General features: G+C 38.0%; 3 protein-coding genes across 9 annotated transcripts; all 3 read left to right on the plus strand.

The window, feature by feature from the left end:
* The first annotated feature begins 8,291 nt into the window (after positions 1-8,291).
* Positions 8,292-70,645, plus strand: svilb (supervillin b). Of its 6 annotated transcripts, none has more exons than XM_081374421.1 (40): positions 8,292-8,755; positions 26,178-26,241; positions 28,571-28,650; positions 28,731-28,788; positions 29,173-29,336; positions 29,790-30,510; positions 33,918-36,131; positions 36,843-37,013; positions 37,301-37,335; positions 37,475-37,539; positions 37,734-37,870; positions 38,486-38,581; positions 39,673-39,937; positions 40,129-40,215; positions 42,289-42,880; positions 44,264-44,852; positions 46,674-46,809; positions 49,171-49,215; positions 50,950-51,030; positions 51,881-52,025; positions 52,621-52,716; positions 52,838-52,918; positions 53,155-53,335; positions 53,599-53,771; positions 54,500-54,655; positions 56,007-56,143; positions 56,243-56,390; positions 56,486-56,631; positions 57,405-57,580; positions 57,716-57,863; positions 58,125-58,422; positions 59,571-59,725; positions 59,812-59,920; positions 60,394-60,601; positions 61,344-61,477; positions 62,950-63,105; positions 63,212-63,355; positions 63,517-63,641; positions 66,653-66,808; positions 69,818-70,645. In XM_081374421.1, exons 4-40 carry the CDS (start codon positions 28,781-28,783, stop codon positions 69,902-69,904), a joined length of 8,565 nt encoding a protein of 2,854 aa, XP_081230547.1. In that variant the 5' UTR covers positions 8,292-8,755; positions 26,178-26,241; positions 28,571-28,650; positions 28,731-28,780; the 3' UTR covers positions 69,905-70,645. The 6 variants fall into 6 exon arrangements, with proteins under 6 accessions (XP_081230547.1, XP_081230548.1, XP_081230545.1 ...); XM_081374419.1 differs by lacking the exon at positions 8,292-8,755 and adding an exon at positions 22,673-22,889; XM_081374420.1 differs by lacking the exon at positions 8,292-8,755 and adding an exon at positions 22,673-22,889 and having other exon boundaries at positions 63,520-63,641.
* On the plus strand, positions 70,630-104,886 carry LOC308696065 (uncharacterized protein). Of its 2 annotated transcripts, XM_081374425.1 has the most exons (28): positions 70,630-70,763; positions 79,227-79,295; positions 79,445-79,585; positions 79,732-79,755; positions 80,197-81,895; positions 82,114-82,197; positions 83,056-83,223; positions 84,048-84,131; positions 84,240-84,407; positions 84,498-84,659; positions 84,751-84,831; positions 84,914-84,988; positions 85,142-85,294; positions 85,545-85,703; positions 85,896-85,964; positions 86,266-86,454; positions 86,575-86,733; positions 86,916-86,987; positions 87,557-87,616; positions 87,891-87,965; positions 88,085-88,165; positions 88,805-88,954; positions 101,997-102,155; positions 102,556-102,639; positions 102,733-102,876; positions 103,011-103,169; positions 103,297-103,395; positions 103,482-104,886. In XM_081374425.1, exons 2-28 carry the CDS (start codon positions 79,277-79,279, stop codon positions 103,702-103,704), a joined length of 4,740 nt encoding a protein of 1,579 aa, XP_081230551.1. In that variant the 5' UTR covers positions 70,630-70,763; positions 79,227-79,276; the 3' UTR covers positions 103,705-104,886. The 2 variants fall into 2 exon arrangements, with proteins under 2 accessions (XP_081230551.1, XP_081230552.1); XM_081374426.1 differs by lacking the exon at positions 70,630-70,763 and having other exon boundaries at positions 79,225-79,347.
* Positions 104,887-111,179: 6,293 nt separating this feature from the next.
* Positions 111,180-118,911, plus strand: LOC308696700 (NACHT, LRR and PYD domains-containing protein 1 homolog; the record flags this gene model as incomplete). The annotated part of the gene is made up of 4 exons (XM_081375594.1): positions 111,180-111,218; positions 111,345-111,360; positions 116,652-117,864; positions 118,845-118,911. 4 exons carry the CDS (start codon positions 111,180-111,182, stop codon positions 118,909-118,911), a joined length of 1,335 nt encoding a protein of 444 aa, XP_081231720.1.
* Between the last annotated feature and the right edge of the window lie 25,268 nt (positions 118,912-144,179).

The following is a 144,179-nucleotide window of genomic DNA, read 5'->3' on the forward strand; positions in this document are numbered from 1 at the left end:
TAGCTTTTTGTTTAAGTCTTCATCACACTTACTAAATCATCCCACCAGTATTAACAACTTCTTGTCTCTGTATTCAAGGTCTTCTGCTACACTTCTTAATTACTATGACCACAACTGATTTTCATTGCTTTTACACCTTAACCACTCTTTATTTATTAAGTTAACAACATCTCCCAACTCTCACTGGTATCATCCCAAGCTAGCATATGTGTGTATCCCAACACTCTTGCTGAACCGCGCTGCTTTAATTCCTGACTTTAAGCAAGCCATATCATAATATCATGTCCTAACCAGGTGCGTTTACAATGTAATGTATTTTTTGGTAACACTTTAATTTAAGGTGACATATTTACATGTTTCTACATGTACTTACTATAGAAATAACAGTAAATTATGTATAATTACAAGTAACTAACCCTAAATACATATATATATATATCCGGTTCTACTTGACCCACTCAACCTGGGATTTGAATAGGGGTCTCCGACGTGGGATGACGCAGCCTCTAGCGTGAGTCGCCTAGCAATGTCTCTTGAGGCCAGGGGAGTGATGTTTACACAGCTCTTATTGGCCCATTACACTCACCCCCCCTAAACTTCACTCCCATCAGGATCACGGCACCAAGTGTAACCAGTCCTACTCTACCTGCTCCTAGCGGGATTCGAACCGGGGTGTCCGGTGTGGGAAGTGGACGCAGTAATAATGCCGCTAAAGACCGCGGCCACTAGTGCCACTCGCTAGCGCACCTCTTGAGGCCAGGGGAGTGAGGTTTACACGCACTGCTCTCACTGGTCTACATCCGTTACATATATATATATGAAAAAAATAGTTTTTTCTTTAGGCATTTATTTTTTTAATTTCGGATGGAATATGAATCTTTTCATTTCTTGTTTATTACATCCCATCTGTTTGGAACACGGTTTAATAACTCTTCCCATGTTCAAGCAGCACCGTGCATGATGTTCCTCGTCCCATTTAAAACCTCACAAATTCATCAGTCCATCATGAAACCAGTCCATAGGGGGCAGCCTCTTCCCATCCTCCCCAGTGAGTCTTCGTCCCACCAGCCTTTCCTCTGTTGACATCCTGGACCTCTCTTGTTGTTTGTTGGAACATGTGGTCCGTTTGTGGAGTGCTTTCAAGGGGTGTGGTCACCCCTCTGTCCAATGTGGTTCTGTTTGAGCAGACATGAATGTTTTGTAAACGCTTTTTAAATTTTGGTATAAATTTTTTTTTTTTTTTTACTTTACCAAAACCAGTATGGCAGTTTTACGAGGACTGTTCTATTTATTCGTTCATTTTTTTATTGTTCATGTTTATGTGTCACCTGAGCTGTTCTGCTCCAAATCAGGAGTTCCACACAAGGTGGTAGACGACGCTCAATGGCTCTGAACTGTTTTCATTTTCCGACGAATCGATCAAAGAAACCGTATCGCTCTTGGTTCGAACCCATAGTGCCCTATTACCAGAACTTTTCAGCACACTGTAACGTATGTCCCTGAGTGTGGAGAGCTTTGTACAGTAACAATTAAAACCAGTAATGTATTGCAGGTCAAACAGAGACCTGGGTTGGATGAGCGTTTCAGTATTTGATGTATCAACTTTAAAAGCACCTTGTTAACATATTTTTATCGTGATTGGATTCAAAGAGAATTTTTAGCTATCGAGTGGCCTTTTTGAAACACACACCAGTAACGATAAGCCTAAGGAGTTACTTTGAAACACCACCAAAATGTTTGATATCTCAAGTGTCGAAATGTGCATCATGTTTTGAATGTTTGTCTGATATATCAAATACCTTGAATGATGTTGTGTGACCCAGGTTTCACGCAGGTGCGACTTTAAATTAGGGAACTATATTCAGGCGATGTAGACTTTAAAAAACAGGGTCAAAAAGCAAACACAAAGACACGTTAGCAACTGTAATGTTGCGTGTCTATATACCCTAAACCCCCAGGTAACTTCGGGAAGCAATAAATGCTCACGAGTGTTTCGATGAACAAGCTAAATGTGTACAGATAATTTTAATTGTTAAACGTAGATGGTTGCAAAGTAGAGGACAGCTCTATAGATATGTAATGATTTGGATTAGTTTAGGTGAAAGATACTCTATGGTAATGTGTGATATGTATGGAACAATATAGAAAAAATGAAACTTCTAAGATACAATATGCTATGGAATGGAGAGATGTGATACTTTCTGACATCATAATGCATGAAAGCTTGAGCAATATTGTCCAACACAAAAGCTCATTGGCTGTAGAAAATCTGGGAAGCGGGATGTACTTGTGTTAAAGTGTCATCTATCCAAATGTCACTCACAGAAAAGCGTTTAAAGTTGTGTGAAAGAGTGTGCGAGTGTGCATGTGTGTGTGTGTGTGTGTTCGCTTGCTTTTCCCTGTCATAGTGCCATCCATGTGATTTAAAAAAAAAATGCATTTCACTGAATACTTATTTTTGTTATCATTGAAATTGTTAACCAGTCTGCATAATGTATAAAATAAAAGTATATTTTAAATATTTTAAAAGATATTTTGTATTTAACCATAATAATTAATTTCTTCGCTCTTGGATCAAGTTGGCAGTATTATGTTGCTGTATAGAATGATAAGAAAATGATATAATTTTCTAGTGCTTAAAGAAAAAACAATTGATGGGCAAATTTAAGAGAGAGAATGAGACCTGCAGCATGTCCCATTTTGGCTTCTCGAATTTTAGGGGCTCTCGTTGTGAACATTGGACATGAATTACAGGATTTTGCTTTTTGAGCTTGTAGTAAAGGCTGCAGTAAAGTGAAAAAGGCCCACAGCTGATATTTGACGCTTTGTATAGTTGTAATGTTCATTCAGTTTATATAAACATCAATAAATTTAGTGCATCCATTCACAGCTGCCTAGAAACTTGTTACAGCAAAGTGCATACAGCGAGGAAATTGCAACATTAAAAGTGACTTTGTTTGATCTTGATTCCGTTCAAAGCTAAATGTGGCCTTATTTTATTTGAGCATTTGTACGTCTTCCATTCAGAATCATGTACTGTTATCATCATGAGCTCGTACCAACGTTTTTCTATTAAGAAATGATAAATTAATCAATAAGTAAACAGTCTTTAGATCACAGCCAAATATTTCTTTCTTTCTTTGCAAGTACGATAAGCTAACGTTTGGATTGAAAGTAAGATGTGTAGCACACTGACAGGATCTGTTCCCTACTTCACTGAAAAAGGCCATAACTGTTATATGATTTCAAACTGTTTTCATGAACTATGTAGCATTTTGCCATTGTAGCATTCAGAGTGAGTTCAATGTGAAAAAGCCACTGAATCGTACTGTTTTTATTTTCATTTGTAACGGGAGTCGTAATGATAACACTGTCTGTTTTGAAAACACAAGCTGTTGCATTTTCATGCCAAGAGTGTCATGGGTTACATTTTTTTAAATCATTGGACATTTCTGGATATCATGGTTTGCATACATAATTGTTTGGTTCCATGTTTGTAAATGTTTTAGGCATTTGAAATGTAAATATGTGACATAAGGATAAAAAAAAAATCAAATTTAATAAACATTTTCTACAATTTAATTGCTGTGATTATATATCTGAATATGATCTGCATTACTATGTTTGGAGTTAACCCTCTTTATTAAAGTTCATATTTTGAAGTTCATAATTTGCATATGTTGAACAAAGCCAAACGCATGTATTCAATTTGAATTTATAACTGTTTTAAATAATGTAATTTAATTTCTAATAATGCTATTCTTAAGTATACCACATTTTTGTTTGTTATTTGGGATAATTTCATGGGTTGAATTCTTATTTAAATATGACATTTTACATTAAAAAAATATACTGAATATGTTTTTTTCTTCTCTACCCTTTAATGTGCACATTTTGAGAAGAGGAATGGTGTACTGATATGTTTAAAAACCCTTAGACAAAGTAACTGACCAATAAGTGTTGAATGAGAAACATTTAAAAAACAAAAAAACTAATGGCTTTAATGTTTTATAGAATTTTTTTAAGCAATGCAAATAGAATAGTTCTTCACAAATAGAAGTATGGGTTTTAAATCATGAGACAATACAGTGTAGAACATGATTAAAAGTTTGATGTTAAAGTATGTTAATGATTTTAAACGTGCTATAACTATTAATATGTTTTTGTCCATGTGTACTGAAAATAGAAAAAAAAAAAAAAAAAATAGATGGACATCCTCCAAGTCTAGACTGTGCAAGCTGAGAGAATTTTGTTTCATTCGTAAAGTGCTCTACTGGCCTGATACATTCATGAAATGTTGAGCCAACTTTGTGATCCATTGATAATACATTTTGCCAACATTTGGGTCCAACTGGCAGCTCAGTGTGGGAGTCTGGCTAGAGAAAAGTGCTAAAATCACCAACAGATACAATACACAGACACACACAAACTCTTGACTTTCTCAGACTCTGTTCTCTGTCACTAAATACTCTGTAGTTGTGATTATATTAATAAAAACACTTAGCCATTATGTCATGTCAGTTTACACATCAGTTAGACACAATTGGCAAGGGTGATTAGGACCTTTTAGAGAAAGTAATGCATTAATTTGCATGAATGAACGAAGAAAAAAAAGTTTTCTAAAAAGAAAAAAAAGGGGACACTTATTATTTCCAAAAATGGAAAAGGTAGCGAAAATAGGCTAGCTTACCAAACCATTCTTTTGGCAAAGAGAACCTGCAATGTATATATTGCAGCCAATAAAATAACATCATAGAGCCTAAAACATGTGACAACTTTATGTTACAATTACAACATGATTCAACATGTGGCCTACCTTGGAAAAAGACGCAATTACTCATTTGACTAGCTGCCTACTATCCCCGTGTGACAACTAGGCCTACTGTAGCCCCGGCTTCTACCAATTGCAATGTTGTTCTGTCATTGGTTGATTTCACAGGAAATCTCGAGCTCGTGTTTATCGGCATTAATGCCACCAAACGCTTGATCCCGCGGGACTGAAGTTCGTTCGTTTACAGCCACGGTGTGAATGAAACAAACGGAAAAAGAATCCCCAAAAACACGCGGTAAAGTCTAAAGCAGAGGTAAGAATTTTAAAGTTAAGAATACGCATTTAATATAGCTTTTGCAACGTTATTTGGTACTAGAATGTAAATTGAAAGTTTATGTAATATTTATGACGTGTTTATTATTGTTTAAAAAACGTTAAAAATCTCTTTATGTGAGATATAAACTCCAGGACATGATTTATAGTGTTGATATTAACTTTAGACAACAAATGTTTCATTGTTGAATTAGTTTGTGGACTTCTCTAGGCTTTGTGAGTGTATTGGTGACTGTGTTGTTAAAAAAGTTACATTGACAGTTTCTGGACTTGCAAATGATAACTTGCAGCCAGAGATGACTTTTGGCACTTCAGATGAGGAAATTACTGATGCTGATATGAGTTTTCACGATTTCATATGTCTATATAGCAGGGTATATATAATATAGGCCTAACTCTATTTAATTATAGACAAAGGTGTTGAAATTAAATTTTCACAAAAATATTTTAGAAATGTTTATGCTTTGATGATGTAATTGGACCGTTGGAACAAAAACCATTTGTACCATAGTACATAACTCTTTATTTGCTTGTACAAAGTTCATTAAGGTTATAGATTTACAGTAATTATATTTAAGTAGCCTATGTGTTGTTGTTTAAATTCAAACAAAAACGTCCTTATACTTCTGCTTATAAATGACTTATTTTATAATCTTATAAGCGCTTTAGAAAAACAGCCATATTGCTTGTGGACATACAGTACAGAATGTGTGTATGTGTCTTTGGGTGCACATGACCAGGCCGAACAAATGCAACTTAATACTGCACATGCATTTTGGTGCTTTCTGTTCAAGCAGCTGAAGTTAAACCGCTTGAATGTGTGCAGTGTGGTCTGTCTCTAGTGAGTGTGTTTACATTAGCATTGAAGTCCACAGAGGCAATAATCAGCTTTCCTCTGCCTGGTCCCATGCTGCATGTGTGGACATGGATCAAGCTCATGAAGACTAACACCTTGACCCTGTGATTGAAGCCGGCCATTGACAAGTGGATAAGTGTCCCAGTTTACACCCCGTGACCCCGGTGCTCTTGGTATGGGCTGCATTGCTCAAAAGCATTGTGAGCTAAGTTGATCGTAGAGACCGTTGATGGCAATGGTTCTACGTTTATTAGGCTTGCAATGCTTTTGTGAAACGCAGCATGGGTGCTACAGTTTGATGCATTACTGTTTTAAACACAAGGAGCAGCTTCTCTGCCAATTATCACCAAAGACAACGATTTTGGGTTGCAAATCAAAATTTGGCTTTTACATACGAATGCCTAGAAGTTTAATAAATAGGCTACCCTATCTATGCGATTAATTTAATCCATAACTGGAAACATAGGGTTATTTAATGAGGAAAACTTACTGATTGCACAATTAACAATATTTTTATTTCTTTCATTTTTTACCTTTTCAAGTCTTCACCTCAAGAAATGAACTAAGAAAGTAATTATCATTGCATTTAATTATTGTCATAGCATGATTTGTCCAGCAGATGCCTCTCTTCCTTAGTGTACAGTGTGTTTGGAAGGGACTTCCAAAAATTTTTTTTTTCATAGGACTTTCTAGTTACAGTCACTTGTTACCCCATCTATCTGTTGCCATGCAGCTTTTTAAGTGGTTGAAGTTTTTATATGCTCACTAATTATGTTCTCAGTAATTATTTTCTTTATTCTTTAAAATGCTATATTACTTTTATTTAAATCATCATTGGTCTCAAAAATGACAGGTTTTGTGAAATTCACCCATATGTCAGAATAAGGTGTGTTTAGTTAGGTTATAAAGTAAAAGGTTGCTTGTGTTTTCTTTTGGGATAGACACACTTCTGAGTTTATAATCAAAAGCATAACTATGAGTTCCCTGGAGTCTTAATTTGGATAAAGTTGTGCAATGATAAAAATTCACAAACAGATGCCATCCTTTGCCGTTTTTGGCGAGAAAAACATTCAAGGGTGTTTCGTAAGTTTGTCATGAGCTTGAACAGGTCGAGTGTGTATGAAAGTGACACTGCGGCAGCGTGACCATGTGCTGGTCAGAAATCCACATTGGTCATAAAAGTTGTTCAGAGCTGAGGTTCAGATCACCCAGCGGGGCTTTGTGCCCACCTGTAGCCTGATCTGCTCTGGCAATGAGTCGGCATTCACTGCCACACTCAAGGCCAAAGAGACAACATTAATATAACAGCTATGGTCCCTTGTCCACTTTTTTTCCATTTGATGCAGTATCGTTATTCAGGGTTTTTTTTTGTGTGTGTGTGATTTTTCTGATGATAAAAAAGGTTTTTATAAACATTATAATTGAAACCCATTATTTTAGTCATAATGCATCATTTCTAAATTGCAAATTAGCATACATATTTATAATTTCTCAACATTTTTAATTGAAATAAACTTGCAAGAAATATTGCACAATTGCATTTTAATAAATGCTACACTTGAAATGTAAGCAATGCAAAATAATCTATTATCTTTGATCAATATTAGCTAGTTTTTTTTAACCACTTTTCTTTGAAATAAGCTTAAAACAAATCTTGCATAATACCATTTAAATAAATACCAGTTTGCTCGTTGCAACTTATGATGCACATTGATTTTAATGCTGAATTCATTAACAAACTGCTTTTTACCACTTTTAATTGGAATGATCACAAGAAATATTGCACAATTCTATTTTAATAAATGCTACACCATTTGCTCTTTGAAACATGATGCACATTGATTTTAATTTTGAAAAATTGATTAACTTTTTTAATTATTTTACCACTTTTTATCATAATAAACTTACAACAAATCTTGCACAATTCCATTTTAATGAATTCTACACGCACTGTTAGCTCCTTGCAACTGAAGATGCACATTTATTTTATTTCTAAATAATTTAATACAGTTAAACAAAACACTTTGATGATCAAAGGATCATTGTTTTATGTGATCATATTGGAAGTATTGATATTTCAATTCACCCATCCCTACTCTTATGCGTTCCGTCTGGTCCATGTGTGTGTCTATCTCTGGTAGTCTGGTGAGGTTGTTGATCTAACAGCTGATTCAATCCCTGGGTCTCTCAACCCCCCACAGTCTATTTATGGCAGATTCCCGTGTAGGACTCAGTTCTCAGGCCATACATGGAGTCCACTGGATGAGGTTACCTCTGATCGAGTGTGTGAGCATGTGCACTAGCATGACTCTCAATAGACTGTCACTCTGGAGTTGTTAACTGAACAGGATATTCAGAGAATTGCCACCTGCGGATTTTCAGTGACCACTTCTGCTGGAATATTCTTTGGATTAGGACGCCATTGGAATTTTATAATTTCTTTCTTTCTTTTCTTTTTATTTTTCTGTGTTGTGTTGTTTTCTTTAATTGGCTGCCATATCCTATTTTTTCTTTTCTTTCCCCCCTTCCAAATATCATTTCCCCCCTTCCCTCCCCCTTTTCCCTTCTTCCTGTCTATCGTCAACACCACTGTTCTTTTACATCTTCATTCACATGGATCAGCATCCCTTCGTTTTTAGGGTGGAGTATGATGGGCGTCTGCTATCTCTTCACCTCTCATCATTCACAAACTGACAATCACTTTATACAAAACACTCTTTAGAGACTGTTGCATTTGCTATAGTTGCGTTTGGACTCTACAAATGAACTTGGGAAGCTTTTCCAGGCAGTAACAAGTAAGTACCATTTCCATCTTCTTCCTTTTTGTTTCTCCGTCTACATCTCTGTGTGGCGGCAGCCGTAAGCCCTCAGGCTGAGCCGGCTTTATTAAGCCCCATGATAGCGTAATCCCCCTGTGACTCCAACCCACTCTGATCCGCTCCCTGCTGGACAATGGACAGGTTGGGAAGCATGTGTCAGTGATTCTCGTCTGCGTCCGTCCTCTTACAGCTCAACAGGTATATTTTGACAGAATCTTCTACAACCGTTGTATGTTCTGTTTCTGATGGTGCTGCATAGTTTCTTTACCAAATAACGTTCTGATTTGGTGTTTGTTTTAAGAACAAATGTGGTCTGACCTTGCTTTGGAACTGGTGGCAGTGGAATTGGGATTCTTTCTAAAGCATCTTTTATTGGCTATGTGTAAAACCAGAGTATACGGAGATAGAGATGCATCTATGCACATCTGAATCTTGTCTAGTAAGATATGCCTTCATCTGGTTGGCTTTGGAAGGCAGAATTGATGTAACCCTCGTTGTCTATGATATCCCACAATCCTGAGCGTGTGCTTTGGTAGTTAAAGAGAATGTTTGATGGAGCAGTTGAAATAATGAATTCAAAAATGTTCGTCCTTTCTTCCATGTTCCATCTGTCTTTCTGTTCATCCATCTGTTTATTTACTTATTTGTGTATTTAATTACTTGATTATTTATTCATTTGTTTATTAAATGTAGTTTTATTATTTCTGTTTTTATTTTTTCACTTATAAGCCATAAAACGCACACGATTTTTCCTGTTTCTTCAGGTTTTAGAGAGAGCCAATCTATATCTAGGAACTAGAGATTCGGGGGTGGCTTAAGTACCCACCTAGCAACCACCTAGTAATGTCTTAGCAACCTCCTGGTACACCCTAGCAACCACCATCAACACTTGAGCATTGTGGCAGTAAGTTTTACATGGACAGGAAACATTCAGATTTTCATAAAAACATTTCCTTCAGAACAATCGTAGTTAACAGGTTTGCTATTTGATTTGCATTGATGTTCATATGTAAAACTGAAGGGTTGGGACGTTGAATAGATATTTTACTTGACATGATACATTGAGATCTTTGCACTGTTGTTTTGATCATAAACGTGAAGGTTAGGACTCGCTGTGCCCTTAAGTCGTCTGAAGCTCATCTAGAATCAGCTGTTAACTGCGGGGTTGTAACCGGAGTGTGTCTGAGGACTGTGCCAACATATGCCGGTATATCTAAGCCTGGCATCCCATGTGTGTTTATGTTTGCGATGTCTGGAGGAGCGTGCAACCGCATCAAGAAAATCACCTGCTCCTGTGGGTGCTTATGTTCACTAACAAGCACTTGCTTTTTAAAAGTATTTTCATTATGTTGTCATTGAGGTCAGGCGTTAATGACTGATTATTTCTGCTTGTATGTGAATTTGGAGTTATATAAAATGCACTGCATAGATTCCCTCTTTCTCAGATTATTTAGATTGAAGGTTCTGCAATATTTTGTGCTCAGATACATGCATCATGATCTGTGATTCATATCACATGCTACTGTTCGAGAGGAATAAAGATTGATCCAGCAGACCTTATGAAATGAGACCGGCTAGAACTCCATAACCTCAGTGACTGAAACAGTACCCTGCCCCTGAAGATGAACTCCTACCTTAAGAAAAAGAGCATGCTCAGGTCTAGAGCCATACAGTGTTGGGCAATGCAGTTTAATGAAATGTCAAAAAAAAATTGGATTAGTTTTTTTTTTTTAAATCTCAATGTTCACCAAAGCTGATTTTATTTGATAAAATAAATTTCCTCGAGTGACTTCACGTAGTGTTTTTGCGTAGCACGTCTGTGTTGTACATCACATGCATCACACATGACCAGCGTCGGCCAATAATGAGCCTACGTGTGACGTACAACACAGACGCGCTGCGCAAAAACACTACGTGAAATAGCTCGAGGCCCAGAGAGAAGGAAATGAATAGTGGAATAAATTAAAACGAAAAAAGTCGTTATTTTTGTTTACTTTTTGCGCACAAAAAGTATTCTCGTCGCTTGATAAACTTGGAGCTAAAAAATGGGGAGAGTGGGGTAAAATGTCTTCTAATCTAATAATCTATCAAAATGTGCATATTTTTGGTCCCATGTTTTGGCATTTCAAAGTAGTTCTGCATGGTAAAAATATAGGTTTTCTGTCAGGTAGCATTTATTTTATACTCAAGCAAATGTATCCAGTTCTCAAAATACTTGGTGTAATGCCAATGCATTAACCATATAAATGATTTGTCCAAAGGTTACTCATGAATTATTCAACTAAGAGCGAAGAGAGAGAAGTCATTTTTATGGATCTAACTTTTGGAGATTATTGTTACAGTTAATGCACAGGTGTGGGAGTTTATTTGGGAACATTAGGATCACTGGACTTCATTTATGAAACATGAGCAGATTTCTGTGTAAATTGCTCGTAAAAACAATCTTATGTGCATTTACACATTTATTCATTTTGCAGATGCTTTTGTCCAAAACAACTGCAAAACTGTCACAACAATTTATGTAAGAGCGGTTTTACAAATGATTTGCACAAATTTGTTCTGCTTGTGCTTTGTCAAGGAGAGCCATTATGTGGTCTTGGTCAAGCAGTTTCTGAATATGGTTTGCAATTCTGGGAAACTTGCAAACTAGTTGAGCTCTGAAGTGACACTGTCAGAAAATTATCTCAGGCTGTCTTTGGTTGAATGTAACACGGACGTCTTTGAACCTCTCTCACTGTACGACGTAGGTCCACCGTTTAGGCCCCACGACCACAGACATCGCCACAATTGGTCATCTTTTGTCTGGGACGGCTCAAAATCGTACAATGTGTACCGGGCATAAATGAGTACCAGTTGGGTAATTGTATGCAATTGGTGGTCTGCACAGTCACTGTAGTTATGAGGTTGAAAGGGCACTAAGCAGTTCATATACATGGCTGTGCGTGGGTGCGTGTGTGTGTGTGTGTGTGTGTGTGTGTGTGTGCGTGCGTGCGTGCATGCGTGCATGTGTGTGTGAGTCTATGAGGCCTGGAGCCAGACTGTGGTATTGCAGCTGTTGAATTAGTTGCACCTGCCCTTTCTGTCAAAACAAACAGTCAGATTTCAACACTTAGTGTCAACACTTAACCCCTCGGTTTTCTTTTTCTTTGTCTGAGTTCTTGTTATTTTCTATCTATATCTTAGAGATTAAAAAAATATATATTTGAGGATAGAGGATGGATGATGTTTAGGATAATATATATTTAACTGCTAGATTAATTCATTATTTAATTATAGGGTTGCACAATATACACTACTTTTTAAAAGTTAGGGGTTGGTTAGATTTTTTAAAAAAATTTTTTGAAAGTCTCTTATGCTCATCAAGGCTGCATTTATTTAATCAAAAACATAGTAAAAACAGTAATATTGTGAAATATTATTACAATTAAAAATAACTTTTCTGTGATGTTAAAGCAGAATTTTCAGCTGAATCATTCTAATATGCTGATTTGCTGCTCAAGAAATATTTCTTATTATTCTTGACATAGCTTGTGGTGACCTTTTATATTTCTTGTAACCCTGTAAAATTCTTTACTGTCACCTTGCTGAATAAAGGTATTTATTTCTTTTTACAAAAATCATACTGACCTCAAACTTTTGAACCATAGTGTAGCCTATATAGAATTTTTTATAGAATTGTTATATTTTATTTATATATAAATTACTACAGAATTGACTTAAGACCATGTTCTTATCATCAGGTTTTGTGATAATCATTGCAATAGGATTTTTATCTATTAATCCATATAGTTTATGAAGATCTGCGGATGGAGATCTGGTGCCATAAATGTTGTGCGGCTTTTCTGGATTTTATATGTCAAGATAAGGCTCAATCAGAAGTGAAATGTAAAACCTGTTAGGCTAGATATTTATTGCAGATATTCCACTTCAGAAAAGATTTGCTGTTCATTTAAGGTGTTTTCTTTAGAACAGTGATTGCTGTCCTTCTGATGCATGCAAAACTGATGCTGGAGAATGAACAAGACTTTAACAAAACCAGACTGTATCACCATGAATTTATTTTTATTTTTTTATTGAATACTGCAGTGTTATATATGATTTATCCATGCACATCATTATTTTAAATTCATTCCATAGTAATCTTTTATCAAAATAACATCCCCTCCCTCTTGCAGCAACAAATCGTCTCTTCTCTGATGACACGTTTACTGGCGTGAGGGCGAGGCAACCTGTGCACTCACATGAGATCGACCAATAGGAAACCACAAACGTCCAATCAATTCCCTATGGACAAAATCATGTCCCGCCCTACATTTTGTTTTCATTTGAGAAGCTGCTTCAATAGGATATACATCACAATAGGAAAGAAAAGACCATCGCAACTTCCGTTTCATGACAACTTTAACAATAATGTTATAGTGACTGTGCAAAAGTTGTGACAAAAAAAATCTAATTCCTGTTATGTGGTCATGTAATTTTTATTTTAAATTCTGTTCTGCACTCTGTAACTATTTGTTTTGGTTTGCAAAGCCATGCTTTGCTCCTCTCTCTGTGTGTGTGTGTGTGTGTGTGTGTGTGTGTGTGTGTGTGTGTGTGTGTGTGTGTGTGTGTGTGTGTGTGTGTGTGTGTGTGTGTGTATGTGTGCGCGTGTTCATGTGCCTTCCTTATCACATTAGCTCTGCAATGTGTCACCATTTGATTTAACTGCTACAGAGTCTGAATAGAATTCATCCATAAATCTCCCACTCCCACTGGCATTGTTTGCAGCTCACCACAGTCTGTCTTTGTCCTTTGAGGTTCAGATGTGGCTCTTTCACTGCTACGGGTTGAGAAACATCTTTCCAAAGCATCTGACATCCCTCCAAATAGAAGTTGAATTTGTTGCTAGTATGGCGGATGAGGTTAGAGATGTTATAGGGCAGTAGGATAATAATATCCTGACAGTAAATGTTAAAATTAAACACTCACTTTTGAATGGCAGTCAGTGGAGAAAGATGGTGTAGTTATGGCATCTGCCAGCAGGGGAAAACTGGCCATGCTAACCAGCCAAATCTCTTGGTTCAGATTGAAACTTTGGCCAACTTCATTGATCATTACAGACTTCAGATGGCACTTTCCTGCTATTTGTCAGCTGTGTTTGACAATGCTTTGAATGTTTATGAGTTCTTGTCTGTAGTTGTTTTTGGATTACAAGAGAGATTGAAGAATGGAGGAGTTTATAACGCAGAAGAGGAATGAAGGAGCATAGGTTTTGAGTAACAGCACAAATGAACTGATGTTTAGAAATAATTCCTTGTGTAGATCTTTACCGTTACTTCCTGTTTAGAGCGGCTGTTGATGCAAGATCAGCTATTTCCCAAAACTGAGCCAAGAGCAACTCTTGAATAAATTTCATGGGGTGGTGAGGCCTGAGACTGATTCAGACTCTTCACAACCTTATAAGAGCAGAGAATGTGAGTCCTCGACATTTGTAAACCTCAGAGAGAATGATGTGTGCTGTGTTTGAAATGAAATACTAGTGTACTGCATACTACATACTACACAGTATACAGTATACTGCGCAGTTTTAGGGTTTTCCCATTCAAAGTTATATACATAAATACATTTATACATACACATGTAATCTTTTAATCTTTGAAATATGACTATTTGCATTTTTAATTCTGATATTTATTTGTTTTACCCTTCTACAGTTAATATTCTATAATTAATTCAGTGAATGGCATCCCGTTATAATCTTTTAAATAAGACTCTTTTGTATTTAGCCTTTTTTATGTTGAAATTCATTTATTTCTTACTCTTAATATATTGTATTATTAATTCAGTGTCCATTTGTAATCTTTTAAATAAGACTATTGTGCTTTTTATTTAATTTTTAGATTTATATCTGATTAAAAAAACTATTTTAATTACACTATACTACAGTTAATGATATTGTATGATTTATTCAGTGAATGGCATCCACTTATAATCTTTTAAATAAGATTTTTTTCTACAATTAATGTATTGTATGATTAAAGGTAGGGTAGGCAATTTCAGAGAGACTAGCAATAGAAAGCTAGCTTTGAAAGGATTAGATCCCACCCTCCCTTCAGATAGTCTCCAAAGCCACACCTCCTCCAAAACACATGAACGCGTACAGCCAGAGCAGAGTCTGCAAAGCGTCACGAGACGAGAGACAGTGTTATATTACCTCATGTCTCAAAGCATATAATAATAATAAATGTAAACAACTTACAGAGCTATTTCTTGTACCACCTGACTGCTGCAGATTCATTTCGGCATTGATAGTGTTGACATAGAAACGCATAAATCCGAGTCTGAGGATGTGAACAGCTCTGGGTAGAACGTCACGGGTTGCCATGTTGTAATTACAGTTACAACATGGCATGAAATCGGCATAAGATCATTGTTTTGGTTCAGGAGGAGCTGTAAAATGCGGCTACTGTTTGTTTGCGGTGCTCTGTGACTGATGTCTGTCTACAACTCTGCATAGCCTCATAAAAACGCACTGATGACGTGTGATGTCTGTGTGAGCAGGTGCACGGAGGTATGGAAATGCAATGATTGGACGAAGATTTTTTGGTCCAGAGACTTTTAATAGACCACTTTAATTATTGTTTGCTCTTAGGATATGAAGAGAGTTTCAACCAGTTTAACAAATGAAAATCATTGCCTACCCTACCTATAATTCAGTGAATGGTGTCCATTTATAATCTTTTAAATAAGACCATTTTGCTTTTATTTAATTTTTATATATATATATATATATATATATATATATATATATATATATATATATATATATATATATATATATATATATATATATATATATATATATATATATATATATAATGATCAATTACACTATACTTACAGTTAATATTAATTCAGTGAATGGCATGCAGTTATAATATTTTTAGATAAGACTTTATTTTGAGATTAATATTTTGATTAATATGTTTAATTTTTTTGTATTGTATGATTAATTCAGCAAGTGGCATATGCTTTGAAATGTGATTATTTTCCTTTTTTTTCTAGTTTTGTGTTAAAATGTCTTTTGGCAATCCAGCAAAATGAGTCAATATTTATTTTTTATTTGATGTATTTCAGATGATTTATTTGCAACACTGAAAGTTCAAATCAAGCACATTGCATTGTGGGATACAGTATTGCATCATGCATTACTCGCTGGATCTATATATCACATTTTGGCATAGTAGGTCCTCCAGATATTCTGTGCATATATTCTGTATACAAAATACATACTGTGAGAATTCTATTACAAAAACAGTGCAAGGAGTGTTCAAAGTAGGAGGATGAGAATAAGGGAAGGAAAAGTCCTTTTGAGGATAGATGTTTAGATACGAGACAGAACAATGAGACATACTGAGACGGTCCAGACTCAGGATCCCAATAGAGAATCACTTTCAATCCAGAGCTTTATCTTTGTCTGGAAATCCAGCCTCTAGTGTTTGAGGCAGTTAGAGATCCACACCTGACTCCTGTCTGTAAAGTATGCTCGAATGGTTGTTCTCACAGTGCAGTCTGTAGTTCAGCAGTAATTTAAACAAACCTCATCCTGCCAGAAAAGCTCTCTGTGTCCTAATAAAGGCAGAAGATGGAGACCAGAACGACTACAGAATGTAGTCTGAGCGAACTCCTCCTCTGAGCTGTGCTGGGACTGCACGTTAAATGTAAGTAAGGGAGTTTTTATAAGATTCCAGAAGTGATTTGACTGTTTCTACTGATGTCTCTCATATTCCCATACAGGGATACCTTTTCTATTGCTTTATGATAATATTAGTCACGTGTGTCTGTATACTTAAATTTGTACTTGTTATATTGCATACCTGCACAGCACACAGCTTTACAGCGATTACAAGGGCTCATGTCAATAAATGTCAAGTGAATAACAGCAGTGGGCATCTATGTTTGAGCATGAAGCGTTTAGTAATCTCTAGCTTAGGTCAGAGCATTTAGACTGAACTTTGTTGTTTTTGTGTAATGTCTGTTCTTCCCACAATGCTTTGATGTGGCCCATCGTTCAACTTTGTCTCATGTAAACACAAGATTGTTGCTTGGCAATGGCACTAGCAGTTCCTTGAGTGATGAATGTGTGAAAGCAGTCTCAGTTTTGAATCCTGCTTTTATTTTGATGCCTTAGACTACACAACAGGATCAAACTCTCACAGTTCAGACTGTCAACTGTCTTTTATTTTTCCTAGAAATTTTACCTATATACGTTCAGCAAAGTAGTATATGAAAATCAGATGTATTGTAAATAACACAACAATGTCTAAAATGCAGTTCAATATGATTCTGTTGATATAATTATTGTTTGATTATATTGAATCTCTTGATTCAGTGATTGAAATACAGAAAAGCAGTAATGGTGTGAAATATTACTGTTTAAAATAACTGTTTTCTGTAATATATTTTAAATGCAATTTCTGTGATGCAACGCCGAATTTTAGCATCATTATTCCAGTCTTCAGTCACATGATCCTTCATAAAACATTCTAATATGCTGATTTGCTGCTCAGGACACATTTCTTATCATCAATGTTGAAAACTTATCATCAATGTGTTTTTTAGGATTCAAAATCTGGGCCCGTATTCATAAAGATTCTAAGAATCCTCTCAGAAAACTCTTAATTTAGCTTAAAAACTTTTACGTAGGAGTCTTAGCTTAAGAGCAATTCGGGACTGATCTGAGAGCAACTCTGAGTAATGAAAAGACAAAAACTTTTATCTTAGTAAGAAGGCGGGGTTGACCCCGTTGCTATGTATGACACAATCTTTTGAAGACTGTGATTGGTTGGTTGTCCAAGAAGGGGAAAAAAGTGATTTTAAGTATAGGGTCTATTCTAAGCCTTCACTTTGAAATTACATGCGTAATTTTTCCTATTTGACCGTTCTCACACACACACATTATATATATAAATCCTTATTTTATTAACCATGCTGTTGATTTCCTATAAGGTATTTGCTTGGCTTAGAATGATAAAAATTGTTCCACTCTTTCTAATTACACTGATTGTTGGCATGTCTATTTAAATGGTGGTTTGAATGTTGGTTTTAATGTATCAAACATGGAATTTTCCCAGTTGCCAAATATCGTAATGTAGTGATTACTTTCATTTCGGGCGCTATGGCATTTCTGCGCTGTGTTGGAGATATTAGCGTGTCTCTAAAAAGATCTGTCACAAACATGATCCCTGCATGATCTAATTTAAAGCGTCTTATTAACTCACTGTCATCCATTGTCTGCAACACATTTCTTCTCCTTCTTCGTCTTTCTGCCATTTTCTCCTCTGCTAAAGAAACTCTTAAGCCTCTTAAAAGTCCTCGTCCGTGCTCCTAACAATTTTGACCTTAAGACCTCTTTTAAGGGTTAAGATGCTTTTTGAATTACTTTTTTCTTTACTAGGATTTTTTCTTTAAATTTAAGAGTAAACGCCCACATTTCTAAGAATTTTCTTAGAATTTTGTCACTAGGAGCTCCTCTTTGCATTAAGATTCTTTATGAATACGGGCCCTGGTTATCTATGCAGAAAATGAATGACTTTTATCCTACTATAACACTCTATACAATTATCACAATATCAGATTTGCATATTACATTATTATATTACTTTTATTGTTTCATCATCTCACATTATAAGTTTATACTGTGATATACTGTGTTATTGACCTATTACACAACCCACGCTCATAGTCCTGCGTAACCAGCTCCTAACCTCTAAATGACCAGAATAGACTCAGTCATAACTCCTTGGCTCACTGGAAGCATCGAGACTAGTTATTTGTGTTTGTGTTTTTAGGTCTTAAATGTACTCTCTAATTCTGCAGTCAGGGCAGGTACATTAGATATCTCCTTCTTAACATCAACTACTTGATCATCATAACTTCATAAAAATCTTGTATACATTGTGTTTATTGTACAGTTTTGTTTATTTGTATCCTAGAATTGGCCAAGGGAGAAGGAAAAGTAGAGGTATGACTTCCAGGAGTGAAAGGAATATGATAGATGAGTGTGGTGAAGAGCACATGCACAGCAGAGCCGGATAAACATAAGTTAGCCACTCCTCCTTGAGGTCTCTCAGCCAATCACGTCACACATTGCCTTATTAAGGGCAGCAGTGCTTGAGTGGTCCAGTAAGATGACTTGGAGATGACAAGAGATGGACATGTTTGCATGTGCATGTGCCAGTATTATGACGCTCTGGCTAGACTGGGTTTTCTTCAAAATGTAGCAGTCAAAAAAAATGTTGGCTATGATATTTTAGAGCTCAAGCTGCCTGAAACACAGCTGCCTGAAAAACATTGATATTTTAGAGCTCAAAATTTGATTATACATTTTTATACTTGGGTTAATCATGAAAAACCCATATTTTTTTATTTATTTGTATTAAGTTGTACCTGTTTGTAGTGTAATCGGATAGCATTCTGTATTACATGATGACCATCAATCTCTTGTATGAAATCAATCTAAATAAGGACTGAAAAATTGTCAAGTTTGCATGAATACACATTGTGTGCTGTCTTGTTTTACACAATGTCCATTGTACTGTAGCGTACAATAGAAATACTTTTAAATGTGCCAGTAAAAGCAGTTGTGTTTCAGGCAGTTAATTATAAATATAACAGTTCTTATGCCCCTTCTCATGTCATGACTGAGTTTTACACATTGTTTAGTGCAGTATTTCTCAAATCCAGCCCTCGGGACCCACTTCTCAGAATGTTTTAGATGTCTCACCTTACAACATCCTAAGAAGCTGATTAGTGAGACATATAAAACATTCTGGTAGGTGCATGGATCCCCAGGACTGGAGTTGAGAAACACTGGTTTATTGAACCTCACAGGACCTTTGGCTCTTGGTGCTCCCTCTAGTGCACACTATGACAATGTCACACCAAAGTTGTAGTGTTTTATTAGGTCGTGTTGGCATGTACCTGTGCGGGCCTATTGCACTTTCATTCTGTCTGGTTGGTCTCACACTCTCTTTGTCTCATGCTAACAGTGATTTGCAGCAACAAAGCAATCGACAGTACTTTTCAGTGAGAGTTTTGAGGCGGTTTGATTGACAGACAATTTGGCGATGTGACAGAGTTAACTTTATGCATGGGAGTGCAGACAAAGAAGTTCACATAGTTATGATGCAGTTATTGTGTTTTAAATTTACGTTTTTCTTCTAATATTTATATTTCATTTTTATTCTCATATTGATATTTTATTTCAGCTGCTAAAATATATATTTTTTTAACTAGTTTTAGTTTCAGTTAAAAATAACAACGCTGGCAGTAATGTTGTCAAACACCTGTTTAGCGACTTGGCAACTAGGCAACAATTTCCAAGAATAATCCTAATAGTTTGTCAATAAAATCAAAGCTGCAGTCCATAACTTTTGGGGCTCTTGCAGTTAATAAACAGAACTGCATGCGTTTTGCAGAAGAACATTATAGCCGGAGCTACTTCTCTCTGTTTTACGTATGTGACGAGTCACACAGGTACTGGGTTACTCCACAATGGTACGACCCGACCGGTCTAAAATTGCTCTCAATACAGACTAAGGCACATGGACCAACTGTTTCTAGTTACACCTAGAATCAGTAAAGAAATTGGTCGTCGAGCATTCAAATTCAAAGCTCCATCAGACTGGAATAACCTTCCTTCCTCACTTAGGTCGATCACTTCTTTTCATATCTTCAAATCATCTTTAATTACGCATTTTCAAACATCCTGTTCTTGTTTCTGAACTGTTCTAGGACTCACACTACTCACTGTCCAGTGTATTGTATATATGTGTGTATTTGTGTATAAATATGTATTGTATACTTTACTTATGCATGCAAGTAGATGTAATTATAAGGGGGTGTGTAGTATGCTTATGTGTACAAATGTCTACCTCTATTTTTCGCAGAGGGATTTTTTTTTTTTTTTTTTTTTTTTTTTTTAAATCATACCCTGTCTGCAAATTTGTGTAATACTAGGTGGTGATGGGCGGGTGGGGGGCTAGTTTCGGGGAGCATTGTTGGAGTGTGCGTGGGTACGAGTGTGTGTGTGTCTTTGTGTTTATGTGTTTGGAATTATCTTTAATATTTACTTTTTATTATCTTGTACTGTTCGTCATTATTGTAAGGACCCCCTCGAAAATGAGATGGTACATCTCAAGGGGCTATCCTTGAAATAAAGAATAAAGAATAAAATTGTCTGGATATAAACACTTATTATAGGTGTACTGTAGTGATTCAGGATAAGACAAAAAACGGTTTGGAAAATGGATTCATGATGTACTCGCTCATTATATATTTTTTGTAAATTTTGAACTCAAAAAAAGTCATGGACTGCAGCTTTAACAATCAATTTTATTGATTGAATGTTAATGTTAATACAGCAAAAGGTATGTGAGTAATATGTGTAATATACTGGATGGTGTAGTTACAGCATCTACCAGTAAAAGGGCTAACTTTTTAATGCTAACCAGCTAAAACTTAAAGACCGCCTGTGGTGAAGTTTTTAATGTTGTTTATGTAGTGTTTTTAAAGACAAACCATGTGCAAATTCATAAGTCAACACCATTGTAGAGTATTTTCTCCTTAAAACTGCAGTGAAAAAGACAGTCTCAAAAACGCGGTTTAAAATAGCTGGTGTTTCTGATGCCACAAATATGTTGTAACCAATCATGTCAACATGCGGGCGAGCTTTAGCATATCATGATTACTATCCTGCAAAGCAGGGGAGTCTCAAGAGAAGCCAGGTTATAACAGTATATTTTTCTGTTGAAATGAAAAATCGGGTACATTTAGCAATATAGCGGGTGAATTATGGATATAATGTATATTACGATGTGAACTATATGCCTTTCTCCACTGACGTTCTAAGTTGTTCAAAGCATTTCTAAGGATGATGATTTTTAGAAGGCAGCTGTCTGACTCTGAGATGGCGAACGGGAACATGGTTTGTGTAACGTTAGCAAAACATTATTAGCTGTTTGATAATATAGGAAAGCCAAAGACTAATGATATTAATTACCGTTATGTGTCATATTAACTACAGTAAAGTTGACCGAGTGGATCAGGTATGAGTGAATCAGGTATTCTGAGCTGGTGTGAGTGAGTGGAGGCTGGGCTAATTTGCATTTTCATAGTGCCGCGTATACCAAATGAAGCAAGGGTGTGAGTAACATTCAAGCTATGCGTGAATAATATTTTTCACAGGATTTTTTTTTTTAAATATGTCATTTTGGTGATCAAACATGAGTTTTAAGGGATAAAATGGACTTATCCAAAATGTCCTGTCACATTTCGTAGCAATAAGCATAAAAGCATCCAAATTACATGGAAGATAGCTTTTGTCTTGTTTAGCAGTCTTTAGTGTGTGCATTATAAGAATATAGAATTTTCTTAATAATACAGCTTGATTTTAATAAAGCTTCACATTCATTTGCCTTGTTTTTCTGACTAAAATATGTTAAAAACAGGTCTGACTAATTAAAGACTTTCGTCTTTGCATCACTGAGTGTTTGTGACTCCTGGATTGCTGACGCATGTGTGAGTGTGTGTAAATGTAGCAGCGATCATGTCATAAGTCCAAGAATCTACCGTGCTCCCACAATCCACTTTTATCATCCAGGCTAATTTCTGCCTGTAATCAGATTACTGCCTGTGAGCTGCCTAGCACCTCTCTCTCTCTCTCTCTCTCTCTCTCTCTCTCTCTCTCTCTCTCTCTCTCTCTCTCTCTCTCTCTCTCTCTCTCTCTCTCTCTCTCTCTCTCTCTCTCTCTCTCTCTCTCTCTCTCTCTCTCTCTCTCTCTCTCTCTCTCTCTCTCTCTCTCTCTCTATCTCTCTCTCTCTCTCTCTCCCCCTCCCTCCCTCCCTCCCATGTGTTTGCTTTAGCCCTGCAGTTTTGCCTGTGTGCATTTCCATCACGTTGAGTCCATCCGTGGCGGTCCCTCTCTCTCTCTCGTCTGCCTGAGTCTGTGATTAGGTCTGTCTGTCCTTTTCCTCTCTTTCCTCTGTTTTCTTTCTTCCTTTTCATTCCAACATGTTTCAAAACCAGTGGATTACGAACTATCTCAACCATGTCACACAGTGTAGTCAAGGTAAGTGTGGAACTGTCTGTACCCGGTTACTGTTACCAAGCAGTGAGGCTGATTTATGGGGATTTAAGTGAAAATCATTACCAGGTCATTGACTGAATAGTTACAGAAAGGATCGCACAGTTGTCTGATTTAAGAATGGATGGCTTTGTTTGAATTAATTTGGCATTGTGTGATCCTGGAAAACATAATTCATTTTAATAGTTGTACAAAACAGAAGTATATGACTCTTGCTTTACTCTTGTTCAGTTGAGTATGAAGATTGATTATTTGATCCGATGGAGTCTGAATACTTGTGGTGTGCTAAAGGTTGCTGTGAACTGACCATTTGGAGATAGTTTGCATCAGCTGATTACTGTTGCCAAATGAATCAAAGTGGTCATTCTGCCTGGAGTCAGTGTAGAAATACAGATAGCCCTGTCAATGGAGATTTTCAAATAGAAAGTATGCCTTTATTCTATACTATTAATTTGCCATCATTATTTTGTATAATAAATATTGTATTATTGTAATAATGTAAATATTGCATTGGCCATTAGTCAATCTGCTCTCCAGAGAACAGTAATCAATATTAAACACTTGTCTGTGCAATTGATAGAGTTTGCTTTTTTAATACTCGCTCATCAAAGGGAACGAGATCATTGGCAAGCTCACTTATGAAGTCATATATCATTTTATCCATGTGCAGGTAAAACAACCAACCTCTAAAGTAAATGATTCTGGATAGACTGATGTATATTCGCTTGGCTGATTTTTGCTTTTTGAGGTTATTGACCTCAGCTGATAAAAAGAAGTTTTCTGTGAGCACATTCTCTATTTTTTTTATATACCAGATCTAACTGTAGAATTTTTAAAACGTATTTTAATCTATTTCTCACCACGAATATGGGGTAGCTGGCACGGCGTTAAACTATAAACAAACATTTCCTTTTTTTTTTCTCAGTGAATTTCAAATGTCGTGTAAAATTTAATTATATTAACCAATGTTGCATTATTAATTTATATTAGGGCTGTCAAAAGATTAATCGCGATTAATCGCATCCAAAATAAAAGTTTGTGTTTACATAATATATGTGTGTGTGTACTGTGTATAATTATTTTGTATATATAAATACACACACATGCATGTATATATTTAAGAAATATTTGCATACATATACTGTATATATATTTATATAGTTTATATTATATATAAATATAATTTTTTTATATATAAATAACACATTTTTCTTAAATATATACATGCATGTGTGTGTATTTATATATACAAATTTAATTATACACAGTACACACACATATATTATTAAAAACAAACTTTTATTTTGGATGCGATTAATCGCGATTAATCTTTTGACAGCCCTAATTTATATATCAAATAAATTCTGTTCTTTTGAACTTTCTTTTCATCATTGAATCCTGCCAAATGTTTCACAGTTTCCACAAAAATATTAATCAGCTCAACTGTTTTCAGCACTGACAATAATAATAATAAATGTTTCTTGAGCAGCAAATCAGCATATTAGAATGATTTCTGAAGGATCAAGTGACGCTGAAGACTGGAGTAATGGCTATAATGGCAAATAAATGACTTTAAAATAGATTATTTAAAAATATATTAAAATTGATTTTTCATATTTTACAATATTATTGTTTTTATCTATTCTACTGTATTTTTGATCAAATAAATGCAGATTTGTTGAGCAAACAAACTATTGACACCTTGCTCGTCAGCTCACCATTGGAAAAAACCTGTCAGTCATCCACTAAACTTAAATCAGGTCTCGTTAAAATGGAGCAGTTAAGCAGTTGTCTCAGTCTGTCTAAGATGTTTTGTTAAGCCAAATCTGTGTGTTTCAACTGCCAAAGTTTCAGAGTCGCATCTCTGTAGTGCCTGCAACTGTCACACTGTGAATAAACCTGAACATAATGTGTTGATCATGAAAAAAAAATGACCCCAGACTGTGTCAACACTGTGTTAAAATGTGCTAATGGCAGGACGTGATAATTACTGTTGTGCTGTCCACACGTTAGATCATAAAATCCTTCACACAAACCTTGTGTAAAAGTGGTTTACTAGACGTCCGTCTTTCTGTGCTGTGAACTACATGTGTTTTAAGAAGGAGGGTGAACCTCTGAGCAGGGCCTATTTTTTTTTACTCTGATCTCCCCATCTAGTATTTTTAGACAATGCCTTGTTCTTCTCATCACACTCGGCTAATTTGTGGCTGTCAGCATCCTGAAGTGATTCTCTGGCAACCCTGGGACGGAAACTCGTCCACTAGACTTCATTTAAGCTAATTAGGATGTCTTCACACCCACGTTTTACTTTGTTCTTCTCAGCTTGTTCTTGGAGCGAACCCTCCCACCCCAGCCCAGGTGCTCTATTTGGAGGGGGTAAATTTATCAGTCGACACTGGAGAATGTTAAACACAGTAACTCAAGCTGTTGACTGTACAGCGGGGTAAAAAAAAATAAAAAATACGATGGGTTTAAAGGGATAGTTCACCCTAAAATGAAAAGTGTCATCATTTACTCACCCTTATGTTGTTCCAAACCTGTATGAGTTTCTTTCTTCTGTTGAACAGAAGATATTTTGAAGAATGTTGGTAACCTGACAGTTGACGGTAGCCATTGAATTCCATAGTGTTTTTTTTTCCCACACTATGGAAGTCAATGGCTACTGTCAACTGGTTGATTACCAACATTCTTTAAAATATATATATTTTTTGTGTTCAACAGAAGAAAGAAACTCATACAGGTTTGAACAACTTGAGGGTAAGTGATGACTCAATGGGTGAACTATCCCTTTAAATGGCCAAAACATGAAGTTAAGATGGAATGTTATTGAAATTGGTGTGGTTGTTGGCAGCAGGTGGAGACATTCAGGATAAATATGGCATTAAAATGGTTTTTCCAAGATAAATGTGTGTCTTTCCCGATTCTAATGAAAACTTGAGTTGCTTAACTTCACTGTAATCAACATTAAAGTACATGTATGTACACAAAACTATTCAAGTTCAGCTGGTAAATTGAGTTTGTGTGTGCACACGTTTCATTTTATTTACGTCAGTATAATACGAGTTATTTCTTGGATAGATGTTGTGAATTGTCTTGTAAAAGTCAGCTAACACTTACAGAATCTCAGACATAGCCTATATTATAAACATTGTTTACATATCACTTAAAAGCTGCTTTGAAACAATCTGTATTGTATAAAGCGCAATATAAATAAAGGTGACTTGATATATTTCTAAACATGCTTTTAAGAGATTGTCTTATTTCTTTTTGCAGGCTTTGTCGGTGAAGCTTCTGCTAAGCTCTACAGCCCGGCACTACTAAAGAAAAGAGCAATAAGGTTAGAATACATGAATATTGCCTTTATAAAGACCATTTATCTTAGTTTTAAACTGTTCCCGTAAGTGTATAGCTGAATTAAATCCTGAATGAATCCTTTTATGTTCTTTAATACTTAACTCTAAATGGGTTGATGAGAGATTAGAGATTTTCTGCCCAAACTGTCTCCTTACAGTAGCTCAGACCATAGTGAGCTGCCTGCCTACACAGCATTTATAAGGCAATCCCAGCATGCACTGCAACAACTTAAATCTATAATGGTGGACAAACCTGCTAAATTCATAAATGAAAATGGACAAAGTCAAAATATAAGCAAAAATACATGTGTGTACTTATAAGTCAAAATACGCGTAAACATTTGTCTTTAGAAATGTTTAGAAACCTCATCTCTTCATTAGCTTAGCAACATGTGCTAGTGCCAGATAAATAGGAACAAACTGGGTTTTGGAGCAGAGCTACAGTATAGAGTGCTGCAGGATTTATTGTGTGCTGCTGTTAAGCTATATACATATCCCATTCTTACATCTTTATTCTGGAGTTCAAATAAATCAAATCTTTGCTGCTGCTGTTTCTAAACGGCATATCTATACTTCTGTTACAAAAGTGATTGTTTGAAATGAAGCTGTTGCACTCTGGACCTCAGGACACCGATTGTGTGTTGTGTTAAATATCTTGAGATCAATGGAAAGGGTAGATGTTTTGGTTACTGTGGTCACAAATTGCGATTGGTCACAATACTGCACATTATATTGATTCTTCAATAAAAAAAGACTTTTGCCTAGGAGAAGAAGAGGCATAGTCTGCTGTTATCATCACAGACCCAGAGTGTGTATGTGTGGGTGTATGTGCATCTTATCTTTTGTTGTTTCCATTGGTTAAGCTGTTAAAAGAGAAGAATATGCTCTTGACATGCCTTTTAATGTGTCCAGAATAAATCAAAACATCAGTTCTAAAGGAGTTCTCACGATAACACAATATAGAACATAAACATGTTGTAGTCACAACTCAGAATGTCTAAATTAAGCTTTATATATGGATGTCATTGTCAATGATCGTGGTGTATGTTCTGCCATATATCTTAGTTATGATTCATAGAATGGGAGTGGCCAGTTTCATGGTATGAAAATGGTAAATATAGTCCTGTAATAATGTCTAATTATTATCAGAAATACATGAAATGTAAAGGAACATAATGGTTTTAATAAGAAACTTACGCACATTTTAACAGAAATCAGAAGCCAGAAATCGACGCAGATTTTTGTATGTTTATTTATGTTAATTTAAAATGAAACTAAGCACTGTCACAATGCTTGATTCTGATTGGTTGGTATGTTACAAGGGTCTTGATTTAATTTCCTATTATTGAACAGGAGTGGAGAAATTTCAGGTTTGTTAACCACATTACAGTAGCAATATCGTTTAACCACATTCTTTTTACATCACTTTTAAACTAGTTAACTACAGCTTGTTTCTAAGCAAGATACTTAGTGGTGTGGGGAAGTATATACTATGGTATAAGTGGAAAAATGGACCTGGCCTGTTTACTATTATTATAAGTTATTGAAAATGTAATGCATATGCAGGGTGTAATGGTTTTTATGCGTTATTTTTTAATAATTCAATGCTGAGTCAGTTATTTATCTATGTATAGTTTCCATATCGGGTGTGTCTGAAAAGTTTCCACGAATTCAATTTAAACCTGTTCAAGCTCTAATTGGTGCTCTGCGGTCCTGTTTATGAGATTGTTGTGCATGGCGAATGGTGTGCTGTAAACGGGAGTAATTGGAGTGTGCTGTTTAGGATGGCGGGACTGGTACCATGGTGAAGGGGAACTCTAGATGTATAAATACCTCAGCAGCTAATCTATTCCTGTGGTCAGATTCAAGTAAACGTTCAAGATCCTCTATGCTAATTCAGCTTAAAATGTCACACGGGAACACATTGGTAGATTTGGCCACATGATCATGACCTGCCTATGTAGAATTTTGGAGACACTATGTTCCAAGGTGTGCAGAGAATAGATGTTGGAAAAATCAACAAAGATCTAATATATCATTTGGGTCGTCGTGGCCAAGCAGGTAGTGTGCCTACTGTTACATCCTTGTGGATCCTAGAACACCATTCCTATCAGCCAGTTGGATTTTAGGGTTACGCTTACTGTAGGTCAAGTCCCCTTTAAAAAAAAAGTGGTAGTGGCAGAAAGACCAAAAATGTATTTAAACACATCAACTGTATTTGTATCAAGATGACACAAACGTAACATTAACTAAAGCAATATTGATTGCAATTGGATTGTTTTGAATTATGCACTCTCTGTTTTTGCCTTACAGCTTTGGTGTGGATGACAAGACATCACTGGTTAGGAGTACTACAGATATTGATGCGAACATTCTTGCTGTGCTGCCCAAAGGTGAGAAATACTAAGATAAGGTAAAGGATGGAAATAGTGAAAGTTCTCAAAGTTGGATGTTTACTAAAAATCCTTTTTAGTTTCAGAGCTAAGGAAGCAATTTGAAACCACGATCAGAAGTCATCCAGAAATGAACAGGTACATTTGGTCTCCCAAAAGTTTTCTATGCATGTTAAAATTAAAATGGCATATCTATAGCTCAAACAGTTGAGGATGGTGTTAGCAATGCAAAGGTCATGGGTTTGATTCCCATTGAATGCATGAACTGCTAAAATGTATACCTTGAATCCAATGTAAATTGCTTTGCATAAAAGCGTCTGCCAAATGCATAGATGTACAATGACTGAAGGCTTTTGAAAACTCATATAGTTTGTTTTAAGGAATGTTACCATTACAAAAATAAAATAAAAAATGTAAGTAACTTACAATGTTGCATCATTACTTTATGGAAAGCACTGTCAGTCTTAGCCTCTCAGTTTTCCAGAATGTTGTGTTAACACAAACACTACATAAATCATGCAGGAAAGAGAGGATAGCAAGAAGGTTGGAGGGGATTGAATCTGATGTTCCATCTGCTCTTGCTACAAGCATGCAACACACAGCCGGCCTTGTGACTAATCGGCTACTGGAGGAGGACACACCACGCTACACACGTGCTTCAGATCCCAGTGATCCAGGCATTGTGGGTAAGACATCACAATTTATTTATTTCTGTAAGCAGACGATATACATTGGACAACTATGGCAAGAGACACTATTACTATTGCTATGTGTTGTTCTGTTATTTTGACAAATCCCTTTAAACTTTGGTACATAGAAGAAGAGGTGTGCATTAACTTTTATTAGCAACCTGAAACCGGGCAGACAATGTAACAGCTGAAAAAATGCATTGAACAAAAAGCCCAGGTCATATCTAGTGACCACAGTATCATAGAATTTTGGACCAGTAAGCAATCACCCATTACAACCTAGATACCACACAACAACACACAAAAAAAACACTCAGAATACTATATCAATGCCCTGGCATTGATCACACATTCTTCTGAAGTAAAACATTTTTTTTTAATCAAATTAATTGTGTGCTGTGAGTACAATGAATGTTGATGTCCTCTCACTCTCTGTTTGCCTCTCTACAGTGCGGCGCTTCAGTCGTGATGAGATGGAAGCTCCAGAGCGGCAATCAAGAGGTCGGACACGTCCAGATCCACAGCCGCCCGCCAATCCTGACCCGATAGGCCTTACCCCAGCAGGGTCTGACGCAGCCAGCCTCAGCTCTAAAGCGGAGCGGATCGCACTCTACAAAGCTGAACGCCGACGACAATTATCAGAACGTTACGGAATCCTCCTCGACCAGGAGGTGGATCTGGATTACACGCCACGCTACACGCGTGCACGGAGAGAGTCTGACTTGTCGGACAGAGGTGCTCCTCCTGACAGGGGACGTGGTGAAAGCAGAACAGGGGGCGGGGCTTTGCAAGAGCAGGATAAGGGGCGGGATCGAAGCAGCAGCAGGTCTAAATACAGCAGTTCAGGGATAGGGCGGGTCTTCATGCCTTCTGACCCCGCCCCCGATCCTGCTCCTCCGTCAGGCTTTGATGCCGAGCGAGAGAGAGAGAGGGCAATGAACTTGGAAAATTATAGACGAGCACCTGATCGAAGTCCGAAACCACGGCCACAGGAAGCTCCGGTTCCCATGGAAACAACTGCTGCCCAACCAACAAAGGGTGTTGCTGTTGTCACTGTGGCAAGTTCTCCTAGAACAGCACGCAGAGCTTCGTTGCCCACAACACGATATGGCATCTCTCCTGGAGACCTGTTCATTGAGCAACAAGCTCAAAATATCCTCAACAGACAGGGGTAAGTATGTTTGCGGAGTTCTGGATCTTAGAAAGTGTTTGAGGACCCTGCTTTTGATTGACGTGGTATTATCTTCCTGTGTTGGCATACTTCCTATTGAAACAACAAGTTGGTGCGGGACATATAAGAGGACTTGCTCTTTTTTTAATATTTAGCTTGAATGAATGCTACCATATCGATGGCCTCAAAGTAAAAAAAACATGGACTAATGGCACAAAACTGCCAATTCGATTTTTTTAGTCTTTAAGTCTTTAAGTCCCATAAAATAAGATTTTGACTAGTTTGGAATAAGGTTTTATTAGAATACTAATGTGTTAAATAATGGTACATGAGTTATGGATAAATTAAGGGACTGCATATTTACAAAGACGGATTTACTGAACAACATATACTATAAAGAAAAGCTGCATAAAACAAGAGATTTGAGATCCCAGCTTGCTTAATTTTTAGAAATCATCCTACTGTTTAAGCAAGTAAATGCAACAGGGTTAACAATTGCCATCATCTATCTATACCGATAAACTAGTGGACTTCGACAAGGACTAATGCTTTGGGTTTTTTGCCTCACTCCGATAATGCTAAAGCTCTTATATTCTCCTTGTAAAAATGCTGAATGGACCAGCTTTTATGTTTTGTCAAGTTCGCAGTCATGCCAGAGAGCTGGGGTGAAATACCTGTATGTAGAACTGTTCACTGGACATCAGCAAGAATTTCACTCTGAAGCTCTGCTGAAAGATACTGCATTGTTTCACCTATTTTCAATGCTTAGTCTCTCTATAGTCATGGACAAGAAATGCACATTACTTAGTATGACAGTAACTGATACAGAAATAAACAACCTGTTGTCAGCATGAAAATACAAGTCAGCTAGTGTAACCCTCATTATTTCATAGTGATTGTTTCCATAGGAGACCCCTACAATAATTTATAAAGAGATAAACTATCTTTTATATCCAAGTACGGGTACATGTGTTTTGTTCGAGTGTTGCATAACTCTGAAACTCTAAACAACCCTTGAGGAGAAAGATGTCCAGACTGATGAGATCATCATACTTAAATGAAGGCCCCTAAGGCAGTAATAATGCCAGATACTAATTGAAGAACCGTAAAACTAAAGTCAGGCAAGATAACTATACAACCAGAAAGAGAGGAAACAATCAGGGGTCGTGGACATACAGTAGATGTTTTATTTGTGACATTACAATAATCCCCTTCTAGAATCTCATTTAGGATTGGTGAAGTCATGAGTGTGTTTTGTTATAGTGGTAAATGTCATGGTGTTGTTACTGTGATAACTGGGATCTGGGCCTCTGTGTTCTTTAGCTTGGCAGCTCTTTCTCAGAGTGAGTGGTCCCTCAGGAGAGACATGGACAGTGAAACATACTCACAAATCAACTGGCCATCCAGGTATCAGAGTGGGAGTGTAACCCTTTAAATTCCCTCATTTGACCCGCTAACTCCATTTTCCAACAATTGTCCTTATCTTACAAAGTTCATGCGCACAAGTATACATTTGCACACCTTAGTTGTCATCCCCTTGACCCTTTCATCTACAGTCACCATAGATGATGGCAAAGCGTTCCCTTTTTAATCTCCCCCTGCATCCACTGAGTTTTTTTACCACTGACCTTTGTTCCTCACCAAAATATGACCAGCTCCTAACAATGAACCTTGGCTTCAGTCCTTTTCAATTAGTCCCTCTCATAAAATTATAACAGGTGAAGCTTATTTGTGTGTCAGTGAGTCACTGCTGGTTGAGAGGTTATCAATAAATGGTTACAAGTAACTAATAAATGGTTACCAGGACATGATAGCTTGTTAATGATTTCATCATCAAATGGGTAATAAATAACTGGACTGGATTTTAAATATGTTGGCTTGTATTTATTATTATTTTTCCTGTGTGGTTAACATTGATTTCAGGAAAAAGCTTGCTGCAGATTTAATTGAAACAAAATATTTTAAGTTTGTTTTGATGACACTTGATCCTTTGATTTTGATGAAACTTTCTCTCAAAATTAGGGATGCCCGATATTATCTGCAAATAAAGGCTTAAAATGTAAATATTGGCCTGATTTAAAATGATGCCGATATGCCTTGCCAATAATAAGATATGTTGATTGTGCATCTGCAGTAACTCACATGTGCTAGCAATATGATCAATATGAGCAATATGATCTGCTCTGTGGTCATTTTTTAAGTGAATTTTTGCCTGAATGGTGATTAGATTCAATGTTATGGATCGCTGCACTGAATTTGAGAATGCAAGTACAGAATGATGTGTCCGGTGTGCAATACAGTCATTAGTGTGTGCAGCAACCTCCCCCGGGTCCTAATGTCCACCCGGTGAGGAGTTTTATTTATTTAGAAGGTGCTGTAGGCCTACTTGTTAGACTAATAAAATGAAAAGTTTAATTCACAAATAACATTAAGATTCTTGTGTTTCTGAATAAATAAAGCAGCAGTTGTTGTCATAAAATCACAAATCTATTTTGATTTAAAGGTCAAAAGCTATAGTTTACATGATGAATAAAAATTACCGCAAACATGACACTTGTAAATTAAATAATTTTATATGTACAGTTTAATTCAATAATGTGTTATTCTTTCAAACGGATTATAAAAATAACTTCAGTAAATCCAAGAAGCTCTATGGCCCTGTTTACACCTGGTATTAAGATGCATTTTGGTCGATCGGATCACAAGTGGACGAGGGGGAGACATACCGGTTTACACTTGGTGTTTCAATTTGTCTCTTTTGTCCACTTTCAACCACTTCTGTCCTGATTTCTTTGAGTGAAAGTTTATGGCGGGTAAATGTATGTTTTGTTTTTTTCGTCTTCAAACCAAACTTTGTTAAAACAAAAGTTGAAATTCCACATGAGCGTTTACACTAGGAAAGCAATCCGGTCAAATGCATTTTCGACTACCTATGAAAGTGACAAGCTCAAAACATTACACCCCATTTAAACCTGTATTTAGCGTCGTCCACCTGCGATGCGATCAACCAAAACGCATCTTAATACCAGGTGTAAACGGGGCCTAAAATATTTTTTTACTTTTGCTGTAGACCATCTACAAAAGTTAAATCCACAAATAAAATGTTAAGGTTACAACTGCATCTAAAAACAGCAGTGATTTATTTTATTATTGTTAGTTTCTAAGCTTTCAATGTTTTCTCATTATAAAAGGAACTTTAATAATGTTTTAGTTCTAAGGAAAGTGCACAGGAAAGACTTTTGTTGTTTCCAAACAAAAGGAAAAAATATCGGCATCAGCTATCCGTCAAAATGATTTGAAAAATATCTGCATATCGACAAAATATTGTGCATCCCTACTCAAAATGATAGTAGGTCATGCTTTGAACTGGGTGAATGTTAATTCCTCTCTTTCCTCCCTTCATGAAGAATACGAGTAAGAGAGAGACAGACAAGGGAGGATATCTCAGGAAGGGTTTCTGATTCAGGGCCAGATGCATCCTCTGTCAGACGTCATCCAACAGTCGCCCCTCAATATTTGGCTCCACGACCTCAATCTGCTAACCAGCCGCGAACACGGAGCACTGAACCCCCAATCAAACAACCGAGTCAGCTAGCAGAGGCCCGTCAACAAAGGGCACATAGTGCAGAGCGGCCACTATTCCAGCGCAATCACAGTATGGATTCACCTGCCTTTCAACACATACCTTCAAGTGAAATGGGAATTCATCAGCGTGCCCAAAGTGCAGAGCCCCCAAACTATGAACAGATTCCTGGTGTACACCCTAGCACCATGGGTCATCAGCCTGGATTCGGGAAAATCAGGCAATCCCTACCAAGGCGAGATAGTCAAGATCCTCAACAACCGACACAAATGACACAACAACCACGCCCAGCACACAAAGATCTCCAGCAGCCATTACCTGGTCGCAGAGATGCCCCACCACCTGTACAAAAGTATCGGGCTATCCTTCAACCAGTGCCTTTAGATCGGGACTCTCGTCAACCAGCTCAAGCACATGCAACTACTCAGAAGCCTCTACATGAATATGAACACACCTCACATTTACGTCCATCACATAGGCATTATGGTCACAGCCAACCTTTGCAGTACGGTACAGTCCAGGCATTACCTCCAGCCTATGGACAAATTGTCCACTCTGGTCCTTCCCATGCATCTAGCCATCTATCCCAACCTTCAAATGCTCATGTAGCTCAGCCTATGCCTGGACCTCCACTTGGCATGTCTGAGATGCTGGATCACAAAGGATGTTTGGCCTCACCTGGTTCAACATCTACTGGAAAAGAGGGTGAAGAGACAAGATGGCGTCCCAGTGCTGATCTTATTCAGCCTGTTCACAGAGAGGGTCGATCAGCATCCAGGGTGCATCCACCTTCAGAAGGGCTACTTAGGAGCAGAAAGGCTGTGCTACCCTCAGAGATCCGCCGCAGACAAAAAAGTGTGGATGATCCCATGCGTGGACAAACTGATGAAGTTTTGGAAAGTCAAAGAATCAGAAGGATTAGCCAGTCAGAGGAGACAGAGGGCAGAGGTGGAAGAAAGTTGCCCCAGATGGAAGGAAGGGAAGGGCCTGATGGAAGAGGAATGGCTCAAATGGAAGATGGCACAATAACAGGTGAAATTGGTCTAGCAAATGACAGAGAAGGGCTTGTTGACCGAAGGAACAGGCAATCCGAGGAAAGGGAGGTAGATAATGGCATGAAGAACAGTTGGACAGGTGAAGATGTGGGACGTAGTGTAAGGAAGATTGGTCAAAGAGAAGAAAACAAGCAAATGAGTGGTATTAAAAAGGAGGAGGGTCAAGGTAATTGGAGCATTAACCAGTTAGAGGGGATGGAGCAAGTAGGTGTCAGGAAGGTTGACAAATTCAAAGAAAGAGAATGGGAAGTTGATCAAAGAAAAGGCCAAGCTGATCAGTCTGTTGAACCACTGGTACAGGGTGATAATAGAATCAGTCAGGAGGTAGAGGAGCAAGAAGGCCAAAGGTTCCTGCAAAAAGAAGTGGTAGAAGGGCATGGTAGAAGACAACGGATCAATCTGTCAGAGAACGAGGAAGGGCAAGTCAGACGAAGAAGGATAAACCAATCCGAAGATGATTGGGAGGGACGTAGGGTACGTACAATTGGCCAATTGAATGAATGGGAAGTGCAAGGAGTGCATCGAATGGGCCAACCAAATGATCAGTTTGAAGGACATGAGAAAGGAAAACAGAGTTATAACCCACAACCATCTGAAGGTATGGACACCACTCCCACACAGGTACAGCTAACCAATGAACAGCATTTTCCACACAATAAGATGGGGGAAGTTGGAGGGTACTTGCAGAAAGGTTCCTACCTCCCACAAGCTCAACATCGCGTGAGTCAGGCTGCATGTGACCTCAGGCCAAAGGCACGAATCCGCTCCATGTCAGATATTGGAGTAACTCAGCGGCCTGCTGCATTGAGAAGTCTTGAGCGGGCTGCCAGTCGAGAGTCTACTGTAGTGATGGGTCCTGGGCTTCATACTAAGGAGCCGGGTGCTGTGGCCAATGGTGAAATGGGAACCTTGGACACAAGAGTTTCTGTGGCAAAGCTGAGACATTCCTACCTGGAGAATGCTTCTGGACACAGACCTGAGCTGTACGTGGACTGGCCTGTCAGCATGCTAAGTCAAGATTTTGTCAAAGATGATGATTAAACCCACTAACCTTCAAGTAATAACCCTTTCATTTGGATGTAAAGTTCTGCTTTGTTAATGCAATGCCTCTACCGTATGCTGCTGTTCATTCAGAAGTTTAATTTGTAATTGCTGAAACTTTATCACACATCCAATCAACTAAGTCTGAATGGAGGGATGTTGGCTTCAACTAATGACTTTGCATTTAAAATCACTTAATCTAAACTAAATTTAAATGTATTTTGGCATCTTCTCTAACAATATTGGCTGCAGGATGAGATTTTGTAGGGTTACAAACTGTTGGATCTTAACCTTCCCTTGATCTTGTGCGAATAAATTTGGTTCTGTGACTGTCTTCATTTAAATGCATGATTATCATTACTAAATAAAATTGATTGTGTGATTTGTTGATTTGATTGACTTGTTGATGTATTGCTCAGTTTAAGTAGTCTGAAATATGAGGGATTTGGATTAGGGTTTTTGATTTGTGACTATCGACTAACTTGTTATGGAGCCCCTAAAGTGCCCTGAGACTTTTGTGTGTGCATGACAATTTTCTTGAATGCACACAAAAATGTCTTGGGGTTTTTATCCTGCTAATTTTGCTTTAGAGACTCTTTACCTAACTAATTCTGAAAGTTATCTTTTATTAAGACAATCTTTCCTGTCTAAAGGGAGTCTAAAGGTGACCAGGTTCCCGTGGAGACTGATCCAGTTGTCAGCAGTGACCGGGAGAGAGGAGCACGTCGGCCCAGACGTTATATTTCCCCTGGTGATGACAGGAAGTCATCTGAGAGGTTTAGAACCCAGCCAATTACATCAGCCGAAAGGCTGGAGTCTGATAGGTACAGTGAAACAGGAAGTCCTTTGTTGTGCTGAAACCACCAATTTATTATTAGTTGTGGTAAATTGTCTCTGTTTTATTCTCAAGTCTTTCACAGTATTTAAAAAAAATGTTACTTATCAGAATTTATGAAAGCTTTTTTGAAAGGTTTAGTCAGTACCTGTAATGTGCATTTGTTCAGGCTACAGTACTGTATGTAGTCAATTTTTCTTTTCTTTAGTCATCATATTACACCAGTTGAATCATCAGAGTCAGTTATTTTTGTTCTGTTTGTACTTTTTTCTTCAGGTCCCATCTTAGTCCAGAGCGTCAACATGGAGAATGTGAGTAAAAATTTAAGCAATATCAAACAAACTGTTGTACCTAATATCATCAGCTGTGATTTGGCCAAAGTCATGATTTTACACACCATTTCTATAAAAACAGTTAATATTGAGTAACTTAACCCTCTCTTTTGTGTAGTGGATGAGGAAAAAATGGATGAACGAGCTAAAATGAGCGTGGCAGCCAAGAGGTCTCTTTTCAGGGTATCAGCTCTCTGTAGCATACACAACTTGTTGAATATGAAATTTCACGTGAAACTAACGGCTACAAAAACAATATTGAATATATTTGTATATATATTTAATTAGTTAATGCAGTTAATATTACTGTTGTATGTATAGCCATCATTTTTTTTTTCTTTGTGACCTTTCCTGGTCTTTCTGCTCTCATCTGGCAGGAGCTGGAGAAGACTTCAGATGGAGGTGTACCCAAACCTCGGTCACGCAATGCTGCGGTTGAGCGGAGACTCAGACGAGTGCAGGATCGTTCACGGACACAGCCCGTAACGTCAGAGGAAGTTGTCATTGCTGCTACGTAAGTAATTTCCTACTTTTTGTGATGTAAATTATCTGGTTTTCTGGTTTTTCTGTGGAACTCAGAGAATTTTAAAGAAGCAAGTTATATCAACAAATAATGTCTAAAGGCCCTTGCACACTGAGTCCGAAATTCACGTCCGAATTTTTCGCACGTTAAAAAATAAATACGACCTCACGTTATGTCAGTCACACTTGTACACTGCCTCCGAAACTTTCGTCCGTCAAAAAAAAAATCGAATCGGGTTCGATTTTCTGCGTTTTTCGCATCCATAACAAGGGTTTGAATGGTGTTTTGACAGTTTAGAGCCACAGAATGACGGATACGAAAAAACGCATGTGAAAATTTCGGATTCGGTGTGCAAAGACCTTTACTCAAAGTACTTTTTTCATTTTTGGAGCTTGTGGTCATTACGGTGAATGTTTTATTTTTGCGAGAAAACAAATTACAGCATACAACAACATGAGGATGAGTAAATAGTGACAGAATTTTTCATTGTGGGTAAACTGTTCCATTAAAATACTGTATATACCCATCACTGACCACTTCATCACCCCTTCTTTTGCAATAATTCTTGTTCACTTCATTCCTTTTTTGTCTTGTCCTCCTCTAAAGTTCCCCTGCTCCCCCTTCCCAAGTCATCACTGTTCAAACCACTGCTCCCAGAATCCCCAGTCCTGCCGTAGTCAGCACTTCCATGACTAGCTTCAGGTATCATTTGAATGCTTTATTTTATTTTGTATACTATTCTGTGTATACGTGATAATTTAGGAATTGTTGTCTTGAGCTTCATGCTGTTTCCTAGTTTTTTCATTGCTTAACTTGGGCTTTTTACAGACATGTGTTTTTTTGACAGCATGATTGCATATTAATAGAGAATTCATACCATACTTGAAAGAAAGAGTCTAATTAAAAGGTTCATTCATTCTGGTGCGTTGGATTATTCAATTCATTCTCAAAAATGTCTCTGTGGGAATATTTATGTGACAGTGCGCCATCTGCTGGTGGATTTTAAGTTCACGCGCTGTTGGAAATGTTGTTGGGAGTGTGAAAACAGAATGGCTGGAATGCAATTACGGGTTATGCAGTTCCTCAATTTTGTAATGTGAGCATGTGCCTGTGTCTATGAAAAAGTTAGAGTATATTAATGTGTGTAAGCATGTGCAGATGTTTTGGCTGTCTACATCAGCGCGTGGTCACCCAGATTAGCTGTAAATAGTCACATGGTTAGCAGCAAAAACACATTCTGCATTCTTCATGCACACCCAAATGTCAGAGGTGTCACCTATCTGTCAAAAAGACTTTTATGAAAGTGACAGAGGAGGAGATTACCTTAAACTAGGACAAAGGACAAAAAAAATAAAAAATAAATTCTCACTCAAATGAAGTACAAGAACACAACACCAATGCATTTGAGTCCTATGTCTTTTTTTAAACCTTGTATAGATTGAAACAATGGCTTGGCAGTGAATTGAACTCGTTTGTGTGTGTTTAATTAGGTGAAACTTACAAGATTATTTGCACCTGTTTACTTGTTTACTAAGTACATGTTTACTAACAGTCTGTACAGTTACACCTACAGTATACAGATCCCATTAATCTTTTTTGCTCTGCTTGATGACTGAGTCTTTTAGACACAGGTTTGGATTAACAAATGCACAAACTAGGATAGTTACTGTGATGTGATCCTGCGATAGTTTCTATAATTGTTTATGAATCGTTTTGTGTGCAATTTTGTTAGCAGCCAGACTGTGTGTGTAGTGTTTTATTATCGCATAAACAACCTGTAATTCTCCTCCCAGTTTGCAGGCATCATCAGCACATGGATCAGCCCACCATGAACAGGAGAAAGATGATGTTTCAAAGGAGGCGGTTGCGGGAGAAGGGGACTTGGGGTCTAATGAACCGGACCTATCAGCACTAAGCCTGGCTGAGAAGATGGCATTATTCAATCGCTTATCGCAACCCTCTGGCCAATCAGCAAACGGACCCCGCTCGGACACACGTCAGCGTAGGGCCAATGCCCGCTTTCAGACCCAACCTATTACCCAGGGCGAGGTTGATCAGGTGAGGTCTCCTTTTTACCTCTTTTTATGGAAACCACTTAAGGAATCGGATATTTTTGCTTTGAGTAGGCTACTTTAAAGGTGAATTAAAGAGAGATTTAAAAAAGAATGATTCATTCTGAATCATTTAGAGTTGTAATTGACTTCAGTCAATACTCTCTTGAAAGTGAAGAGACATTGTGCCATTCACAGGAATTTACAAAAGACGTAGACCCGTCCAGTCTCACAGATCAACGCACTGTGACTAATGATTCTGTTGGTCCCCCTCAGAGAGAGCAAGTAAGAGACCCTGGACTGAGATTTTTGATTGGCTGAGCAGTGAGAGCTTTGCCTTGACAGCAGCTGCTGATTGGTTAATTGCTGAGGCCCCGACAAGATTGCATTTTCCAACTGGATATTTTCTACTGCTGAGTTGCATTATACCTGCTTTGATTTTGACCGGTTTGATTTTTTTTTATGTAGTAACTGCATTTCACTGCATTCTGTCATTTACTAACCCCCCCCCAATGGAATGAGATGTTTGGCAGGATGTTCATGTTGATTTTTTTTCTTCATATAGCAAAAGCATATGGAAAACAGGGGCTGTCAGTATCCAAAATGTGGTCTTTTCCTCACACAGCGCTATATCATATAGCATCAAATGATTTGAATTACTGTATATACCATGGTATGTCTGAATACTCGACTCTAATTGGCTGGAAGGTGTGCAATAAAACTGTTTAATGCACAGGTAGTTTCAAATCAGTTTAATCACTGTTTTATATTTATGCACAGTTTTCCTTGAAGCGCACGCACACATCATTTGCACACAGATGGTGCTGCGCATACACAGCTTACACATTTAGGAGCACGGTAACTTATCAACGCTGCCTCAAGATTTTTAATAATTGTAAAAATATCTACGCTACGGAATCACTACATTATATGTCTCAGCTAGAAGGGGGTAACATCGCTGGTTTTGAAGTAATTAAACTCATAGCTTCGTTGTAAATAGAGAAAGACGCTGCACAGATGCAGGTAATTCACACACGCATCTCTTTCTCTCTCTCTCTCTCTCTCTCTCTTTCTCAATAATTAATTCAAATAAATGCTATATTTTATTCATTCAAATAAATGTAATCTTACGCACTACTTTAACTCTGTGTCTGATTTAAAGTGCACAGAATGCTAGATCTAGCGAGCCGTAACTGACAAAAATAACCATACATTTTATCCTTCCAGTTAAATATTGCACTGCAAACATCAATAAGAGCTTTAATTGTCAATGCAGGCCAGTGATTATGGTATATTTGGGATAATCCACGGCACTTAATTCTATTTAATGTGCACTTTTATTTTTAAAAACTCTACTTGGAGATAATATAATATTAATGAATTAAGAGGCCACTTAAGTGTATTTAAAGAGAGTTCACTTTCATTACTGTTTCTTAACTCGCATACTGTAACTTAAAAAAATGCACTTTCTAATAATGTTATAAAATATTTTACTTTAAAGTACATTTTTAAATCATTATGCTTTAGTGATCTTTTTTCATGCATTAAAGAAATAGACATTTTGTTGTGTTGACTAACATACTAAAGCACATGTAAAGAACTTATATTTTTTCTATATTACAGTAATATATCTTAAATGTACCAAAATGCAACTATCGTTACAAATGTGTACAAATATTGCATTATTACATGATACACAAGTTTTAAATAGAAATTATGTAATAGATGAAATTACGAAATTATAGAAATAGCATATGTACATGAAATTATACATACAGATTTAGTAAAAAGCATTCTTAAATTCAACTAATTGAATTTAGTATTAATTTAACTGCGGTTAAATAACATGCAGTTAAGTGCATGAAAACGTTACATTTAGTTCACACTTAAGTATATTATTTTAAAGCATATTATTTCCATAATAAGTACTATTTTTAGAAGTATGCTAGTGTGCACTTAATTTTTCACAATGGACAAGATACTTAGGCAACTTTTATGGTGCTTTTATTGAAAATTTTTTTTTTTTTTTTTGAAGATTGAATCTGTGCTTGCTATGAGAGAAATTCAGCTATTGGACAGTTTTTGTCAAGACAGTGGAATCAAAACACCCAGTTGCGTTTTAAACACCCAGACCTTGATGATGATGATGATGATTATGATGGTGACATAAACAAAAATTTTGGTTTGTTGCATGTCTGAGAAGTTAACTGATTAGGTTGTTTGGTATGCAAAGCACATCCAATCTCTGCAAGCTGCCTGTGTGTCCTGCATATGACCTCTGACCTCTCTGGCGTCTGTAAATGTGAACGCCATCTAAAAAAACATCCGAAAATTCAACTATTCTTTCTTTCTTTCCAGCTGCAAAATGGAAGCGTGAAGTTGGAACCTCTCTCTGCATCACTGGTCCGCTCTGTTACTGCGGTCACCGCCCAGGCTTCTGTTGCCATGGTGACAAGCACTTCCCCATCAATGACCGCAGATGTTCGCATGGGGATGTCTGCTGCTCCGCCCTCTACTCAGGCCTCGCCCAATCAGACTCAGCTACCGGCCTATGAGAGAGGAGTTCGATACTTCAGTCTTACAGAGAGTGGGGAAAATCCCACACCTGATGTTCAGTCTCCGCCCCCCGCAGTGCAGCCCAGCCAATCGGGATACAGCAAGGGTGGGGCTGAGCTGATTTCAGCCAATGGGCAGAGGCAGGATGAAAGTGGGTGGAGGGGAAGACTTGGGTACTTAGGGAGAGAGGAGAGAGAGACAGAGCTCCCCAGTGCGACTTCCCCTCCGCACACACATGCTCCCAGACACACACCCCCTCACGGCAGGGGAGATGCAGAGCTGAGCGGCCCGCGAGAGAGGGAAAAAGAAAGCTCACCCGTCTTGCAGAGAGGCTACCTTTCACCAGACAATCAACAGACGGCAAGAGGAAGCGGTTCCAGAGCTGTCATCTCAGGTAAGGTTAGATAGAACAAAAAAGAAAAGTACAGTATATTAAAAGGGGTGCAAACCTCTCAGCTGTGCCTATTGTTTCTGTACATGCAATCACACACATGCATGATGCACGTCTACACGATGCAGCCGGCCTCTGTTCGGGTTAACCGGGTTAACCGGGCTCCCAGCCTACACGCTGCTCAAGTCGAATGTGATTAGCATAATTTATCATACATCAAGCGTGCAGCTTTCTTTGTCTGAGCCGTGCAAAACTAATGATGCTGAAATTAATCGGGCAGAAGGCAAAGTGGAGTGATGCTCCCCTCTGTGGCTTTTGTTTGCGTTCCCAGCCAAAGCTGTTACTATCCATTCGTCTGGAAGCAAGAGGCGTGTATGTGTGAATTTTGTAGTAAAGAGGGAGATGAATGAAAGGCTGGAGCGGTAAGGCGGATGGAAGTGTGCCCACATTGATACAGACATGTTGTCATCCCACAGAAAAAACACAGGAGGTTATCAGGTTCATGTCTGCCACATGTTATAGGACAGCCATGACAGCAGAATGCGACAGTGGCTTTCACAGAATAAAGGATGTTTTTAACATGTTTTTTTGTGTGTGTGTGGCAGTGGTGCTTTAGACTGCTGTCTGTTCATGTGTGTCAGGTATTGATTGAGCCCATGATAAACATGAGAGAGTGTGTGTAAGCTGATGTGCAATGCAGTTTCTAGGTTTTATGCATGAAGTTTTTTTTTTCTGTATCTGGTGCATTGAATAGCTATGGCTAGAGACATATTTGTGTATTCTTAACTGGATGGATATTAATTTTTGAATGGTATATTAGTGTTGGCTCCCTGATTGGCTGTTATACATGTGTATTTCGATTTGATTTATATTGACATAATGGTTCTGGTTATAGGGTCAATCTCATGAATCCTGAAAAGTGGGTGATGTCCAGTTAATAATTTAACAAAAAACAAAGAATTTATTTTTTTCAAATTCTCACATTTTTTTCAGTAATAATTTTCATTAAATTCTCTTTTTTACTGTATTAAAGTACAAAATGTTGAAGTACAAACTGCATGATCAACTGTTAGTATGTTTTGATTAATTCACACTGATGTAATGCCTCTGGTTACAGGGTCAATATCATAAATCCCCATATTTTATTATTATTATTTTTTGTCCCGCTTTTAAAATTCCTATTATCAGAATTCTCTTATCTTTTTATAAAATATATTAGAATTTGAATTCAGAATTGATGAATTCATTTTTGAATTCATTTTTTATTAAAATAAATCAGATTTTTTTTATTAAAAAATATTTTTTTTATATAATTTAAATCAATAAAATTGACCCTCTCTTTGTATGTGTATTTGCTCTCATGCTAGACTCAATGTGTTTCTCCAGATGTCCCTGATCCCAGCGTTCCCGGGAGGGCGGTGAGCACTGCTGCGGTCTCCTCCAGAATTTCATCACACACCTCACACTCACTCACTTACCTCCAGCAAACCCAGTCGTACACTCCTCCGCAACTTCAACCAAAACCAGTGCAGCACCCTCAAGTCTACACACCGACACTCACCCGACCCCAAACACAACCCTACAGCCCGCCGACACCGCCACAGACACAGGCCAAACTACAAACACACCTCATTTCTGACTTTAAACCTCACTCCCACGTTGACTCTCAGGCTCCTCCATGGCAAACTCAGGTGTCCTCTGAACCCCAACAGCAGACACAACCCAGAGTACCCCCACAGACACAGCCGAAACCACAATCCTTCCTTCCTCCTCAGTCACATGCCTACATTCCCTCTCAACCCAAGATACCTCCTCAAACCCAGCCAAAACCCCAGTGCTTCATACCACCTCAAACAAAACCCCAAGAAGAGATCCTGGGAAAATACGGCCCTTCTGCACCCATCGTCTCCAAAGACCAGCAGCCAGAGATCCACGAAGATCCAGAGGCCATGACATCTATGTCAATCAAAGAGAGGTGTGTTGGCTACTTCACTTGTACATCAACTGTGAGCATACCAGACATCCCATCCTGCATAAACAATCCCGGAAAATGGCACAAACCACCCCCCCCCCACCACCACCACCACCACCATAATATAAAAAAAATATTATACCATTATATTCATTCACTTAAGTCACCTAACACAGGTTTGTTCATTCAATAGTATGCATGCGCCAAAAGTGATGTAGTTAAGTGTGACTAAAAAAGAGGCTAGGGTCTCCACAAATTCTGAACACAAGTGGTCACAGGAGACGCATTTGAAACTTGTGATAATACCAGGTGTAAAGGTTATGCATCTTGTGATTGGTTCACTGAAAATGCATCTTAATACGAGGTTGAAACAGGCTTTATTTCTCTCTAGCTTTCTTAATTTCTGGGATATTGTATATCGTTTGCGGCCGTCAGGGAGCCGCTATCAGTATGTGGGAGACTCCTGCACATTCCGGGAGAGGTGGGATGTCTGGCAGGGTTGCCAAGTTTGTGAAACAAAACCAGCCCAAGTGCTATTCAAAACCCGGCGTTCCAGGGGGGTCGCTTCAACCCGTGGACTAATAAAAACAACCCCGGGCAACAGTATAAAAGTAGCCCAATTCGTTGGGAACACCGCGGACTTGGCAACTCTGATGTCTGGAATACAGATAATCCTATTTATAGTAATTCACACAAAATATGGCAGATTAGCATAAGATAGTCAGTTCCCATAAAGAAATTGATTTTTCATTTGGTAAACATGTAAACTTTAAAATGACCTTCCAGGTCTCAACAATAGCCTGTGGTACATATTTTTTATTTACCCTACCAAACTTATTACTGGCCATAAATACAATAATATTCATTATTACTGTTTGGGGTTAGTAAGATTTTTTTCTCTTATGCTCACAAAGGCTGCATGTATTATACATATTTTTTTTACAATTTACAAGAACTGTTTTCTATTTTGATATATTTTAAAATATAATTTATTTGTGTGATGACAAAGCTGAATTTTCACCATCATCACTCCAGTCTTTAGTGTCACATGATCCTTCAGAAACCTGAATTTTAATAAGAAAAAAATCATATTATCAATGTTGAGCTGAACAGTTGTGCCGTCTCATATTTTGGTGGAAACCGTGATGCTTTTTTCATGATTCTTTAATGAATAGAAAGGAATTATTTTAAATAGAAATCTTATAAGTGTATTTACTGTCAAATTTAATGTCTCCTTGTTGAATAGAAATAATTAATTTCTATCAAAAAAAATGTAATCTTACTGTTCCGTTGTGTATGTATAACTTATGCTAGAAAGCAAGATTTGTATTTGTCAGGATTAGTTTAGCATAATTATGAAAGGTAGCATAATAATAGCATGTTAAAAGCACACTCATCATGGCATATTGCGGTGTAAGAAACAGTGGCACATGGCTGGAGATTTTTCAGGGTGACTGGAGCTGTTCTCCTTCTGTCTTGTCTTATAAATGAAATTGGGTCATCTCTGCTCTCCGCGAGCTCTGATAATGCGGACAGCACTATTTTAGCACTCCAGCTTTCCCCACAGGGCAGGATGAAATGAGTATAGACAGAGAGAGAGAGAACGAACCATGACAAAGTAGTATGAGAATGCTGAATTGTGAAGAATTTTGTATGCTTTAAAATTTGGTGTGATTTCTGAATGATTTTTAAGGACCAACATCCCTTTCTTTTTTAATTTCTTTTTTAATTGTCATTTCTTGCATTTCATACAGTAGATCTGCATGATTTTTGCCTCTACAATGTTCAAGATGGAGTGAAGCGTTTGATACTTTTCTTTCTCAGGTTAGCCATGTTGAAGAAGAGTGGAGAGGATGATTGGAAAAACAGGATCAACAAGAAACAGGAAGCTATACAGGAAGTGGTGTCTGTAAGCGAGAAGAGCAGTCAAATAGTGGAGGAGCAAGGCTTTAAGAAAAAGGTAAGAATATGTTGCCTTTCAAAATCAAATATGGAAATTCATCACAGGTTTATATATATATAGTCATGGCAGTATTACAATTGCCTTAGCTGTCTCCATCACTTAGCCACTTTTCAAATGGTTCCTACATCTCTGTGTACAAGTAATAACTAGTAAAACATTATTATGGGTTTGAAATATTCTTAAATTAAATTTAATTACTTTTTATGTTGATATGAAATAATACTCAGTAACTGCAGAAATGTCTTCCTTGCTAAAAATCCTGTTTTAATATGATATTCTGGCCGCTGGTTTCCTTAATGACATTCAGGGATTTTTTTTTTTTTTTAAGTGCTAAGAAATTGTACTTAAGTTCGAGTACTATGTCAGAAATTCCACTCATTTAAGTACTCAAGTAAAAGTAACTAGCGGAATAAAAACTTTTAAGTATTTATATGTAATTGTACTTTATTTAAAAGTAAATGCTTTTCTTAGCTTTTTAAATTAACATTTGGCAAGGGACAGTAGAGATTTTAGCATTTTATTATTTTGATGGAAAATCTTTGTAAAGAAACCTGTCAAATCACTATTTTCTCATTCTTAGGGTTTCTCATTGACAATTATGACAGTTTTTTTTGTGTGTATGTGTGTGAACTTAATTCTTAAATCTTATCGTATTTATACTCAAATCAAATTCTTTGGCTGTTCAAATAAAAGGATAGTTAAACTTGAGCATTATTGATTGGCTTGTTAATCACATCAGGATTAAGAAATATACTATTTCATTTTTTAAATCATTGAGTAAAGATGTAAGACCTCATGATGTATGATGTGCATTAAGTTGTCTACATGAAATTGTATTTTTCCCCCTTGTAAATGTACAGGTATTACATTTTTATAGAACTGTAGATACAGATTGTCCAAAATAATACTTAAAGTCCCCTGCAGTCAATAATTTTATCCCCTAAAACTCCTTTGATAATCAAAATGACCTATTTAAATGTTTTTTTTTTTCCCTGTGAAAATAATTTCTTCAGCTTGAATGTAACTCTATACCCTTGCTTAATTTGGTATACGTGGAGCCATGACTATGCAAATTAGTCCCCGCCTCCACTCAGTCACACCAGTTTGGACTACCTGATCCATTCAGTCAAATGTATTAAACGCTACACAATGACAAGTGGAAACATTGGTTTAAATTAGCCATATATAACCATAGCCAGAAACTGACTGAAGAGTGAATTACAAGTCGATGGATCAGAATGGTAATGCGTTTTATGTATCGCTCTCTACAGTGTCGGACACATAACGGTAATTGATATGATTAGCTTTTGGCCTGATTACATTATCAAACAGCTAATAACGTGTTGCTAATGTTACACAAAGACAGACAGCTGCCTTCTAACAGCATCCTTTTTGGAAACGCTTTGAACATTATAGAAAGTCAGTGGAAAAAGGTACTGTAGTTCAACATAACATCGTAAAATACATCTTATACATAACCCGCTATATATGTACCCGGTTTTCCTGTCTATTCTTAAAGGTGTTCCTGTGCTCACCGTGGAAAAGTATGTTGACAAGTTCAGTTACTTGTTTTTGATGGTAGGGAACAGGCGGTTTCAAACCACGTTTTTGAGACTGTCTTTGATACACTGCAGTTTTAAGGAGAAAATACTCAGCAATGGCGTTGACTGATGAATTAGCACATGGTTTGTCTTAAAGTATATTCAAAACACCCCACATAGACATTTTAGGTATAGTAGTGAAGTACTAGTACTCAAATACTTCACACATATGATGACATTGAATTGGGACTGGTGCTATCAAACTGTGAAATTACAAAAAAAGCAAATTACTAAAAGTGTCAGAAATTATTTGTTCAACTCACAAGATGTAAGAACAAATGACATTTAATGCTGATGCAACACCTCTTATGGTGCCATTTATGGTGCTTTTTTATCAAATGACTAGGATATTCTTTAAAAATTCACCCTTTGTGTTCCACAGAACAAAAGAAAGATGACTGTGAGTAAATGATGGTAATTTTCATTTTTGGTGAACTATTCCTAATCTCAGCTGTGAATCAGATGTGTTATTCTAATTTGTGAATAGTAACACAATCATTTACTGAAGCAGGCAAAGCTGTGAATTGACTGCCCAGTCTGATGAGTCATTTCGCAGTGTGGTGTTCACTGAGTTTTATAAAGTAACTTGTGCGTTTCTGAGTTATTTTGATTCTCTCAATTCAGCAAGTGCAAAGGTTAAAGCAAACCGGTTTCAGTTTATCCAAAGATAAAGGCCAAGTCTTTCACACCAAACAGCTTTTTTCTAGTCTTAGCTTTTTGTCCCTCACACACACAAATGCATCTCCTGTGTGTTTAGGACAAGACTGTTATCAGTGAATTCACATCATCTGAGCAGCTCTGGGTAAGCACCAGCATCAGTGGCTGTCCTAGGAAATTTTGGCTTTAGCTGCAAGATGATTGGCTGACCTGCTAGTGCAAACTGCAATTTGATTGGCTGTTTCTTGAGGACTGACACGCTGCTTGCTTTATCTTCTAAATTAATCTTATTTTGCCATTTTCAGTTGGTAACACTTACAATAAAGTCTCATTTGTTCACATGAGTTAACTCCATTAGTTAATATGAACTTACAGCAAACAATAACATTTGTTAATCTTTGTTAAATTTCAGTATTTACTAATACATTTTGTATTAGTGCAGTTGCATCTGTTAACTTAAGTTAATGCATGGTTAACATGAACAATGAACAATTGAAATTTTATTAAATAAATGTTGTAAAAAAATACATTGCTTGTTGCTAGTTCATGTTACTGTATTTAATGCATTAACTAATGTTGACTAATGAGACCTTATTGTAAAGTGTTACCTTTTAGTTTGTTTTCTGGTGGCTAAAATAAATGAATAGTTGCTTCTCTCTGAAATGTTACTGCTGTTGAAATGTTAGGAATATGCTGTAATAATTTCACTTAACATTATAAACGACTCCTCATTATACTGCCATTATAGACCTTTTGCTTCTCTTGTTAGTTTTGATGTGTCCGAATCAAATTCTAGCATGTTTTAGGATGAAACACCTTGCACCTTTATTATATATAGAAACCAAAATGGTCTGTGTATGTTATCATGTTAATAATTTTTGGTGTATTTTTGAGCCTATGTGGTTCATATTAATCTTGTTAGATTTCAGTTTTAGATTTTTGTTTACTTTGTACACTCTCAGAAAAAAAAGGTACAAAAGTAGTCACTGGGTTGTCACCCAAAAAGTAAACATTTTGTAGTGTACATCAATCAACATTTATGAATTTAAATGTACCCAAATTAGCCCGAAGGCTTGTTTTCATTGGTTGTCCCTTTGCCAGATGTAATTAGGCCTAAAACTAGAGAAAAGAAACAAGAGAGAAAAACAATAACAACAATACTTACTTTCAATGGACTTTTCTTCCCTATTGTGACGTATATCCAAGTGAAACAGCTTCTTAAATGAAAAATGTAGGGCAGAACTTGATTTTGTTTATGGGGAATTGATTGGGTGGTTGGGTAGTGGTGGTTTGCTATTGGTTGATCTCATGTGAGTGACAGGTTGTCCCACCCTCGCGCCAGTAAACATGTCTTTAGAGAAGAGAAGAGATGTCACTAAAAGTTATTTTGATTAAAGATCATGAGGCCACATGAATTTAAATACAAATATGCACATGAATAAATCATTCATAATAAATACTGAATTGTTCCATAAAAAAATATAATTGTTTATTTTTATTTTATAGTGACTTTACCTTTAAATGGTACATATTAGTATCTTAAAGGTTCATATTAGTTCCTTTTGAAAGGAAACGTCCCCAGTGACAGCTTTTGTCCCTTTATTTCTGAGAAGTGCCAAAATTATTATTGTACAATTTTAGCTGCCACTCGATGTCGATTGCAAAATCTGTGTCCTGATGCTAAACCAGTTGAGAACCATTGGTCCACACTTAGAGATGTTGCATCTTTTCCTTTGGCTTTTTCCCCCTCATTCATTCTCTGCCATATCGGAGTTATTTTCTACTTCCTTCACTATCAACTCTGTAATCATTGTCTTGCTCTTTCATCCACTCTTGTTTTCTATCTACTTCCTGTTTCTTCCTTATCCACTGTCTGTAGGAGCCTGTCTTTTCCTCCACCTACTCTCCTCCTCCTCTCCCATCTACCCCAAAATGCCAATATGTAGAACATCAAGGCCAGGTAAGAGAGAGCCTGTGCATTTTGGAACCATTTCATTTCTAACATAACTCTACAAAAGGTCTGAAATTTTAACTTTGCCTATCCATTTTCCTTCCTTCCTTCCTTCCTTCCTTCCTCCCTTCCTTCCTCCTTTCCTTCCTTCCTTCCTCCCTTCCTCCCTCCCTTCCTTTCTTCCTCCCTCCCTTCCTTCCTTTCTTCCTCCCTCTCTTCCTTCCTTCCTCCCTTCCTTCCTTCCTTCCTTCCTGACTTACTTCCTGACTTACTTCCTGACTGAATGAATAACAACAAAGTCACAAAAAATACTTAACACATATCTCTGCTTTAATACATCAGTGGTAAAAATTGGCTGGTTTCATTTACTGTAGTTTATGAAGGACTCTTATTGTTAGTTTGCATAATTTATCCTTTAATTCACTGTGTATGGTAGTAGAAAACACTTATATTTCTCTGATGGAAACAGGCAGCTCTGTACATACTCTCAGGGCAAATGCATTAATTAAATGAGTGTTGGCAGCATAAATGCATAAATCTAATTTAGATGCACAAATGCACCGCACTTTGAGTAAGGATTACTGTATTTTTGGCTTTTGCTGTTGACTGATAAATTTCAATACCTTATATACAGCAAAGAGAATAGTCATATTCAAACAGTTTGTAAGTGCTTTGGACAGTTTGCTGATGAATTGCTGGTGAATGCTCGTGTGATAGATACTTATGTGGTTTGTCCTGTATGTTGAAGCATTTATGCTGCCAACACTCATTTAATTAATGCACTTGCCCTGGTCTTTCCTTGCTGTGAATTTATCAAATGATCTATAGCCATCATATCTGTTTTGTCTCATCTAATCAGAAACTTGAAGAAGGGGAGGGGAAGATGTCTATTGAAGAGAGGAAACAGATGATCTCGACCCGAGAGGAGGCGTGGCAGAGCACAGGGAAGGGTGTGGCCAATGACTCGACCCAGTACACGGTGGCTGCCAGGATGGTGAAAAAAGGTTAGAATGTGCAAACACCAAGATCGGATATTAAATAGTATATTGTTGTATTATAAAATGCTACAAATATTTTTAAATGCTAAAAATACAAGAAAATAAATCTAATACATTTTCATGCATTTTCCTAAAACCATCTAAACACATTTAATAATCAAATGATGAATTACCGGAAAACCTTGAAAGTATTACAACATTTTAAATGTTTTAAAACCACATTGATTCAAAAATATAAGTTTACTTTATTAAGTGAGAAGACACCCTAGCCATCAGAGACATTATACAAAATATTTGGTCTCATAATGCTGCTTTTGGTGAATTGGAAATATTTCAGTGGGTATATTTTGTTGTGTTGAGATATTTCAATTACTTTTGTTTGATTTGTTCATTGCAAACAGCTGAAAGTCTGTACATTTTGACAATAAACCTGATTTGCAATGGGGGTTGAATCATTTCGATCACAACTGTACATACATGCTTACAGATATGGAATATTTAAAATTAAACTAAAATGAAAACACTTTTTTTTTTTTATGTTTCTTAAAATGTATTATAAAAATGCTGTTATTAAATGCCTGATTACGTGTGTGTGTGTCAGGTCTGGCCGCTTCTTCTGCAGTGGTCAGCCCGATTCTGTCTCCAGTCTCTGCTAAACTGAAGAGCAGTGTGTCGGCTATCTCTAAACCACAGGAAGGTAAATTAGACAAACACTCGCTACATTAAAAGAAAGAAGATATTCCTCTTTAGAAAGTCACACAGTTTGGAAATGTTGTTCCGCCATAATAACTGGGGCAAAAAAAACTGATGTGTTGCAGATATTGAGGTCAGAGCAGAAATGGAGTCTGATAAGAAGTTGGAAAAGCTGGAGACGTTTCTGGGGCGTTTGAACAGTAAAGGTAAGTTGATTGATGCAAGATCTGCTCATTTTCTTTTCCTTTTTGCAGGAGGATGTTATAAGTCCATTATAGAAGTCAGACTAGAAATGATTATTGAATCATTTGATGTCTTTAAAAAAAGAAGCTTCATGACATATTATTTCAATTGCTGTCACAGTGTCCTAATAATGTACCTTTTATTGAAGCCATTGCGCTGTCTCTCTCTCTCATTTTCTTCCTTCCTTCCTCCTCCTCAGTATCAGGTTTGCAGGAGACGACACTGACGGTAACAGAAAAGGCAGTGAAGGAAGTGATGCGATTGGATGATGAGGTCTTTTCAAAGTTTTACCGCCACATGACAGATATTCCCCGCAGCATGAGTAGCAGAATGCATCTGGAGGAAGACTTTGATGCCATCTTTGGAAAACAAGCACCAATGTAAATTTTTGTGCTTCTTTAATAGGCTATACATACAAGCATGTGCATTTATCTTATATTGAAAAAATATTTAATATAATATAATACATTTTTTATTTTATATTTTATATTTATTTTATATTTATTTATTATTATTTTTTTTACAAAGAATATTTTATCTTTTCTTTTGCATTAAGCTTTTTTTAAAGACGCTTGTAGGCGTTGAAATATTTGACATTTGAAAGACTTTGCTGTCTGACTTTTGGCCTTTCTTTGGCTTCCAGGTTGACATCAGCGATGGTGCAGCACAAGCGGGCTGTTCGTCCCTCTCGTAATGTCCAGGCATCCAGGAACCCCTTAAAGATTCTCGCTGCAAGAGAAGACATCCGTCAGGAGTACACAGAGCAGAGACTGAATGTCGGGCAGCTGGAGAGCAAGAGGATTAAACAGGAGAAAAGTAAGTCAATAAGTAGTGGATGGAAAGGTGCCTCAGTTCAGTGTTGTTACCATATGCACAGTTACTTCCTGGTTTTCCATAAGCCAGCTTGGGCATTTCCAGTGAACTATTAGCTGTAATTCTGCATTCGCTGTACATCGACACAAAACCATGAATACTTGACTTTTTAATGTTGTATTTATATTTTAATGCAGTTATCACACTTACCTAATTTGCCAATAAACCAGTTTTATTCATTGCAATGAAGACTTGAAGCTAATGGCAACATTGGAATAAGAAATAATTGGCGCACACGCAACATTTTTCCAGCACTTCAAATGTTATTTCAATGTGATGACCAAAAACATTGTTTGTTCATCCTTCTGATAATGTCCCCATTTGTAAAAGTGAACTTTTCAAGATCTAGGAAATCCAACATTTGATAGAAAACACTTTTATTCAACAAAAAAAAGAAAAGGATATTAATTAACGCTATAACTGGTAGATGGCGGAAGAGGAGCATTTATTGGCTCGTATTAGCCATTTCCTGTAATATTTTTTCACACGTTTCACTTTTGAATAAATATTAATGATTATGAGAATTAATTATGAGAGCATATGAATAAAAAAAATTATGATGTGCCCAGATAATTCATTAATAATAAAAAAAATGATCAATTTTGATTTCATGGTGACTTTAATATAAGAAAATTAATAAAACATATTTTGTTTTTTCCTGTGTTTTCCAGTGAGCAAGAGCTCCAGTTTGTCAGACGCAGCCCTGGCTGGTCTGGCCAGTAAAGAAAGCTACAGCAGCGTGAGTCTGCGCAGTGTCAGCATCTCAGAGCAGATGACCAATAACAGCGCTGCTCCCTACAAAAAACTCATGCTCATGCAGGTCAAAGGTCAGTCTGTAGTACCCTAACACTGTGTCTAACCAAGCACGATGTGATGCATGGAATGGATATACCAGGGGTGTTTCTCAAACGAAAGGCTGCATCTCTCGGCTGCCGCATCATCAAACGTAGATGAAGGCCAACTCAATTTGAAGGACCCTTGGAAGGCAGCCTTGGTTTCTCGGCCTGTTTTGAAGGATACATTGGATGTATTCTTTGCGGCCTTAAATCACCCACAATCCTTTGCACACATTCCAATTCACTAAAAACGGAAAACGAGTTGTTACTGAGCTTGAGTTTATTATGAAGTGTAAGACAAAAATAATATTTTCGGACATGACATCTTTTGTTTTGCTGTAAATTTATCACTTGCTCTAAACTGACAATAATGTAAGCCAATGGTAGACCCCAGACAGCTGTCATTCACTGTATTGCATTAATAAAAAGCCAGTTAATATAAAGATGTGTAATATAAAGTATTTTTCCAAAATAAAGTTTTAATAGTATTAAAACTATCCTGTGGGGGCGGGAACATATGTGACATAGCTATGCACATTTACTAGATCGTCTCATTCTAGCGTTTAAAGGCACACTATGCAAGATTTGTACCTTAATATAACAGCTTTGAAATCATTTCGATGGTAAACGAACTGGTAGTAGGGCGAATCATCCCGATAGCAAAGCAGGGGGAGGACACCGCTGGCAAAACCAGCAATGCAGGTTTGAGAGGTGGCGCGAACAAATCTCGCGAGAATCACGACTTGCTTTACGACATGACGTCACATACATCAACAACATATGAAGCAGCCTCTATGGAAGACACTAGCATGCATTTCAGACGTGAATCATGGCAGAGTCGACGAAGAAAGCGTGGTCGGAAGAGTGCAGAGACGGCTCTGTGTGAGTGGTATTTACGACAGTAACGTTAAATACAAGTAATCCACAGCGACTCTAGGGGTCACTGTTTGAGAAAAACGGAAACTGCATAGTGTGCCTTTAATGCTGAGGAGGACATTAGCCTACAAGCCTCAGAAGGACTGAACTAGAAACTAGGAAGGACACAGGCTCAGCAGGATGCAGCTTTCCGTTTGAGAAACACCCCAAGTGATGCATGGAATAAGCTGCATAGCCCCGCCCACAGAAAATTCCTTTTGGTCCAAACATCAAATGTTCTGATTGGCTTCGGAAAGCCTTTCAGTTTTAGTAAATGACTTAAACAGCATTACTCTTCATTAGAATGCTGCAAAACACCAACAAGAGGCATGGAATATGACGTAATATAGTAATATAGTAATGTATTACTGCAGTATTATGATTTTGATTGTGTGAGTTAAACTGTACGTGCATGCATGTTCCCCAGGTCGACGACATGTCCAGACCAGACTAGTGGAGCCTAGAGTGTCCTCTCTGAACAGCGGTGACTGTTTTCTGCTGGTTACGCCTGAACATTGTTTCGTTTGGATTGGAGAGTTTGCAAATGTCATTGAAAGAGCCAAGGTACAACCTGACTTATATTCTGACATCTTACTCATGTTATTCTTTATATAATTAGATAGCTTTATACATTACTGTTGTATTGTACCGCTTGGCATCTAGGCATCAGAACTGGCCACTTTCATCCAGCTGAATCATGACCTTGGTTGTCGAGCAGCACTGGTGGAGACGATTGAAGAAGGAGTGAAATCACAAAGCCCCGCAGCTGCAGAGTTCTGGAACATCCTGGGAGGAACAGCCAGCTACCAATGTACATACCCTGAAATAAAAAAATATACAATTTATGTGCCATTATCTTAATTGAAATGAATAATATTTTTCCCTCTATGTGTGCAATGATCACAGCGGCCGGGTCTCCAGACGAGGATGAGATGTTTGAGAGTGCCATTGTGGAGACAAACTGCATCTTCCGTCTAGTGGATGATAAACTGCTTCCTGATGATGATTCCTGGGGGAAAGTGCCTCGTAGCACACTGTTGGGATCTAAAGAGGTCAGAAAGCAAATACATTATTTTATTTTTGCATAAATATAAAATAGATTAATATCTATTTCTTTGCATTTTGTGGTAACTTAATATTTACCAGTATTTATTTATGTAATCAACCAATTTCACATTTCCACGGTTCTCAGAAGTGACATTCCAACTTTCCAAAAGAGGGAAAAAGTGTAGTGATTACAGCAGTCAGAAGAGAGAATGATGTCAAATTAGCTGTCACTCCCTATGCAGTTGTATTAGAAACACTACAGTTGTATTAGAAAACGTGTCATCACAGTCGTCCATTGTGTGAATTGAACATTCTAAAAAAAATAAAAATTATACTCTTATTTTATTTAATAATAATAATAATAAAAAAGCTTTTTCCCCATTTTGGAGAACCATATATTCATCTGAATATATGTATGCATTTTTACTGGCTTTAAAAATATTTTTTTGTTGTTGTTTTTTACTCACATCTTACACATTTTTTTATTAACATCTTTGTACTGTGTATTATTTTATGTCTGCATTGACATTGTGGTTAAATATGAAATACATTAACATTATTTGAATTTTGTGGCAACTATGTTTAGCATTATGATTTATTTTATATCAATGGATGAATTAAACATTTAGCACATTCTTTTTCTATTTAGCATGTTTTGTTATATTTAATAATAAGACTTTTCCCCATTCAGGGCACCCAATTTTTCATCAAAATAAATGTGAATAATATATAGTATATAATCTACATATATTTTTCTTGGCTCTCTTTTTCTCGTTAGGTGATAGTGTTTGATTTCGGCAGTGAAGTGTACGTATGGCATGGTAAAGAGGTCACACTGGCACAGAGGAAGGTGGCGTTTCAGCTGGCCAAGCACCTTTGGAACGGGACATTTGATTATACCAACTGTGACATCAACCCTCTGGACCCTGGAGGACACAACACTCTCATACCAAGGTGGGTACACTACACACATTTAAAGTAATTTACTTTAATTATCCACTTAAATTCATCTTACAAGTTGTGTTTGTGGAACTTTATAGTCAGTGTAAATTTGTGTTGTTTTTTTTTTTTGTTGTTGTTTTTTTTTAGGAAAGGTCAAGGTCGCCCAGACTGGGCCATATTTGGCAGACTGACTGAACATAATGAAACAAGTCTTTTTAAAGAGAAGTTCCTGGACTGGAGAGATGTTTCTAGACTCTCACCTAAAAATGTCATCGAACACCCATTCCAACAGAAGGTGGGTGGCTGTGTGTTAGTATCTGCTTTTTCCACACACAAAAATGTGGACAGTCTGGTCCGGAATCTGGACAGAAAGAACTAAATCCTTTGACATTCATTATAGTGATGGGAATTGTGAGGAATGTAATGAAATAATAAGAATAATTTAGTGTTATAGTGAATTAAATAGTGATTCCCAACTGTTCCTTTGATCTGAACACAACTTTTTCTTTTTGCTTTCTCTTTCTCTTCTTTCAATCCCTCTTGTTGCCCATCTCAGGAGCCTCCGGGCACAGATTCTCGTTCGGAATGCCAGGCGTACAGCGCCTCTCTGATGCTGCCAGTCCTGCAGTCGCCCATCAGCACGATTCTGGACGGTCAGAACGTGGGTCGTGGACACGGTCCGGTGGAGAACGGCTCGGACGACTGTCTGCGGTCCCTGGAGATCAGCACGGTTGCCGTTGACGTCTGGCACATCCTGGAGTTCGACTACAGCCGACTGCCCAAGCAGAGCATCGGCCAGTTTCACGAGGGAGACGCGTATGTGGTGAAGTGGAAGTACATGGTGAGCGCTGCAGGTCAGTAACTGCACCGGCACAAATGAGCTGTGATCTGTGTCTCTTCTTGCCTTTATTCAAATGCTGTAGGTGTTTGTCATGTACATTGTGCAGTAAAATATAGCTGTTTTGCTTATTGGAATAGGAAGTTGTTGATTGTTTGCTTTATTGGAATCCTGGAGAACTGCAGTGAAAGTGTAACATTTAATTTGGTAAAATCCTGTTTTCCAGAATATAAGCTTTCTATTTAGGCTTTTACATAATCTCATTCCTTTATATATATATATGTACATATATGTATACATAAACTGCCCTGCCCAAATTTAAACAGGCAAATGCTTAAAGGTCTGTGATTGGATCATTATTGCAGTGATTATTATGTTTCTAGCATGTTATTTGTTTGGCAACAGTTCTTCTAACCCTAATAGAGGGAGTGTGTAGCTTTTCATTTCCAAAATGTGCTGGAGTAGACTTTACATCTCAACATTTATTTCCATCAAGAGGTGCGTCAATTTGCTTGTTTTGTCAATGCAAGAAGTCCAGCACTCTGTAAAGTCTCCTCAAGAACATCCCAAAGACTTTCAATGAATTTAAGGTCTCGACTCAGAGGTGCCGATTCATGTGTGAAAATGATTCTTCATGCCTCCTCACAACCATTCTTTCACAGTTTTAACCCTGATGAATCTTGATATTGTCATCCTGGAATATTGCCATGGCGTGGTCTCCTACATGGTTGTTTAAGAAATGAAAAGCTACACACTCCTTCTATTAGGGTTAGAAGAACTGCTGCCAAACATTTAACATGCTAGAAACACACTGCAATAATGATCTAATCATAGACTCTTAAGCATTTGCCTCAGCATTTAAATTCAAACAGTGACTTTTTTGGCCATGCTGTATACCTGTATGTAAAATATTGATGTCTATATTTTTAATCGGAATAAAAAGTTAATCACAAAAAAATGATTTGACATACTGTATATGATTATTATTATATAAGATATCGGATTATCTTTTATTATGCTGTTGTGCACCATTTTTACTTGTAGAATGAAAAATAAGTGAATTTAGAATGCACCTCCTTTAAACTCATGTACTGGAATAAAAATGTCAGTGCTCTTCTCTAATTGTGTGTCATCTGATGTGTATGTGTGTGTGTCCGTGTGCAGTGGGCAGCAGGCAGAAGCCGGATCAGGTGCGCAGTGCAGGTCCCGGCAGGGAGAAGTGCTGCTATTTCTTCTGGCAGGGCAGAAACTCCACGGTCAGTGAGAAAGGAACATCTGCACTCATGACTGTTGAACTGGACGAAGAGAGAGGAGCACAGGTAGGACGAGATGCTGGACTAAACGCGGTTGACTGCTTTCTGCTCCTCTCTTTCTCTCGCTCACTGCTGCTGTGACTCATATTCAGATGCAGGTCCAGCAGGGGAAGGAGCCGCCCTGTTTCCTGCAGTGTTTCAATGGGGGGATGACCGTGCATTCTGGGAAGAGAGAAGAAGAAGAGGAGGAGAACATTCAGAGTAAGAGTTTTAGGGTATTTTCGGATTGGCAGACTGCCTAATACTTTTGTAGAAGTACTATACATTATGCATACTAATCATGGTATGTGCATTTATTATATACATGGATTTCCCAAAATGTGCAAATATAACCACAGCACATAGTGAAGCACACAGTATCCTACAATGTAGTGCACTTGACTTGACCTCCCGTTTCCCCATGTCATGTGCGACACAGAAGCAATTATCTCTTTTTTGATTCCCCATTTATTCGAACTGTTAATGTTTTTACACAATATTGGATTAAAAATGCAAAAACTAAAAAAAAAATCCTATAAATTACCTTGCTTGCATGCAAGTAATGAGCTTATGTGAGAACAATATAGTCATCTTTATCCATGCAAACCGTTTCAAGTACTATTATTATTAAACATGGTATACTGTGCAAGCAGTACACCAGCATATTAATATTTGCCTGTTTGACCCTGTTTCAGATGATTGGCGTCTGTACTGTGTGCGTGGTGAGATACCCGTTGAGGGCCACCTGTTGGAAGTGGCGTGTCACTGCAGCAGTTTGCGATCTCGCACCTCATTGGTCCTTCTGAACATCAACAAAGCCTTCATCTACCTGTGGCATGGCTGCAAAACACAAACACACACACGGCATGTAGCTCGAACCGCCGCAGACAAGATCAAAGAACAGTAAGTCTTTCACACACAAAATCATTAGATATATGAATGAATGAAGGTTTATTCGGTTACAAAATAACCGAAAAGGTGTGGGCTGAAGCCGTGGCTTATTACGCCTACCCTATTTACAAAACAACATCTACCCATCAGAAATTAAGCATAAACAATATACATGTATAAACATATACATACACACATACATGTATATATATATATATATATATATACATAGATGCATTAAATTGTTCAAAAGTCACAGTATAGACATTTATAGTTTTACAAAACTATATCTATTCACCAAAGAATCCTGGGAAAGACTGCATCACGGTTTCCACAAAAATATTAAGCAGTGCAACTGTGTTTAACAATGATAATAACAAGAAATGTTTCTTTAGCAGCAAATCAGCATATTAGAATGATTTCTGAAGGATCATGTGACAAGGACTAGAGTAATGATGCTGAAAATTCAGCTTTGCCATCACAAGAATAAATTACATTTTAAAATGTTTTCAAATAAAAAAGCTATTTTAATGTGTACTAATAGTTCACAATATTACTATTTTTTTTCTTTTTTTTTCATCAAATAAATGCAGCTTCTGTGAGCATAAGAGACTCAAACTATTAAAATATCTCAATGACCCCTAACTTTTGAACAGTGGTGCATATTAAATCTAGTAACCAATGATGTAATGTCTTCTTGATGTCATATTTTGCATTTCAGAAAGTTTATATGATTGATATTTGTGTTTCCAAGACGACCGCTGGAGGCTGGACTTCACAGCAGCTGTAATGTGACCATTCATGAATGTGAGGAAGGTGGCGAGCCAGTGGAATTCTGGGAAGCATTAGGCAGGAAGGACCGTAAGGCCTACGACTGCATGCTGCAAGGTAACACACACCGGTGATGAGCGAGGAGGAGAGTTGCATGATTTTGCAAGATTTTAATGAGTTTACAGTATACAGGGCTCCCACGGGTCATGGAATTTCTGGAATGTCATGGCATTTTAAAAGGTCTATTCCAGACATTGAAAGTCAGGGAATTTTATATATTTTTTGTCCAAGTCATGGAATATCAGGGAATTTAGTTTGTTGCTTTAAATTTTAGTTTCCATTTATCAAAATGTAATTTTTCTATACCGATTTTTTTATCGCGCTGTTTCACACATCTTTCTACGGAACCCCTGAGGGGACCTTTGCAAAAAAATAATAATACGGACTTTCACATGCGCACGAGAAACTTTTGCATGCGTACGAGAAAGTTTTGCGTGCGCACGCGTTACAATTTCCGGTTTGGTTATAGTGTCATTACTACAAATGTGGGAAAAGGGATGAGATGAGAGTGTGCTTGGAGCATGCCTCCAGAGATTTGACTTATTATAGGGAGGTTGTTTGTGGACTGTGCTTTACTGTAAGAAAAAAAGCATGAATATCACATAGGCTAAATGAATATTAGGTCCCACATCATGGATTACATAATCAGAGAGTAGCCTATTTCTTTTCGTTTTGAATTGTTTCGTTTAAAGACATTCCAAGCTATCTTCAGATGTATTTCTCATGTATGTGAGTCATACACCGAGTTTCGGTTAATTTATGATGAGATGTGCTCCAGTTGACGTGCAATGCAAGTGACCACGGCGCGCCTCCATGATTATATTGTCTGCTATATATTTGCTTCTCATTTATTAAATACAGGCAATTGGTTGATGAAAAATGTATTAAAATTAAAATACAATTTATACAAAACAAAATTCACTTTAAAGAAAGGCTTTCTACAAAACAAAATAGCTCGGTGCTCCGCAAAACAGCAGCCTGTTTTGCCGTTCATTATAGGTCATGGAAATTCATCTTTTTAGTCAATGAAAGTCAGGGAAAAGTCAGGGAATTTGACATTTGGTTTAGAGTGGGAACCCTGAGTATAGTTCCCTTGCTCCAAAATCATGCCAAAAATAACCCATCTCCAGCATAACATGTTCATATGGAAGCACATTTCCACCGCATAAGAAGAAAAATGTGTTAATAAATCATAATTATTATTACCTAATAAGTCATAATTATCTGATATAAAGTCACAATTATGAAATGAAATTGAAATTTTGAAATTGACAAAAAAATGTACATCTCATAATTGTGAACTTTTTAATCTCATAATTGCGATTTACAAAGCATTCTTTTTTTCTTATTTGGTGGAAATGGCCTTACATATGTTCACAAGTCATAATGCAAATGCATATCATAAGATTTCATGGACTTCTATCAGTCAGACTCAAACAAAAGATTTGACCAGAAAGACCTTTTTTCTCTGCTTCAAAAAAAAAGACCTTTTTCTGTGTTTTTATTTTTATCTTTCTCTCTTTTTGTAGACCCTGGCAAGTTTAACTTCACGCCGCGTCTGTTCCAGCTCAGTAGTTCTTCGGGTGAGTTTGTGGCGCAGGAGTTTTTCAACCCATCCAGAGCTGCAGACATTGTTTGTTCCCTGCCGTTCCTACAGGAGGATCTGTACTCTGCCCCACAACCAGGTAAAAAAAAAAAAGATCTAATACACTTGAACTATTTTATCTCAGCCAGGAAACAATGAGTCATGAATAATGATGCATGTGTTTTTCTCTCTCTGTCTGTTTCTAGCTCTGTTCCTAGTGGATAACTATCATGAAGTATACTTGTGGCAGGGCTGGTGGCCTCAGGATGCCGAGAGTACCGGCTCCGCCCGCATCCGCTGGGACTCAGACAGGAAGTGTGCTATGGAAACAGTGTTGCAGTACTGCAGAGGTGATTGACTGCCTTATTAGACCTTTTTTTTTTCAATCTTCCAGCAAATCAGAGGCGTGCATCTTAACCAGCACCTTGTAATGATGTATAAGCTGCTTCAGATGCAGTTTCTGTTCCATTTATGCTATGTACACAGATATCTGATGCCTCTTATTGTCTAGCAGAGAAGAATGAGAAGAAGCCTCCAAAGTCGTACCTGATCCATGCTGGACTGGAGCCTCTGACCTTCACAAACATGTTCCCCAGCTGGGAGCACAGAGAGGATATTGCTGAAATCACAGAGAGGGTGAGACACTCAATGTGTGTTGTGTCTCTATATTTCTTTAGGTCTGTTCCAAACCATGGTAAGCTTTCTAACTAGACAGTTTAAAGAGCAACTTGCAGGTTAGAAGACCCAACAAGTCAATGTATAGAAAAATAATGTAGGAACTAGATTTTCTTTAAAAAAAATTATAAATATGCTACAGTGGCTTCTGGAGTCGTTTTTGTGAGAAAATTTTACTTCCGCATCTGAAAATGGGCGTGACGGGCGAGAGTCGTGACGTAGCACGAGGGAGAGCGGTCGATTCACACAACAGGGAAATATGGATTGCAATGACATTTCGGACGCTGAGGAAATTGTTGACGGACCACAGCCATACAATTATGAGCCAGCTAGGCTGCCAAGAGAGCAGGGACAGGCCAGGATTAATGTTAGACAGAACATATTGGAACTTACAATAACAGAAACTAAGCTTTGATCAGGCGTTTGTCATGCTCATTAATATCCGCCCAGACTAACGTTACGTGATATAACTTAGCAGTTTCTCATGGAGAGACAGAGAGATATTTATTCATGATACATTTTTTGTTCCATTGGTGCTTGTGTGGGAAATGCGAGGCAATGTTTACAGCTGAGGAAAGTCAGTGTTGCAGGGAGGTGGATGCATACTGGGCCTTAGTGGAAAATGCCAAACTTCCATGGTTGCAGTTAGTGTTACTACAGTAAAGCCATGGTGAATGTTGCTGATCTATGGACACTGGATAGTTCGTTCATTCATTGCACAATGTTTATTCCTGGTTTTCACGTCAGCGCTGTTTGATTCGTTAATAACGGAGAAATGTGAATATTTCTCACTAGATCTCGCAGCGATGTTATTACTTCAGTGGCGAATTCTTTATTTACTGGATCTCGCAGTAAGGCTACAGTGTTGCTTGATCAGGCTCGCGCTGCACTGGTCCAAACTGATAAACGGTCCACACAAACACAATAACGAGTAACTGTTAGCTCAGTTTCGTTCCGCTTACATTGCGTTTGCCAGTTGATGTTGTGCTCGCGCCTACATCCAGCGGGAGAACCCGAAGATGCGTGCACTGAAGGAACCGCACTAGCTCTGAGTCTCAACCGGTTCTTACTTCGGTATCCCATGTTGAACTCCTTCATATCGCCGGGACGATAATCCTCCGATCTGAAGTGAACGCTACACACGACCGCGTTTTCCGAAGCCGACGCGGAAGAGAAATCCCGTCTCTTCACCTGCACAACCCGCACCCAGGCACGAAAGATAGCACCGTCCTTTTTCCTGTTAGGAAACCGGTGGACTCGATGTCCTGACAGGCTGGAGTTTTTGCAAGCTCCACAAACACATAAATTTACCATGACGATGATAAATTGAAATACAAAAACTACTGAAAACACACTGTCTCACGACCGCTCTTACTGAATACCAACCTACTCTGCACTGAGCTGCGGCAGAGCACAGCACACATCTCCCTTGTGTGACGTAAAATGACGCGATGTTGAAAAAAAAGCGGTTTGTACGAGCAGTCAAAGAAACGCTCACTTTATCTACTAAATTGGTGTCATTATGTCGTTTTAAAACATTTTAAATCCTGCATTATCTTTTCATATGGTATTTTCATACACGGTTATATATTCATTTAGATTTTTTTTTTACCTGCAAGTTGCTCTTTAAGGCTTCATAGACAGTGTTGGGGAAAGTTACTTTTAAAAGTAACTAATTGTTACTTTTTATGGAAAGTAATGCGTTACAATACTTTTTCTTTTTATCACCTGGGCTGGTCTTGCTTGTTTTGTTTTTTATTAACAAAAAAAAAAGTACTCAAAAGTTTTGTTTTTGGCAAATGTAAAGGCCCTTTCACACCAAAAGTGCAAATGCGAAAGGAAATGCAAATCCATTCCTGAACAGTAAAGAGCACAGCTCAACTAAACATTTCAGCTGTACTGCCATCCTCGATTTTAGAAGAAATAAAGCCACAGGAGAAGAAAGTTCAACGGTCCAGCAATAAACAAAAAACAACATAATGCAAATATGATGTTTATCTTTACTCTAATTTTTGCTTATTATTATGGTTTAACTGGATCGTCGAAGGTCAGCAGCAAAGACATTGGTTAATAAAGTCAGATTAAATACATAAAGCATATTTGTATTATTTAACATATTTAGTTATTGCAGATTTGCATTTCACACTCATTTTGTTCACCTTATTCATTTTGAGAAGTACTGAATCTGTTTTTGTGAAAGTGAGGTGAGTAAATTAACGCTCACATTTAGTCTAGAACTACAATAACGTTATTGTTCCAACAAGCAGGAAAATTACATAATTCATAAAAGCCCCCCCAGTTGTTGCAAGGATTTAAAAGTAGTTTGTATTTATACAAACATTTAAATTTTATGTTTTGTTTTGTTTTTCATTTAAATAACGTTTATTTTCTTATCAGTTATTTACATTTGGGTTTTATGTTATATCTCATTTTGTTTAAATGATTGTTTATTGCATTAATTTCATCTTGTGTGTTACCATGATGATGTATTATGTTAATTTGTACATGACACTGTGCACCCTCTATATATTAGTATTTAGCTCAGTTTGTGTAAAAGCCACCTTTTATGAACTTTGATTCATCATATGGCTTTCTCTTTACAACATGTGTTTTAAGGTGCTTGTCAGTATATTATAAAGGTAATCTATTTGATATATTTTAACGTATTTTCTGTTAATGAAATAAAAAAAATTATACTGTAAATTTATTTGAATCTGTAAAATTGAATAGGTTACTACCATATTTTTATGGTAAAGTTCTGGCAACCACAGCTGCTGGTTTTACAGTAAAGTTCACGGATTGGCTTCCTCACAAATTTTAAGAGTTTTAAAGAGTTTGGAACAAAGCCTTTGTTTTCATATAAAAAATCTGAAATTGTGTGACAATAATGACATTTATACTGAATATAGTGTGTGTGTGTGTGTGTGTGTGTGTGTGTGTGTGTGTGTGTGTGTGTGTGTGTGTGTGCGCAGGAGGCAGAGGTGTGTAACCAGATCATTTTAGTGGAGGATGTTTTGGCTCGACTCTGTCAGAGCACTTATCCTCTGGAAACGCTGCTAACCCGTCCCCTTCCCCACGGCGTCGACCCTCTGAGACTCGAGATGTATCTGACCGATGAGGACTTTGAGGTAAGGCCGTACACTATGAGAGAGATTGCCTGTACAGCCTGGGATTTGTGTAAAAAATATAAAATGGATACAAAAAAAAGTTTACGTTCCAGAATAATCTTTTCATATATATATATATATATATATATATATATATATATATATATGTATGTATGTATGTATGTATGTGTAGTTGTTGTTGTTTTTTGCAACACTTGTCCCTGGTTTGGCTTTTATTGCAGACATTAAATATAACCAACAAACAATTAAAAATTTCAAACACCGTAATAAAGCAACAAAAAACAATCCAGAATTCAAATCACAGTAATTCAATATGGGGGGGAAAATAACAAATTACCAGTTAACCAATTATGTAAACCCTAAAATAATGTATGCTCACAAGATTGATTCTGCATAAGCCAGTTTTTGATAGGTATATTGATTTTTCAGTTCTGTTTATCCTTTAAATTCTATTGGTAAATACAATTGGTTGAGTAGGTTGCTCACCCTTTGATTGGCTTGATTAAAGTATGACATGACTAGATACTAAGAATGGAATGTTTTGCCGTTTTAGGCGGGGAAGTAGGGAATTCCGAATAGGTAAGTATCTCTGAAATTGACTGAAGTCACAGGAATCAAGTGTTTCTATGCCAACTACTCAAGTACCATTTCCTACTGCCTCACTTTTATGCTTCGTCTTCCTCCCTGTGTCTTCCTCACTTTGGAAATCTCTGAATCCAGGAGAGCTCTTTGACACCCACATTAAATCACAAAAGCACACATGCATGCACACAAACACAATGTGAACATGTTTCCTCACAAGCTTTTTTTTTTCCCAGCAATAGTTGACACGTTTCTGGGAATGTTTTTCTGAAAGCACAGTGTCCTAGCTAGGTGTGACATGATAAAAAAGCAATAAATCATCTCTTCCACGTCAGTGTCGCACAGAGAGCAGTTTGCCATGATAAAGCAACCAGAAGTAATTCATTTTCAGTGAGATTCAGCTAGACCTTTGGACCCATGCAGCAATTATATTTGTATTAAATAATATTAGTTGCACATAAATCCATCAACTCTGATCAAATGTGTGTTTTAATAGGACTGAATTTTGTCCACACTGTGTTTTCAATAAATCTTTCTGTGGTCTTAATTTAATATAGATGATCACAGTTAATATGCATGTGAAGTCTGCCATTGGTCGGACTCACTGACTCACACCATTGGTTGAGTATGTTGCTCAGTCCATAATTGGCTTGCTTAAAGTTGTCTCTGCACATTGTGCTATGATAAGAGAAAGTATTTTTAGACAACATATCATTTTTAATCTACATTTCTGCACAAGCAGCAAGAAGATAGCCCTGCCCCGCCCACAGGGAATTTTAATTGGTCTAAAGTCCCATTCTATTCATCTGTGTATGAATGTCAAATCTTTTCCTTTTCACTGTGATTTATGTTGCATTTTGCCTTATGTGGACAGAAAAAAATTACTTTGGAAACACAATCAATGTGCCTAGTTAGGACACTGTGCTACTGTTACCCTTTTCTCCTGATTTTTCTGCAAATTTAAGATTCTTTGTGCACATGTACAATACCGTTCAAAATACTGGAGTCAGTAAGATTTTTATTTTTTTTAAGAAATTAATACTTTTATTTAGTAAGGACACTTTACATTGCTCAAAAATGATAGCAAAGACTTTTATGATGTTACAGAAGATTTCTATTTAAAATAAATTATTTTTAAACTTTCTATTAATCAAAGAATCCTTAATAAAAATTAATCATGATTTCCTGAAAAATATCAAGCAGCACAACTGTTTTCAACACTGATTATAAGAGGAAATGTTCCTGAGCACTAAATCATCATATTAGAATGATTTCTGAAGGATCATGTGACACTGAAGTCTTAAGTAATGACTGCATTATAATGTGTTACCAAGAAAACGGTAACTCAGCGGGCTCAATTTTTATTATATCAACTTCAAATTTGAAACACAACGTAGACAAATGGCCTTGATTTTTATGCAAATTTAGATTGCAGATTATTTTGTAAAATATATATTTAAATAAAAATATTTAGTTCAATACACTTGCTTTATTGTAAAAGTAAACTTCTATAACCTTTTTACACTTTCTGTAATAATATGCTGTCATATAATAATAAATGAGTGTCGTCTTTTAAAAGAGACCAACCATAGGTCTGTATTCCATTCCATGTAATTCCATTTATAAATTGCAGCCATTGATAGTTATCCCAAAAATGAAAATTCTGTCATCAATTACTCACCCTCATGTCGTTCCAAACCCATAAGACTTTTGGTCATCTTCATAACTCAAAAGCAGATATTATAAATGTATATTTATTATGCAGATAATATAAATTAAATCTGAGAGTCATTAATTACTCACCCTCATGTCGTTCCAAACACGTAAGACTTTCATAAATCTTCGAAACACAAATTAAGATCTTTATGATGAAATCTTAGAGCTCCCTTCATTCACAGCTACACAACTACCACTTTGACGCTTCAAAAAGTTCATAAAGAGATTGTTAAAAAAGAATGTACGATTGAGCTTTTTTGTGTGTTTGCTAATCAATGTTTATATGTGAATAAAAACCTAAATTCAATCTGTTCATCATATAAAGCGATCAAGTTTCTATTTTGCATAAATTTGGACTAAACCGCTCCATTCATATGGATTAGTTTTACAATCTCTTTATGAACTTTTTGAAGCATCAGCGGTAGTTGCGTAGCCGTCAATGGAGGGACAGAAATCTCTCAGATTCCATCAAAAAGATCTTCATTTGTTTTTTTGAAGATTAATATAAGTCTTTCGTGTTTGAAACGACATGAGGGTGAGTAATTAATGACTTTGGGACATGACTATGAATTTGGGACAGTTATTTTAAATTGTAGTAATATTTTATAATATATCTTACCACCCCCAAATTTTGAATGGTAAGTGTATTTAGATTTATGTGCCAGTTTGTTTCTCTCCCTTCCCTCATTGTAATATTGTCTGTGTTCTCAGAGAGTGTTAGACATGAAGAGAGAGGAGTTTGACCTTCTGCCTGGATGGAAGCAAGTGAACCTCAAAAAAGCCAAAGGACTCTTTTAAAAGCCTGACAGAATTATCACTGTCCATTTCCACCATGACCACTGGTTCTGCGGTCACTTTCGGTTCATGGAGGTGTTTGTTCACTGAGAGCAGGGTAAACGGTCAGGTCAAAGGTCACTTTAGGATCTACAGATGCACCTGCTGTGGCGTCCTCTTTTGATGTATCTATTAAGTCCGTGGAAGTGATGTCTGTGTGTGTCAGTGTGTGTCCTCACCTCGTTCATGTACAACGATTTGCAGTCTGTGAGTGTTTATCTCTTGAAGTACATGGAATCAAAAACTTCGCTCACCTTCCCATCCGGTCTGATCTGCAATGTGTTTTCGTTGTGACATGTACGTTTGATAAATCTGCTGAAAAATTGGAAATTGTATAAAATTTGTAGCAAACAAAGAAAAACCTGTGTGATCGCTCTTAATGTTGTCATATGTCTTAGGATATTTCTTTTTGATTCAAGAGGAGTTTACATGGCGCGTCTGTATTTTGTGTGTGTTCTTCTCGTGTGAATGGCTGTTGCTTGTGGTGGTGATGGTCTCTTCTTCCTGAGGTGTGAGGGACGTCATGTTTGTATTCGGACAGCATGGAGTAATGGACGAGAGAAAGAAAAGATATTAATTTAAATGTACAGTATAGTGCCTTGCTTTTGTGTACAGTTTCTATACCAAACACACTCTATAGTCTGCATTTCAGAGACTTTCTTTGTGATAAAAGAAATAGTGAATAAAGAAAGCATATTAAAATCATTTTTTTCCTCTGTCTTGTGTAACTTTTCAACAATTTTAGGGACACAGTGAGATAAAACAGGCTACAGAAGTGGGAAAAAATAAGTATTTTGGATTGATCTGGTCAGCATGTTCAGAGGTATTCAATTACACAATGTTTTATCAATGTTGGTCAATGGCGTCAGAGACTAAAGCAATGCTGTCATGTCAAATATTTACATAAATGTAAATATTTAGAAATACAGTGGATATAAACCTGTTAAAACAAGATGTTAAAAAAATGAAACGAAGATACATTATATCAGCACCTTTAAATGTAAAAATTACAGCCTATGCAATACCACTGAAAACCAAAGTGACACATTTCTGAGAAAAAAGATAATTAAATGAATCAATAAAAACCTTAAATAACCTAACTATTCTATTAAGAAAGAGAAAGTACAGGATGGTTTCAAAGTGAGTCAGACACTGTGTTAAACAATTGATGTTACGCATTTTCAAATGAAAAGTGAAAGTATTTTCCTCTCAGGCATCACTATCTGCTCAAGCTCTCAGTATACACAGTGACAGCGATGTACAAGCGCCAGGTGAATATAGCGTTTCTCATATTCTTGACTTGACTAATGGACCTAATGATTTTTAAAAAGTAATAATAAAACCACCGAATCACTTTTTTCCTAGTAAGCCTATTTTCTGTGACCTATCTACAGTCACAAACACAAGACGTAGCCTAATTTTATTGCCTTTAGAAAATGTTTTATATTTAATTTTCTATGTTCTACGCTTAGCCTAATATTCAACAATATTACTGATCTGACACCATTGTATGAGAACTGACGTGAACTGGGCGATGACATCACTGTTTTCTCCAGAGTTGCCAAGATAAACTAAATTAACAACTAAAGATTTTTACAACGGAAACGTATCAACACCAACAACTTATTGAGCTGGACAATGATACTGTTTTCTTCTAGAGTTAGCCTACATCCAAAACAAACTTTGTTGCCTTATTATCCTGTTATCACTGTAAAGCTGCTTTGAAACAATCTTTAGTGTAAAAAGCGCTAAATGTAAAATATTTTTTTCGTCAGTTTTAAGTGATAGCCTAGGCTACTTGAGATTCTTTCTTTTTTTTAACCAAAAATCTGTTATTTAAAATAACATTTATCCTAATAATATACGTTTGAACAAAATACTGTATATAAAAAGCGAAACTAAACTTAAAGTTGCGAAGTGAGTGATGAATAGGTTAAAGCAAAAGGATGACCACGCAGTGTCCTTCCGGCAGAGGGCGCTACATGAATCCAAAACGTACTCGGTTACTAATGTAACCTCGGTTCTCTCTAGAAGAGGGAACGAGTATTGCGTAAGTAGCTTACGCATCGGGAAAGTCTTCTTTCTTCGAGATCTGAAGCCAAAAAATTATCCTTAATTTTGTATTCATTGTCAACGCAGTGCAGCAGCCGACAGACCTAGGCAGGCTAAATAAGCGTGCTCATTGGCTGCTCGGCTGCAACTGCTTAAGCCTATCGGTGAGCGCTCTGAACGCGGCAACCAATGAGGGCGCTTTGCGCCCTCCACACCCTTCTAACCGTCAGAATGGGCGTGGCCAGCGTGTATATATTCAGCGCTCACAGGCTAAAATTCTGGTTTTCGCAGTCTGAAGCGCAAAAGCTCGTGGCGCGACACGGCAGGTTACGCAATACTCGTTCCCTCTTCTAGAGAGAACCGAGGTTACATTAGTAACCGAGTACGTTCTCTTACGAGAGGTTCTCTCGTATTGCGTAAGTAGCTTACGCATCGGGAACCCTTTGTCAACGCCGTGTGCGCCGAGCATCCAGCCCATGAATCCCAGGGGAACCGGGGAAAACACTCTGCTGGGAAATGTGGCCGGTCGGAGAGACGGGCCAGCGCAGTACATGCACTTCATGCAGCATATGAAATAGAGCGGCGCGGCCGGTCTATAAACATAACAGTACAAACAGTAGGGCCGGGGGAGCGAGCCCATACAGCACATAAGCACTCATAAGGGTAGGAGAAAACGACATAGTCGGTCTCACATGAAGAGAAAAATTCCCACGCGGCAGAGAATAATGCGGGCGGCCAGCAGCGCGGGCCAGCACCGATAACAGCGCGTAACGGGAAATAGGAAACAGAACGGATCAGCCGGTCTGAGTCAAACACTTCACCCTGAGTAGTTACCAGAATAGCGCCAGCATATGAACGTAGTCTGCACACGGGAGCTGGGCAGAGCATACATGTCACTTATACTGACAATATTTTTGCCTGTAGGGCAGGAACTTCCAGGTTATAAAACCTCACGAATGTTGACGGGGAGGCCCAGCTCGCCGCCATACAAATGTCGTGGATAGAAATTCCGCTGGACCAGGCCCACGACGAGGCCATGCCTCTAGTGGAATGGGCTCTGATGCCCAGAGGGCACTGCAGGTGTTTGGAGGCATAAGCTGCTGCTATCGCGTCCACTATCCACCTGGACAAGCTCTGCTTCGAGGCGGCAAGACCTTTGGTGCGTCCGCCGAAGGAAACAAAGAGCTGCTTTGAACGCCTGAAAGCGGCGGAGCGCGTGATGTAAACTCTCAGCGCCCGGACAGGGCATAGGAGGTTATCACTGTCCCCACTATCGGATGCTGGCAGAGCCGAGAGGGAAATAACTTGTGCCCTAAACAGGGTTCCAATCGCTTTGGGGATGTAACCGTGCCTCGGTCTGAGAATGACTTTCGAGTCATTCGGCCCGAACTCGAGACATGCAGGGCTAACAGATAGCGCGTGCAAATCACCCACTCGTTTGACTGAAGACAGAGCTATCAGAAAAACGGTTTTAAGCGACAGATACTTTAGATCCGCGGATTCAAGCGGTTCAAAGGGAAAAGCCTTTAGGGCCGCCAGGACCAAGGACAGATCCCACGAGGGAACCGAGGGGGGCCGCGGGGGATTCATCCGTCTAGCTCCTCTGAGGAAGCGGATAATGAGCTCATTCCTTCCCATTGCCCGGCCGCGCGTCGTCTCAGCGAACGCTGTAATAGCGGCCACATATACTTTGAGCGTGGAAGGGGATCTGCCCTTTTCCAACAGCTCTTGTAAGAAGGAGAGCACCCGCGGGACCCCGCATGCGCGCGGATCCAGGTTTTGAGTAGCGCACCATTTAGAAAACACCGACCATTTAGACGCATAGAGCCGTCTCGTGGAGGGGGCTCTCGACTGTGTGATCGTGTTCACGACCCCTTCTGACAGGTCAACGGGTATCCGTTGATCACCCATGCATGCAGCGACCAGCGCTCTGGATGGGGATGCCAGATCGATCCAGCGGCTTGGGAGAGGATCCTTTCTCACCGGGATCGGCCACGGGGGTGAGTGCGACAGCCTCACTAGCTCTGGGTACCAAGTTTGGTTTTCCCATCACGGGGCTATAAGCAGCACTGAGTGGTGCGTTTCTCTGATCCTCGAAATGACCTGTGGCAACAGGGAGATCGGAGGAAAAGCATACAGCGGGAGGCTGGGCCATGTCTGGGACAGCGCGTCTTCGCTCTTCAAATAAAACTTCAGGCATTGAGCATTGTCTTTCGACGCAAAGAGGTCGATTTCCGCTCTGCCGAATAGGCGCCAGAGAAACTGGACTGTCTGGAGGTGCAGAGACCATTCTCCCGGGGGAATGTTGTCCCTGGACAGTCTGTCTGGACCGACATTCAGGTGGCCCGGTACGTGCGCGGCTTTCAGCGAGCGCAGCGAGCGGTAAGCCCACACGAGAAGGCGTTCTGTCAGCCTGCACAGATTCCTGGATCTGACACCGCCCTGTCGGTTCACATAGGATACCACGGACATGTTGTCCGAGCGGACACATGGTGATCCCGTATGAATGGGAGGAAGCGCCTGAGCGCGTTCTCGACCGCTATCATCTCCAAACAGTTTATGTGGAGGCATTTTTCCCGGTCTGACCATAGGCCAAAAGCCGGTTTGCCCTCGAACAGAGCGCCCCAGCCTGAGGTGGAAGCGTCCGTCGAGATAATTTTGCGGTGTGAGATAGCTCCCATTGTCACTCCCCGCTGGTACCAGTCGGCCGCTAACCAGGGCTTCAGAGCTGAAACGCAGCTCTGAGTCACTCTGATGCGAATACCGCCGGAAGCCCATGCTCTGTGAGGCACTCGGGCATTCAGCCAGCATTGTAGCGGGCGCATTCGTAAAAGACCCAGCCGAAGCACTGCTGCGGCTGAGGCCATACAACCCAGTAGCCTCTGAAATGTTTTGAGAGGTACGGTGCTGCCCGGCCGGAGAGACGCGGCCAGGCGTCGAATGCAGCGCGCGCGCTGTGTCGACAGGCGGGCCGTGTACTGATATACCTGACCGTCGAAGGCGAATCTCAAGAATGGCCTGTGACGGGGTATTATCAGGATCTGAAAAGCACGCGTCTTTTAGATCGAGAGATATAAACCAGTCCCTCGGGCGAATTTGCGCGAGAATTTGTCTGGTTGTGAGCATTTTGAACGGTCTTCTCATAAGAGCCTCGTTCAAACGTCTCAGATCCAAAATTGGTCTGAGTGCTCCGTCCTTCTTGGGAACGAGGAAATAACGGCTGTAAAAGCCCGACTCGCTCATGGAAGGGGAAACCGGTTCCATAGCCCTTTTGCACAGAAGTGTATTTCTGCTCGAAGTAGATGTGCTACTTCCCCATTCACTCTGGTCTCGATACGCGCTTGAAAGCGCGGAGGGCGGCGAGCGAACTGCAGAGTATAGCCCTGTTTTACTGTGCTTAGCACCCGTTCTGATGCGCCTGGAATAGTTTCCCACGCTTTTGCGTGTGCAGCCAGGGGCAGAATGGCCTCCGGGCTCCGATCGCCGCGCATCGCGGGCTCGAGAGCTCGAAACGGAGGGGCGGGCGCGGCGCGCGCGCTCTTGGTGCTTAGATACGGCAGATCGCACGCAGCGATAGCTGGCCGTTTTACACACAGTGTCCCGGTGGCTTTAGACGGGGAACATAAAGTGTGAGGCGCGACGCGCGATGGCGGCGTCGGGGCGAAAATGTTCGTTAGTATGTGTGAGCGCTCGAGGGCGGGCACAGGAGTTACATTCAGGGGCGGGCGCGGCGCGCGCGCTCTTGGTGGTTAGATACGGCGGATCGCACGTAGCGATAGCTGGCCGTTTTACACACAGTGTCCCGGTGGCTTTGGACGGGGAACATATAGTGTGAGGCGCGAAAATGTATGTGTGAGCGCTCGAGGGCGGGCACAGGACTCACATTTAAAACATGACCGGTCGTGCAAGGCCGTGTGACAGAGCGGGCAGTGAGTAGGTGTGGGCACGGAGAAGTGGACACGTGACCTACTTTTAACACTAAAGCGGCTTTTGCCTGCTTCATGAGAGTGGGCTCTGTGAGAGACACGGGATGTATAGTGCTTGTGTACAGGGGTGAGCACAGAACGTGGGCACATTCACTGTACTAGAAACACATACGGCGTCAGCCGTGCAACCAGACATTATGCTCTTTTGACATTTTCTGGGTTGCCGTGAGAACGGCGGATGCGCGCAGGCGAGCGAGTAGATACCGGCTCGTTGACTGCGGGGTAAACAGCTGCAGTAGCCGTGGCAACGGGGACTGACAGAGCGTTAAGCTTCGACGGTGGTCCAGCCGCAGGGCTGCGGGATTTAACCGTCTTTTCTTCTCTCGTGTTTAGACGCTCAAAAAATACTCGAGCACCCTGAGAAGGTGTGGTGCGAGGGGCGGGTTCGCTTTCTGTAAGTAAGAAAGACTGGCCGCGAGCTCGGAGAAGCAAGCAGCATAAATTTTATTTTCCCCGAGAGCTGGGATCGAACGCGGGTCTCTCGCATGAAAGCGTATGATTCTGCCACTGAGCCACAGGGGAATCACATAGGCTTTCAGTTAGCGCGAGCATATAAAAAGCGACCTCTTGTGTCGCGTCGGCGTTCGTTTGCAGGCGAGCGTGTGTTTAAAACAGGCTCGTTTACTGCAATAGTAATATTTCCAGTCGCCTGAACTTAAGAGGGGACTGAGAAATGTGTGAGGATTGGCGGTTGTCCAGCCGTAGCGAGACTAACACACTCTCTTCTCTTTTCGCCGGTGAGTGAGGCGCGCACGCTGAACGCTGCTCGTGACCGTCCGCTTTGTCATCCCTTGAACGGCGCAATCTGCACGGCCCAACGAGGGAGAGAGCGGGCTTGTTTTCTGTATGTAAGAAAAACTGGCCGCGAGCTCGGAGAAGCGAACAGCATAAACTTTAACTGCCGCGAGAGCGGGGACCGAACCCGGGTCTCTAGCTTGACAGTCAAGGATTCCGCCACTGAGCCACAGGGGAGAATACATTACTACGCGGTTAGCGTCATCATGTCTTGTGACAGCGTTTGCTTGCAGGCGAGCGTGTATTTATAACAGGCTCGTATACTGCAATAGTAACAATTCCAGTCGCCTGAACTTAAGAGGGGACTGAGAAATGTGTGAGAATGGAGGTTATAGTCCAGGCCACGGCGGGACGAAAACACTCTGTTCCCCTTTCACCAGTGACGCGCGAGGACGGAGTAGCTTTCTTGTAACGTAAAGAGAGCTCAGACCGTCCGCTCCTGCCATCCCTTGTGAGCGGCGCAGTTTGCGCGGCTCGAACAGAGGGAGAGGAAACTCGCTCCGAGACCGTCCGCTCCTGCCATCCCTCGTGAGCGGCGTATTGCACGGCTCGAACAGAGGGAGAGGAAACTCGCTCCGAGACCGTCCGCTTCTGCCATCCCTCGTGAGCGGCTCAGTTTGCGCGGCTCGAACAGAGGGAGAGGAAACTCGCTCCGAGACCGTCCGCTTCTGCCATCCCTTGTGAGCGGCGTATTGCACGGCTCGAACAGAGGGAGAGTACGGGTATCTATCACATTCACCTCATCTCCTGACGCGGCGGCGGCGCGGGCAGAGCCGGCGGTTGAGCGGCCGGGAGGGAGAGGGCGAGAGAGAGCTCGAGGGAGAGGTTCCGGCGAGCTCCTCAGTCACAACAGTCTCCGGTGGTCGCTGCGAGCGGCGCTTCTTATTGCGCGGCCCGGCAGGGACAGGCGGAGCGACAGCTTGGTCGAAAGCTTCAAGTCGAGCCCGCAGGGTCGACATTGAAAGCTCTTCGCACTCGGAGAGTGCGGTGGCGGCGTGCCCGCGGCCCAGTCGGAGAGCGCAGAGAGGTGGCGGTCTCCGTTGCTGAGCGGGGCGCGGCACGAGCCGCAAAAACCAGGCGTTTTTACAAAAACGCCTCGTGCTCTTTTAGAGTACACACAGAAACAGTAATAATGTAAAGGATATGTCGCCGGATAGCGTAGCAGGCACGGATGGCTGAAGGCGGCGAAGACGGCCGGCTTCCTCAGGCGCTGTCCTAAGCTTGCTGGTCGCTGGTTTCAACGGCGGCGGCTCTCAAGATCCAGCGATGCGAAGAGCGTCGCTGAAGACAAGAAAATCAGAATTTTAGCCTGTGAGCGCTGAATATATACACGCTGGCCACGCCCATTCTGACGGTTAGAAGGGTGTGGAGGGCGCGAAGCGCCCTCATTGGTTGCCGCGTTCAGAGCGCTCACCGATAGGCTTAAGCAGTTGCAGCCGAGCAGCCAATGAGCACGCTTATTTAGCCTGCCTAGGTCTGTCGGCTGCTGCACTGCGTTGACAATGAATACAAAATTAAGGATAATTTTTTGGCTTCAGATCTCGAAGAAAGAAGACTTTCCCGATGCGTAAGCTACTTACGCAATACGAGAGAACCTCTCGTAAGAGAACTCTTATTAGCTAATGTTGCCTACTTTTGTTTCTTTTCAATTCGTTCGATTTAAGAAATGCTTGTTGTTGTCAGAAATATGACTCAACATATTATAAGAGCATGTCCTCTTTAATATGCATAGGCTACTCCAACCAGTTCTTGTTGTCAAAAAAGATGTAGCCAAGTCCTTAATTTAACCATGGGAAATGTTCAAATGTAAACGATAATGTAAAATCCTAATAATATTTTAACATAGTATCGTATTTAAAAAGCTTTCAGCCACTTTCAGCCATTGTTTATAACAGTGCTTGCTACTGTCAGGTTAGCACGGTTTTAATGCCATAACCCTAACTGTAGGAATTTTATTCTAATTATAAATTTGTAAAGGAGGTAAGTAATGAATATGATTGCGATGACAATGATTGTGATTGGTTAAGTATCTGACACACTTAAACACTAAATAGTAGTAAACTCATTTAGAGATGAATTTCTAAGCAGGGCCTACCTATAGCCTACTGCTAATTTCGTAAAAAAAAAACACAAAACATAATTCTTTCCCTCTTTAAGCTTTCCTGTAGCTCAAACAGTAGAGAGTTGGTGCTTGCAACGCTAAGGTCATGGGTTTGATTCCCAGGAAAAGCAATAACTGATAAGAATGTAAAAGTGTACCTTGGAATGCAATATAAATCTCTTTGGATAAAAGTTTCTGCCAAATGCATAAATGTTCCTCATTATTGTCACTTATTAGGTAGAATTCAGGTTAAATGGGACGTTTTTTTCCAGTTATCTCAGGGGCAAAGGGTGTCACAATTAACCAGACTTCATCCAGGCTACAGTACATAATATTTGCCTTTTTTTCTCAGGTTGAGCTGGTCATTTCAGATTAGAGGAGTGCACATACTGAAAACAGCAGATGGACATGTCAAATAACGGTAATGGACAGCCCCATGAGACACACCTGTCAGATCAGGATTTGAAAAAAAAGTTAAATAATATTTTTTTTGTTATAGGCACTTCATAAATATTTGCATGCAAACTATGGTTAAAATAGAATTAATTAAGTGTCTTTCTTTTCTATCAGAAGACAAAGGGGAAAACATGGAGCCTCATGGAGTCTCTAAAATCAATATCTCTGCCCAAAATGGAAGCAATGTTTCAGCACCTGTCATATTAAACTCAAACGTCACAGGAAATATTAATATTTCTAATAATTACTTTCCAGGTGAGTGGAAGTGTTTCTCTATTGGTAGAAATGCCACAGCTGAACATACATGTTGTCAATAATAATGCAAAGCACAGAGACGTCCAAAGAATTAAATGATATACTTTTTGTAATATTTGTAATAATCTAAAGTTTTATTATTCCAGCTGTAGGACCTGCTGAAATCACAGGTAATATACACCATTGGGTAAAATTACACCTGTACTGCAATTTTTTACCATGTTTACACATGTAAGACAGTGACCTTATAAACAGCGCACCCAAAAATGAAAATTCTGTGAAAAAAATAAAATGTATTCACCCTCATGCCATTCCAAGCCTCTGTGACTTTCTTTGTCTGCAGAACACAAAAGAAGATATTTTGAAGAATGTTGGTGTTAACCAAACAGGTTGCCATTTCTCAAAATATCTTCTTTTTTTTTAAGGTTTGGAACAATAAGAGTATGTCAGAATTTTTCATTTTTGGGTGAACTAGGTAACTACTAGGTAAAAAACAATTTATTTACCATATGGTGTGAATTATCAGTACTTGTACAATTAGTAATGATTATACATTTGGTCAACAAAATCTAATATCTAAAATAAACCATCTTTTTTTCTTTTTTTTTCAGATATAAGCTCCTTGATCACAGAATACAAGGAGTCCATACTGTCCGAATATGCCTACACTACAGAATACACTTCCCGTGCCGGTGAACAGGTGCTGCTTAATGACCGCTACATTGATCCACTGATAGTCCAGAAACACAGAGAAAAGAAAGAGCGAGAGAATGAGATGTGCTCTAGAGGGGAACGATTCTTCAACACAAGAGAAAGTAACCAGAGAAACCAAAACATCAGCCTTGATAAGCTCTTCGGTCCAGAGAATGGCCCCAAAAAAGTGACTCCAAGAGCTGTGATTCTCCAAGGTGATTCTGGAAGTGGGAAATCAATCACTGCGCAAAAGATCGTTCTGGACTGGGCCTCTGGAGAGCTCTACACTAGACTCTTCGATGTAGTGTTTCATCTAAGATGTAAAGATCTCAGCGGTCTCTCAGGAGAGATGAGCTTGGTGGATCTCCTTAACTGCAGTTTAACTCCTAATGAGATTGGTCAGATCTTAAAAGACATACCACAGAGGATCCTGTTCATCATTGATGGTTTTGATGAACTCATGCTTTCAGCATCCAATGAGGCATTGCCACCAAAACCAGTCATCAAATCCCACCCATTGGCCATTGTTTGCTCTCTTCTGAAAGGACGTATGATGAGAGAGTCCTTCCTGCTGGTTACTACAAGATCGAACGCTGTTGACAAACTGGAGAACATTTTGAAAAAGCCTCAATGCTTCATGGAGATCATGGGATTTTCCGAAAAAGGAGTGAGTGAATACTTCCAAAGGTTCTTTGAGGACGAAGAGTTTTCAAGTCAAGTGTATGAGCAGGTGAAGAGACAAGAGATGCTCTACACCGCTTGCTTCATCCCGGTCATCTGCTGGATTGTCTGCACAATTTTCAAAAGAAAAGGAAAAGATGGTGTTGTAACTAGCGAGTTGACGACCACCACGTCCATATTTGTTGATTTTGTGTTGACTCTGTTGAAGCATCACAGTGGTTCGAGTCAGCATGAAGACCTCGACCTCCTCAAGAACCTGGGTCAACTAGCCGAGAGTGGAATGCCTAAACGCCAAGTCCTGTTTTCCAGAAACGATCTTCCCAGAGCAATCTCTGATTTACCAAACATTCCCTTCCTATGCAAATTCCGCCATCAAGAGAGAACTAATCTGAAGGAGATGTTTGGTTTCATGCACCTCAGCTTTCAGGAGTTCTTCACCGCTCTGTTCTACGTGTTAACAGACGAGGCGGATGCAAAAACAAAAATCGAGGTGCTCTTGGAATCAGCAGGCAATGGGAGGCGCAATGAGCATCTCTTCCCTGTAATCCGGTTCCTTTTTGGTCTCTCAAACAAGAAAGTGAGCCGTTTAATCCTAGGGGGAAATCCACAGTCAACATCTACCGCTATTCGCTCCCAGTTGGAAAAATGGATCAGCAGAGTCATACAGAAGAACTCCATGGGCACAAATATTTTTTACAATAATGATTTCATACTTCATTGCTTGTACGAGCTTCATGATAGGGACATACTGAAGAACGTCATGAAGCTGTGGGAGCGCTTGGGTATTAACATACACTGGTCTTTGAAGGGGATCGACTGTCAGGTTGTGATGTACTGCCTCAAGTATTCTTCCCGCATTATCAGTATGAATGTCAAGTGCAGTGCAAAAGATCTGAAGATGCTTCATCCTGCACTTAGCAGGTGTACATCGTTATGGTAATTTATGTTCTTAAATAACATGCTCTTACAAAAAGTATTTGTATTCCATGGTTTCCAAAGAATACCATCACAGTAGTGTCCAATGTTATTACGATCTTATCATGTTCTAAAAACCTTAATGATGTATACAATGTTTTATAGTTATTATTATTATTATATGAAGGGTTCGGTTTATGTCATGAAGAATTATAGGTTTCTGTTTTTTGTTTTTGAAGGCTGGATTTTGATTCCTTATCTGACACCGATGTTAACCTCCTGACATCAGCCCTGGGGAGGAGAAAGGACGTGGACTATTTGGAGTATGTGCTACTCTTTTTATACATACAAGTATTATACATATAGCTGTGATGAATGTGATTTCACCAAGTACAACATGTTCCTGGATTAACATCTTTGTTCATCCTGGAACAACATTCCAATCATCCAATCATATTTAAAATTTGTGTCAAGTTAGGCTTACAACCAGGGTTAGGTGCTTCTACATCAGTGTTATTCACCGATAATTTGCCTATTATTTTAGGAATAAGTTATGGGTATAGGGATAGTAAAAAAAATATTTGGACAGGAATGTTGTTCCAGTATCAACAAAATGCCTTACTTGGCAAAATCACAGTGACCTGCAAGTTATGGTCAAACGGTTGTTGTTATTTTGCCAAGTAAGACATGCTCCTGGAACAACATCCATTGTTCCAGGAACAACATTCCGGCCCAAAAACATAGTTCTAACCCTCTTTCTACCCCTACCCTTAACTTATGCCTAAAATTAGAGGGAAATGATAGGTGAATAAGAATGGTAGAAGCCCTGTTTTAAGCCTAAACTTGACATTAACTGTAAACCTATCCCTCTGCTCTGATTGGTTTATTGGACATTGATCCAGGAACATGTTCTACTTAGTTCCACCATGGTGAACATGTTTTCACCATGATCTGATTAACTAATGTATCCATGTGTCCACATCTATACATGTTCAGAAATCTGTACATTCTCCTTTTCTTCTGCATTGTTGTGAAATATACTTCTGATCCTCCTGTTCAGGCAATACTTTATATTTATTTATCCAACACAAATCCATGTTTTGCAATTTTAAATGATTGGAAAGAAAGCAATACAGACAACCTGCTTATTTTTGTAAAGCAGTGTTATAAATGCATTGCAGCATGGAGGATGGAGCCCTGTCAGATGCAAGTGTGCAGACGATCCTGAAAACCCTCAGTGGGCAAAAATCAGTGGGTAACATTCGACTGGTGTTGAAGAGCATCAGCGATGCAAATGTCGATTGGACAATGAACTTCCTTGTACAAAAGATGATGGATAGAAGGTTCAGGTAAACCAAATACGAACATGGTTACAAACAGGTAGCTGACAAATATCATAGACATGAACGTTAAGGTACGTAATTATAGGGAAATTTGAGCATAAATATAGGCAATATATGCATACATTTCCATAATGTACATACATTAAGAGATATGTACTCTATATGTAAAAAAATTGGACAAACTCAATTTAATTGAGGGCAGGATTTCCATCCAATAAATATGTGTAGCCTAACTGTGTAACTCATAAAAATCAAATTCATGCAGTGAAATGTAGCTAATTGAGTTGGTCCAACTTAATTTTGACCAGCTTAAATGAGTTGGTCCAACTTGCCGAACTTAAGTGAGTTGGTCCAACTCAATTTTGATCAAATAGTTTAGATGAAATGGATACATTTATTAAATTAGTTTTATGCTTCTTAAACTTAAATTAAAACATTTAATGGAAAAATCAATTATTTTAATTAGGAAATTCTTCTTTTGTACCCGAGACGAGACAAATCTTGATCTAGATGTTTTTATTTAAAACTCAATAGTGCAATAGTTATTTAATGTGAAAAGTATTTTATTAGCCTATAGGCTACATAACATTTTCAGCTTTTTACAGAAAAGGGCCCATTTTTACAGTATAAATATTACATCTTGCCTCTCAATTAATGTGATGTAATTAAAACAATATGCATAATAATTATAAAAGAGTAAAGAATACTTAAAAAGTTTTAAGATGAAGTGAGATGTGTCAGCTGCCCAAGGAACAAGCAGACATGCAGCCTTTTTACATTTGAAACCAGGTATTTTGTAGATTTATTCTCATTTCATTTGATTTTCACAGCGTATGCATTGCCAGTCAAGCAGAAACCATACATATGAGTCTTTGTTCAGAGTTCACCATGGCAAGCAAGAATAATTCTGTCTGGTAATTAAATTCATATACATTTTCCAATTTCTGACATTTATTCAGATAAGAATATAACATTAAAACTTGATATTTAAATAATTTATTAATTATTTTTCCTAATTTCAGGTTTACTGTTGGGCATTCAGAAGGGCATCAGGGTGAAATCTCAGAAAAGCTTGGTCTTTGTTATTATCAGGGGTTTTCAAAAATATCCTTCGCGCTCAGTCCTTTCTCTGCAATAGCCATGACTGAATTCCTCAAGTCATCCCATAACCTCAGATGCTTCTCAGAGCTGTAGGTATTCTCATTTTACTTTAATATACTGTACCCATCCTTTTTGTGTTTTGACATGCATAACATTGGTATTTGTGTGTTTGTTTTAAGGAACAACATCGAGTTTGGTGTGAATGTGGATGCACTGCTGTCTTTCATAAGTTGTGTTCCTGGTTTAACTGAGCTGGACTTAAGAGCAGAGTACCTGACAGATGTTTGGACCTCCAGAATTCTGTGCTACCTTCAAGTCAATCCCAAGATTTCTCACATAAAGTAGGAGCAAATAATGTTTACCTATTAAAGATGTAATCTCTCATTAAATTTACAGCTGATTTATATTTCGATCACATTTATGATCTATTAGGTTTCTTGTGAGCAACCTCATGATAAGTGATGACGAAAGGGTCTGTTCAACCTTTTCGGTCTTTAGAAAGCCATTTGAACCGTAAGTCATCCTTTCTTTTAATTTTGCTTGGTCCATCCAGCCTATGGTTGTGCTAAATAACTGTTAGTAAAATATTTTGTAGGTACAAGATGCATGACAGTGAGGGGAAAAATCCATCATTGACTCTTGCAATGGACAGATGGGCTCATGATATGGCGTAAGAATTCAAGCATAAAATATCCTGCATTCTTTTAACTTCCACACTTCAAGAATTTTATGAAGTTTCTTTTAAATTTAGGGCAAAGCTCATAACCATTTTAAGTCCTACTGCATGCACATTTACTGTAGGAAAATTATAATTTTTTTCCAGATATGGTAGCAGTGGAGAGCCGGCACATTCCCATTCTCTGGACAAACCGGCACTGGTGAAGCTCACGCTCAGTTTCCCTCCTCTTGAAGGGTCTAGTGTCAATTGGGAGGTTCTTTTCAAAAGGCTTTACAATGTCATTCAATTGACAGAACAGTGAGTTTGTAAAAAAAGGGAATTATTGGGAGGACTTAAAAATGTAACGCAACATGATGCATTCTGATTTTTTGGTTCTCTCAACTACCTTCTTAAAATATTTTCAATATTTTGACCATTTTAATTTGTTCACTCAATTTGTTCATTCACAACTTTCTGAACAAGACGTTTACAGTTGTCTTGATATATTCATTGGCTGAAATTCACCCAATACATTCAACAAGCTAATACATCATCTTCCTTTTTTAAGATGCCCAGAGTTGGATGAGCATACAGATTCTCTGCTGCAGTTTCTTCACTCTGTCCCTGGTCTGAAGGAGGTTAAAGTTGGGCTAAACAGCCTGATTGAGAGCTGGGCGGCTGGTCTGTTCACACTCTTCCTGTCTTGTTCCAGCTTACTTCACTTGCAGTAAGAATAACCGGTTGCATTTTTCCACTTGAAAACGTACAAAGAAGTGCCATGGTGTGAAAAACATTGTATAGACATTAAATACTATGGCATATATCAAAGTATCATGGTGTTATACAATACATCTGTAAGGAAATGGTTGTGTCTTCTTTTTGTACTTGCATCTAAACACAATAAATTCTCTTTTGGCAGATTGAATACCAGTATGTCTGTTGTTAGTGATGTGGAGAGTCTGGGTGTGATGAGAGAAGAAGGAGTGAGGTAACACATCTTTTTTTTTAACCCCAGCTATACTTTCTAACATTAGCTTAGATTTATAATTGACATTTAGCAGTTATCTATATTTTCCCTGAGCTTTTTGCAGTGCTCTCTAGAATTGCTTTATAATGTTGTGATGCTGCCTTGGATATTGGGTGGGGAAAGCATCTGGTATTCTGAAACAGTTAATAAAAATATCACCAACTTTCCAACAGGTCTGAAAAATTCTGAGAGAATATAATTGCTTAAATACATTTTTGTTCTCTAAAGAAGCATTATGCTATGTTTGTCCTCTGTTTTGCAGGCTCTCAGTCGGCTGTAACCATCTGAATTACGAGGATGACTGTTGTGATATGATCGACCTCTTTAAACCTCCAGAGCACAAAGTGGTTCCCTGCATCACCATCGCAGTGACAGATGACCCTGAGAATGCAAATGCTGACTGGAGGAGATTCTTTCAGGCCTACAACCAGCTGAAAGACTTGACTGAGTGGTAACTATTTCAAACCCAGGGAATGAGAGTGTTTGTATGTGTGAAATAGGGAGAGCGACAGACAAATAAGTAGTTTTAGTTCACAATGATTCAAAATCTGTTTTTTTCTGTTTTTAACAGTTCTTCAGAGTATGATGAGACTGTGTGTGATCTACTCTCTGCCCTGCACTCGGCCTCTGGTCTGAAGAAGGTCGATCTTTTCTTCAGATTCATGACTGTGGATGGAGCGTCCAGAGTCCTGGATCTCATTCAGATGAACCCTAGTTTAAATGAATTAACGTGAGAATTCAATTCACTTCTTTTCATACGAGTACACACTGATGGTTGCTTTGCAGACACTTAGAGAAGGCAGTTACTTAGTGATGGTGACACGTATGTTGATCACTGCATTTCATGATGATAAAGCTAATTTAATTACTAATAATAATGTAATTACTTTAATAATGTACTTTTTGGCTCAGTTTTTTGGCAGTCGAGCGGCCTGAGACAAGTAAAGCGAACTTCAAGAAGGACTACATGAATGAATTCGCCAGGTGAGGCATTAGTGATTCCTGTATTATAAAGAACAAGCATCCATGAAGACGTGCCAGCAACTAATACTTTATTAAAAAGCACATAGTTACTTAACTATAAGAATAGAGAGAGATTGAAAATGAAAGACTAACTCACAGTACTGCACTCCATCCTATTACTCGTTGATGCTATAAAGCAATAGCATTATTAGTGCAAAACACAATACCAGTGTTATTGTAGTAACATTTTATATACTATAATAGCATTTATGATTTTTTTTTAATTAGCTGTTGTCTTTATTTATTTTTTCAGTTTTCATTTTTAGTTTAAGTTTTAGAAATTTTGTTTTGTGCTTTTATCATTATATATATATATATATATATATATATATATATATATATATATATATATATATATATATATATATATATATATATATATATATATACATACATATATATATACAGGGCCGGTGCTAGCCATTTGGGTGCCCTAGGCACAAATGCTTGGTGGTCACTGATCCTGTTTTCTTTCTGTTTGAGATTTCACTCTGCTTTTATTAAATATATTTTAAAATGTTGTTTTTCAGTGTCCACAGGACAAGTGAGAGTGAAGAGGACAGTGATTCAGACAGATCGAATGACTTTTGGTGGGATGAGAGTTTTTATTCAAGAGTCTTATTGGAAATTATTATACTTCTGTAATCTGATGTACAGCGTTTCAGAGTGTAACAATATTTTCAATGACATATAGAACAAGTCTTGATCTAATCAATCAGAATCTAATTGAAAAGTGTCAGGTTTTGTTTGATTTCAGTTCAATTTTTTTTATTATTTGTGGTGAGGATATGCAATATATTTTTGGATTATTCAGCACAGTTGTATTTGAGGAAAGTATTCATCTAACAGTGAAAATATTCACAGGTGTCAGTCTACAAGACAGATGTCAGGTGACGGCATGTCCTCCTCGCCTCTCAGTGACTGCAGCCATGAAATCAAGTGAGAAAATATTGTATATATAATACTGATACAATCACTACTTCTGCTCAAAACATCAGACTGTAATAAGTTAAATCTGCAAAGAAAGCTAACACAGGCTATGTGTCTTTTACCTGAAGCGATTCTGATCAGCTGGACAATGTGGAGCGTATTCTTTGCACAAATATCAACATGTGGAAAACTTTGTCTGGAAAATGCAGGTAGAGAGCACTGTTCTTAAACATACTGTAGACCACAAACCAGAATTATGGATATCCATGAGAGCAATTTGATAAGTGTTCATTGGTTTGTTTTGGTTTGATATGACTTGGAAGGTCTTTTTTGAGTAATATTTAATTACTGTATATTTTATGGTGATACTGTATTTAGAGCAACTGAGAAATACTAGTAGGCATTAAGCCCTATTTTATGCATTCCTGTAGCTCAACCAGTAGAGCATAGTGCTAGCAACGTCATGGAACAACTGTATGTTCGATACCCGGGAATGCATGTATTGATAGAATACCTTGAATGCAATGCAAGTCACTTTGGATAAAACAGCCTACTAAATCCAATATCTCAACCTTTTTAAAACAAGTGGATTCACATAAATCTTAAATACAGTTTGAATGCCCTTCTAACATACTGTGTTTCTAGAAGAGCAAACATTAAAGATTCTTCCAAATAAATGTTTTATACTGTACTGTATGTATGCATCTGACTCAGTGTGTTGTTTTGAAACAGTCATATACAGTTTTTCTGTCACCAAATTTTATAAAAAAAAATAAGTGTGATATGTGTTAAGGCTAACTTTACTGTTTTATGTATGTATTTATTTAGTATTTCTATTTCCCTTTTAGCTTGATTTTAAAGTGCAATGGCTCCAGTCCCAGCACACAGTCACTGCTCTCACGGATAGAGCTCACCCTGTCGGAAAACTCAGGAGAAACTAGCAGTGACTGGAGAACCTTCATACGAGCATATAACCGATGCAAAGGGATCTCTATAAGGTAAAAAAATTTTTTGCCATTGTTCACTATGAAACAGAACCTTCAATTTAAAGCTGCCGTCGGCAGGATTTTTTTTTTATCATATTCAGTAAAACTGACACTATGATCCAACAGAACAACATAAATCAGCCGGTTTTAGAAAAATCCCTGCGCTTCTACCTCCACCAGGAGCGTGTTATTTGCTTTGCAAAAATCCACCCCTCCTGGTTCTTCTGGTCTAATCAGCACAGGGCTGTGTGAGAGCTGTCACAGTTCTTGCCCACGCCACAGATCTCCCCTCTCGCGCACATTACAATATCACATGCACCCCAGCGAGCAAAAAGTCGTCCAGAAGACGTCTAAAAGACGTCATTCTTAGACATCCAGAAGACGTCCTCACAGGAGCCAGAATGAAAGTTTTTTTGACGTCTTTTCTGGACATTGTATAGACGTCAATTAAAGACGTCCTAAAGACGTCATTCTTAGACATCCAGAAGACGTCCTCACGGGAGCCAGAATGAAAGTTTTGACGTCTTTTCTGGACATTGTATAGACGTCAGTTAAAGACGTGCTAAAGACGTCATTCTTCGACATCCAGAAGACGTCCTCTCAGGAGCCAGAATGAAAGTTTTTTTGACGTCTTTTCTGGACATTGTATAGACGTCAATTAAAGACGTGCTAAAGACGTCATTCTTAGACATCCAGAAGACGTCCTCACAGAAGCCAGAATGAAAGTTTTTTTGACGTCTTTTCTGGACATTGTATAGACGTCAATTAAAGACGTGCTAAAGACGTCATTCTTAGACATCCAGAAGACGTCTTCACAGGAGCCAGAATGAAAGTTTTTTTGACGTCTTTTCTGGACATTGTATAGACGTAAATTAAAGACGTGCTAAAGACGTCATTCTTAGACATCCAGAAGACGTCCTCACAGGAGCCAGAATGAAAGTTTTTTTGACGTCTTTTCTGGACATTGTATAGACGTCAGTTAAAGACGTGCTAAAGACGTCATTCTTAGACATCCAGAAGACGTCCTCACAGAAGCCAGAATGAAAGTTTTTTTTACGTCTTTTCTGGACATTGTATAGATGTCAAGTAAAGACGTGCTACAGACGTAATTGTTAGACATCTAAAGGCAGCCAGAATAAAAGTTGTATTAGACGTGTTTTCTGTAGTAGAAATGTCAAAGACTGTTAAAGACCCATACTGACATGGAAATCCCATATGTGCATTTTGCAAGGATCCAACTTTAAAAAATATTTACTTACAAATATTTATAAAACAGTGGTTGAACTTGTGAGTGAGCTAGTTCTCACTGAGAAAAACCCAGTTACTCCTTGTTAATGGTTGTCGTGTCATGAAACTGCAGACACACAGACCATAGACCTAAATAAGATTTTAAAGAATATTGATAATATTGTATATTCAATTGAATAACTGTGGTGTATATACTTGCATTTGTATATCTTAACAATATAACTGTAATAAACTGCTTACCATTTTCCTGTAAACCAAACTAATCACTCCAAGAAATCAACTATTTAAATCTCAAGATATATTTTTATTACTATTTTAAAACTTAACAGCCGAAAGAGTAAAGTATAAATTAACACAATAAAACTTAAAAGCCAGAACAGTAAAGTTGTAAATTAACACAATTTCCCTTTAAATAATCTATAAAATGTTGTTAAAACAATATAACATAACATAACAGTTAACAAAATATGGCTGCTATAAGGTTCACAAGCTTCATTTATAGCAGCAAGCAGTTTCAGATGATCGGCTACAGACTTTCTTTGGGCCTCTGTTGCAGCTGGGTCCCATTTCATGACAGCAGCTACAATCAAAGCAAAAAAATCCACATGTAAAATAAATAAATACAAATGCCACTGTTGTGGTTTAGCTTATAGCAGAGATACATAGTTGAAAATTTGAGTACTCGAATCAATTAAATGAAATAAATCACAAATCAAGTAAAATTACATAAAGCCTGATATAAGGCATTCCACACACACACACACACACACACACACACACACACACACACACACACACACACACACACACACACATAGGGGCCATTTACAACTTCATGCGATTTTAGTGATCGGATAGCTATATGATCTTGAAAAGACCAGGTGTAAATGCCCTCCGAAACGCATTTGAATCTGAATGCTCAAACCACTTCAGGAGGAGCTCTGGGCCGCATTCCAGAAGAAACTGGACATGCATCTGGTTGTTGAAACCACATATGTAAATTTTACTCCTCCCAAAAACGCTCTAAAATAAAGGTGTGAGAGCGTGTTATAGGCTATATGTCATGTTATAGCCAGTTATGACGAGGCTACTGCCGCATCGCCGCTGACCATCTAACGTTATTCATCAAGCCAACGTGCAAACTATCACAAATCAAAGTGAAAGTAAGTCCCAGATTCTTAACACACAGTTATCATCATTAAAAGTAAAGAAACGAAATGATCTTACCAGGGCTGTTGCGCTCTCTCCTATTGCAGTCTTTGATTTAGAAATTTTAACGGATGATCAATTCACGAGTTCACACTTACATATAATTTGAAGGGGTAAGGTTTAATGCGTATTTGGCGTGCTGTCCGGAGGGAGAGCTCCGAGCTCGGAGTTCGGCCCGAACCCAGAGTACTCCCCCCCGTATGTAAGTGTTTAGAACTAGAAGCGTGGAGAAGGGGTGGTGGAGGGATGCTGCAAAACTGTCAATGGAATGAGGTGAGACTGCTGAGTATATATATGCACCTCTTACCATTGATTGCTGAGTGCTCTCCACTTGTGTTAATTATCTGAACGTGCTCCTCCCGAACCTTGTTAATAAAACATCATTAAAATGCAGCTCATATCTGTTGCTTTCGGTGACGTGAACGCCATTAAATTTGCATAGCGAGGGAATCGAGGGAATTATGTGACCAGGTGTAAATGGAATTGTTGTGATAAAACAGATAGCTATCCGATCTGAGAAAACGCATCAAGTGGCCAGGTTTAAACAGCCCCATATACACACACACACACACACACACGCACATATTAGGGGTGTAAGTTAACGGTTCACAAAATCCATGGTTCGGTTCAATACGATACACTTGTGTCACGGTTCGGTACGTTTTCGATACAGGAAAAAGAAAGAAACACCAGAGAAATTTCCTTGTTTTAATATTTTTAACTTTTTTTTGTATTAAACCTAACATCATAAAGTATGATTTTTTTTTTTTTACTTTGAGGAATGATGAAGCTATAATTGACTCTTAGAAGCATGTAAAACAGCTCCTTGAAAAAAATGAAATGTAATATTGTAGTTATAAACAAAGGTTTATTTTAGTTCAGATTAACATTTGAGGGCAGTAATTTTATTTATGTCAAAAAAATAAAACCAACGTAATGTAACTTGAAAGCATTATAGCCTACTAATCCTGCCAAACTTCCATGGTTACAGTTAGTGTTACTACAGTAAATCCATGGTGAATGTTGCTGATCTGTGGACACTGGATTGTTCATTCATGGCACAATGTTTCTACGTCAGCGCTGTTTGATCCGTTAATAACAGCGAAATATGAATGCTTCTCACTAGATCTCGCAGCGATGTTATTACTTCAGTGGGGATCTATTAGCGCCGTGTAGAAGCCTAACAGTGTCGCTTGATCAAGATCGGCTCGCGCTGCACTGGTCCAAACTGATAAACGGCCCGTGAAGCACATAATAACAGCACCTGCTTTCTGGTCAGTTAGCCTACAGTACCTGCTTTTTTTGTGGAAACCAAATCTTTTGATTGTGGGAGAGCCATGTGTTAAAGGTCAGATGGCACTTAAGCTACTTTATGATTTGCCCTATGTCTGAACAAAAGAAATAAAAGTTAACTATCTATACCATATTGAATTGCATAGCATCATATTTTTGCAATGCGTTGAATCGAAATCGAATCGCACCGGATCGTAATAATAGTGAATCGTATTGCATTGCATTGGTAGCTGGCAGCTGCTTATATGTATCATTAATGTATTGTATCGTTGGCTATGCATCGAGATGCGTATCGTATTGGCCTCAGTTATGGAGATGCACATCCCTAATACCTACATAGGAAAAGTAACTACATTTACATACTGTGAATCGTTTTTTTAATTTATCGAGAATCGTTTTTGAATCGAAAATCGCAATTGTATCGAATTATGACATTTTCTTAATCTTACACCCCTAATATAAACATACATATAGTACTTTGGAGACCAATTGTGTTGAAATAACATTGAGACAAAGGAGGTAGAGGACGAATACTCACTTCTCTTGGTAGCTGTTCCGATGAATGACGGATCCTGGCCACAGAAAGATAAAAGAGAGAGGTAAAAGGGGGGAATAAATTAGCATGGGTCACATTTCATTCGTTTTGTCTGGTAGGCCTATCTAAAACTTATGTCTGATAGAAAAATGTGCATCACCAAAAGAAGGAACATGTAGATTAACACAGTAGATCTATCCAAGTGGTAATCGTTTTAATAACGTTGTACAAAGAAAGAACTCTTCCGTTTTTAGTACATTGTTGTTGTGTAAAAGTTCCTTAAGTTTGTGTGTTCTTGACGTCTTTTCTTTTAACCCTGCAGGTAGTTACATTAACGCATCTATTAATAAAAGTTTTACCTATGGAACTTCGGTATGATGAAAATGTGTGTAATATAGAAAACCCAAACAAACAACTCAATTACTCTATGTTAAATGGAACTCTTCCACCATATCTAGTTTTAAAATGAATCACAGGAACTTGCCATCCTAGGTCACATTACCATTAGGGATGCACCGATTGGGAAATTCTGGGCCGATACCGATACCGATGTTTAACATAACAACTTGGCCGATGGCCGATGCCGATGTTTTTTCTTTTTGTTATTTATTCCTTCTTTTGTGCCACTGAAACATACAAGTCTTTCGGCTCTTGATCACACTATCCTAGAATGAGCACAAATTCAATCAGACCAAGCAATTTATGAAACAAAAAAAACCTTTAATGTCACTTTCTGGTTGACAGTTATAACCTTATTTATAAGTTCTTTTTCAGTTGTTATGAGGAGCAATATGAGAGAGAAATTTGGTAATCATTGTCTGACCCAACAAAAAAAACATTATAATATTCATTTTATTTTTCGTGTTCGCATTTATGAGGGAAAAAACACGGGTGAATGTTCATATTAAATTTTAAACGCGCACGCGCTCTTCTGCGAGAGAGAGAGAGAGCCCCGACCGCGCGCGCGCTCTCACTCACTATTCAGAGCGGTCAAGCTTCCCCGTACTTTTTGACAAGCGTCCTTGACAGGGAGGCCAGAGCTTCTTTGCAGCTCAAGTCGGCGGCGGTGTGTACAGTTAACGCTCTATCTGTTGACGGCGCTGAGGGAAAAGCTCCCGCCACTGGAAGAAGCGGTCGCCGCCCATTTGTGTACTCCTGCGCACCCATCAAAGCCGTGCAGAACGTCTTCAGCACTCGCGGATCGTGCATACTCCGCCGCTTCTTCTGCTACACACCATGGTCGTTCTTTTCTCGAGAAAAGGAGTTTTCTCATAGAAAAATAAATAAATAAATGCGTCATTGTACCCAGCACTTCTGAAAATGCACTTCCGAATGCGTCTCTGTCCCCAGCATATCAAACCAAACTGACGCCCATGTGACATCGGCGAATGTCAGTTTTATTTCCCGATGGCCGATGGCAGTTAACGAGGCAAATATCGGCCGTTACCGATGTTCAGCCGATGCATCGGTGCATCCCTAATTACCATAAATATAATATTAAATTACTATAAGATAAAATTACTTCAGTTAATTTACCATCGCATGCATGTCCCCATTTGCTAACCCTTTTGTGGAAGGGCTCTTTGTGAAGGGATTTAGATGTTTGCTTGGAACACCCCTTTAATTGTACATTTATTAAATCACATGTAAGGTTTATAAATAATACTAGGTAAAGGAGAGCAAACTGATTCCCCCTTCATTTTATCTACCTTATGCCGACCGAAAGGTATATGATTTTCTTTCTTCAGATGAAAACACATATTTTAGAAAAAATAAACTAGACTTTTAGAAATATTATCCATGTGTGTCAAATAATGCAAGTGAATAGACACCAAAATGCTGAAGGTCGAAAAAGTCCAAGAGCATTGCTCACATGATAAGTGCAGAAAACATCTTGTGTGAACAACACAGCAAGCTGTGAGTAGGCTGTATGAAGTTTCTGGCATATGCACTTGCATTATATTGGCTTAGAATAATGGATAATTAAAAAATATATATTTGTGGAAAGAAAGTCAGATATACATCTGGAATGGCACGAGTGAAGAAAAAAAAGAGATCATTTTTTAATTTCGGAGTGCATTGTGCCTTTAAAATTGACTGCGGATTTAGATACTGGGTAACACTTTATTTCGATAGTCCACTTTAGACATTCTACTAACTATAAGTAACTTTGCAACTACATGTCAACTATCTGTCATTAGAGTATTAGTAGACTGTCTGCTTAATATTTGCTAACACTCTGTTTTGTTGGTCCCCTAACAGACATTCTACTGACTATAAGTTACTTGGCAACTACAAGTCAACTTATTCTCCTAACCCATTTCCTAACATCTAAACTTAACCTACCAGTCTATTGACTGTCTACTACAGCCTACTAATACTCTAATGAGAGTTAGTTGACATGTAGTTGAAAAGTTATAGTTAGTAAAATTTCTAAAGTGGACTATCGAAATAAAGTGTAACCAGATACTGCAGTGGATACTTACTAGTGATGGACTTGTTTCTCTGTTGGTGCCTATTCTGCTCCGTAAGTCCAATGCTTGATCTAAAAATATACATTTTTTAAAAAAGTGTGTTAATAGGATTATTGATCGGGTAACATAGGACCATTTTTTTAATGTTCCATAAGTGTTATATAAATCTGGAGAACCCTTACTAAAAATTAACACTGTTTTGCGACACTAACCAAATGGTAATAAATTATTGTAATACGTAAAATAGGAAAGAGGCCGCACTATGCATAAACTTTTATTTGCAAAAACACGTTTCGGCGTGTGCCTTCATCAGTTTGCACGCGCCGAAACGCATTTTTGCAAATATAAGTTTATGCATAGTGCGGCCTCTTTCCTATTTTACGTATTACAATTATCCAGGCCAGCACTCTAAAACTTTATTAATATATGCAGTGAAGCCTGCTCCTATACTCACTTAATAAATTATTGTATTAAATCCACCATAAAAACATGGTTTCTACACTATAATAAATAAAACATGGTTAATTTAGCAAATGTCCTTAAATGATTAGTTCACCTCAAAGTTGAAAATTGTGTCATCATTTACTCACCCTCAAGTTGATTTAAACCTGTATGAATTTCTTTCTTCTGCTGAACACAAAGAAAGATATTTTGAAGAATGTCGGTAAACAGACAGACTTGGGTCCCATTGACTTCCATAGTAGGAAAAAAAAAATACTATGGAAGTCAATGGGACCCAAGTTACAGACATTCTTCAAAATATCTTTCTTTGTGTTCAGCAGAAGAAAGAAAGAAAGAAATTCATACAGATTTGAAACAACTTGAGGGTGAGTAAATGATGACACAATTTTTAACTTTGAGGTGAACTAATCCTTTAAAAGAACAGCTCGACCAAAAAAAAAAAAAAAATAGAGTTAGCTTACTCACCCTCGTGTTGAAATTTTATGAGATTCTTATGTAGGCCTAGAACCATAATTAAGATATCTTGAAAAATGCCTTTTATTTTTGTCATACAATGAATATAGGCCTAGTTGTTTTATTCCCAAAATTCTTGTGTTTCACAAAAGTAAGTTATAGAGGTTTGAAAAAAATACTTTCATTTTGAAAGACATTTATTTTTGGGTCAGCTAGGCCTGTAAACTCAAGAAGATAAAGCTTGTCTGGAGGGTTTGAACCAGTGCATTTGAGCAGAGTTTACATGTTCTTATTTCACGTGTATTTTATGACAATACTCACCGCATCTGAACATCGTGTGGCTGGATAATATTTATTCCCAAAATGCCTGGATCATGAAGGAAACACACACATACACATCAATATTAGTTATTTGTTTTACTTACTAACGGAGACATTTGCAAAAGCTTGCAAAATTGACTCACCAGCTCCAAAACATATTATTACGACTCGTTAATTTAACTGATCGGTTAGCCATCCCGCGATCAACAATAGATTCAAAAGCCTAGTTTGCAGATTCTTATAGTAAGACTGTGACAGTTCCTTTCTGTCTAAAGATACAATATTCTCAGTTCACTCGTTGTAAAGCATTTATTTTTTATCATAAAGTTAGACAAGTTTACGTTACACATCCTAGCAGCACATAACATTAATACATTGGGAATACCGTATGCACTAATAATATTGCTCTAATCGCGTTTAGATTCTCAATTTAATACACTATATCTTGATGTAGCAGAATTTGTATAAAATAAAGTTATTTACCTTCCGTAGATTGCAATATGTCCGTTGTTAAAATTCTTTGTCCATTTCCTTGTTTGTTCTTCATTTACACCCAGCAACACCCAGCAACTCGCTCAAAATAAACATTTAGCAGTCCGATGTAAAATAATCCATGTTTTAAACGATGTAAAACCCACAGAATAGGCTAATATTGAAGATCCCGCGCAGCAGCAAAGCAAACACCGACTCACTCAACTGACGTTTATTCAAACTTGACTCGTAAAGGCGCGCTTAGTTGTCATTGGCTAGATTCCTGGAATAAACAGAGAATAACCAATCATGCTCAAAACAGCTAGGAGAGACAGCCAATAGTGTGGCAACATTGCAATTACAGGAAAATATGAATATATATATATATATAATGTGCTATTTATTTGGTTGTATTTGTAGGCTGGCTGTATTTTAATCAATTGGTTAAATTGTTTTTTCATTGCAGTGCATGATTAAAAATTAAACATTAAAAATTAAAGATTAAAAATACTGTAAGAACTTACAGTAACTGACCATATATAATATGTATTTACCACTGTTCTTATAAAGCGCAATTTAATAGAGCAAACAGTGTATTAAACAGAGCAAACACTGCATATATTCATATACAATTCTGTATGTAGATCTATATGAAAATCTAATGAATTGGTATCATGGTGGTGACAGTTACATTCATGTGACCCATAATGACCCTTTTACACTTTCACAAATTCTTGACCTTTCCTTTAGAAACACTCTTATGCCTAATAATGTCAACATCCTTTTTCACCCTGAGTGGCACTGGTACACAACCTGTTGGTTTAGAGTTAATCCTCTGTCCAACGCAACACTTTGGTAACATTGGCATAATTATATACAAGTTACAACATAATACCCCGGGTTTCACACTTTCACAGGCAAGACTTAAGCCTGTAGTCCCAGACTAAAATGCATGTTTGAGCAGTATTACCTGAAAGCAACTTGTACTGACATATCTTATGGCAGTGCCATTGTTTTGTCTCAAGGCACATTTTTTAAAGATATAATTAAATACCCAAATTGAACTAAGGACAAATCCTGGCTTTATCTAAACCATGTCTGTGAAACTGGGTCTGGGTTAGAAATTAAGGGTTAAGGTTAACCCTAACCTTAATACTTGCCTACAGACTTTTATTTAACAGCATGGTGTTAACTGCAGTGGTTAGGCCTTTAGCATTGCTAAAGGACTAAAATCTTCTCACTGTGACAGTCTGTTTAGTAAAGATTGTTTGTATGGATTGTCCCTAAACTAGAGCTATTGATGCATTCAAAACATACCTGTATCATAAAGATCGTATTTACAAATTGAACATACATGAACGCCCCCACAATGATGAAAATATGAGTAGGAAGCTTGGGATTTTCTTTTAGCCCGATCTTGAAGAGTTATGATGTGTCAGTGAGAAACATGTAATACCACAATACTTTGGTATTTAGCAGTTACATTGTCAGGCTTTTATTTACGATGAAGTAAGCTAATGCCTGCACAAAATATGACAGTATTATAGTATTACAATATAACATGTAATGATACATTTTACAGTGGCTTCATAAATTGATTTAAAACATAAATAGTAAAATAGTAAAACCTCATGAATACAAACTTCCCAGGAGGACTTAAAAGCATCATGTGTGCATCATGAACCCTGTTGGTGTCTGATCAGCAAGATCAATTTAACAGTTAATGATATAGTCCGTAAATTAACAGTCAGTTAATTAATTTACAGATATTGTTTGTCATTTTGTTCTGAACTAGTTCTGGCTGTCAGTGGACGTTTAGATTATGGCCGGATTGGACATCATTATTCACGTCATTTATGGACTGTTTCTGGATGTCAAAGGACGTCCAGATTATAGCCAGTATGAACGTCTTTTCTGAACTAGTTCTGGCTGTCAGTGGACGTTTAGATTATGGCTGGATTGGACATCTTTATTCACATCCTTTATGGACTGTTTCTGGATGTCAACGGACGTCCAGATTATAGCCAGTATGAACGTCTTTTCTGAACTAGTTCTGGCTGTCAGTGGACGTTTAGATTATGGCTGGATTGGACATCTTTATTCACATCATTTATGGACTGTTTCTGGATGTCAACGGACGTCCAGATTATAGCCAGTATGAACGTCTTTTCTGAACTAGTTCTGGCTGTCAGTGGACGTTTAGATTATGGCTGGATTGGACATCTTTATTCACATCATTTATGGACTGTTTCTGGATGTCAACGGACGTCCAGATTATAGTCAGTATGAACGTCTTTTCTGAACTAGTTCTGGCTGTTAGTGGACGTTTAGATTATGGCCATATTGGACATCTTTATTCACGTAATTTATGGACTGTTTCTGGATGTCAACGGACGTCCAGATTATAGTCAGTATGAACGTCTTTTCTGAACTAGTTCTGGCTGTCAGTGGACGTTTAGATTATGGCTGGATTGGACATCTTTATTCACGTAATTTATGGACTGTTTCTGGATGTCAACGGACGTCCAGATTATAGCCAGTATGAACGTCTTTTCTGAACTAGTTCTGGCTGTCTGTGGACGTTTAGATTATGGCTGGATTGGACATCTTTATTCACGTCATTTATGGACTGTTTCTGGATGTCAACGGACGTCCAGATTATTGCCAGTATGAACGTCTTTTCTGAACTAGTTCTGGCTGTCAGTGGACGTTTAGATTATGGCCATATTGGACATCTTTATTCACGTCAGTTATGGACTGTTTCTGGATGTCAACGGACGTCCAGATTATAGTCAGTATGAACGTCTTTTCTGAACTAGTTCTGGCTGTAAGTGGACGTTTAGATTATGGCCGGATTGGACATCTTTATTCACGTCAGTTATGGACTGTTTCTGGATGTCAACGGACGTCCAGATTATAGCCAGTATGAACGTCTTTTCTGAACTAGTTCTGGCTGTCAGTGGACGTTTAGATTATGGCCATATTGGACATCTTTATTCACGTCAGTTATAGACTGTTTCTGGATGTCAACGGACGTCCAGATTATAGTCAGTATGAACGTCTTTTCTGAACTAGTTCTGGCTGTCAGTGGACGTTTAGATTATGGCTGGATTGAACATCTTTATTCACGTCATTTATGGACTGTTTCTGGATGTCAAAGGACGTCCAGATTATAGTCAGTATGAACGTCTTTTCTGAACTAGTTCTGGCTGTCAGTGGACGTTTAGATTATGGCCATATTGGACATCTTTATTCACGTCATTTATGGACTGTTTCTGGATGTCAAAGGACGTCCAGATTATAGTCAGTATGAACGTCTTTTCTGAACTAGTTCTGGCTGTCAGTGGACGTTTAGATTATGGCCATATTGGACATCTTTATTCACGTCATTTATGGACTGTTTCTGGATGTCAACGGACGTCCAGATTATAGCCAGTATGAACGTCTTTTCTGAACTAGTTCTGGCTGTCAGTGGATGTTTAGATTATGGCCGGATTGGACATCTTTATTCACGTCATTTATGGACTGTTTCTGGATGTCAACGGACGTCCAGATTATAGCCAGTATGAACGTCTTTTCTGAACTAGTCCTGGCTGTCAGTAGACGTTTAGATTATGGCCAGATTGGACATAATTACTCAATGTCATAAATCGACTAATTCTGGCTGTCAATGGACGTTCAGATCATGGCCTGGACGGGCGGACTTGATATCAACCTGTTTTGTACGTCCACAGACGTCGCTTGCTCAGTGGGACACGCCTGAAGTTCGCAGGTGTGTTGGATTGTACGAAGCGTGATGGCGGAGAGAAAATCTGCTAACAAGCTTCCAATTCCAATTCCAATTATAAAATACCCAGAGCTAGAAGATCCAAAACAAGCAAGGAAAAGAAAATGATGCTTCGATGCTGAAAAGACGGGCACGTTCACAGAAAATCTGATACATGCGCACTGATGAGCACAAACTCGATGGGAGGGTGCTCGGTGAGAGTGGGGGAGGGGCATGAGAGTTGTAAACATTTAAAAATTTGTATAAGTCCACTCAATCTTCCAGGGTTGCCGACTGTAGCTTTAATATGAAATCAATGTTAATTAATTAAAGAGGCCATATCATACCCTTATACAGAGTCTTAATTTAGTCTCCAATAGGTTTTCATGTTTGAATGTTCAAAACACTCATTATTTTCACATATTTTACCTTATTGCAGCATCTTTCTTCCCAGTCTGTCAGTAACGCTCTGTTTAGTTCCTGTCTCTATGAAGCCCCTCCTTCCCAAAAAGCGCAATGTGCTCTGATTGGTCGGCTGCACCAGTGTGTTATGATTGGTCAACCGCTTCCAGTTTTGGAAATGTCCCGTCCCTTACCATAACTAACTTGTTTTTTGTCTATGCCTTGAGCGGAAATTATTTAAATGATTGATATTGTCAGATGTATACGTTTCCGGAAAGAAAATTCAAGACTACAGTGGAGTTCAGAAACAGTGCGCACTGATTTAGAGAATAACTCCCTTTGGACTGACTGTACATACTAGAGATAAAGCATAATATGTTCTCTTTACCTAAATATGAATCACTTTCCATGCCACAACAGAAGTCCTGCGTTTGACGAGAGTGTGGACGCTCTGCTGTTGTCCCTGCACTCGGTGTCTGGTCTGATAAAGGTGCATTTGACGACGGACAGCCTGACTGAGAACTGGGCACCAAAGATCCTCTCCCTGTGTCACACATGTCCCAGCCTCCATAACGTCTGGTATGATGATCTGCCAATACTTCTGCTAGAAAGAATGAAAACCAAATATTCTGGTAGATAACTACGTTTGTTCCACATGAAATAAAATGAAAAGTTATAAGTTATGATTGTCTTTTCTTCTCCGTTGTGACGTATATCTGTGTGAAAGGGGTTCTGGAATAAGAAAAAATGCAGGGCGGGACTTGATTTTGGGGAAAGATGGTTTTGGTTTTGGAAAAAATGCTGATGGTTGTGGTTTGCTATTGGTCGATCTATTTATTATTATCATGCAGTTTTATTATGTTGTTGGTTTATTGTCTTATACTGAAAGATTAATTTAAAGCAGGTGGATCGGATATTATGGTACATTAAAATAAATATTTTTAAAATATAGACGTTTTTTTTTTCTCTCGTCTGTCAGTTTGCAGGTGGAGTATGATAAGAGACACAGTGTGCTAAATGTGTGTTCCTCTTTCATCATCACCAAAAACATCACAGACTCTACGTAAGTCCATCTCAACCATCCAGGCTGTAAAGAAATGACACAGATTCCTAATATGAGCATACATGGTAACTTACATGGTCGTCTCTTTTCTAGCTGTACAGTTGAGATTCGGTTGGCCCGTGATAGCATGATATCCCCATCATTCATTTCATTCACATCACCATGTTCAGAGATTCCTGAACTCGACGGACAGGAACTCTTTGAAACCATTGACCACCTTAAAGGTTTAGAGGAAAGGTAAGGATTCTACCATTTCATTATAAACGTGAAAATTAATAGGTCATAGCAAATATGCACCATATTTATCATTTACATACAGTGTACAGCCAACAGTGAACTTAACATTTCGGATTATTTTGCTCATAATCCAGCTGTTCAGAGCACGAAGAGCTTGTGGGTAATTTAATGTCCAGCATACTCTCTGTTTCTGGTCTGCGGAGAGTCGGACTTGAGATCAGCAATCTAACAGAGAACTGGGTGAGGAGGATTCTGTTCTTAGCCGAAGTCTGTCCCAGTCTGCAGGAGATCAGGTAAGGAAAAGAAATTGCAGTTTGTCACTGAATGTAGATTTTTGTTATTTAGACTTAAAATTCCTTTTTTCTTTTTTGATATTGTTAACATTTAAATGGAAATATTTCTATTTTAATGTTGTTTCAGATATGACTGCATTGAAAGTAATGGCGTGTTTTTGGAGGATGTTGTGAGGATCCTCCAGAGCTCTCAGATGAATTCAGATTGCAGGATTATCCTCACAGGGTTTGTCCTATAATCTTATTTATCCATTTATTAAAGAATTGCACCATTAATTATGGTTTAATGACTGTTGTTCAATCTCTTTGAAGGATGAAGTGCGATAAAACGACGGATGGGCGCACTGAAATCATGACAGACACATCCAGATCATCATCAGCCTGCGATGAGAAACTAAAGGTCACCTTCTGCAGGGACTCTCTCACAAGACTATTCACAATAGAGAACATTGAGACAGAAGACAACAATGACGATGACCCTGAGGACCCTGATGAGGAAGACTTTGTAGACTTTGAAGACTTTATTGTTCTTTAGAGATCATGGCAAAACAAAATTAATCCTAAAATAAGAGTGTTAAACAATTACATAGTTTATTATATTTTTATCCTAATATTTAGAGTGACAGATTTAAAGATTGAGTGAAAATTTATAAAATTGGGTTAACTGTGGCTTAACTCTATATAAGATCAAATGAATCAGAACAAAACTAATATAGGGATGACCGCAGGTGCAGTCAGGGTCATAGCATGTGGTGAGCACATCTGAGCATACAGGATCCTTATACTGATAATTGTTTACTTGGTTCTTCAATGGGTCCTTTGACAACATGTTGATTAAGCAGAAAGTTATGCACTAAATAATATTAATAAACTAATTTTTAAGGGTAAGATGCCCCCCGGGGCAAGATGTCCCCCACACCCACATTTTTTCTCTTGATTATAGATGGCACAATCTCGCATTTCAACATCATCTGTTGAAACAGTTTTGAGGTTAATTGATCTAATTTAGTTTATCTGTAAAATAATGATCTGTGACAGTATTATGTTTAATATAAAAATTTTTTGTGTCTACTTATTTTAATAAGGAATTTGTGGACATCAAAGAAGTACATAGCAGCGAATCGAGAACAGTTGAGCGGCTGCAAGTGTTGTTATCTGCAGATCGGAGTAATGAGCGCTCCGAAAGGTCTTTAGGGTGTGGAGTACGGTTAGGGGTTAGTTTCTGTTGTAGCATTAGGCGTCTTCAACTTCAACTTCAACTTGTCTTCCTTTTCCCTAAGCCGACTGTGTTTTAGATGATGGAAGGCACTTCCGGTTTGGGGAAGTTCCACTCAAAAAGACTGAAACAAATAATTTCAAATCATAAGGTTGCACTGCTAATAAACCTTATCTGTCAGTTTGACTGAATGAGCTGTAAAATTCCTTCATATTTCAGATGTCAGAAGAATAACGTAATCCTTGATATTTTTAACAGGATTATGTATAAAATCAATACAGTATTTTACATTGGATTTACACATAAGTATTTTGAAGTGTGGTGAATACCAATTGTAAATTTAAAGAAATCAATTTCACAATAAATTATTGCATTGTTTAAATGACAAAAATTTTAGCTAAATGTGATTTGTATATGAACAATTCTGAAATGCATACCCTAACTTCTGATAACAGATCACTCTAAATTGTAATGTGGACTCATGCATTTTTTGTAAAGATGCTTTGAAACTGTGTATATTGTGAAAATAAAAATAAATGTGAATTGAATTGAATAAGCAGTAAAGAAGCTAATTTGCATGTGATTGCATTTTAGCATCCTTGTTTCAATAGCGACTCAAGGTTTTTTTTATATACAATGTCTAGCTCAAGCCCACGCGTTAAACACAAGAGGCTCTCCAAATATAGGGATAAATGGGAAAAATTGGTACAGTATGTCCAACTGATCATGAATATAAGAACCACCGCACAGTTTACAGAAAAGCATTTTCAGTTGCTCATGGTGGGCTGTGCTGCTAAAGTGTATGTGGCCTATTGTTGTTGTTCTTTTTTTTATTTGGATAATCTATTAGTATCTATTAATATAATTTTCCATATGTTATCAGAGCTGGTAGACAGATAGTTTTTTATATTTTTAGACATTATTAGACGGATCATTAATTAATAGATTATAAAAATGTTATATATATCAGATAATATATAGGGCTACAAAAAAATCCTATCTGCCATATAGCCTACAACTTAAGTCATTCAAAAAAAAAGTTTATTTACTTAAAAATTGGACAAATATTTACATAAAGTAGTCCTAATTTAAGTAAATTAAATAAAATGCAGAAAACAGCTGCAGAAATGGCAAAAAAGTGATAATAGTTTCAGACAGAATGACTAGAGTAGGCAACTTTGCAGTTGCTTTGAAAGCATATAAGATCCCACCTCATATAGTCAGTCTAATCGCACAGCTAATTAAGCAATCATGATTTATTTGTTTATTTAACATGTAGGCTATATGTGCATTAAAAGTTCCATTTCGGCAACGAGACCGATGCAGAGCCAAATGAAGATAAAGATGTGTTCTGGACTGGCGTGTTTATTGAACCAATTAGATAAGAGTAAAACGAGAGCCAGCGAGAAGCTCATCTGATTGGCTACATGATGATGGTGGACCCGCCCTCCTCTTCGTGCTTACAAATCCAGTGAGAGAATCGTGACAAAACTGTAAGCGCAGATGAAAGAAAGACGCAACTGTACAAATCGGGTTATTTTTTTCAGGAACTTTCATTTTGACTTTAAAGTCATTTAGACATTTGCAACAAATTACTAAAAGTAGTAAATTACTTTTTTACACAAAGGTTGATTTTATGCAATCAATCTGTTTTGCAGTTTCTGACTTTTTATTTTATTTATTTTTTTCGCTTGCAAAATTGCTGTTCACAGGCTTGCAGTGCTTTTGGCCGTATTTGTGCGAGAAAAAACGTGCCAAAAGTGCAAGCGTGGAAAAATGGAAGTCAAAAGAATACAGATCACATTTATTATGCATAAGCATGAGGCTGCAGTTTCACAATACGTGCATTACACTTATGAATAACAGTAAAATGCTGCAAATATTTTTTTCTTACACTTGAAAGGCGATATACACCTTTACAAATCTTTTCTTGCACAAGCAAGTTTTATTTATGCTTGCAATCTTATATACACTTTCACAAATCTTACCCTGCACATGCGATTCTTTATGGCATCATATTACCTTCATAGTAGGACACCCTATCATTGCATTTGGACCGGTTTTGGCCGGTTCTTCCATGGAAGACATATGTACATGTTTTAATATTCAGAACCACTTCTATTATCGATTGCTATCAGGATGTGAAGAGAGTTTCAACCTGTAGGCTAACAAAAACGTGTTTAAAAAACAAATTGCCTGTATCCCAGTAAACACAGAACGTTCCCCTAACGTTCCCATATGGTTCCCATTTGGTTATTTTTTTGGGAACCAAATAAGAACGTTCTAGGAACGTTCTCTGTAGGTTTTATTTTTATAACCTAAAGAGAACGTTCTGGGAACGTTCCCTGCAGGTTGTTATTTTATAACCTAAAGAGAACCTTCCCAGAACGTTCCCTGCAGGTTATTTTTAGGTTTTATTTTTACAACCTAAAGAGAACGTTCTGGGAACGTTCCCTGCAGGTTGTTATTTAATAACCTAAAGAGAACCTTCCCAGAACGTTCCCTGCAGGTTATTTTTAGGTTTTATTTTTACAACCTAAAGAGAACGTTCTGGGAACGTTCCCTGCAGGTTGTTATTTTATAACCTAAAGAGAACCTTCCCAGAACGTTCCCTGCAGGTTATTTTTAGGTTTTATTTTTACAACCTAAAGAGAACGTTCTGGGAACGTTCCCTGCAGGTTGTTATTTTATAACCTAAAGAGAACCTTCCCGGAACGTTCTCTGCAGGTTATTATTTTAATATCATATGTTTGCAATACCTACATGATATGGCATAAATCCAGCAAAAAACGCTCCCTAGTGGTTTATATCTCGTAGAAAACACTTGTGCTGAATATTATTACACCTATTTCTAAACATTTTGTTGACAATTACTACATTAAATATGCCTATAATACATCCATAAAAACATTAAACATCACAGTAGTTTAACACCGAAACAACAGCACTTAAATAGCCTATTAATAACTGCATATTAATATATTCACATACTGTATATGTGAAGCACTGTTAAATATATTGAAATACATTTTGTATTCCATTTACAGTTTGCGATGGCCACAGACCTATCCACTTAATAACGTATCAAGTTTCAGGATATTTTAGCTGATTATCAAATTATTAACTCCATCAATTCAAAATTAATGTAAATGCTGCGTGACTTCTACTGTGTTTTAATGGGCGCGCGCGCTGAACATTCAAGCCGCATTTGAACTGGAGCGGAGGGCGTTACCATGGAAACGAGGCAGCAGCTCAACTGACAATCAGCGAAACTCCGTCTCGCACTGTTGTTTTAACTACTTTAAGGTAAGTTTAGTCCATAAAATTACACAAATAGTACATACAAATGTTTCTGAGACTTTCTTTGATGTAAATGACTTGCTTCGGTTGAATATTTAGTTTATAGAAATGGTTTAGTGTCTTCGCAAAAGTCCGTTAGCATCTCAACTGTTAGGCTAACTGTTAACTAAAGGTAAGGTTAATTTAGGTAAACTATAGACTTGAGCTGCAATTTTGGGCTTTTAATCACATCTTATGTGTAGATGAGAGATTTTGTAGTTTTGTAAAGGTTTTGCTGACAACTGGTCAATGGATGAATGGAAATAAGCAAATTTATTTAACGTTAACCAAAAAAGTGTGCACTGTATGGTTAATTCAGTTATCACGTGACGTCACACCATTACGCCCACCTGGAGGGCAAAATAAGGCTTTTCTCCACTGCCCAGTCATTTTATCAGGTTTGTAGTATTAATGTAGTAAAACAGTGTTATTAAAAGATCAAATTCAATATATACCGCTTATTCATGATGCATACTTTGTACAGGTAAGCAGATGAATACAGAACAAATTATTTATAACATAATAATATTGTTTGTCTTCTCCCCTTTACAGTATTGTTTGCCATCTAACGTTAGTCCTGTTCACAGAGTTAAGCTCCAAACCCTATTAAGCAGACCTGAGCAGCTGATCCAGGATCACCAGAAACTCTGCAGAACTTTGGTCTGGACACCAGTGATGTAAGTTCAGAACATATTGCAGGAGATATCAACATTGTCTCTCAAGGTCCACTTACACGCAGAGGTTTACTCCAACCTAGTGTAGCACACCTGAACAAGCTAATCAAGGTGCTAAACTCTGGGTGCATATCACTCAGGTCTCTAGCTCAGTAGTCAGTGGTTAAGGGCTGTCTTTATCACAAAATCCTTACAGTGCACTGAAACATTCGCTCCCTAAAAACTCACTATGTTATCGGAAGTTCTGAAGCTCAAAACTTTATCACACGAGACAGTTCGCTACAAAATGACGTGATAGCTGATTTTAAAACACAAACCAATATTATATTTCAGCATAAACATACGTTGCTAGACAGGTAATGTCTAATCAAGCAAACATTCACAATTTATCTATGACTGAAATCTTGCACAAATATGTAGAGGGAAAACTCAAGAAAACTCCAAATACTTCACATTTTGGACAACCATTGTTTTTTTACATTTACATTTTGGTTATTGTTTTCTTTCTCACTTTAGATGCTGGAGAAAAAACATCCAGGCTAAAGCATTCAAAGTGGAAACTTCTGTCGTGGCTCAATAATCCAGGATTGGGACGGTGGAAGGAGCAGATCAGAGATCAGGAAGAGATCTACTGGTGCCCCTGAGGAACTGATTTACCTTATGCGTCAAACATTACCAAACATTTTCATCACTCACCTTCATGTCGTTGCAAACCTGTAAGACTTTCGTTCATCTTTGAAACACAAATGTAGATCTTTTTAATGAAATCTGAGAGCTTTCTGTCCCTCCATTTCACAGTTTATGCAACTACAACTTTCAAGGTAAAAGACATTGTAACAATAATCAATATGACTAGTGGTTTAACCTCAACTTTATGAAGTGAATACTTTGTGTGTGCAAAAAAAACCCATTGCATCTTTATTCACAAAATATACATCTCTGACACGTGTTCACGGCAGAGTTTCCGCTAGAAAAAAATGGTGCCGGTCACAAAGGTTTCGTTTTCCGGACATTTTGATGATATGCCGTTCAAATAGGCCTATCGCCTCTTAAATTAGTCAAGTTGAGGAAAACTGGAGGCAGGCTATGTAACTTAAAAAATGACATAAGGCTGTATAGAATGCAACATGTTTATTAGCCTAACTTTCAAAAAACATGAACCACCGATTGGCGTCAATCAACGTCAATTGTTTTTACTATGGTTTCACATTCATATTTTAACAAACCAATCCCCCTTCCCAACATAAAATATCTGAAGCCTATTGTTTTTACTCAAGCGAACTTCCAGTGTCTCTCCACAACTTGCAATGCGCATAAGCCGCATAAGCCGCGTAACCTTGTTCTCCGCAAGGCGACATCGCTGCTTGTCTTGATCCGATTCTGCAGCGAGAACCCCCTCTCTGCAGGAACACTCGAGACACATTTTCTACTATGGTTATGTACGTTTCTTCATTCGGATCTATTTGCGATCCATTCTAAACAAACAACGCAGTTTATATGCTTCGTCCTTGTTTCATTATTCATTAAGATAATAATTAATAAATGCACGCATAATTATCAGTGAATTTGATAAATGTTGCAGATATGTTTTGCTATGCATGCAAACAAATGCCTTTCAACTTATGTGTGCAAAATTCAGAATAAAATGAATGTGCAGCAACATTAAGTTTAATATTTGTTAAAATATTATAATGTTATTTTTTAATTTATGTTGATTATGAAAAGTGAACCGCACGAGTATACTCTCTTACATCTTATAAGATGTAAGGATGCGCAATATCGAGAGACATGGAGCGGGTCAGATGATTTTGACCACTTAATTAAGTTTTTTTTTTTTTGTAGAAAGCCTTTTTTAAGTGAATTTCGTTTTGTATAAATTGTATCTTAGTTTTAATATTTTTTTTATCAACCAATTGCCTGGATTTTAGCAAATATAGCAGACGATAGGCCTAATGATGACGGCGCCCGCGCGGTCACTTGCATTGCTGGAGCGCATCTCATCCTAATTTAACGAAACTCAGCGTAGGCCTCACCCTCACAGACATGAAATATATCTTAAGAAAGCTTGAAATGTCTTTTTAACAATTTAAAACGAAAAGAAATAGGCTACAGTCTGATTATGTAATCCATGATGTGCATTTCTCTCTAGCGCGTTCACTATGGAGATGGCGATCGTCAACTTACTCTTTACAGCTGTTGTTGCTGTTAATAAACTAAAAAATAATAGGCCTATAATTTTATTAAACAATAAATTAAATGAAATTGTAATTGTATTAAAAAAGCAACTAAAAAACAAAACTCCTGTTTAAGTTTTTTTTAACCTATACTAATTACGCATTAAATTCTGAGTCGCTGTCCTCGGTGCCCAGAAAAGCGCTGTAACGGAAACGAAGGGGAACCCGTTTTTATTTACTTTTTTTTTTTTGACTTATTTTAACTGGCCCATCCAGTTTTCTGGAGGCCCACCTACAATCAAAATCCTGGCGCCGCTAGTGCTTCGCAGCGGTCTGATATCAAGAAATAACAGACCGCATTCCACATTGGAATTCAACCAAGCCATGTAATAATGTTTAATAACTTTCAAACTGTTCCTTTAGAACATAGTCAAAGGTAGGTGTATTTTTGCTTTATACATTTTAGGCTTATTCTCAAATTCAGATTGTGTTAGGGGGGCGGGATAGCCAATTTTAATCGGACAATTTGACCGGAGAGATTTAATTTTTTCGGACATTTCATTTTTTTTTTCGGCCAATGTCCGGCAATTACCGGACAACGGGAACCATGGTTCACGGAGCACCACGATTCATCAGTGTTGTGTTGGCAAGAGAGTTGGCCATCTCATGGTGCAACATGTGTCGGAGATACATCATTTGTGAATAAAGACGCAATTGTTTGCGCACACAAGGTATCTGTTAAAAATATCTTCATTTGTGTTTTCCACAAAAGGGTTTGGAGCGACATGGTAAGTAATTATTGACAGAATTTACATTTTTGTGTGAACTATCTCTTTAGGTACTGTTTTCTAATTTGGTTATAATTGGTCAATTGTTCTGTTTTATTTTCAATATTTTTAAGATTTATTGTTTTGAAAAAAAAATATACAGAAAAGAAAAATTTAATAAGTCACAGTAAAAACTTTAAAGTTGTTTAAAAGAAATTATGTTTCGAATAAATGCTGCTCTTTTGAAAGTTCTATTGAAAGAATACTGAAAACTGTATCGTAGTTTCCACAAAAATATGAAGCCGTACAACTGATAGTAATCAGTTTTTTTTTGAGAATCAAATCATCATTTTATAATGATTTCTGAAGGATCATGTGACACTGAAGACTGAAGTAATGATGCTGAAAATTCAGCTTTGCATCACATGAATAAATTACACATTACTATATATTTACATGTATGCAAAGTTATTTTTATTGTAGTAATATTTCACAATATAACTGTTTTTAGGGTATGCTTGATCAAATGCAGGCTTAAGATGTGATCAGAAACGTGTTTTTTATGTGAAAGATGTATCTGATGTGTCAATAAATGGTCTGCAAATCTTTTATGAATTGTTTTATTATGAATATTAAATATAACCATTTATTCACGGTTGAAATTAGGCCTGAAATTTTCAACTCACTTTACAACCTAATTTAGATTGGTAATTTATGTTATACTTATATTATAAATTATAATATAGAAATTATATAAATATTAAAGATTTTTAATTTATTTTTTATAACGTTCCGAGAACCTTCCGGGAACGTTCCGAGAACCTTTAGGCAACGTTCCCGGAACGTTCCCCTAACCTATAGGGAACGTTCCGAGAACGTTCCGGGAACGTTCCGAGAACCTTTCGGCAACGTTCCCGGAACGTTCCCCTAACCTATAGGGAACGTTCTATTAACGTAAAGAAAACTTTCCTAGCTAACTAACAGGGAACGTTAGAATGTTTGTTCTGAGAACGTTCTGGGAACGTTCTGGGAACCTGAAAATAACGTTCTGGGAACGTTCTGGGAACCAAAAATTGTTAACTGGGATATACCTTTAAAGCACATACACTGTACTTTAGAGGGTGAGTAATTAATTTCAAACTGAGAATTGTTCAAATTTGTGAAACTCTACTGATGAAATCATCATGTTACACCAAAAAGCGAAGTTAAAGTTCTATAAAAAAAATCTTTAACATGCTAACATCACGGTCCATTTTTATACCTTTTAAGAGTAATTAAAATCAAAACAGCCAAATTCAAACTTGTCAGTCACTCACTTGTCAAACAAAACTAGCAATACCTGAAAGTCAGCATTCTGCAACTGTGCCACTCCTCCTCAGACACAAATCTCGCAGATTGATCAGCCGCATCCGAAGTCAAACACACCTGTGAGCTTCTGTGTCGAGCGTAACTTACAGTATAAACTCTGATTTCAAGCATTAGGTAGGCCTAATATTTCTATGATGTTACATTATATGGCATTACATGGCTTGTTTACTGCTATCTGAACTGTAAGAAAATTGGTTAACTGTAATTTCTATGTTATGTTATATGTGAGATGAAAACAGTGGCACTGTTTTGCGGTTGCAGGTTGTTGACTTTCAGGTCTTACTATTTTTTGTTTGACAAGTGACTGAGAAGTTTGACTTAAAATGTATTAAAAACACACTCATACAATATTCACTGTTAATGGGAAATATTATTTTGGATGTTCTAACTTTATTTACCATTGTTTTTCTCTCACAGAGAAAGAACTGAAATGGACCGCAATGACAGTATGTTAAACTTAAGAACTTGTATTTTTTGGTGTAACATGATGATTTCATCAGTAGAGTTTAATTGACTTAGTAGTCTTTAAACAAAGTTCTCAGTTTTGATCAATTCTCAGTTTTCTTGTTTTATTTATTCTTGCTCACACTTAACTTGTAAACAAGCGAGCAAGCAAAATTACACTGTACAAAAACCGGTTTTATGTCCTACATCTATGGTACAAACATAGGCCAAGGTTACACATGATATGATTCAGTTTACATTTACGCATTCCTGAATTTGCTTCTGTATGAATGTAAATGAATGGAGCATCAAGTCTATGTGAAGCATTAAGTCTATTGTGATCAGATCTTTATCTAAAATCCTTTTTTCCTCTTTTTTCTCTCATCTGTGTAAAGCTTGGATTAATAATTGTATTGATGGTCCAATTTAACATAACAGTAGTATCAATATAATTTAATTTATATCAACCTAGTGCTTGTTATATAACATCCTTGTCATCTTTAGACCTTTGTCGTTGGAAGGACAATTCCAGATCTCATGATGGCCTGAATGTGAACATTGCAGCTCAGCGTGAAAGCCATATTACAGCACCTGTGCTCACTAACAATAACATCACAGGCAATGTTCAGATCATACATAATGCCACTGGTAAAAAAAAAAATAAAAATTGTTATTTACAGTTATTTATTTTTCTGATAACAAATATTTATTTTCGATTGTATATATTTTTAAACCTCTTTATACAATGCATAACACAACACATTTAAAAAAAATATCATAGGCAATGTGTAATCTTCTACAGGTATCACTGGGCATCACTTGAACACCCGAAATGAGAGAACACAGACCTCAGGTAAATGATGAATGATGCTTACCATTTCAAAGAGGATTTGATAGGATATTTTACCTAGAACTCTATGACCAGAGATGTTTGCAGAACACAAGACCAATATGACCATATAAGGGATTTCCTGGAATGCCATACATTTTATGACTTGCTGTATTTAGGTCTTTCTTGTTGATTTTCTGTGAGAGCGCCCCCTCTGGCTTTGAGTATAAATGAAACATACATTACATGAGTGCTTAGTGCTCCATAGTGCTTACTTGCCCCATTGGTTTGTAATTATAGGAAAAAAAATTCTCCCTAAAGAAATTTTAATTAATCAAATGACAAACAATATTTTTTTTCTCCAACTGAGCAACATTTTGGACTAAAATCCCAGAGGGTCATTGTTTAGTAAAGGTCTATGATGAGAACTGTACAGGAGTTTTTTTTTCTGAGTGGATGCATAAGAGGCTCATATTTCATATTAAATGTGACATACAGTATTATTCACCTTTTCACAAGATGTAATATACAGTGAGGAAAATAAGTATTTGAACACCCTGCTATTTTGCAAGTTCTCCCACTTAGAAATCATGGAGGGGTCTGAAATTGTCATCGTAGGTGCATGTCCACTGTGAGAGACATAATCTAAAAAAAAAAAAATCCAGAAATCACAATGTATGATTTTTTAACTATTTATTTGTATGATACAGCTGCAAATAAGTATTTGAACACCTGAGAAAATCAATGTTAATATTTGGTACAGTAGCCTTTGTTTGCAATTACAGAGGTCAAACGTTTCCTGTAGTTTTTCACCAGGTTTGCACACACTGCAGGAGGGATTTTGGCCCACTCCTCCACACAGATCTTCTCTAGATCAGTCAGGTTTCTGGGCTGTCGCTGAGAAACACAGAGTTTGAGCTCCCTCCAAAGATTCTCTATTGGGTTTAGGTCTGGAGACTGGCTAGGCCACGCCAGAACCTTGATATGCTTCTTACAGAGCCACTCCTTGGTTATCCTGGCTGTGTGCTTCGGGTCATTGTCATGTTGGAAGACCCAGCCTCGACCCATCTTCAATGCTCTAACTGAGGGAAGGAGGTTGTTCCCCAAAATCTCGCAATACATGGCCCCGGTCATCCTCTCCTTAATACAGTGCAGTCGCCCTGTCCCATGTGCAGAAAAACACCCCCCAAAGCATGATGCTACCACCCCCATGCTTCACAGTAGGGTTGGTGTTCTTGGGATGGTACTCATCATTCTTCTTCCTCCAAACACGTTTAGTGGAATTATGACCAAAAAGTTCTATTTTGGTCTCATCTGACCACATGACTTTCTCCCATGACTCCTCTGGATCATCCAAATGGTCATTGGCAAACTTAAGACGGGCCTTGACATGTGCTGGTTTAAGCAGGGGAACCTTCCGTGCCATGCATGATTTCAAACCATGACGTCTTAGTGTATTACCAGCAGTAACCTTGGAAACGGTGGTCCCAGCTCTTTTCAGGTCATTGACCAGCTCCTCCCGTGTAGTTCTGGGCTGATTTCTCACCTTTCTTAGGATCATTGAGACCCCACGAGGTGAGATCTTGCATGGAGCCCCAGTCCGAGGGAGACTAACAGTCATGTTTAGCTTCTTCCATTTTCTAATGATTGCTCCAACAGTGGACCTTTTTTCACCAAGCTGCTTGGCAATTTCCCCGTAGCCCTTTCCAGCCTTGTGGAGGTGTACAATTTTGTCTCTAGTGTCTTTGGACAGCTCTTTGGTCTTGGCCATGTTAGTAGTTGGATTCTTACTGATCGTATGGAGTGGACAGGTGTCTTTATGCAGCTAACGACCTCAAACAGGTGCATCTAATTTAGGATAATAAATGGAGTGGAGGTGGACATTTTAAAGGCAGACTAACAGGTCTTTGAGGGTCAGAATTCTAGCTGATAGACAGGTGTTCAAATACTTATTTGTAGCTGTATCATACAAATAAATAGTTAAAAAATCATATATTGTGATTTCTGGATTTTTTTTTTTTGATTATGTCTCTCACAGTGGACATGCACCTACGATGACAATTTCAGACCCCTCCATGATTTCCAAGTGGGAGAACTTGCAAAATAGCAGGGTGTTTAAATACTTATTTTCCTCACTGTAAATCTATGGTGTCCTTAGAATGTATCTGTGAAATTTCAGCTCAAAATACACCCTAGATCATTTATTATAGATTGTCAAATTTGCCCCTTTTTGGGTGTGAGCAAAAACGCACCTTTTTTGTGTGTGTCCCTTTAAATGCAAATGAGCAGCTGCTTCCCGCCTCCGTTCAGAAGAGGGCCGATACTTTTACACAAGCTTCAGACACACAGTCAATAACAAAACGCTCGGATTTCAGAAAAAAGTAGCAGAGTGCAGAGTGTTCCTTTAAAAACATAAAAAGTCAGATTTTCATGATATGTCCCCTTTAAAGGCATGGACTTTTGATTTTGCATACCTCCTGACAATACCTCCTCAGATTAAGAAATTATATCATTATACTTATCACTATAAGATATTTATAGTTTGTATTCAAACTCAATGCCCTAGGCAGTTGTTTAATTTACCTATAGCTAGCGCCAGCCCTGAGAAACAGTATTTAAAAGTCATTAAATTTTTAAACGTTCTAATCTTTTGGTCATTTTATTTCTGCAGTAAGGAGATCTGTGCTTCTTAAATATAAGGAGCAGATACGCAATGAATACCAGTATGTGACAGAGTACAACTCTCTGCCTGGTGAGCATGTGCTGCTGTCTGATCGCTACATACAACCTCTGATTATTCAAAAAACTAGAGATCAGAAAGAGCGAGAAGAAGAGATTACCTCCAGAGGAGAGACTTTCCAGCAGGTGCTCGGTTCCAGGAGCGCTCAAGAATACATCGATCTGAACACTCTGTTCAAACCAGATAGCCGTGGAATCAGTCCTGGTGCTGTCATATTGCAGGGAAACTCAGGCAATGGAAAATCCTTCACTGTGCAGAAAATGATGACGGACTGGGCATCTGATCTGTACAGAACCAAATTTGATATTGTTTTCCACCTGAAGTGTAAAGAAATAAGCTACAGTTCAAGCAGAACCAGTTTGGTGGAGCTCCTGAGCTACAATTGCTGTTTAACATCAGATCAGATATCCACGATACTGCAGCAGTCACCAGAACGAGTGCTCTTCCTCGTCGATGGATTCGATGAACTTAAAAACACAGAAGACATTTATCCCATGTCGCCACCCACAGATCCAAACCAGAAAGCCCCACCTGAGGTCACTCTTTGCGCCCTGTTAAGGGGACGCATCCTGCGAGAGTCATGCCTTCTGGTCACCACTAGATCTACAGCTATTGACACCCTGAAGAATGTGCTCAAGGAACCACACAGTTTCACTGAGATAGTTGGCTTCTCTGAGAAGGCAGTGGAGGAATACTTCAAAAAGTTCTTCCAGAACGACAGACTCTTCAGGAAAGGATATGAGTATGTGAGAGTAAATGAAACTCTCCTCACGGCCTGCTCCATCCCTGTTATCTGCTGGATCATCTGCACGGTTATCCGAGAGAGGCTTGGCAATGGTGCAGACGTAACGAGTGGACTGGAGACGACCTCGTCCATTTATGTAGACTTCCTGTGCACTCTACTAGATCATCACTGCCAGGGTTTGGGTCAGTCCGTTCCCACCCTAGTGAAGAGTCTGGGTAAGCTGGCAGAGAAAGGGATACTCACACAGCAAGTCCTGTTTGATGAGAAGACCGTGAATGCAATGGTTTCTGACCCTGCTGGCAGTCCGTTCTTGTGCAAGTTCCTCTTTAAGAAAAGAATCCACCAGGAGACAATGTTCAGTTTCATGCATCTCAGCTTTCAGGAGTTTTTCACTGCTCTGTACTATCTCATTCTTGATGAACACGAGTCAAAAAAGAAACTCACGCAAATATTTTCCATTCATAAGAAACCAAACATTGTCGAGTATTCAGCACCACGTTTTGCAGCCGTTGTGCACTTCATTTTTGGTCTGTTGAATGGGAACACAAGACACACACTTTTGGAGAGACATGGTCTGTTAGTTCATTCAAACATGCAGGACCATCTGAAAAAATGGATCTTTGAAGAGATGACTAATTCTTATTCTGAGAGGACTCTGTTTTTTTTCCACTGTCTGTATGAGCTGCATGAAGCAGACTTTGTGAAAGAAGTTACAGAAGCCTGGCCAAGTGTTTCTATATACAATACAGTCCTAAGAAGAACAGACTGTTGGGTCCTGCTGTACTGCGCTCAGTGCTGCCAGTGTATTAAAGAACTGTATCTTGCTTTCTGCCAATTAACATCAGAAAAGCTGGCTATTATTGGGCCTGTACTTCACAAATTTTGCTCAGTAAGGTGAGTACTTTGTCCAGCAGTGAAACTGAGTTGTTGCAGTTGTGCCATCTATCTATCTTCGGTTTGCTCATTGCCTACAAACATGTCCCCTACAACCGAATTGTGTTGGATAAGTAATGCTAATCAATGCAGACTAAAGGAAATGACAAAGACCCTGTCCTAAATTCTGGATAAAGCTAAACAGGTCAACAAGAATTTTTTTGAGATCATGCTTTTCAGAAAATGCAGTTTTTACTTAGAACATAACTATTTGGGATTATCAGTATAAAGTTTGTACATTCATGTTTTGGAGTTTATATTGAAGGATTCCACTTTATTGGGAAGATTTATCAGATTCTGATTTTGGGGGCATGATGCAAAATTTTACAAGAGGACGGACACTAAGATCACAGAGGTAATACTTTTTAAAATACTATTGACTCAGAATAGTAAGTTCGAGCATGCTTGCACAGTAACCATTAATTTTCTCATGTTTTTGTTTGCAGTGTGGAAATCCAACATTTTTCCATCGGAACCTTTCGTCTAACAATCGACGAAGAACTGTCCAGGTGAAGAAAAATAAAGCAAACATGTATAAGATCTTGAACATATTTTCTCATTTTGTTAAATATTGTTGATAACTAGTCGTATTATTAACCAGTTCAATTACCATATTCTTTTTACGCCAGTTAAATTTCAGGCCGACAAAATCTGCTCCTCTATCTATTGCCACAATCTGCAACAATAAATCAAAGATTGAACTTACCAAAACATTTAGCTTTCAATGAGTTTTGAAGAAAAATCACAATCGTGGCCAAATAACTTTTTAACCACGTGTTGTTTTTTAAGTGCATAGGCTTGCTTGACACCTGAGGCTGTATTTTAAAACTGAATAACAGCCTAGTATACACTATGAGTGCCCAGGTGAAAAGGAAATATTTAAACTGTGCTTATTTTAAGTGTACTGTATTAAGTATGTATTAAATGTGTTATTTTGAAAAAACTTCAAATATACTTTTATATTTATTTAAGTTCAATTTTAAAGCAATAGTAATATATTTTAATATACTTAATTGTGTTAAAATGGAACTATTTTAAGTACATTTAGTGTAATTTAATAGCACTTTAAATTGTATTATTAATACACTTTAAATATGTTTTAGAACTACACAGCTGAAGTATATTTTTAGCTTCACATTAATGTGTTCCCAGTATATTTTAAATATCAGCTTATTAAAGGGTAACTAAACCCTAAACCAACTTTTTTTAGTTAATGCTCTGTAAGAATGGGGCTTTATGAGTGCTGTTCACTGATTCAAGTAATTTTTTTGACATTTGTGTTTAAAGAGTTTTAATTTAACAAAATATGGTGTAAAAACGTCTGAGTGCTGCCCTCTTCAGGTTGAACAGTGGCTACTGCAGTTGAATTTTCCTATTGGAAGTTGTGGTATACTCTGACGTCAGAAGGTACCAGTTAACCACGCCCTTGCCTACAGAGAGATACGTCTCAGATGCACGCCCCCTCTCCACTGGGCTCTGCCTACTTTTCCAGCATTTTTCAAATATTGCCAGTGGGTGGAGTCAAGCTCTGACCAGGGGTTTAGTTACCCTTTAATAATGTATTAGTAGAACACTATAAGAGCCACTATTAGTATAATAAAAATCAATTTTTATAAAACCATTTAGTATTTAATTTAAAGGGATAGTTCGCCCAAAAATGAAAATTCTGTCATCATTTACTCTCCCTCAAGTTGTTTCAAACCTGTATGAATTTCTTTTTTCTGCTGAACACAAAAGAAGATATTTTGAAAAATGTCGGTAACCAAACAGTTGATGGACCCCATTGACTTCCATAGTATTTTTTTTTCCTACTATGGAAGTCAATGAAAAGTTTAAGTTTTGCTCTGTTCTGTGATGCGCGTTCGTGACGTCGCATAATACGCAATTACGTTGAAAAGGTCATGCTTGACGTAGGCGGAAGTACCGAGTCAGTGTTTACAAATGTGCGGAAGGAGGACCAAATACACATATTCAAATGTCTTTGTGTCAGTTTATCGTTTAAAATGCCGTATGTGCGTATCCTGGGTGTTTTCATATTAAAAAGCCTAAAAGAAAATTTTCGTCAGGACAGAAAAGCGTGGCCTTTTCAACGTAATTGCGTATTACATGACGTCACGATCCTTTGAGTTCATGTGAGAAGAAATTCACCCCTAAAGAGTCAGAAAGTCAAAGATGGCCCAGAACTACACAGCAAACTCAAACAACATAAAACTACTGTTAGTATTTTAGGCAAGGCAAGGCAAGGCAAGGCAAGTTTATTTATATAGCACATTTCATACACAATGGCAATTCAAAGTGCTTTACATAAAAGAAATTAAAATAATAAAAAGAAATAAGAATAATTAAAACAGTTAAGAAAAATAAAAAAATAAAATACAGTACAGTGCAAACAGTCGGACGAACAGTGGCACAGTGCTCATTCAGTAAATGCACAGCTAAACAGAAGTGTTTTGAGTCTGGATTTGAATGTGACTACAGTAGGAGCACGTCTGATCTCCTCTGGAAGCTGGTTCCAGCTGCGGCTGGCATAATAGCTAAAAGCAGATTCACCATGCTTTGAGTGAACCCTTGGTATTTCTAGCTGATATGATCCTAATGATCTGAGTGATCTGTTGGGTTTATATTCAGTGAGCATATCTGCAATGTATTGAGGTCCTAGGCCATTGAATGATTTATATACCAGCAATAATACTTTAAAATCAATCCTAAATCTAACTGGGAGCCAGTGTAAAGACCTGAGAACTGGTGTGATATGTTCATATTTTCTAGTTCTGCTCAGAATCCTGGCGGCAGCGTTCTGTATGAGCTGCAACTGTCTTATGGTCTTTTTGGGAAGGCCAGTGAGGAGTCCATTACAATAATCCACCCTGCTGGTGATGAAAGCATGCACAAGTTTCTCTAAGTCTTGTCTGGAAACAAAGCATCTAATTCTTGCAATATTTTTCAGATGATAGTATGCTGATTTAGTTATTGCTTTGACATGACTACTGAAACTAAGGTCTGACTCTAGTGTCACACCAAGATTCCTGACTTGATTTTTAGTTGTTTGACCCCTAGAGTGAAGGTATGCATTCACCTTGAGAACTTCATCTTTGTTTCCAAATGCAATGACTTCAGTTTTGTCTATGTTTAACTGAAGAAAGTTTTGACACATCCAACTTTTGACTTCATCAATGCATTGGCACATGGAGTCAATGGGGCTGTAATCGTTAGGCGATAGGGCTAAGTAGAGCTGTGTGTCGTCTGCATAGCTGTGGTAAGCAATTTGGTTCTTTCTCATTATTTTGCTCATTGGGAGCATGTACAGGTTGAACAGGAGTGGCGCAAGAATTGAGCCTTGAGGGACTCCGCATGTCATGGATGTCCACTCAGACTTATGATCTCCTATACTCACATAATAACCTCTCCCATCTAAGTATGACCTGAACCATTTTAGGACTATCCCAGAAAGCCCCACCCAGTTTTCCAGCCTGTCCAGAAGTATGTTATGATCGACAGTGTCAAATGCAGCACTGAGGTCGAGTAACACCAGCACTGATAGTTTGCCTGAATCAGTATTTAAGCGAATATCGTTTATTATCTTTATGAGCGCTGTCTCTGTGCTGTGGTGCGGTCGGAAACCAGACTGAAAATTGTCAAAGTATCCATTCGAGCTTAAGAATTTGTTCAGCTGATTGAAGACAACTTTTTCAATGATCTTGCCTATGAAAGGAAGATTTGAGATCGGCCTATAGTTGCTTAATATGGTCTTATCCAGATTGCTCTTTTTCAGGAGGGGCTTGACAACTGCAGTTTTCAGGGAGTTTGGAAAACTCCCAGAGCGAAGTGAGACATTTACCACTTCTAGAAGATCTGCTTCTAAACTGTTTAACACACTTTTGAAAAATGATGTGGGGAGTGTGTCAAGAGCGCATGTTGATGTTTTAAGGTGCTGTACAGTTTCTTCCAAAATTTTGCCATCAATTTCTTTGAAATCAGACATAGTAACTACTTTCTCAGGTGGTTTGATCTGTCTGACCCCAGAGCAACTCAAGCATGTGCTGATCACCTTTCTGATATTACTGATTTTCTCAGAGAAGAAAGAACCAAACTCACTGCACTTGTTCTCTGAGAGCATTTCACTGGGAATCTGGCTTGGGGGGTTTGTCAGTCTCTCTACAGTAGCAAAAAGAGTGCGTGTGTTGTTTAAATTGCTGTTTATAATATTTGAGAAGAAAGTCTGTCTAGCTTTGCCTAGTTCCATATTGAAAGCATGGATGCTGTCTTTGTAGATGTTATAATGGACTACAAGTTTAGTCTTCCGCCACATGCGCTCTGCTTTTCTGCATTGTCTTTTCATAGTTTGCACAGCTGTTGAGTTTCTCCAAGGTGCTTTTTGTCTGCCACTCTTCTTCCTGACTTTCACAGGTGCAATATCATCAATTACACTTTTAACTTTTGAGTTAAAAGAATCAAGGAGAAAATCAACAGAGTCTGCAGATATGCTTGGTGTTAAGGATATAGCCTTCATAAATAGTACACTAGTGTTCTCATTTAAGCATCTCTTCTTGACAGACACAGATCTAGCTTCAGTGGCAGGAGAGATCAATATATCAAAGAAAATACAGAAATGATCAGACAGTGCTACATCCTTAATAACAATCGATGAAATGTTTAGACCCTTACTGATAAGTAAATCTAGAGTGTGTCCACGATTGTGTGTGGGTCCATGTACATGCTGAGTCAGATCAAAAGTTTTTAAAACACTTTTGATTTCTTTTGCCATATTGTTTTCTGCATTATCTATGTGGATGTTAAAATCTCCAGCAATGGCAAAACAGTCAAACTCTGAGGTAATTGCTGATAACAGTTCTGTAAAGTCCTCAGCGAAGGCTGGAGAGTATTTTGGAGGCCTGTAAATAATGATAAGTGAAATGCGTGGAGCACCTTTTAACACAATACCCAGATATTCGAAAGAAGGGTAATTCCCAAATGATATTTGCTTACATTGATAGATATCTTTAAAAAGAGCAGCTAGACCCCCACCTCTCTTAACAGCTCTGCAGACACTCATAAAAGTAAAGTTAGGGGGGGCTGTTTCATTGAGGATTGTTGCACTAAAGCTGTCTTCTAGCCAGATTTCATTTAGAAGCATAAAATCCAGGTTGTTTGTGGTTATTAAATCGTTGACTAAAAGTGATTTATTTTTAAGTGAACGAATGTTTAAAAGTGCTAACTTAACAGTCTTACTTTTTGTCCCCACATCAATCTTACTTTGACGTGTAATAGGCACCAGATTGGTTAGGTTTGCTGTACGGCTATTGAAGGCCTTAGACTTTCTATCTTGTAATAGAACAGCAATAGAGAAAGATACCGGCACACTGGGTTCCCGCTTGTTCTGTAAACATTTGAGAAAGTTACTGTTATCAGAGCGGGGACCCAAAACACATCACTGAGAGCTGGTATCAGTTGTTTTTGGTTCACCTCGAGCAGATGGAGGAGGGTGTGGGCCCTTGCGTTGTGGCAGAGGCCGAAGAGCTCTCACAGGAGGGGGAGGGCGAGCTGAGCCCGCAGGCTTTGGTGGTTTTAGATAAATGAACATTGTTTTTCTTCTACAGGGACTATAGCTTTTCCTAAAGCCTGTAAATTTCATTTGATTGAAGGGTTATATGTGACCCTGGATCACAAAACCAGTCACAAGTAGCACGGGTATATTTGTGGCAATAGCCAACACTACAAAATGATATGGGTCATTATATGGGTCCATTGGCCCATGGGTCAATATGGGTCTATTTGGCCCATTATGGGTCAAAATTATCAATTTTTCTTTTATGCCCAAAATCATTAGGATGATAAGTAAAGATCATTTTCCATGTAGATATTAAGTAAATTTCCTACCGTAAATATATATAACATTTATTTTTGTGAGTGATTGCAGTACAATCGTGGGCATAAATGAACAACTTTAAAGGTGATTTTCTCAATGTTTCGATTTTTTTGCACCCTCAGATTCCAGATTTACAAATAGTTGTATCTCGGCCAAATATTGTCATATCCTAACAAACCATACATTAATGGAAAACTTATCTATTCAGTTTTAATGTTATATATAAATCTCCAATTTCAAAAAATCATGTGACTGGTTTTGTGGTCCATGATCACATATGGTTCGATCTGACTTTCTTTTTAAATTCATGAGGGGTCTTTCTTCAGTGTTCCACTTCACTGTCCCCCACGTCTCACTTCTTTACACCTACACACATCCTGTTTGCTGTTAAACCCTGTCACCCTGTTAAAAGTGAGGAAGTTGGATGTTCATTCACAACCTATCAGACCTAAATATTTTCACATTATGAGCAAATATATATATAAATATACATAACTGTCAAACCTGTCTTTGCTTTCGTTTGATCTTATCTTAGACTCTTAATTTGCCTTTGTCTTCCTGCTTTCCAGCATCACTTCATGTGTTTACTTCCTGTCTAGTTAGTTCCCTTTAGTTAATCATTTATATCACAATTCTTTCTTAGCTCCTCATTTACCTTTGTGTGTGTAGCTTTTTGGTTTTCCTTCTTGGTTGTTTCTTGCTTTAATTTATTAAACTGTTAAGTTGGTGCTCATTTGGATTTTGTCTTTATGTTGTGGATTATCCTTTGGACTGTGTTCTGATTTTGTGATTTCTATGGTTTCTTTGGTGTTTCAGTGTTGTTTTCTCTAATAAATCAACAGCTTGCATTTAGATCCACACCTCATCATTACCTGACAATAATTAAAGGTGCTGTATGTAGCTTTTCTACTAAAACGAATCCTTTTTTTATTGCATGTGTGTGAAGGGGTTGTAATCTCACATTAAAATGATCCACTTTGTAGGTTTTGCTATTACCTCTGAAAGCAAGTATTCTTATTTTTATGTGAAGGTCCCGGGTCGGATTTACCACGAAATCCAGTGACGTCACCTGCACGCGCGCTCCCGAGCCTCTCGACTCGTCTAGCCTACTGACTTTGCACTCAACAGCGACGACACTGCAACTTATGACATGGACTTATGACTTATGCAACTTATGACTGTCTGATAACACTAAGAAACGACCTGCTCCCAGCCCAACACGTCACAGACTCCAACACAAACTCCACATATTGATAAAAAACAATAAAAAGTTTTTTTCTGCTGAAGCTCGTATTAAAGGCCAGACGTGAATCGGAAAAAACCCGGATCAACATCGGCAGGGCATTTGAATCATGGAGAAACCTTATCTACAAACCTAAAATGTACATTTCCTGAAGAAAGTGTGAAGTAGTGCTTGCAGTGGCAAAATTCGGCACGGTTGATACGGAGAGCCTTGGCACTTCCTATTAGCCCCATTGTATTGATCTTGGTTGCAGTTCCATTAGAATTCCACTGGAGGTGATCGCGGGCGAGTGCAGACTGAATGGGAGTCTATGGAATGAACGAGTACTTGTGTCCTTTCGATTTCTTACAGGTTGAGTTGTTGTTGCCCATAACACGCTAGCATTCTGTTAATGAACGCTGATTGGTCAGTGAAGGACTGATTACGACCAGAGACACCGCTTGATGGCATCGTGGCATCCGAAGCGGGACCAGAAATAAACAAAACAAAAACTCTTCTAGCACGTGTATTTACCTGTGTCAGCTGTGTTGTCGATGCCTCGAGAGAAAAGAAAGTGCAGAGCGCGAACGCACCAGAGTGACTGAAGAATTGCCGTAAAGCTGTATCCCTGGTCGTACGATGTGTATGACGTCATTGACATTTTAAAAGACTTTTTAAAGCAAATAAGTGACTCTAAAAAATCTAACACCTAGCAATGTGTAATTTCTTTGCATCTTCTTTCGAATACAACATTAAAGGGGTAAACAACAAATTACTAGACAAAAAATTAGAAAAGTGGATTTTGAGGGGTATTTCGCCATAGACCTCCATTCATTCTGCACTCGCCTGCGAGCGCCCCCGCATGGACAGAGACGTGTTACTGCATCCAGTCCAGAAACCGGAAGTAAGCAGAGAGTGCCAATTCTCTTTAGATTATACATTCTTTATTTATTTGTTTATTTGTTTATTTGTTTATTTGTTTTGTATTTCCATTGTGTTTATTCATTTGCTGTTATGCTTGTCTGTAAAGCGCTTTGAGTAAGCTACTTTTAAAGGCGCTATACAAAATAAATTTATTATTATTATTATTATTATTATTATTATTATTATTCTCTGAGCCTACTTATCATGGTACGAGCATGGAGCATTAGTTCAACGTCAAGCTGATAAAAGTAGCCTATTACTGTAGCGTTGCAGTGGGAGTTTACCTGAGTTTCCAGCATGTTGCCTCGCAACCTACAGGACTTGAAGGATTTGCTGCTAATGTCTTGGTATCAGGGACCACAGGACACCTTCAGGGGTCTTGTATTGTCCAAGCCTCAGCAGGGTCAGCGCTGTTTTGGCAGTATGCGGAGGGCCACCAGCATATTGGGCAAAAGAGATTGTATTTTAAACCAGTTGTTAGCTTTCAGTGAGAGTTCAAAATCAGGCTGTATAAAACTCACAAAAACTAAAGGACATCAAATCTGGGTGGTTTAAAAAATTTAAATAAATATTAACAGAAAAAATAAAAACAAAATTAAATAAATGTTGTGTATCTTTTCATTTTTTTAGTGTTCACATAAGCAGATGTTTTGAAGATCTGCCTTGCTTCTTCAGCCTCTCGTTCCCAAGCTCAGAGCTTAAAAGCATTGACGGGACAAAATTCTTTCGACCGGGTAGAGGAACACTACTATTTTTGCTGAGTTCTGTGTCTGCACAGAAGTTGGAACTGAATTTAGAAAGTCTGACAAAGGCGTGGGCTGATTTGATACTGTCCTTCAGCAGAGACTGTCCCACACTAACAGAAATCAGGTAAGAAATTATGTTTTGTTAGTGAATGTCAAACTATACAAAAGTTATTGTGAATGTTGTCACTAAAAGTGCATTTTGTGTACTACCAAACACTCCCTTCTCTCAGTAAGTGAAAAAGAGAAAGTGAAACTTTCTAAAATGTAGAAACTTTTCTAAATTTGTCCATTTTATACTAACCAAAATCCCCTGAATGCATGTAAATGTTGATTTCCAAACCATCCGGGTCTGTTGAGCACCCGAGGTTGAGACTATAGCTTTGCCTTTACAAAGCACTTTCAGCTTTATATTTGCCCTCATTCACAAACATTGTGGTGATTGAAGTGTTCAAATAAATGTTGAAAGCAAATTATGCCGTACTATACACTCTCAGAAAAAAAGGTACAAAAGCTATCACTGTGGCGGTACCTTTTCAAAAGGTACACCTTTGTACCTAAAGAGTGCATTTAAGTTCCTCAAATGTACATATTGGTACCAAACGTGTACATAGTACCTAAATGGTACATATTAGAACCCTTTTGAAGGTTTTGTAAAATTTTTCCTGAGAGTGTGTGCTGATTGTAATATGTTGTTTATTCTGTAGCTTAGAAGCCAGAAGGTTACTGGAGGAGGCAGTCAGTGTCTTGCAGAACTCCCAGCAAAGGCCTGGCTGCACACTCACTTTTCAAGGGTTTGTACTTGTTACATACACTGAAAAAAATTATTTTTTGGTGAAGTAAATACTACTGAAAAAAAACAACAATGTAATTTACATGAAAAAGTTAGTTCAGGCAAGAATTAAAAAAACTAAGTAAATTCCATATCAGTACTTAATTCAAGCGAGTAGAAATGAAAGCGTAAATATCAACTCAATAAAATTAAGTAAAAATTACTCAACTTTTCTGATACTGGGGTTCCCATCATGCACTGAACCTTGAATAATTAATGAGGTTCATTTTTCACTGGTTTCCAGCTGTATTTACACTGTTTTATCATTGCTTTTGTTGTTAGGATTAGTAACTTGCCATTTTGTGACATTTCGAGTAAATTTTCTGCTCAAAATGACACATTCAGACACAAAAATGATCCATCAGATGTTACCGTCATTGTGTATTGTCTACCAAGTATTGAGGTCTTTGCATTCACATGATGCTTAACAACTGACTGACATGTAGTATAAATTACTTAGATAATCTACGTAAAGCACATACTATAAATTAATGGAATAATTCAATATTATTGTTTGAGTGAAATGTAATACAAAGGAATTTTCAACTTAATCGACATTAATCAACCTTTTACTAGCCAAGTTAAAATTACCTATTTTCTTTGTTACTTTCACTTAACTAGGTTAAGTAAAGTTTACTTTTTCCATATTCCATATTCCAAGTAAATTTAACTTAAAGATTTCTAATCAAAGCTGCTGATAAATATGTTTAGGTTTTTACTTGGCAAATCTTTGTAAATTTACTAGCATTTTCTGAGTGGAAAAAGTTGCCTAGTAGCTTTTTTCAAGTAAATCCTACTCCAAATTTTTTTCAGTGTACAATTCCCATATTTCATCATGTTATACATACTTGGAAGCAATTGACTAAATGCTATAATAATAAATATTACCAAAATGTATCATGTTGTAACAGTCTACTATATTGAACTATGTGAAATGTCCCAGTTGTGGAAAAACTCAGTATTTTGTATGGTTTGTTAAGATGCATATGCAAGAAATCATCTGACCAGTACACAGACCAGCGGGTGAAGATTCATCTAAACAAACGGGGCTTTTCTATGGAGACTTTGCGAAAGTACGTCTACATAACATTTGAAAAAATTTCATCTAATAGGTCCTTTTGTAATATATATATTTTTTAAATTACATTTTCACTTTAAAATGTACAAGTTTCTGAATTGTATGTTAATATTTCATTACCACGTATTTTGTTATATTATATCCTATTCCTCTTAGAAATATGAATATGGTCTGTTTAAATCACAAGACAGATTGTCTTTCTCTGTTTGATAACAATTCCCGCTCTTTCTTTTTAAGCCCTTTGTTTAGGGACTGATCCTGAGCAGGACTGATGACAAGGAGTGTGTGGGAGAGAGAAGGAAGGTCTCATCTTTAACATTTTATTGTTCATTGCATACATGTATTTACCAAGAAAATGGGTGAAGGCATGGATTTACATTCACAACCGGTTCTATGATGCGTTCTCTTTGAATTATTAAGAAGTTGAATACATGTATTGCTCTTAATCATTTTCCATATTAGGATTTTATAAATGTATTGTCTGGCTTCCAGAGAATAGATATGCTATTGTCTTTTATTTGTTGATTTTTGTATAAAGTTTAAACATTTTCAGAGAGAGAGACAGAGACAGAGAGGTACATATTGTATTTTTGCTTTATATTTCATAGTCACATTTACATATGCCTACATATGCCACATTGGCCTATATTTGTTCTGTCTAATACTAATAGTGATTTAATAGTGGTTATGTCTAAAGCATTATTGACTTTCTTATAATGATCTAAAGAAGCAACAAGAGGAGCGGTTGTTGCCAAACTATTCTTATTAATGTAAAAAGTGAGTTGTGGATGTATTCTTTGAGTTAACATGTAAACTGAACTGATATTAAAATATGCTTAACAGCTTTCATTTTAATGCAGTTAATGGTTTTACATGATTAGATTGTTTAAGGGTGTTTATTCAGCACGTTTACAATATCAAAACATACCATAGACTTTGCAAGACTCAACAATATTTTTTGTCTGTACTTCAGATTTGTACTGCTTATTTATTTTATTTTTAGCAACATATAGTTTTTAGTTTCATTAAATATAAAGTTTTGCTTAAAAGAATATTTGGAATGGTATCTGGAAAATATACAGCTATTCATAAACATTATAGTCAACCCATAACTGATCCTCTCAATACATACAAATTATTACTGCAGTTGGGACAAAACCAGAGTTTTAAAAGTGTTGAAAAAGTTTTCAAACAGGCTACCAAAACACTGTTCCCCACTGAACCAACAAACTTGTGCTCCACATTATGTAGTTCTACTGTGCATTTACAATACATACACCACCATCTAATGCATGAAAAAAAGAAAGCATAATCATCTCAAATGGAACATTATATTGCACATAAGTGTTCCAGTTTATATACCCTCTTACCCTCTATCTTAGGTAGGTAGGAAGGATAGATACGATAGATATGATCGATACAAAATCAGGTCCATTTGAGGACTGTAACAGGCAAAGCATAAATCTGAAATAATGAAATATGAAAAATTTCTAGCTTAAACAGCAAAATCAAACAACAAAATTATTGTAATATTTTGCTTACTAAATTAACATTGTTTTTGTTTATTAAGTAAAATAAATATATTTAGTAAAATATATAGGCTTTATAGCTCTTTCTAAAGCAGGGTTTCTCAAAGTGGGGTCCGCGGCCCATAGCCAGAGGACCCTATGATTTCCACAATGCACAAAAAGCAGGCAGAATCGCGAAGTCCATTCATAAACGTAATTTACAGCATAACACAGAATTTGACAAAATTTGGGTGAATAAAACAAAATTAGGACTGTGAATATTTAGCTTAAAAAATGCTATTTAAATATGAAGATGGTCTGCACATGTATGTGAATGAGCGCTGCAGGCGAGCGGTTTTCACAACAACCCTTCAAAATAAAAGTTCATTTTAACTTGAAGAAATTATAACAGAAATATATTAGGCTACTATTGTACAGAAGAATGTACTGCACTTCTCACAGTAAAAAGACTAATAATACAATTATTAAAACTTTATTTTTTAAGGAATAACCACACAATTTTTTCATTTTAATAGTAAACCTCTGTTGTGCAGTGCTTTCCTAAAAAATAAAAGTTTGAAATGAAAAATTTTCATTTCATTACATTTTAAAATATTACGTTTTTAAAAGATTAGCCTTTCATTTCATTACCGCTTGAAGCTACTTGATTATTAAAATTGAATTCAAACATTAAAATGGGCAAAAATTTTGAAAAAAAAATGGAACTGATTTCATATGGCCCTAAAAATCTAGTTTTTGTTAAACTTTTAATAAATCATTGATACATTTTATATGTTGTATAATTTCAATTAATTAGACATGATTTTTGATTACAAAAGTATAAATTGTAGCAAGCATATGCTTAATCACTGTTATAATTATGAAGGGGGACCTTGGCCCCAAAAAGTCTGAGAACCCCTGTCCTAAAGCATGTCAATTTGGTTTGATTAAAGGGCATTACAGTTCAATCTGATATTTCTTTCTTTTAAATTCATCAAGGGTCTTTCTTTGCAGTGTTCCACTGTCACCGTTCTCACTTCTTTACACTCAACATTGTTTTCACAATTTTTAATAATAAGTTCCCCCACTGGTTAAAGACCCATATGCACACAATGTTTTCTCAACTTTAAAATCATAACTTATTCACCATAGTTATTGAATATGCTTTTAAAACGAGACACTGGTACATAACAGTGAGCAGCTTTAACGTTCATTCACAAACTAACACATCAGACCTAAATATTTTCACATTACTTTATTACTTATAAGCAACGAAATTTGTAAAGCTATAAATATAAATAACAGATCTATCATTATTTTAAATATGAACTTTATAGTGTTTATGTTGTCGTTCATCCCTTGGTCTGGGGATTGATAAAGAGGTCTCCATCAGCTGTTTTGAGATGCCAGGCTTCTGTTTTAGATTCTAATGGCTGTTTACAGAAGGGTAAACCCGACTTCCTGACTTGAAAAAATCCCTTAAGTCACGATTTTTCAACAACAAAAAAAGAAGAAAGAAAATGAAAAAAGTCCACATTCCAAATAAATCTGAGAAGTTATTAATGTAACTTGCGTGTTCTGTTTTGGTTTTGTTTTCACAGTGTTTCCTGTGCTCATTTGCATGTTTTACGTGTCCTTGTTAGTTTCCTCAGTTGTTAATTAACCCCTCGCCTGTTCTGTTAATAATTTCTCCCTGTGTATTTAGTCCCTGGGTTCTGTCTGTTCATTGTTCCGTGTTGTTTTTTATTGACAAATTTGTGTTGCTTCCTGTGATCTGATCTCCAGTTTATTATTAGATTAAAGACTCTTATCTAAAGCCTGGAACACACCAAGCCGACGCCGACGAACTAGCGCTGATGAAAGCCGACTGTGTTGTCGCCTCGCGTCGGGGTAAAAAGTGCACTTGAACACACCGAGAGAACTCCTGCCGACTGTCAGCTAGAAAGCGGGTTCTGCGCCTGCGTGTAAATGAGACAACTGTCTATTTTTGCAAATATATTCGTCTATATTCGTTATTCAAAAAGGGAAACGGACGCTGCCGGCTGCAAATACACAAACGTAAACAAAGCAGTGCGCGCTTACCGTTTTGAATATCACACCTGCTAAACACTTTCTTTATTCCACTCCGCTCGTGTTAATATTGAAATATTCGCCAAGGAACACTCAGGTAAAGGCGAGCATACACTGTGCGATGTCTGTGCGATTTCAGCAAGGAACCTACTCACACTGAACGAGTAGATCGCATGCGATGTAAAGCCAAAGCTCAGGATTTATGTGCTCACACTGTACGGTCCGAACGTCGAGCTGCGACTTGACTGCTCACCAGGGACGTCGTTAGGCCTATTTTAGGGGGGCTGAAGCTACCCCAAAATGTTCCCAAGCCCCCCTAAATGAAAATAAGAACAACAATAACAATTCGATTTATCAATAACCGTATCCTCATTCATATTTAGACGCAACAAATGATATATACAGCTACAAAAAATAGCCGAAAAGTCGGAAGTTGGACTGAAGTACAAAGAGTCGTTGTGCTATCAAGATGATGCACCGCGTCTCATTGCATTGGTGTGAACTGTGGCAGCTTTCAGAGCGTTGCAGACCGGAGCGCTGCAAGAAACTGGAGGATTCATCTCGTCTCGTCGTTACTCTAGTCTGAAGTTGAACTTGCTATGCACCCCTCCCCCCCTCATCACGGTAAAACACAATGAAACGTGCATCACTCTACTTTCGTTTTCAATAACGTAATTCTCTTCAGGGAAAACCAATCAAGGCAAACATCGAACATATCGAAAACAAGGACTCGACAATACCGCTTTTTTTTTTCTTTTTTGAAGGGAAAAGTGAGAGAGAATTGTAGCCCATCCGGACAAATGCCCTGATTAAAACAATTTTTTATATAAAAATAAAAAAAACTAGGGAATCACTGAAAACGTGAGGAAGATTCTGTTTTATTTCATTTATTGTAAGTGGCGATTGATAGCCCTATAATGTAGGCTACTGACGGTCATAGATAGCCTATCTAATCTATGCCCACGGTAACAAAGTTGCGCTGTTGAGGCTCGCGCTGTTATTTATAACATAGGCTATTATAGTTAAGAAACAATATATAGCCTAGGCTACACACGACCAGAGAGCTGTTTTCCTGAATGCCATCAAGATTGAAACCGAGACTGATTTCATAACAGTTCAATAAACAAATAATTAAAATTAAGTCACTTACATGCAATGACTGTTTTTGTTCTGTTTCAGTATCAGCGAAAATAGTTCCAAACAACAGAACAATAGCGCATCTCACAGCAACACTCAGCCGTGTTTCATTAATGAATGATTCAGCGTTTTGAACGAATCTATTGAGTCAAAGATTCAATTATCCATTCATAAACTGCCTCATTCTGAATAAATCAGCCTTTTGAACGAATCGTTTGAATGAATGACTCAATGACTCGCTCATTAAGACTGTCGCCTGCCGCCTCCTACTGGCGGTTTAGTTTCATAAAGTATCATTCTTTTCAACATTCCTTATGTGTATATTCAGAAATATTTAAAATAATCTCATTTAATACAGTTATAATTTTTCAATGTAAATTATTTAATTTGATTGGTATAACTAACAGCCTAGTGTCTTATTATTTTAATTGAATATATTGATCAAATTTAAGAATTTGAAATGAAAGATGGAGCAAACATTTAATAAAATTAGGGAAAAATGCCCTTTATAAAGGAGTGTTTTCAAACAGTGATGTAATGAAACATTGACAATTTAAGTTTGAAGGGAGTAAAGCCTCTGTTTAGGCTATTAAGGAAATGTAATTTTGCCAAAAGAAGAACTTTTATTTTAAATAAATGTTCATTTTAAATCAGCCTACTTCAGTGTGATATGTTACCATATTATCATGCTTAACACTGAGAATTTGAATAATTGTAATGTGATGATCAGATGCAGATATCTAAATCAGAGAATATGGGCGGTTTGCGGGTGGATTATTTATTTTTAATAGTTTCGGGTGACTCAAAGTGCACCAGATTAATGAATTTATCTTTAAAATGTACAAAATTTTCTTACGGGGGGGCATGCCCCCGGACCCCCCTAGAGGTACCAAACTACACCAACAAAAATAGTGTGAGAAACACCATGATGATATACAAAAAATACAAATTTAATTACCTTATTATTAAAATACATTATTAGGATTTTACCACGTCCGCCTCGTTTTGAACCAGGAAAAACCCTGTAAAGTGTACTCTGGGGGCTAAGCCCCCCCTTTCTTCCAATCCTAGTGACGTCCCTGCTGCTCACACTATACGTGTGAAATATGCGCGAATCAGCGCGATAAATCCTCGTGCCGGGTTGCGCCTATGGACGATATCATGTAGCCTATCCAGAGATATTGTCAAAACAAGCATCAGCTATCAATATCAAGAAGATTTAGCATTTCCAATTTATATATTAAATTATTAGTAGGCTTGTATTATTATTATTATTATTAGGGAAGGCTACTTTTATTATTAAACTGATAGGCTATTATAATTACATAGCCACGCAACAATTTCATAGCGCATCACCGCATAACTAACGCGCTGTGAGGATAATAAAATATTAGCCTACATAGAAGCTTTACTTCTCCTCATTAAAAATTGTCTAAAACATTTAGGTCGATTACAATGAATTATACATATAATTAATTATTAACAGTCTATAATATGTCCGAACACTGCAATAATTCATCAATGAAAATTAAAAACAGCTTTATTTCCAAACATTTTTTTAATAATAAAAGAGGCAAGGTGTAGGCTACATCGCAGGTGGCTTGGAAGAAGTGGGTAATGGTTAATCCATTTTGCAACACGAACTGGAGGTAAGCAACAGTAATAGCTTTGAACTACAGAACTTAAAGATCTCCCTTTTTTCGTTAGGGTTAGGGTTAGGTTTTTTGTTTTTTGTTTTTGCTGCAGATGAAATTGTTTTCGCGCAGGCGCAGTGAGGGAAAAAACACTGAGTTTAGGGCAATCGGTTCGTAGCTCTGCTTCAACTGTGCGATATAGTCACGAGGAGCGACCAAAATTTCTAACATGCCTGAAATTCATCCGACCATCCGATTGCCGGTCGTGAGAGGTTAATCGCCTCTCTTTCCCCCCTGTACACTGCACGAACACTGCACGACAAACGACGCACGACAAAGCTGAAAATCGGCCCGACCCGAAAAAGAGTCTCACGAGTCAGAATTCGGCTCAAAATCGGACGAAAATCGCACAGTGTATGCCCGCCTTAAGATGACATATCATTAGAACAGCGTCTATCAGTACCGTTTTGACTTCTTTGCTCGCTGTTTTGCTATTATTCTCGTGCACTGCCTCCTTCACTAAGCTGAACAGCCAATCAGAGTTCCCTCTTTCACCGACGGCCCGACGCCGATTCAACATGTCGAATCGGCCGTTACAAAGCCGACGAGGACCAATTTCAGCCGACGGAGGGGAACACACCGAGAAGATTTAGTCGGCCGACGCATGGAAACTGCCCGACGGCCGACCGTCGGCTTGGTGTGTTCCAGGCTTAAGACTATTGAGTTCTTCATCATGTGCTTTATTAATAGAACCACCACTGACAATTAATTGAACTGATCACTTTTGTTTTAAAAAAACACAGCAGATGAAACCAGTGGCGGCTGGTGCTAAAAATTTTTGGGGGGGCACAACAAACTGATTTTTTAATTCAGGACTGAATGTAGGCTTATTGTTAAATAACAATTTAACAGTGATAATAATGTAGCTATCATTAGCCTAAAGTTTAGCTAAAACTTCAGCCGGTAGGGTAGCCAATTGCCAAATAAATCTGAATTTTTGGGCTAAATGGCGATGTATGGTATAATCTGAGTATGTAATTATTATTTTTCTATTTGAATAAAAAAAAACAACTGTATTTAATTAAAAAAAAAATAATATCCTGATCGATATTGTCCTACAAACAATGTTCACATTGAAGGTTATAAAAACAAACATAGTGTTGCTGTCTATCTGCAGTCTATCCATAAAGAGGTCAAATCACATTACATTCTAACATTGCAACATTACAATCTAAAAACAAAATAATGCTTTTAAAGAAGTAGTTAAATTTACTAAACCAAAAAAAAAAAAAGCTAATATCATAAAAATACACATAGGTTTGAAATTCTCTAGCACATTTATGTTCACCAACAACAACAAATATTCAACAACAAATGTTGTAGCTAAATATATTTATAATTTAGTGCTAATGTATATTTTAGTCAGAATAATTGCGCTCCTATTCATTGCGCTCCGTCTGTTCGGCGCGCATGCACGCGGGGGCGCTCGTTCACGGAAGTATAGCTTGCAGAAAGCTCGCCCACTCATGACGGCAAACTGGACTTTCCAACATTTACAGATGGAGAATATGTCCGTGAAATGTAAGTTATGCACTGAGGAAATTATTGGATGTCACTTCAGCTTATGGCTAAATACTATTAGTGGTACATTTGTTTCCACCAATCGCTGCACAAGTTAAGGTTACATATGATGACGAAAGCACGTTAGTGCGAGCCCTCCCGGAACCCATAGAGAATGCATTGGAGTGCCTGCAGTTCGAAAAAAAAAAATCTTTGAATGTAAGTCTATGGGAAGACTCTGGGCGATTCTCAGCCAGAGTGAAATCGCCCAAAAAGAGGCGGTACTCCACAGAACGTGACTCGGCGCTGATTGGACTATATCCAGAGGCAGAACAACAGTGAGTGACTGCTAGCGTAACTCTGTGGTTGAATGAGATAACGTTAGTGATTGAAAAAGTCCCTTTCACACTTTAGTGGTGCGTCGCCCGATCGCCCTAATGAAGAAACCGCCGCTGGATGAAACCCACATGTAACCCAGAACTTTTAAATTCATGAAAAAAAGACAAAAGCATGCACACACATTAAAAATGAATGAAAATACTGTTTCTTCAAAACATTAAAAAGCTACCATGTTGAATATACGTATATATTTCAAATGTACAGTAGTAAAAAGACATGTTACAATTTTACAATAAGGTTTCATTTTTTAACATTATAACTACATTAGTAACATGAAATATGAACAATACTTCTAAAGCATTTTTCTTAGTTAATTTTAATCCCAATATTTACTAATAAATATAAGATCAAAAGTTGTATCTCTTAACATTAGTCATTTTTTAGATATGTGTTTTCCTGGTCATAAAGTGTTTATTTAAATTTCACTTATCCGTAAACACAAGTGAATCATATAGCTGTAGGCTTTAACAATATTCATCTTAAAACCTGAAACCTCCTCATCTCCCCGTGTACCGCTCTTAGTCACAACACGAAGGCTGAGGTTCTTTTAACTGATGTTTAATGCTCTCTGGAGTCAGACATCAACATCAACACCGTAGAACTGAGTAAAAAGGATGAATATACAACAAAAACATGTCATACAGTCAGTTACATGGAAAACACACATGACTTTAAACTCGTACATAAACAGAAAATACATACCACTTTTGCCTGCTTGTGAGCTAAGAGAGGGGGTTGCATCTTAAAGCTTCTTGATTGCATGACTTATGATCATAAAAGAGAAATACTTTAAACTTTACGATGATTACATCGTTTTATATGATCAGCAGAATTGCTCTGTAAAACTCCGACCGCAGTTCTGACTCTTTGTTCGTGGCAAAAAACAGGAAGTGCCATACAAAGGCACGATGGGAACAAAATAAAATATAACCAAAAAACTCTTCGAAAGAATAATTATTGCTCAAATATACAACAGTTGAGTATATAAATCACAACAAGCATTATAAAATAATCGAAATATAAAAATATACAGATTAAACTGATTAAAAGTTGCTGAAATAAATGAGTGTTGAAGTACACAAGCGCCATCTAGTGGAAATAAACATTATAGACACCCAAAGCTTTGTGACAGCAAACACACTCCCACCATCACACATGTGTGATTCTTAATAGAAGTTCAATAACTCAGCATGAACTTATAAACATTCAGAGGGTAAGTATTTGTACACGTTTAACATACACAGTTAAACACTAATCAAAGCTAACCCTTTAATCAGCTTCAAGTAGTAACACTGTTTTGTGTATGGGTCTTTCTAAGTAGACTGACTTGTTTGTGCGTGCACCCTTGCTATCTAGTGTTGCATCACTAACCAGAAGTTTAAGTCTTCTCACCATTCCATCAGATCCAGGGAAGACTTCGACCACTTTAGCTAGCTTCCACTGATTTCGTGGAGCCAAGTCATCTTGAAGCAGAACAATATCATTTATCTTGGTGTTTCTCCTGCTCTTATTCCACTTACTTCTCTGCTGCAAACTCAACAGATATTCCTTCCTCCACCTAGTCCAAAACTCATTCGCCAGAAACTGAACTCTTTTCCATCTCTTCTGAAGATAAAGATCCTCCCTTACAAACTCTCCAGGAGGTGGTGCAATGATGGTGGACTTCATTGTTAGTATATGATTCGGCGTTAATGGTTCTGGTCCCACAGGATCATTGATGTGTTCTGAGGTCAATGGTCGACTATTCACGATCGCCATTACTTCATACATAAATGTTCTTAAAGAAGAACTGTCTAGTCTTGCTGCAGACTTGTCTAGGATGGATGTTAGTACACTCCTTACAGTCCGAATCTGTCTCTCCCAGACACCACCCATATGACTGGAAGCAGGTGGGTTCATGACAAAGGTACAGCCTAACTCTTTAACATGTTCTTGATCCATTCCTTTCATCAACTTCAGGAACTCTCCCTTTGCCCCCATGAAGTTGGTACCTTGATCACTATGCAGTTGGCTTACATTGCCACGTATAGCAATAAGACAACGCAGTGCATTAAGAAAGGCATCAGTGCTAAGATCATCCAGCACCTCAAGATGAACAGCTCGCGAACACATGCAGGTGAAAAGTAGTCCGTATCTCTTCAACTCTTTCCTTCCCTCTTTAACATAGAACGGACCGAAGCAGTCCATGCCACTATAGGTGAACGGAGGAGTAGCTTCCATTCTTTCTAATGGCAGGTCAGCCATCCTTTGCTCCTGATTGCATTTCCTCAGCTTCCTACACTTAATGCATTTGTAGATGAGAGATGAAACTTCACTACTGCATCCCAGAATCCAAATACCATTGGAGCGGATTTCATTGATGGTCATGCCACGACCTTGATGTTGCACCTTTTCATGGAAGTGTTTTATGAGTAAACGAGATATATGATGCCCTTTAGGAAGAATGGCTGGATGCTTTACATGAGGGTGAAGTTCTGCCTGGGTCAATCGTCCTCCCACCCGTAGGACATCATGGTCGTCGATAAACGGACTTAACTTGTACAGTTTGTTGAACTGACATGAATTAACTTCCTTGCCTTGTCTTAGATGCTTGATTTCGTCACTGAACACTTCTTCTTGAACGATACGAATAATGAATTGTTCAGCATCCTTTCTTTCTTCAAGTGTTGTGAAATTGTTGGATCTTTCTACCAAACCTTTCACACTCCTTGCACAGCGTTTGAGTCTAGCTATGGCTTTCACTGCCCTCTTCCAATCTGAAAACCTTTGCAGGCGATCTGACAGACACCACTCTTCTCTTGCCTTGGTCGTAAGAACTTGTGTCCTTTTGAGCTCTGGATCTTCATCATTAATCTCTCCCACCTTAATGTCTTCCTTAGGGAGTTCTCTTTGCCATAGGAAACTTGGACCAGTAAACCAGTTCGATCCCATGAGTTCCTTTACAGTGAGCCCACGAGAGGCGTGGTCAGCTGGATTTTGTTCTGAAGCCACATATCGCCATTGATTAGTCTCAGTGCTTGTTCTGATTTGCTGAACTCGATTGGCTACAAATACATGGAAACGTCGTGCATCGTTGTTAATATAACCAAGGACAACCTTGGAGTCGGTCCAATAGTATTCACGGATGCCATCCAATTCCAGTTCTCTTTTGAGCAAATCACCAATTCTTGTGGCAACCACTGCAGCTGAGAGCTCTAGTCTGGGAATTGTTACCACCTTTGATGGAGCAACCCTAGCTTTACCCATAACGAGAGTGCAGTAGACTTCTCCAGACATGGTTACAGCTCTGAGGTATGAACATACTCCATAGCCTGACACACTGGCGTCTGAGAAATGGTGTAGCTCATATTGCTGAACGTCCTTGAATGTTGATGGCACATAACAACGTGGTATCTTTACCAAAGACAGGTTATGGAGGTCTCGCAGCCAAGCTTCCCAATGTGGCCTGAGGTCATCAGGAAGTGGTTCGTCCCAGCCTATCTTATCTTGACACATCTTTTGTAGGGTACTTTTCCCAACTAAAATGAAGGGAGCGACGAATCCAAGAGGATCAAAAATAGAAGCAACCGTAGACAACACTCCTCTTCTAGTAAAAGGATTTTCCTTTACTAGCACTCTGAAATGGAACTCGTCTGAAGCTACACACCATTGGATTCCAAGCGCCCTCTCTACTTTAGGTTCTCCTAGAGACAAGTCAAAGTCAGTCGCCCCTTCAGTACATTCCTCCTTTGGAATTGTGGTGATCACAGTCTTGCTGTTGGTGATGAATTTGTGCAAGCGAAGCTTCCCGGTATTGCAGAGACCCCTGGCTTCCTTTACAAGCTGGATTGCCTCTGCTTCAGTGTCTACACTTGCTAAGCCATCGTCAACATAAAAATTACGTTGTATGAACTTCACTGTGGCTTGATTAAACTTGCCTTCACCTTGTACGGCAAGGTATTTGAGGCCGAAGTTTGCACATCCAGGCGAGGAGGCCGCTCCAAACAAGTGGACCTTCATTCGAAAAACTGATGGTGGGGCTTTCATGTTTCCATCTTCCCACCATAGGAACCTGAGGTAGTCCCGATCCTTTGGAGCAACATAAAACTGGTGGAACATACGCTCCACATCACACATGATGGCAACTTGCCCTTTCCGGAAACGACACAAGACTCCAACAAGGGTATTTGTGAGGTCAGGTCCAGTCAGTAGGTGCTCATTCAGAGAAGTATTCTGAAATCTTGCAGAGCAATCAAAGACGATGCGAATCTTGCCTGGCTTCTGCGGGTTATATACTCCATGGTGAGGTATATACCATGCTGGTTGATTACTTAACTCCATCTCTGGGACCTTTTCAGCATCACCTCTTGCCATTATGTCCTTCATGAAAGCCAGGTAATCCTTTCGGTACTGCTCATCTCTCCTTAAACGCTTCTCTAGAGATCTGAGTCGATGCTCGGCACATGCTTTGTTGTTTGGCAACTCTGGCCTCTCACCCTTAAAAGGCAATGGCATCTCATAGTGTCCATCTTGCGTTTGCTTAATGCCTTCATTCAATTTAGCCAAAAACCTTAAGTCTTCTTGTGACGTTGAGACTTCCTCATTATCCCTTTCTACAAAGTCTGACTCAAAAACCTTCATTATCTCTGCTGGAGTGATCATCTCTTTTACCTTGTTCCTCTGTACAAAGCAGACTTCAGACTTGAGTTTGTGAGATGGATCACCAGCTGGCAGAACTTGCTTCATAATAATCCTGTGACTCACACCGATTTCATCTTGATAACTGTCGTCATGGTTGTATCCAACGATACTCCAACCCAACACAGATCTTTGTGCAAATGGCTGATTCTCATTGCCACTGAGAACATCTCTGGGAAGTAAGGCTTGAGGACAGTTGTATCCTATTAACAAACCTACTTCACAGTCAAGTGCAGGAGCCATTACATCTGCCAGATGTTCTAGATGAGGCCAGTTCCTTGCGGTTTCACATGTGGGTATATGAGATCTATTTGCAGGTATATAGTCTCTAGTGTAAGTTGTTGGAAGTTTTATTTTCACTTCAGACCGGAAGCCTCTTACTTGTAGTCCATTCAATTTGTGACTGGACACAACCTTCGTTTTGGATGTTATTGTAGAAATCTTGAGTTTGACAGGCTCTTTCCTGATATCAAGTGTCTCAGCTGTGTCCTTTAGAATGAAAGTAGTGTCGCTCTGAGTATCAAGCAAGGCATACACTAAAATCTCCTTCCTTGGTTCAGCTGTTGTTGAGACATAAACTGGAATGATCGATGAGGTATGAGTGCCGTTTCTTTCTTGAACTACTCCATTCGAAGTCACAGGCTTAGACTCTTGTACCTTATGTGATTCAGCTGTTCTATCTGCAGATCCGTGATTGACCTTGATCTGATCTTGACTGGTTTTAGATCTTTGTACTGGGGATTTATTTAAACGGTCCTGATGTAGGCTTGTTGGGTGACGCTTCTCACATTTTTCACACACGCTCCTAGAGGTGCAGCTTCTGGAGTTATGACCAGTCTTAAGACAGCCAAAGCACAACTTCTCAGACTGTACAAACTTCAATCTTTCCTCAATCGGTCTTTCCATAATCTTACGACACTTATGAAGAGTGTGGCCATATCTTTTACAAAAGACACACATAAAGCTAGTCCTTTCCTCGTTGGAGCTAGTGGTGAATGTCTTGGCAGTTGAGTTGCGATTCCGCTGAAACTTATGATCTTGATTTGTTTGCTTGTACCTTTCTTGCTCTGCTGGCTTTATTGCTTGCAGTGACGTGATAGGATTGCATGCAATTCGAGCTTCCTTGTTGAGAAATTCAACAAAGTATTTGAAATCTGGGAACCCCTTGTATTCGTCTTGAAACTTGGTGACTGTTCTATTCCAACGTGAACTTAACCAGTCTGGCAATTTGGCTGATATTCTCTGATTTTCAATACAGTCATTCAGAGCTTGTAAACCTTGAACATAAGGCATGGCTGACTCAACACTGCTTAGGAAATCTACAAATTCCTGGAGATCTTTGCTGTCTTTGGTAGCAATCTTGTGCCAAGACTGTATTTTGTCACGATAAGATTTGCCAACTACGAACGGATTGCCAAACCGGTCATCAAGGATGTTCCAGGCTGCCGTGTAAGCTATTTCTGTTCCAGCCACAAAATGTCCTTCAATAGCTCTCTTGGCCGGACCAACTACATACTTGCGTAGAAAGTAGAGCTTTTCTTGAGGTGGCAAGTTCTTGCGATCAATTAATGTCTGGAAAGACAGCTTCCAGTCATTATACTTTAGGGGATCTCCAGAAAAAACAACAGGTTCTGGAATTGGGATCCTGTTGGCTGTAATCGCTTCAGCGAGTGCCTTCACAAGGTCATTAGAAGCTTCGTTGGGAGCAGGCAATGAAGTTGACTGAGAGATATGAGCTTGGGGAATTGGTAACCTTTGAGAGGAACAAGAGGGTTGGTTGAAAGGAGCAGTGTCTTGTGCGAGCATGAACGGCTTAGAGAGAGAAAAAGGAATGCTTGGTTGAAAATCATAATCTTCTTGTCTTTGTTGAAGAAGAGGAGCAGAACGCCGTTCTCCCTGATCACCTGTGATGCTTTCAGCATAAACCTGCAGCCTTGCTTGTGCTGCGTTATGTCTTTTTAGTTCCTCCAACCGTTCCACTTCCTTTTTCTTTTCTTCCAGCTTTATTTTCCTAACAGTGCTTTCCGAGATAAATTGAGCCCTTTTTCTTGCATTCTCCGCTTCGGTTTCTCTTTCTTGAGCTTCTCTTTCTGCTGTTAACCTTTCATCCTCTGCCTCCAGTTTCCTAATT

Source organism: Scardinius erythrophthalmus (assembly GCF_964197995.2).
Source record: "Scardinius erythrophthalmus genome assembly, chromosome: 9".
Taxonomy (NCBI): Eukaryota; Metazoa; Chordata; class Actinopteri; order Cypriniformes; family Leuciscidae; genus Scardinius; species Scardinius erythrophthalmus.

Excerpts from the sequence above, each read along its gene's own strand:
- LOC308696065 (XM_081374425.1), top strand. Across the intron at positions 81,896-82,113 it reads AGCAGGTGTACATCGTTATG|GCTGGATTTTGATTCCTTAT; the intron begins GTAATTTATGTT and ends TTGTTTTTGAAG. Across the intron at positions 85,704-85,895 it reads TCCAGCTTACTTCACTTGCA|ATTGAATACCAGTATGTCTG; the intron begins GTAAGAATAACC and ends CTCTTTTGGCAG.
- svilb (XM_081374419.1), top strand. The coding sequence starts at position 22,832 with ATGTTTCAAAACCAGTGGATTACGAACTATCTCAACCATGTCACACAG. Across the intron at positions 38,582-39,672 it reads ACTTCCATGACTAGCTTCAG|TTTGCAGGCATCATCAGCAC; the intron begins GTATCATTTGAA and ends TTCTCCTCCCAG. Across the intron at positions 59,921-60,393 it reads AGAGGAGGAGAACATTCAGA|ATGATTGGCGTCTGTACTGT; the intron begins GTAAGAGTTTTA and ends ACCCTGTTTCAG.